At 40.4% G+C, this 144,179-nt stretch overlaps 1 long non-coding RNA gene and 1 pseudogene across 1 annotated transcript; both read right to left on the bottom strand.

Moving 5' to 3' along the window:
• Nucleotides 1-23,054: 23,054 nt before the first annotated feature.
• On the bottom strand, nucleotides 23,055-23,606 carry LOC132712195 (uncharacterized). The gene is made up of 2 exons (XR_009622862.2): nucleotides 23,451-23,606; nucleotides 23,055-23,294 (listed from the first exon to the last, which is right to left on the bottom strand). It is a non-coding gene; the product is annotated as an uncharacterized LOC132712195 (long non-coding RNA).
• Nucleotides 23,607-85,539: 61,933 nt separating this feature from the next.
• On the bottom strand, nucleotides 85,540-141,885 carry LOC148116358 (uncharacterized; annotated as a pseudogene).
• Nucleotides 141,886-144,179: the final 2,294 nt, after the last annotated feature.

Genomic DNA, 144,179 nt, shown 5'->3' with positions numbered 1-144,179 from the left:
TGATTGGACAGAGTACAGAAAGAAGAATAAAATGATGAGAACAGAACAGAACAGAATTCTTTATTGGCCAAATGTGATTGGACACACAAGGAATTTGTCTACAGTGCATAAGCTCTCAGTGTACATGCAAGCAACAAGTAATAAATCATGGTCATAATCATAAAATTCATTACTTTGTGTTAGTTTTTAAGTTTTTGTTTAAAAGTTCTAATAAGATCTATGTATAAAAAAAGTGTTACATTTTTGCTAATCCATAATTCATGGTATGTAGGATGGAAGAATAGTCCAAAACTCTTGGAAGCTCCTGATGTTGCCTAGCAGCCTACTGTATTAACTGGTTGTGGTTTTCTGATTCTTCTCACATCTTCCACCAGAAACCAAAATTGAATCTGGGCAAGTCTGTGTAGGAGATGACCAGGCTGAGCCTGAGGGTGAGGTCAAACATATCATCAGTCATGAGTCCCTTCATGCCCACAAGAGAGCTAAGTCCAGCCCACCTTGAATTCCTTCTATCCTTAAGGTAAAGGTAAAGGTTCCCCTTGCACATATGTGCTAGTCATTCCTGACTCTAGGGGGTGATGCTCATCTCCGTTTCAAAGCCGAAGAGCCAGCGCTGTCTGAAGACATCTCCGTGGTCATGTGGCCAAAGGCGCACGGAATGCTATTACCTTCCCATCAAAGGTGGGCCCTATTTTTCTACTTGCATTTTTTACATGCTTTCAAACTGCTAGGTTGGCAGATCTAATCTATAATATATATATTATTATAATCTACCCTTATCTACTGCCAATTTCCTATGACTGTTAGTAATTCAGATTCTTTATTTTTTTTTGTAAATATTTTTTATTTTTCCAAACATAAATATAAAATATAACTTTCAAGAACAGAGTTTCGATCCTTTCATAGATGGTTAACATTCTTATAACAAGCTCTATTCCACTTTCTCATTACATCTTTTAAAAATTTAAAACAAAAAAGAACAAATGTAAACATAAATTCTAACATTTTCATCTAAACAGTTCTAATATATCAATACAGTTTTAGCTTCAAATTGAATTTAACTCATTCTTATATCTCTGTATCTATATCTCACCAATGTCAAAATAATTATTAACAATATTCTAATCTCCTATTCTAATTATATACCTTACAATTTTATCACCACAATTATTAAGTTCAATTTCAGTACAACTCCATTTTTATTAAAATTTATAAGACACAATTCTATAAACATTTTAGTTATTTGACCCTTTTTATCAAGTCAAAATATCTTAAACTTTTCCAATGTAATAATTATCTATTTGATCTCAATATCTCAACATATTCATCAAGATTAATTCTCATTGTATTTCATAATAATCATCATTTCCAATATTTGTTAAATTAAGTCACAATTTATCTCTATAGTCTGTGTATTCCATAATTTCATTCAATAATATGTTAATCAACCATAGTCACCAATCTAATTTTTGTGTACAAAATATAATTGAAACATATTACAACAAATAATAAATTTTCTTAAGGTTATCTCACATTAGTATACACTCTTCATTATAATTTTTAACCACTTGTATATAAATCCCTATTTTAATTGCCATTTCTTGTTTTCTTTCTTTATTATTCCAAAAACCTTCCTGTTTTAATCCAAAAAAACCCACCAAACTCTTTTATTCCTTTAGGCTTTTAAACATTACATTTCAATTTAATTACATTTAATTTAAATCTATTTTATTTCTTCTTTTTCCTGTCTGTCCAAGTGTTCCATTTCAAAATTCATTTGTTCAAATTAAAAGTTCAGTATGTCACTTTAATGCTTTTATAATGTCTGCTCCCAGTGTAGTATATCCACTTCCTGTCTTGTAGTCCTGCGCCACACCTTCTTTTTTGATAAATCTGTAAATTTCCATTATAAAAAAGTCCAAGATCTTTCTTCTTTCTTCTTAGAGTCACCCAGAACAGAATAGAAATCTCCAAAATCCATTAGTCTAATGTTAATTCCAAAGTAATCAAAATAATCCAAGGTAAAAAGCTATTTAGAATGTTTCTTTTCCAAACAGAAAGTAAAATCTTTTCAATCCACTCTCCTGCTTAGTCACCGCAGACTCCATGGCAATTTTGTAGCCATCCATCTGTCTATCATCATTAACTTTGTTAACTTTCAAAGGTTTAAAAATTCCCCAAAAAGCATGCCTTCAATCCACTCCAAAAAGAACAAAAAAAAAAAAAAAAGTCCAATTTTCCAAATTATTAAAAGCAAATTCTTCTAAGCCAAATTAGTTAGTGCAAAGTTTATTTTGGGTCTTTACTTCCTTTTTTTTTTTCTTTCCCTTTTACTCTTCAAGCCCCACGGATCTGTAGCCGTTTAAGGCTGGGGTTTTATTTTAAAAAATATTCCAAATAATCCCGTTGTTTGCCTGGGTTGGTGTCACTCACCCGGCTTTGAAACATTCGTTCTTCCTTCTTCCTCCTGAACGATCTTGTGTCCCGGTCTGCCGTGGCTTTGTGGCAGCCACCATGGCTACCTACCCCCACTGCCAACTTTGAGGATTCTGTCTGACCTCCGAGGAACTTGCCTGTTCCTCTTGGCCCTCTGAGGTGCTCCTCTTCACCCCCCATCCCTAAAAGATGGGGGTCGGTCTGAAGACCAGTCGGACAGCGGTTTGTCAGTCGGGGTTTTCGTGGGCTTGTTAGAGCCCGTTATTTCCCCGACTGTGGTGCCGCGGCTCCCAGTAATTCAGATTCTTGTAGATCAACAGTCCCCAACCTTTCTGACACTAGGGACCAGTTTCGGAAGAAATTGTTTTCCACGGAATGGGGGGGAGATGGTTTCATACAGAACCTAGATCCTATGCTACAGATGAAGCTTCATTCACTCGCCTGCTGCTTGTGTGGCCCAGTTCCTAACAGGCCACAGACAGATACTGGTTGATAGCCCGGGGGTTGGAGACCAGAAGTGGGTTTCAGCAGGTTCTGACCAGTTCTGGAGAACCGGTAGCGGAAATTTTGAGTAGTTTGGAGAACCGGTAGTAAAAATTCTGACTGGTCCCACCCTCATCTATTCTCTGCCTCCCAAGTCCCAGCTGATGGGGAGGAAATGGGAATTTTGCAGTAACCTTCCCCGGGATTGGGGAGGGAATGGAGATTTTACAGTATCCTTCCCCTGCCATGCCCACCAAGCCACGCCCACCAAGCCATGCCATGCCCACCAAGCCACACCCACAGAACCGGTAGTAAAAAAATTTGAAACCCACCACTGTTGGGGCCCTCTGTTCTAGAGAGCTTAAGCTTGCAATAAATATTTATACCCATTTGAACTGCCTGGATCTCCTGATTTCCCTGGCACTTGACTTTCTGCTTGCAAACCAAGTTCTTAATCACTTAGCTAAAGTCTTTCTTCCCTTATAAGCTGTTTATAGAGGTTGTTGTGAAATTCCGTGGAAATTTGGGCAACTCTTTCAGACACCTGAAAGGGATCTTCAGCAAAGCCCAGCGATATGTTCGAAGACTAGTGGGTATTGAACAAGATTAGGTACATTTCCTTTGTGAGAGAGCATTTAATTAGACCGTGACAATGTTTTCATTCTAATCCACTTGGTCCCTAGTCTCATTCTCAATTGCTGTGATCTTCAATAAGCAAGTCACAATTAATTGTTGGATTTTTAAGACTGGATTGTGGGGGAGAGGTATGCAGAGGAGAGATGTGATTTATACAAGTAAATGAATGGAATTATAAAAGTTTACTTAGATATATGTATTGATCTTCTTTGTCCATGCTGTCTTTGTCCTTTCTCCCATCCATCTGCAGATCTTAACTGGTACATAAAATTAGTCCAGCCATATTCTAAGAAGTTAAATGCAATTCTTGTGGAAGATGATTTGAAGCCATTCTTAAAGCCAAATCAGTAAGGCAATTTTCTTGTGTAAATGCTAAGCATTAAAGGGTGGTGGGGGATGGGGGAGAGATTTTAATATTCAGAAAGAGATTTTCTGCTGGTGATTTAGGATTGCAAAGGATGTGTTTATCCAAACAATGAAGGTACACTCCGAGCTGTCCAAGAGGCCAAGAAGAAAACACTGTATGGTGATAAATATCATTCCCCTAAGATAGCAGATGACAGAGAAGGCAAAAAGCTTGACCTTGTCATGAATTTTGCATGAGAATGAGCCTCTTTTCTTGCTGAGCAAAGGTGGACTTTTTATTCCTCCACCCCTAAAATGAAGTTTTTTTTTTAAAAAAAATCAATTTTTGCTTACTAATTTTGTAGGTTCAAAGGGAAATGCATTTTTTTTTAAATTTGATTTATATGCCACCCTTCTCCGGAGACTCAGGGCGGCTTACAATGCGCATTGAGCTCTATGGTGGAGAAAAATGCAAATTGGCTCAGACCTATTTTCAGTCAAAGCACTTTCCCATCAAATATAATGGCCGCATTGTTTAGATAAATTAGTTTCTCTCTTTTTCCAACATCATCTCCATCCCTTGTGCATCATCGTTTTGGTTTGTCTCGTCTAAGCATATTTCAATATCACGTTTGAATAATTGCATAGCGCTGCTGCCAGTCTCTGCTTCTTGGGCAGAAATTGGTCATTTTATGCATAATTTAAAATCCGCTGAAAAAAAAAAGTCAATACATATCATTAACATGAAGGAAAGATTGAATGAGATTTCTGTATTATGAAAATTGAACGCATTAAGAGCATCTCGGGTGAACAATGTTGCTTGAGAAAAAACACACACATACACCTCTCAATGCCACTTTCAATTTTAGCTTAGGCATGGAAAAGAAACATTTCCTTGGACAAAAGAAAAAGGAAGAAGCCTGTGAAAGACAGAAACGGGTATTGCGTGAGCTCTCATCTGTAATCACAGGTTGCAGGATGAATGCAGCTGTTTAGAAATAATGATAGTCTGCAATTTGATAAACATTTGCTACTCTTTATAGATTCTTAGTTCTGTCTCAAGAGTCTGTGGGTTGCCATAAACAATGTGAAGATTTGAAGTTAAAGAGGCAAAGAACTATGCTCGGGAAACATACATTTGTCAAGGTGCTTCAGGGAAAATCACCTAAAATTACATCAGACAAAATCACGGTCAAATATTCTTGAAGGATCTGAAAATACTGTCTTATACTATTATATATCCTTTCCTTTCTCTTTCCCAGAAGGAAATATCTCAACCTCACCACTCACTTTGCTGTTAAAGGTAGATGACAGTCACAATCCACAAGTTGTCCATCTCTGTTCTACAGTAAAGTGAAACATTGTGTGGCCTCCCATGAGGAACAATAGGAAATGTTCCACGGAACTCAAGCTCAACATCTGTTACATGGTAGATTTGATGGTCTTGCTCACTAAAGGATCCTATGGGAATTCAGAATACATGGAAAAACAGGTGGGAACTGATTTAATTATAACTATAGAAAGTAGGATTAAATGGAGAGAAGTTAGGTTCCCAAAGATCTGGACTGAACCTCTCTTTTTTATACATACTCTGAATCCTAAAAATTGGAGTGGCATATAAGCCATGCAGTAAGTAAGTAAGTAAGTAAGTAAGTAAGTAAGTAAGTAAGTAAGTAAGTGGTAAAGGTTTTCCCTGTCCAGTTTGTCTGCCTTTAGGCAGTGCTCATCTCTGTGTCTTACTTGAGGGAGCCAGCATTGTCTGAAGACCCTTTCCATGGTCATATGGCCAGCCATACCCCAAGATACATGGAATGCAGTTACCTTCCCACAAAAGTGATACCTATTTATCTACTTTCATTGGCATTCTTTTGAACTGCTGGGTGGGCATGTGGTGCTGAGGCAGGGGTGAAATCTAAAATTTGTTACTACCGGTTCTGTGGATGTGGCTTGGGGGGGGGTGTAATGTGACTGGGTGGGAGTGGGAAACTTTTTTTTTAACTTTTAAAAGCATTTTTTCTACAACCTTAAGAAGTTGCAGAAAAAAATGCTTTTAGAAGCTTCTGACAATCAGACAAGTTAGCTGACATTGCCAGAGGCTTTTAAAGGCATTTTTTTTCCTATGACCTCTTCGGCCAAAGGGGCAGGGATTTTTGCTACTGGTTCTCTGAGCCACCCGCCACCATCACTACTGGATCGGGCGATCCAGTCCGAACCGGGAGCATTTCACCCCTGTGCTCAGGTCTTGAATGTAGGCTGCCAGCTGACAAGCACAATGTGTTTAACTGCTGAGCCATCGCCCCCCCCCCCAAATAAGTAACTATTTGAGCAATGAGGTAACCAGGTATGGATGACACCATTGCATTCAGTGTGGTAAATACCAAAATGTATTATAAAAACAATCCAAAGCATGGACAATGAGCAAAAAACTCTTATTCCAGTGTTAAGAATTTAAAATAGGAATAGGAAAAGTATAGCCTCTGGATTTTTCCTTTTTCAACTCTCATCAGACCTCTGGTGAAAGAAAATGAAATTATAATTCAGCAAGGCCCTGGATCATCACTCCTTGGAAATCACAATTGTTTATGTCTGCATATGAATTCTGGAGATAACGGAGGAAAGGAGGCTTGGGATTGTACAGGAAAATGTATGATAATCGTGATTCATTGTGCAGCAATTGTATTCAAAAAATCTGTTTTTATTGATTTGATTTGATTATTTGATTTCTACGGCAGCCCATCTCAACAAGGGACTCTGGGCAGCATACATTATAAAACATAGAAACAATTAAAACAGTATAATATAAATACATATGGCATCAAGTAAAATTATTACTGTAGAAGCCTGTCCCAAAGGTGCATTTTTCCAGAGACAATGGACTTTCTTGTTTTTCTTTTGAAGATGGTTCACTTCTCATCCAAGAAGCTTCTTCAGCTCTGACTGGATGGTGGCGAATGGAAGGATTTATTCTCCTTGCAGACAGATGGTCATTTGCATTCTTTTAGTGAGTCATTAAAGCCTCCTGGAGGTTTACCTGTGTCATCAAGGTCACCTGAGTGGTGCAAATAGGTATGAAACTTTCTTGGAACTGTTGAAAGGACTGTGTTATAGACTGGAGATAGATGATGTCGTATCCCTCCCCCTTTGTTGAGAGAGGGCTGTTCAGTTTTGACATAGATGGCTTCTTTGACCTCTCTTTGAAACCAGCGGTCCTCTCTGTCCAAAATGTGGACTTTGCTGTCTTCAAAAGAGTAGCCTTTGTCTTTTAAATGCAGATGGACTGCTGAATCTAGTCCTGCTGGGATTGTTCTCGTATGTTGTGCCATGCATTTATGAAACAAAACAACCCTTCATAAACGTCTGACCACTGATTTCAGGGAGCCTGGTGACATTACTAAAGCAATGCAGTTTAAAATCTACAAAGAAATTCTTCACTTTCTGAACCAAACGTTTAAAAAAAATCAACCCGAATATAGGTTGTTCCTTTCACTCTTACATCCTCTTGTTTTATGATTTTATTATAATATTGGCAAATCTATTTTTAGCTTTTCTTGCAATGATCCCCAATATAACACTGCTCTCTAACAAAACAGAAACACACTAATCAGTCATTCCTCATGAGATAAATTAGATAAATGATAGACAGATGATAGATAGATAGATAGATAGATAGATAGATAGATAGATAGATAGATAGAGGAGAGAGAGAGAGAGATAGACAGATGATAGATAGATAGATAGATAGATAGATAGATAGATAGATGATAGATAGATAGATAGATAGATGATAGAAGATAGATAGATAGATAGATAGATAGATAGATAGATAGATAGATAGACAGACAGACAGATAGACAGACAGACAGACAGACAGACAGACAGACAGAGGATAGGGATAGAAGATAGATAGATAGATAGATGATAGATAGATAGATAGATAGATAGATAGATAGAAGATAAATAGATAGATAGATAGATAGATAGATAGATAGATAGATAGATAGAGGAGAGAGAGAGAGAGAGAGAGAGACAGATGATAGATAGATAGATGATAGATAGATAGATAGATAGATAGATAGATAGATAGATAGATGATAGAAAATAGATAGATAGATAGATAGATAGATAGACAGACAGACAGACAGACAGACAGACAGACAGACAGAGGATAGGGATAGAAGATAGATAGATAGATAGATAGATAGATAGATAGATAGATAGATAGATAGAAGATAAATAGATAGATAGATAGATAGATAGATAGATAGATAGATAGATAGATATAAAGAGAGATTAATGTCTATTTCCTGATAAGTCTCAGACCTTTTCAATGAATATGCACCTGTAAGAGATGACCAGGTTGAGGCCAATGGTCAAGCCCATCATCAGTATGGAGTCTCTTCACAACCACAAAAGACCTAAGTCCAGTCCTCCTTGAATTCAATTAACCAGTTTGCTTTGCCCTTTAGAGTTCAGATTTATTGTAGAGAGATAGCAAGAAATAAACTTGTTTGAACAACCCTGGTTCCTGATTTCTCGTGCCTGGCAGGACCACACTGATTATTAAAAGATCAATTCTTGCAAACTGCAGAGAGACAATCAGAACATGGATTGTGTCTCTGCTTCTCCAGAACCAAATGCAACCTCCCAACTAAAAGTCCGTAGAGATTCTCAGTCATCCAGGTTATGGTTGTTCCAAAGGTGCTTTTTCAGGAGGCAAGTGGACTTCCTTTTTTTTTCTTTTGAAGACTTTTCGCTTCTCATCCAAGAAGCTTCTTCAGCTCTGACTGGATGGTGGGGAATGGAAGGATTTATATTCCTTGCAGACAGCTGGTCATTTGCGTTCTTAGCGGGTCATTGAAGCACTTGGAGGTTTATCTGTGTCCTCAGGATCACCTGAGTAGTACTCCTTGTTTCTGTGGTCTGGAAATTTTTCTCTGGAAATCCATTCCTACACCCTTCAAAGGGTGTTCATCCCAAACTGTATAGCTAAAAGTCTGTAGAGATTCTCAGTCATCCAGGTCATGATTGTCCAAAGGTGCTTTTTCAGGAGGCAAACTGGACTTTCTTGTGTTTTCTTTGAAGATGTTTGGCTTCTCATCCAAGAAGCTTCTTCACTATCCTGTCAGAGCTGAAGAAGCTTCTTGGATGAGAAGCGAAACATCTTCAAAAAAAAAAACAAAACCAAAAACAAGAAAGTCCAGTTGTCTCCTGAAAAAGCACCTTTGGGACAATCTCCCAACTGGTTTTTTTGGAGAGACCCTGGAGCTTCCCTCAATGAATTCATTGTCAATGAATTTTAGGAGCAAATTGGTTAAAAATTTATAACACAATTTCTTTCCATTGTCAGGTGAGAACTGTGTAAGCCTTAAAATAGAATTGATGCTGTTGTGTGACACAGCACCACCTACTCTGTATCAACATGTCATCACTTCATATCATCAACATAAAGTGTGGTCCCCAGCTATCACAAGGTTACCCACACTCTAAACACAATCTCTGTTTGTAGAATTATGAAATGGATAAGCAGCAAAGGATTTTCTGAATGTTAGAGCTTCAATTTTACCCTGCATTCTTCAAATCAATCAATCAATCAATATGAAAGAGTTGCTGGCAAAAAAAAATCTGCCTTATCCTAGATAAGCAAAGTCTGTCTGAGTTAGCAAGCTAGTTTTTAAAAAAGTCTCCTATGTATGCTAAGTTCATTATTATTTATGCTGATATTCATATTTCGCTATGGAAGTAGACAGAAGGTTTGAGGATACTATGATTTGACTTGAAAAATTGGACCTTGGGGTACACTTTTAATCTCTCAAACCAGTCCAGCTGTTCTCAGCCTTAGGCTGCAAAGCTCTCGGGTCTCTAGTTGGGGGTTGGTGAATGATATGAATGAATTTATTGGTGACATTTATGAATGAATTACAAACTGCATGTATGCAAAGTTGCTTGAGCATTTCAGGGAAGACGTGTTTGGCATTTCAGAGTGGTAGCATGCTTGGTAAAGTGTTCACGTTTTAGGTTTGTTTTTGTTTTCCATAAAAATTGAGGAAGAGAACACAGTGGTCAGATTATATTATTACTGCTGGATAGAGAAAGGTCTCTCCATCATTTTTACCAATTTTCACTCAATTTGCTGAAAGAGAGTTTGCTTAAGAAAAATACTCTTCCCCAAAAAAGAAAAGAATGTTGAATGACATCCTTCTGGGTGGGAGCATGGTATTCTCGAAGTCCTTTTACTTACTTGTCATCACAAATCAGACCAGAATTTTTGTGGCAAGTGGATATGGTCATTAGTCAAGTCTTCATGCAACTGGATGTGATTTCATGATCACTTTTGCAACCGTCATAAATTGAATCATACAGTTGTAAGCATGAATCCAGCTGTTGTGGTCTTCCAGCAGCCTGCAGAGCTGGCAGCGAAGTCGGACAGAGATGAGGCTGAGGAAGGACATGGGCCAGTCTTGGAGGCTGCGGAAGGCCAGGATGAGGGCTCTGAGTCGGAGGCAGAGATGGGGCCAGGGCCATCGGAGAGTAATGTGCGGACTTCGGAGCCTCCAGAGGCTGACAGTAGAGAGGCAGAGGAACAGGAGCAGCCTGTTCCTAGTGCACGTATGAGAAGAGTTGCCAGAAGGCAGGAGCAGATAAAATAAAAAGGACGACTCGGGAGTGGGGCCAAGAGATGATTGGCCCCTCCCATAAGGCTTAAAGACCAGCAAAGGCTCTTGGCCTCTTTGCCGGAAAACAACATTGAAAGAATTGCTTCTTGTTTTGCTGTATTTATTTCTTGTCGGCGTCTTCTGCTTCTGAACTTTTGCCAAGAAAAGCCTTTGGCAGTTTGCCTAATTATACCAAGGTCGGTGATAAACTGAGGAATGGTGTTTTGAAGAATTTGCTTTAATTTAGTTTGGACTACGCTGAGAATGAGTTAATTCTCAGCTGTTCAAATAAAGTTTGTTTGTTTTCGAACTGTTTGCGTTTAATACTAACTACTTGGGCCTGGGTCACAACACCAGCTTAACCAATGGGGGGTTTTTTTGCCCTGTAACTAACAAAAAAATGTTGTAAATCTTGATTAAGGGATTATGGGACATGACAACTGGTCGTAAATGCAATCTGGTTGTCAACTGCCCAAATTGTGATCATGTGACCCAAGGGGAAAGGATGATGGTTGTAAGAGGAGTCCTTGGTGCTCTCTGATCTTGCTTGTTTTTTTGCTTACTTGATTGTTGGTCTGAAGTTAACAACAACAATACCCCAATCAAGAAATTGCCAAAGAGCCATCAGTAAACAGCCCAACTAAAGAATTTCTAAGACCGCCCCCACTCACACAGACAGACAAGACACTAATATATAAATTGAGAGCAAACCTCATTCCATGCTAGCACTGATGATATTACCTAGTTAGGGTAATGAAACGTCTGGAGGAAAACAAGCAAGCTAAGAGAGCACCAAGGACCCCTCATTTCAACCCTGAGCTACAAATATTCTCCTTTATTGGTAATTGTAAGTTTGAATTTTGTCATACCTGACTTTTTCAGAGGTCTCCATTAATTTGAACCATATTTAAGCAAACAGTCATAACTTGAGGACTACCTGTAGTTATAAACTGGCCAAAGAACCACTTGGCTATCCTGTACAATGCTTCTCCACTGCTTGCAGCTTTTCTATCTTCCTTAAACTTAACCTCTAAGGAAAAAGATTAGTAGTGAATTCCATCCATCCATCCATCCATCCATCCATCCATCCATCCATCCATTCATCATTTTAGCCATTGTCTATCTGCAGGATGAAATCTTCCACATGTTTCCAACCAATATGATCTGGGGCAGGGGTGAGTTCTAAATTTTTTTACTACCGGTTCTGTGGGCGTGGCTTATTTTGTGGGTGTGGCTTGGAGGTCATGTGACTAGGTGGGCATAGCTAGCTGGTCAGTCATTTCTGGAAGGTCCTCACACTTACGACCCGATTCATTTGTTTGCTTTTAACACTGATCAGCTGTAGGACGGCCCTTTGAAGCCCCGCGGCAAGAGTTTAAACAGTTTTTTTCCCTCTAGTCATCAGCTGGGACTCAGGAGGCAGCAATAGATTGGGGGTGGGACCAAATAAAAGGTAAGAATAATGTGGGTAGGGGGGTGGGAGGGTGGGGGGGAGAACCGGTTCGGTGACATCATATCGTCACCGCTACCGGCTCAGCCAAACCGGACCGAACCGGGGGGAACCCACCACTGATCTGGGGCTTTCTTTTGCCAATTTGGCCTGTAATACTTGCTGATGTTCTTCTGCTAACCTAGCAGTTCGAAAGCACGTAAAAAAATGCAAGTAGAAAAATAGGGACCACCTCTGGTGGGAAGATAACAGCGTTCCATGCACCTTTGGCGTTTAGTCATGCCGGCCACATGACCACAGAGATGTCTTTGGACAGCGCTGGCTCTTCAGCTTTGAAACAGAGATGAGCACCATCCCCTAGAGTCGGGAACAACTAGCACATATGAGCGAGGGGAACCTTTACCTTTACTTTTACTTGCTGATGTCATCAATTCATCTTGTTTTAGGTCTCTTTCATGGATGCTTTTTATTAAGTGGGATCCATTCTATGACTGCCTTTGTCCACCTGCCATCCATTCTTCTTGCTATGTGACCAGCCCATTTCCATTCTTTTACTTGATGATATCATATACTTTCGTTTCTTTCCTAATCCATGCACAGGTTTTTCTATCTTGTCTTGTGATGCTGAGCATGTATCCTTCCATAGCTCTGTGCCGCTTGTAGCTTTTGTATTTATTTATTTATTATGGTTGGATTTAGTATTCATACTGCTATAATTTCTGAGGGGAAATCCTGCCTTTGAGAGATTATTTAATTTATTTGACATCTATCTCATAGCAAATGACTCTGGAAAAATTGGACTTCCCAAGAATAATCCAGAGTTTTGTTCATTCAAATTCTTTCTCCATGACCCAAATTAGTATATGAAGATTACTGTTTTGGGCCACTCTCTCTCAATTCAACTTACCTCATGGGGTTGTTGTTGTGGGGATAATAGGAGGAGGAAGGAGTAGTAGGTATGTAAAATTAATAAAGATGGGATAAAAAATAAACATAAAATCTCATCGCCTTTCTGGGAAGAGGACTATGGTGGCACAGTGGTTAGAGTGCAGAATTGCAGGCTGAGTCTACCCACAGCCTGTAGTTTGATCCTGATGGGGCTCAAGGTTGACTTAGCTTCCATCCTTCTGAGGTTGGTAAAATGAGGACCCAGATTGCTGAGGGCAATACACTGACGTTTGTAAATCACTCAGAGACTGCTGTAGATAAGTCTAAGTGCTCTTGCTCTTGCTAAATTAATTGACTATTGAATTCTTTTCATGGTTAAGAAAAATGTTCCTAATATTCAGTTAGGATGTGCCTTCCCATTATTCTATGTCTCGCATTCTGGAACAGTTCTTGACCTTATTCTGTGTGACAACCTTTCAGGTATTTGAAGAGTGCTATTATATCTCACCTTGCTTGTCTTTTCTCAAGCTAAACACACAAAGCAATTCCAATCTCTCAACATAGGGCTTATGTTTTAGTCCCCTGCTCCTGCTTATTGCACTTCTCTGTCTGTTCAAATTTCTTAGAATCCTTCTTAAAGTGTAAGGCACAGAAGCTAAATTCATGGCGGAGCCTGAACCAAAACAATGACTTAGATCTTCCTGGCTCTGCGCTTCTAAAATACAACATTAGGGGTGCCCACAACTTGCGACATGGCTTAGGGACAGTGGTGAAATGTAAAATTTGTTACTACCGGTTTGTGGGCATGGCCAACTTTTTTTTTTTTTTTTTTACTTTTAAAACCATTTTTTCTACAACCTCTTCGGCTGAAGAGGTTGTAAAAAATGCTTTTAAAGCCTTTGACGATCCCAGCTGACTTGCCTGATCGACAGAGGCTTTCTTTTTTTTTTTCAAAGCCTCTGATGATCCCAGCTGACTTGCCTGATCGGCAGGGGCTTTCTTTTTTTAAAAAAAAAAAGCCTCTGATGATCCCAGCTGACTTGCCTGATCGGCAGAGGCTTTTTTTTCCTTTTAAAAACATTTTCTCTATAGCCTCTTCGCCTGAAGAGATTGTAGAAAAAATACTTTTAAAAGCCTCTGATGATCCCAGCTGAGCTGCGCAATCATCAGAGGCTTTTTTTTACTTTTAAAAGCATTTGTTCGGCCAAAGAGGTTGCAGAAAAAATGCTTTTGAAAATAAAAAAAAGCCTCTGATGATTGCGTGGCTCAGCTGGGCAATGGAGGGTGGGCAGGGATTTTTGCTACCAGTTCTCCGAATCACCTGCCTCCATCGCTACCGGATTGAGCGATCTGGTCCAAACCGGAAGCATTTCACCCCTGCTTAGGGATTGTAAAGATATTTTGGTTACTTTACTATAATTCAAATGTGCTTGGTAAGTAGCTACCTAAATATCATGCCTTTTTAACATTTTCTTTGTTTCATTTGTACATAAATGAATGTCCTGTAAGCCGCCTTCAGTCGCCATGTGCAAGTAGGCGAATAAATAAATAAATAAAATAAGTAAAATAAATAAATAAATAAATGCAAGCCACAAAAGTCGGGAGAGAGTCTCAGTCATCCAGGTCATGGTTGTCCCAAAGGTGCTTTTTAAGGAGGCAACTGGACTTCCTTGTTATTTCTTTAAAGACATTTCGGGATGAACAGCCTTTGAATGATGTGGGAGTAGGAATGGATTTCCAGAAAGGGGGGAGGAATTACAGACTACAGGAACCAGGTAATCAGGTGACCCTGAGGACACAGATAAACCTCCAAGTGCTTCAACGACCCTCTAAAAGGATGCAAATGACCAGCTGTTTGCAAGGAGTATAAATCCTTCCTTTCCCCACCATCCAGTCAGAGCTGGAGAAGCTTCTTGGATGAGAAGCAAAACATCTTCAAAGAAAAAACAAGAAGTCCACTCGCCTCCTGAAAAAGCATCTTTGGGACATGCAAACCACAAGTTAGATTTGGATGTCCCTGTGATGGAATCTGATACAGAGTTATCAGAGAAGGGGGAGTTTGAGGAGGAGCTAAGAGGCGAATCAGTCTTGAATCTTTGTTTGCAGAAAGAGGCCCAGAATATCCTGGTACGTCTGATAGTGATGCAGATTGTGTTTTAATCTGGCAAGATATCTGTCTATAGAGGAGCAACAATAAAGAAACTACTCTGAGAAAATCATGTTGTTCTTGCTCCATTCCACCTGACAATACATAAGCATTTCAGTGCCTCAAGTATGCAAGAAAGTGGGGAAGAAAACATCTGCACAATTAAAAAGTTGGGGTCCCAAAAACCATATACCAAGGCCCTTGGGGACAAGATTATTAACATCCCTCTGTCTTATTATTTTCTTTCCTCACTTAGTTCTGCTTTTATGGTTCTTGATGTTTTAAAATGATTATTACATAATGGTTTTAAGTAATGTCTGTTTTATATTTATTGTTTTATTGGAGTGTTGTGTTTTGTCCAGAGACACTTTCCATGAGATAAATAATAAATAAATAGCAATAGCACTTAGACTTACATATCGCTTCATCGTGCTTTACAGCCCACTCTAAGCAATTTACAGAGTCAGCATATTCCCCTACCACCACCACAATCTGTGTCCTCATTTTATCAACATCTGTTGTGGCCTGCCAGCGGCCTGCATGGATTGTGGCTGATCCCGACAACGAGGAGGCTGGTGTGGTATTGCGCCAGCAGCCTGCGCAGTCAGCAGCCAGCGCAGCCAGCGCTTGCGTCGGACAGCGAGGAGGCTGAAGAGGATGTGGTGCCAGAGGCAGAGACTCAGCCAGGGCCTTCAGAACCTCCAGAGGCTCCTTCAAGTGGAGATAGCGAAGTGGAGGAGCCTCTCCTCAATGCTCGAGCACACAGGGCTGCCAAAAGGCAGGAGTGGCTGCTCAGGAGGAGGAGGTCTCCTCGAGAGTAAGGCTTGTGGATAATTGGCCACTCCCTTAGCCTATTTAAGTCACATGCCGTTAGTAAGTTTCTTGCTAGAAACAACTTGTAATTATCATCAGAGCATTTTTGGAAAAGTTTTATCTTGCTTTCTGGGCTGGTTGCCAACCTTTGCCGGACTTTGGTTTATTCTTGCTACTTAATAAATTTGATAAGGACCGTTGGTGTGTGTCTATATCCTCGGGAATCTGGAGCTGGGGCAGAACAACATCAGAAAGATGGAAGACTGAATCAACCTTGAACTGGTCAGAATCGAACTGTTGACAGTCAGCAGAATTAGCCTGCAATGCTGCATTCTAACCACTGTGTCACTACCCCTCTAATTAGACCCATGCATGGATCTATCAACATGTAAGAAGATCTGTTTCAGGCTAATTAAGAGATCACTCAATTTCCAAAAGGAAATTGATAGCATAACAGTGCTGTCAGAGTTCCAAGTAACACCCCCAACAAAAGAAGACTCCGAGACCAGAAGTTCCTCAAAGTTCCATTTTTATTAGAGATGTCATATTGGCACATCTGGAAAAACCCAAATCTGAAAGCTTCCAGGTTTTCCCCACCCAGAAGAAAGTCCAAGTCCCTGCCCAGCACCCACATGTCCATCACATGGTCCAATCAAAGCACTGTCTCAACTGGAGATGCCTCCCAGTCACCCCACTCCAGGTGTGGGGCAGGATGTCCTTGACTCTCAAAGAAGTCTTTTCATCAGGTTCGCCTGATTCGCCAGTTGTGTCCCTTTCTGGATCGGGACTCCTTACGCATGGTCACTCATGCCCTCATCACTTCCCGCCTGGACTATTTTAACACTCTGTACATGGGGCTCCCCTTGAGGAGCACCCAGAGGCTCCAACTGGTGCAGAGTGCAGCTGCGCGGGTGGTAATGGGAGCGACATGGCGCTCCCATGTAACACCTCTCCTGCACGAGCTGCACTGGCTCCCGGTGGTCTTCCGGGTGCGCTTCAAGGTTTTGGTTACCACCTTTAGAGTGCTCCATGGCTTAGGACCTGGTTACCTACGGGACCGCCTACTACCACCAATAGCCTCCCACCGGCCGGTACGCTCTCATAGAGAGGGGCTCCTCCGGGTGCCATCAGCCAAACAATGTCGACTGGTGGCCCCTAGGGGGAGAGCCTTCTCTGTGGGGGCATCTACTATCTGGAATGAGCTCTCCCCGGAGATACGGAGGATCCCGGATCTGCGCACCTTCCGCCGCGCTTTGAAGACCTTTTTATTCCACCAGGCGGGCCTGGCCTAATTTTTTCCCTCTTTTCTTTTTAATATGCAAATTTTAATCTGTTTTTTAAATGATTGGGGTATTTTAATTTGTCTGGGCCAAATTGTTTAATTCGATTTTATCTTGTTTTTAAATTTTGTATTTATGTATTTTATTGTTTGGCTGTTCACCACCCTGAGTCCTTCGGGAGTAGGGCGGTATACAAATCAAATAAAGATAAAGATAAAGATAAAGAAAAGAATGTTATTATGGCTAGATATCTCTCCAACTCCATACAATCTCCCCTCCCAGTTTCCCACAGCACTAAATGTGGCAGCCCTGAAGATCCAAAGTAAAAGATGTCTTCCAGGACTAACAAGTGCACCCAAAAAAAACCCAGAGATTTTTCTGTAGTCATTTGCATGTTCTTTGAGAAATGCCAAATCTTAATGTTGCAGGTGTGAACAACAGGAACTGAGAAGGACCTACAAATATTTATCCCTCCTAGTTTATTTGGAGAGCAGCACTGACATTTCAACGTGGAGATTAGCTGTTGTGTGGGTTTCCTATTTTCACTCTCTGTTTTTAGGAGCTACTATGACAGTTTTATCTAGAAGCATAAATACAACACAAAGGCATATGGTGGCCTGGAGGAAGGAAGGGAAGGAGAACTGCAACATTTTGGAAGGAAGCCTGTGTAAAAAGCATTGCCTTTTATGCAGAAAAAACCATTGCTACCAACCTGCCTTCCATTGAGGACCTGTATACTGCACGAGTCAAAAAGTGGGCTGTGAACATATCTACAGACCCCTCATATCCTGGACATAAATTGTTTCAACTTCTACCCTCAAAACGACGCTATAGAGCACTGCACACCAGAACAATTAGACACAAGGACAGTTTTATCCCGAATGCCATCACTCTGTTTAACAACTAATTTCCACAACACTGTCAAATAATTTACTAAGACTGTATTATTATTATTATTCTCTTCTTTACTAGTATCTATCTCTTCCCACTTATTACTATAACCATTTCTCTTGTATCTTTCAATTTGTATTGTTTTTATTTGTTTCCTAGTACGATTTGATAGCTTATTAGTAACCTTGACTATCACTAAGTATTGTATCTTTTTATTCTTGGTGAATGTATTTTATTCTCCTTATGTACACTGAGAGCATATACACCTAAGACAAATTCCTTGTGTGTCCAATTCCAATAAAGAATTCTATTCTATTCTATTCTATTCTATTCTATTCTATTCTATTCTATTCTATTCTATTCTATTCTATTCTATTCTATTCTATTCATGTTGAACGGACAGGAAAGAACAGAATCGGCTCTCATTCATAAAACAAGGGTGATTCAGTCTGAAAACTATCTACCAAAATATTTAGGCTATCTCATTCATCCCTATACAGCACCTGCAAAGGGTGATGGAACAGGTAGTCCTTGATGTACAACCAGAATTGAGCCCAAAATTTATGTTGCTGAGACAGTAGTTAAGTGAGTTTTGCCCCATTTTATGTCTCTTCTGGCTACAATTGTTAAGTGAATCTCTGCAGTTCTTAAGTTAGTAATATGGTTGTTAAATGAATCTGGCTTCCCCATTGACTTTGCTTGACAGAATGTTGCAGAAATGTGATCACATGATCCTGGGACACTACAATTGTCATAAATATGAGTCAGAGTCTGAATTTTGATCACATTGCCATGGGGATGCTGCAATGGTCGTAAATGTGAAAAATGGTCATAAGTTACTTTTTTTCAATGCCATTGTAACTTTGAACGGTCACTAAACAAACTCTTATAAGTTCAGGACTACCTGGACTCCAATCCAGTGCATTTCACTTATGTTTCCCTGAATCTGAAACTCCCAAAAGTAGGGAATAATGGTGCTGGTTTTTTGGCAATTATGTTTAGAGACAACTCTGGGGCTTAGATTGTGCATCCTTGCCTGGAAAGAAACATTCATTCAGCATTAATTGTTCTCCAAGGAGAAGTAATAATATTTCAAAATAGGGAATCTAACTTTCAAAGCCTGGTAGACCTGAAATAGACCTGAGAAAAGACACTTAAGAAAAAAATGGGATGAAGCAAAGAAATAAAACAACCAGGAAAAATCCAAGGGGAGACACATATTGCCAGGTTATATGGACATGAAAGGAAATTCTTAAACAAGGAAACTATGTCTTGAAAAGATCTGTGGTCCAAACATCTTTGGTTTTGTTTTCCCTTGCCAATGTTCCAGCAGTTCACTATCCTGGATGAATGGCATAGGTTGAAATATAAACATCCAACTATTACTTATTTGGGAAAGTTCTACATTAAAAGCAAACATTTCAGAGTGAGTCTGTTGCAGAAACTCTACAAAATGGTTGCCCAATGACATGAAGATGATTGAGCGGATTCAGAGGTATTTCATGAGAAGAGTATTCCACTCCTCTACTCACAACAGAATCCCTTATGCCACCAGGTTTAAAATTTTGGGCTTGAACAATCTGGAATTATAGCCCCTGCAGTCTGATTTAACCATAATACACAAAATTGTCTGCTATAACGTCTTGCCTGTTGGCGACTTCTTCAGTTTTAACCACAATAGTACACGGGCAAACAATCGATACAAACTCAAGGTAAACTGCTTCAAACTCGATTTCAGCAACAGAGTGGTCAACGCCTGGAATGCTCTACCCGACTCCATTGTTACAGCCTCAAACCCTCATAGTTTCAACTTCAAATTGTTTACCGTGGATCTCACTCCCTTCTTAATTGGTCCATAAAGGGGGGATACATAAGCGCACCAGCCTTACCGTCCCTGTCTTACCGTCCCCATTTATTTGTATTTACTTCCTTTGTTTATGTTTATGTTTATATCTATACTTGTTATCTTGTACATGTTTGACAAACAAACAAACAAATAAATACATTTGGAGGTGAATTGGGTGCTGGCTTTTATTACCTCCAAGAGTCTCTTTCCATGCACTATTCTCACTACCTCAACACCTTAGTTTACTGAGACCCCCTAGGAAACCAAGTTCCAGCAACTATAACTGGAACATTACTGGAGTGAGACTTTTATTTTATTTTACAAAATAAAATTTATTTATTATTTTATTTTTATTTATAAAATAAATTTTATTTTTAAATTTTATTTGAGTCATTCTTGTTGGGCCTACCCTGTGGCTATAAAAGAGACAATGCAGACATGCCTCTTCCTTATTTTATTGTCAGATTGTCATCCAGAAAAATTTGCCAGTTGCCGTGGTTAAGGTTTTGGGTTTTGTTTTTCCACATGAAATCATGTCCTTTTCTTGAAGATTGCCTAGACAAATCCCTGAAGTTTTCTTGGCAAGGTTTTTCAGATGCGGTCTCCGATTGCCTCCTTCCTAGGGCTGAAAGAAAGCGACTGGCTCAAGGTCACACAGTCCCATCTTAGGCACAAAGCCAATTAGATGATCCTGGGATAGTCATTCTCTCTCAGTCCTAAGAAGGAGGCAATGGCAAACCCCTTCCAAAATCTTGCCAAAAAAATTTCAAGGACTTTTTGAGTCAGTCACTAAGAGTCAAGTCTGATTTAAGGCATATCTCCCACCCACCCAAAAAAACTTCAAATATTCCAAAGAAATAGCTCACAAGAATCATAGGCCACACTTTTTGTATTCCTGGCTGTCAACCTTGTGTCTCTGTAAGTTAGTGTTCAATTTAAGAAACAAGATCTGAGATACACCTGGTATCATAATAAATGTATACAAGTCCATGTATACAAGGACAAAATGGACCAGGGTCAAAGAGGCAAGCACTGACTCTTTCATTTTGCCCTTGTTCCCAAGTACCCTGAAAAGTTCCTGAAAACAAGGGAAAAGGCATTGCAGCTGAGTCTCAACCAAAATTATGCAATAAGACAAGAATCAGATTTCTCCCATCATCTTCAATTAAATACTCCATGTCTATTTTTAGCATCACTAATCTTAGTGTGTGTGAAGGAGACAGATGTTCTGATGGAGAGAAAAAATAATAACACTGGGACAAATGTCACCTGAATGTCAATTGACTGAAGCTGCTTTTTCACCTTGTCAGATATTTTGGAAGAGCAGAGAATAATTAACATAAGGCATAGAGAGAATGGTGAAAGCATCCCTATCTTATCAGTCGACAGACGTCAATCTACAGGGGCTTGATGTTCTTCTGTCCCCTTGCCTATCAAGGAGGAAAGGGGGCAATTGTGGTTGCAGCTTGGACACCGCCTGGATTCAATGAAAAGGAAGATATTTTAAAAGGGGGGAGGATTCTCAATCCCTCCCCATTGTGGGACCAATCAAGCCAAGTGAAGGGTTGAACATGGAATGGAAGTTAGTTAGTTAGTTTAAATGCCACCAATCTCACTGCCTCTAGTGATCTGGACAGTTTACAATAGTATAAAAGCTATAAGGGTGCCGACGGATGCCCTAATTAAATCATGAGCCTTGAGCCAAACTTCAAAAGAAATCCAGTTATTTATTAGGAGCTTCATGTCGGCTCATTCCCAAGTGTAGCCAACTTATGCCCCAATCATGACCCTGTTTCCCCCTTCCCCCCAGGGTGTGTCATCAATCACATTCATCAACAGAGCAATTTCGCAGGCTGTAGAGATCACTCCCCTCCGGCTGCTGTGGGTAACCCTGGGAGACAGCCTTGAGAGAGATAAGTCTGGAATGCGCATTTGTCTTTGACTGCCATGCTGTTTCATCAGTTTCCCATCCCCCTCGCCTATGGCAACTCGAAAGCAGGCCAGAGATGCTTTGCGAGTTAACAGCATAAATATAAAACCATTAAAATTAAATTTAACAATTAAATAAAAGATTAAAATCAAGAGCACAAACGATACAATGTAGATGTTTCTCTCTCATTTCATCAACCACTTCTAGCTTAGAGTGTCTCCATTGGGGCCCCAAGAGGCAGAGCCAAATTTTAAGGTTCTTCTAGAAGGCTGGAATGGTAGAGGCAGATCTGACCTCAGGAGGCAGTGTACTCTGGAAAGTGGGAGCCACAGCAGAGAAGGCCAACTCCTTGTCTTAAGTTGGTGGAAAATGTCCAAAATTGTTGCTTATTCTCATCTATAAAGACCAATTGAGAGAGATTCTGGGAGGGATGCCTTGATGTTTAAAGACTCTTACAGACTTAAGTAGCTCATGGTTCCCTTGGTTTGCAATGTGACTGTTAAACCTGGATTGGCTGAAAGCTGTCATTTATCATATATGTTTCTGAAGGAGGCAGCATCTGATTGGCTTTGCCTAGGTCAGGTGTGTCCAACCTTGGCAACCTTAAGACCATGGCTGACTGGGGAATTCTGGGAGTTGAAGTCCACAGGTCTTAAAATTGCAAGGTTGGCCACTCTGGGACTAGGCCCTTAAGCAGGTAGGACTTATTTAGATGGGGAATACTTGGTTCATAGATAGTCCTGGCAGCATTTCTCAATCTTGGGAATTTTAAGATCTCTGGACTTCAACTTCCAGAATTCCCCAGAGAATATTTGCACTGTAGACTAAAAAGAGAGGTGAGAAAATAAGGGATAAACTGCTTCCATATTGCTGCTTAGAAGACCACATGGATGTCTCCATGAAGTCACCATGTGTCAAGTTTGATTTGTAGAAGGCTTTTTAAAAAAACTCACATATTCCTCTATTCTGCATCAATAATCTTCAGACATTTCCATCATTCATTCAGCAGAAGCTCAAAAAACAAAAAAACAAAAAAAAACACACCCCACTGGAGCTTCACGTCTAAAAATGCATTTGGATTGTAACTCTAGTGCTCCAGGCTGATGTAGCACATTAAGATGTACAGTTTCATTTACATCCTTTGACTTTGCTCAGATCAATTAAGCTCGTTTGTCAGGATGGGGTTGAGGGTTGTCTCCGAACCATGAACCAGTTCACGAGCAAACACACTAGGACTGAAATAAAACTAGCAGAGGAGTCTTGTATAAAAATATACTTTACTTCAAAATGTTTAAAAAACACTATATCTTTAAAAAAGCACATTAATAACAAAGTCTTATCTTGGTTAAATGAAGCCAGACCATCTCCCTAAATTCCTCTCCACAATACCAAAATAGTCCATAAGAAAAAGCTAACATGACATTAAACAGCTTCGGTGTCGATACATCATCGAGGTGGTAGAAGGGCAGCAGCGTAGGCTTCATAGCTAAAAGTCACCTGTGAAAAACAATTCAATCAGCAAACGTGGCTTGAAGCTCCTGGGAGGGAAACTGTCCAGCAGCAACAGTTCAGATGTTGGCTTGCGTGCTTCAACTCAGCAAAAGGCAAGCCGAAATTGGAGACTTCAAAAGGCTCCCAGCTATCTCAACTCACAGTTGCAGCTAGCTCCGTGGGGGTATCTTTACACAGCTCTTCAGCTCCTTTTCTGCTGCTATCTCTGCTGCAGCCGTCAGGACTTCTTAGCTGAGTTCTCCTGAGCTCTGCTCTGGGCTCTGCATTCAGGTGCTTCAGCACTGGCTCTGCATCTAGGCCTAAACAGCGTCTAGGCCCAAATACCAAGCAGAAAGGTTCGTGCTTATATGGGGAGTTAACCTGCAATTAACTAGGGTGGGGAAGGCTTGCAGTTAATTGCAAACAGGAGATGGCTTGATTGGATCCATTGTTTGTGACTGATTGTTTGTGACTGATCAAGTAGCCACAGCAATCCTGAAAACACTCATGACACTGTTGCTATTGACCCTTTTAACTAATGGAAAACTGAGGCAACCTGGCCACCCTCATTGCTGTTTTTATAAAACTGATGGGAGTTTATTTTATTTTATTTATTTTGTATTTTATTTCATTTTGTATATTTATATCGCTACCCGTTTCACAAACATGTGACTCTGGGTGGCGTACAACACAACAACAAAAACTCCATAACGATCTAAAAACAATTCAAAATAAATAACCATGTAAAAAGACAGATAAAATAGATAAAACCCAAGAAAGCAGGAGAACAATCACTTAATTTCATACATCCGTTTTTCAGACTCCCTCTGGGATCCCCAAAACTAATGGGGAAAAAAGTGTACTAGGGCAATCCCCAGATGATCTCACCCTGCAGTTTCATGTAAGTGTTAAATAGGAGTAGAGGGACTACTGAACTTTGCTGAACTCCACATAATAAGGGTAGAGGGTGGAACCTCTTGCTCCCAGTTCAACAATTGATACTGGCCCACAAAAAGCAAGTGGGATTATTGTGCTTCTTACTCCCAGCCCAAAGAGCCAATCCAGGATACCATGTTGGTGGTATCAAAGGCCACTGAGAAGTCAAGAAGTGCAAGGACAGATGGACTGCCATATGCTGCTCCCTCCATGTGTGGAATTTTTTTATCTAACTTCAATCTCTACAACAGAAGCAGCGTTCAACTGTCAATACCAGACTTGCAAAGGCTGCCATTCTGCCTGCCCAGGTTAAATTCCAAGTGAATATTCATGGACCTCTTTGTATGAAACACATGGCTGGATTATGTGAAGCCTGCCCTGCATCACTGCAGTGATTGAATTGAGCCCTTTTTATTGTTATTATTATGACTTCCCTGCATCATTAATTCCTTCCACCATTGGCCTGAACACTAGCCAATTCCCTGCAGACAGAAGAAGAGCTAGTTACAGAATAGAACATGAGCAACTGCTGAGTTGGATTTTTCCAATGAGCCGGTCAAGAAATAAGCAGTTTTATTTATTTATTATTTTCCCTGCTGCACAGTTCACGTCTGCTGAGCAGAGGACTTGTCTTCTGATTGTCAGAAGCTGCTGAATTATTAAGGGAATGGGAGAATTTAACAGGAGCCACCATCCCCCTGAAGAGCACGGCATCTTCTGCAGACACCAAAAAGAGCAATGTGCACAAACTTGCAAGAAGCAGAAGAACCACAGGTGGCAGGGGCTTTTTTGGATTTCATCCCTCTTGCGCAGCTTGGCTAAGACACTGCTCAGCAGCAGTGCAGAAGGAAAGCAAAGCTGCGTCCTTGCTCAATTGCAGTCACCTCGCTCACTAGCCTTCCAAGCGGTGTCATGATTTTGATATTCTACCCCCTGAGCTGCAAATCATTTCTTTGCTTCCCACAACAGCATTCCTTCCCAGGTCCCGCAAGAACAGCCCAGGACAATGGATCTCCTAAGAGGAGTCATGTTGGGCCATCAGATGGTTTACCCAAGGAGATTGAACTTGCAAGAAGATGGTCATTCTTCCCTGCCTATTTGAGGTCATGCCAGAGAATATTTTGGGTATCATAAAGGAGGAATAAAAATAAGCTGAAGCAGCACTGTTAAAAATAAGATGTACTGCCAGCTCAGCTGATTTTAGGGGGACTAGAAGAAGAAAATATATATATTAAATGCAAGGCCACCGATAGTTTAGCTTCATAAGAGTTTTCAATTGTATAAACAGATAACATAGGTGATAACAAGGTAAAATCATCTTCAAGGTTTGTTCAATTTCTGCAGCATCATATTTAAAATATGGTTGCGATTACATAGCCATTTCCCTACAGCATTACAGTACCAACATTATTTTTTCCCCATTAATCTTTTGCTGGATTTTTTTTTCATCTTCCCATGCAGTTCTGATGTTTCACTGAGGTTTCTCATCCAAGTATTAACCAAGCTTGACTCTGCTTTAATTCCAAATCAACAAGGATGTTCAGGTGCTGGGATTGTATAGTGCACCTCAATTCCTTTTCCCATTTCCACCACCAAAACCTGGTGACAGATTCTGACATCTATGGGGTTACTAATAAATCATATAAATTCATGATGTCTTCCAATTTCTAATCTAACCAGTTATGTAATTTGGGTGGCTGGGACTCCTGGAAAGGGAAACCAAAACACCAAATTTGATGCCCCATACATGAATTGTAATCTCTAGTTGAAGAACAAATGTGTGGAAATATCCTACACTGATAAAATTATTGCAAGCTTTGATTCCTTAACTAAATGTCTTGAATGGGAAATTCGTTGCAATCAAGGGCATCTGCAAGGGAAGTCAACAAAATAAACATGGTAGCCATGGCTACACAATTGGAGCTTTATCCAAGTTTAGAATGTGCATTATGCACACTGCCCCTTTTCCATGTGTTGGACTCATGCTCACCACACATGAAAGAGGGATATCAGTTTCAATTACATAAATGCATCCTCAGTTATGACTTCAATTACATAATTGCAGTCACCATTATGACTTTTACACACACAAACACACAACAGACAGACAAACAGACAGACAGACAGACCTGAATCAGCAGTAGAATCCTTAGTGCTCTCTGTGGCAACTTGAAAGTTTGGTTGGTTGCTTGCAGACATTTCATTACCCGACTAGGTAACAACATCAGATGTTGAATGGAAGAGCCTTGGTGGCGCAGCAGACTAAAAAGCTGTTAACTAGCACTAGCTGCCTGCAATTACTGCAAGTTCAAATCTCACCAGGCTCAAGGTTGACTCAGCCTTCCATCCTTTCTAAGGTAGGTAAAATGAGGACCTGGATTGTGGGGGTAATAAGCTGACTTTGTATAAAAAAGAACACCGCTTTGGGGGGGGCGAAAGCCCTACTAAGCAGGTATATACAAAAGTATGAAGGCTATTGCTTAATGCATTGTAAGCTGCCCTGAGTTTCCGGAGAAAGGCGGCATATAAATCGAACCAATAAATAAATAAACAATAAATAGGTAACAACATCAGTGCTTGTGGCAGATTGGTATAAAACCAGCCCCCTTTATTGCTTCCTTTAATACTTAGGACAATATATATTTTTTCTGAAGACCTCTTTAGAAAGAGTCATATAATATCGGCTGCAATTTTATTCATTATTTTCCCTATCTATGGAGATTTTGTTCACAATGTGTATGGTTTTAAATATACATTCCTTAGAAACAGCTTTTTTGCCCACATTTCCTGGTATTATTTTTGTTACCTGCCCTATTTTCCCTATGTCATGTTCAGAAAATAATATCCTTTTTCAGCGCAACTTACAAACAAACAATTTGTGTGGATTTTTGGCTGTAGCAAGTAGTCAGTGCACTTCATTAGGAGAAATTTTGAACTGCTGTCCTTATAAAGATCCACTGAGATTTCTTTTATTTATCCAATTATTCCTGCCTTAAGGATCAGACCATACAGTATGGTATAAATAGGAAGAATATTTTTTCCAGACCCTTGAATGAGGTACTATTTGGATCCCAGACCTGTTCAAGATCTACCTTGTCACTCGTTAAAAATGACATCTCATCTTAAAATGATGTAGTAGCATCCAAATCAACACCAGCTCTTCAAACAGAGTAGATACGGTGTTTATTACCATCTATGGCTGTACAGTTCGAATCCAAGGCAAACCATTCAACATCACAGTAGTCCACGTCTATGCCCCAGCCACTGGTGCTGAAGAGGATGAAGTTGATCGGTTCTATGAAGCCCTACAAAACCTTCTAGAATTAACACCAAGAAATGATGTCCTTATCATCATGGGAGATTGGAATGCTAAAGTAGAAACCCAAAAGATAACCAGAATAACGGGCAAGTTTGGCCTTGGAGTACAAAATGAAGCAGGGCAAAGGCTGGTAGAATTTTGTCAAGAGAATATGATGGTCATAGCAAACACTCTTTTCCAACAACCCAAGAGACGCTCTACACATGGACATCACCAGATGGACAACACAGTAATCAGATTGACTATGTGCTCTGCAGCCAAAGATGGAGAAGTGCTATACAGTCAGTAAAAAGAAGACCAGGAGCTGACTGTGGCTCAGATCATGAGCTACTCGTCGCAAAATTTAGGCTTAAATTGAAGAAAGTAGGGAAAAGCACTAGGCCACTCAGGGATGAACCAAATCATATTATTGATAAATATACAGTAGAGGTGACAAATAGATTTAAGGAATTAGATCTGATAGACAGAGTGCCTGAAGAACTATGGACGGAGGTTCGCAGCATTATACAAGAGCAGCATTATGCAATTAAAACCATCCCAAAGAAAAAGAAATGCAAGAAAGCAAAATGGCTGTCTGAGGAAGCTTTACAAATAGCTGAGGAAAGAAGGGAAGCGAAAGGCAAGGGAGAAGGAGAATCTGGCCCTCTCAATTCCTGGCAAATTGATGGGGAAGAAATAGAGGTAGTAACAGATTTTATTTTCCTGGGCCTCCAAGATCACTGTAGATGGGGACTACAACCAATAAATTAAAAGATGCTTGCTCCTGGGGAGGAAAGCCATGGCAAATCTATCATTTTAGCAAATCTACTAAAAAACAGAGACATCACTCCGCCAACAAAAGTGCGTATAATCAAAGCTATGGTTTTCCTAGTTGCAATTTATGGCTGTGAAAGTTGGACCATAAGGAAGGCTGAGTGCCAAAGAATTGAGGCCTTTGAACTATGGTGCTGGAGAAGACTCTTGTGAGTCCCTTGGATTGCAAGGCGATCAAACCGGTCAGTCCTAGAGGAGATCAACCCTTACTGCTCTTTAGAAGGCCAGATCCTGAAGATGAAACTCAAATATTTTGGCCACCTAATGAGAAGGAAGGAGTCACTGGAGAAGAGCCTAATGCTGGGAATGATTGAGGGCAAAAGAAGAAAGGGGCGACAGAGAATGAGGTGGCTGGATGAAGTCACTGAAGCAGTTGGTGTGAGCTTAAATAGACTCCGGGGGATGGTGGAGGACAAGAAGGCCTGGAGGAATATTGTCCATGGGGTCGCAATGGGTTGGAAATGACTTCGCAACTAAAAACAACAATGGCTGAACAATTGTTACACATCACACACAAGGATTTCAGCCTTTCTGCTTTATGCCTTATCCTTTGCCACTCCTGACTACTCTGTATTCTTCAGATTTTTCCCCATTACTGTCTCTTAAACAAATGGTCAGTTCCTTCCATATTTGCTATCTTTCCTCTCTTATTGACCAGAGTTTAATTCATTTCTCAGACGTTTATGTCAGACACAAATAAGGCTATGGAGGGGGAGGTTACACGTTTATCAAGTTTCCCAACAGTTTTGAATATTGGAATAATATTTAGAGCCTGTTCTGTGAGCTTCACCACATCAGATTATCATCCCATTTTTATTATGGATTTGTGGTTAATGGAGTATTTGTGTTCCTGGTTTCCCAAGAGGGCAGTGCTCTACTTTGCTGTGAAGCCTTGTGATTGATTTGCTCTGTGTTTCAGATTAAATTCTAGCCCAAATCCTTTTCTTAATTTTCATATTTCGTTCTACTTCTCTTGGCCATGTTACAGCTCCTGCCAGTAATTTCTACCTCGAAGATATCCAAACCCCTCTCCCTCTCTCTGGTAGTACTTTATATTAGAGATTTATATATAGATACATATCTATAAATGTGTTATATTATTCATTAATGATATAATACAGCTCCGCAGGTATAGTCCTTTGACAATCTTCTAGATATCTTCTTCTCAAGAAGCTCACACTTGTCAGCATCCATTTTGAAGAGAATACTAATATATTTTGTCTTAAAGCAATAGAAATCATTTGCATGTGACCTAAATCTAGCTTAGTAGAAAGCTTTGTTTCAGAAATGAATGTTGTTTTCAGAGCAAATGTTGTTTTTGAAAACCAGGTATTTGGTTATTCCAAGTTTTTGATACGACACCAATGGCTGATCTTCTATCTTCAGGCAATTTTTTTTAAAAAATATTCCTTTTGACATACTATGCATCATTCATTTTGGATCTTGTAACTGCCTCAGAAATATCTCTTTATCTATAAGAGCCACAATGGTGCAGCGGTTAGAATGTAGTACTGCAGGCTACTTCTGCTGACTGCTAGCGGCAGTTCAGCAAATTGAATCTCACCCGCTCAAGGTTAACTCAGCCTTCCATCCTTCTGAGGTGGGTAAAATGAGGACCCAAATTGTTGGGGGCAATACCCTGACTCTGTAAACCACTTAGATGGGGTTGTAAAGCACTGTGAAGAGGTATATAAGTCTAAGCACTATTGCTATTATATCGGCAATATGCTGACTCTGTAAATCGCTTAGATGGGGCTGTAAAGCACTGTGAAGAGGTATATAAGTCTAAGCACTATTGCTATTATATCGGCAATATGCTGACTCTGTAAATCGCTTAGATAGGGCTGTAAAGCACTGTGAAGTGGTATAAGTCTAAGTGCTATTGCTATTGCTATTGCTATTGCTAGACCACAACTTGACAATATTGGTGTAAGTCTTCCACTAAAATACATTTGCCATCCATGTGCCATGTTTAAGGAACAGAAAAAAAAAGTCTGCACCATCAGGTTATTGTTCCTAATTACTAGCAAGAGAAGTTCGGTTTACTGATCTCCTTTCAGACAAATACATTCACTGTCTTCCTCAGACATATATGTTATGTTCCAATGATATTAGATGTAGGCATATGTCATAACAGAGACATATATAAGGGTTGATTCCACTGATACCATGCCTAGATTCTCACCTTTTTTGTGATCTATTTCATTTTAACATCATAGGACATGTACTCAGACTCATCTCAATAAATAGATTTTGGTGAGGGCCAAAAATTGAAGTAATTCAATATGAAATACGTAAGCTCTTGCAAACGTTCTTCAAATATATCTTATTAAGGGTGAGCCATAAATTGTTTTTTTTTTTAATTAGATGGCATATTTCACTGTGGCTGATTCTAAATAACAAACTATACATTTGAAGCTAATTATAAATGGCCAAGCTACATATTTATCTGTAGTAGCCCATCTTTTTTATTGTTTAATATGGGACTCAGAAGCTTTAGCTCTGACAATTAAATTTAGTTTAATACAATCAGCATGAAGATTAAAGGAAGAGAATATAAAGTACAATTATATATTGATGATACTTTATTGACTTGGTCTAATGAAACATCTTCAGTTCCTAATATGCTGCATTTAGTCAATGAATTCTTCCTCTAATCAAGATATTTAATAATGCTGAGCTTCTCAAGGGATACAGATTTTGGTTGTACTCATTAAACTGCCAACTGACTATAAATGTTGCTGATCTCTACAGATATATATCTGAACTCAGAATTGCTTTAGAGGAAAGAAGAGCTGAAGCAGAAAAGGGAAATTTAGTATGAGGCCCAATAATCAGATGCACATGACAATCTGGCATTTGTACAATGGGAAAACAAGATCAATCATTGCAGTGATTGATAACTTATTGTCCTACCCAAGGGTGGCTAAAAAACTTGAAGTTAAATTATTGCAAAATGCAAATCACTGCTGATCTTCAGAATACTTCTGATTTAAACATAATAACTCTTGGGGGGTGGGGATGCTGTCATCTCCACCTCCACAAAGTATGGCAAAGGAGTGCTTAACACTGTTCCATCTTGTTTCACTATTTTCTTTTTCTTTTTTTGTTAACTGTTACTTTCCATAAATGCTCCATCGACCTCATTACTTTGACAAAATGATTATTAATTATAAATAACTGTTATAATTGATACATAAATAATTCATCTATTAATTATGGTAACATTCACACTTTCATCTAGGAAGGAAAACAAAGATTGCCTACTTGCTTATTTGCATGTGCTGCAAACAGGAAACCGATCTATATACTACTAAAATTCTTCTGTCTGCTAGCACAGGGGTCTCCAACCTTGGCATCTTTAAGACTTGAGGACTTCAAACTCCCAGAATTCTGGGAGTTGAAGTCCACAAGTCTTAAAGTTGCCAAGGTTGGAGACCCCTGTACTAGATTGTTTGTAACCTTCAATTGTGTGAAATGGTGCATCATAAGACAACAGATGGGTTAATTTATAGAAAGTGTCCATGTCCATTCATGAATCCTGTGGGATTGAAATTTGACAAGATTGTGGCTGGTTTGGTGCTGCCATGCTGCCACACTGCCACTTTCAGCCATGGTCACATGACTGTCATTTCCGATGCTTCCTGTGAACTTCCTAAAAGGAAAGTTAATGGCAAAGCTGGCAGGAGGTTAGAAGTCACTCCTGTTCCCAAAGCTTTTCTGGCCACCCATTGTCATTTTGTTTCTTGTCTCTGAAACAAGAACCCAATGGGCCGTTGATTGTCTAGACTATATACTACTAAAACTCTCACTGTCATGGCCTTTAATGGGATGAAACGGTGCAATTTTTGTATTAAGTTACCTCCAATGGGTCAATTTACAGAATAAGCCCAAAATCCAGGATCCTTGACTCCTGAAAGAATGAAATTTGGGGAAATTGTAGCTGCTTCAATGCTTCCAACTGCTGCTGCTACTCTGCTGGGGTGGGGAAGGGAAGGGAAGGAGGGGAGGGAAGATTCAAAGTGTTCCCTACCAGATTCCAACAAATGAATTCAATGGAAATGTTAATTGTGTTCGAGGATCGTGCCCAATAACTCCATAGACAAGTTCTTATTGAATCAATTATTCTTTATTAATTAAGCATCTTATCGTTACAGGTACAAGTCTGGAACTGCAGCAGGACCGCATGGCTGACCCTTAAGTACCCCCGGGGCGTGGCTAAGGTAAGGAGGGGTTATTGGGTTAGGGTGGACCTTGGGGGTTGGCTTGCCCAGCCCCCCTGCTTCTAGCTCTGGGTCAGAGGCAAGGCATTTATTCATGACAAGACCCCCTCTAAATGCCTGGCCGAGATATTTTTGTGTGTTGTGTACCTGAGGTGTCTTTTTCAAGAGGACGCCTAATTTTGATGTGAGATACGTGTGCTGTTTATTTTGCAATGGCTTTGTTAGGATGTCTGCTGTTTGTTCTTCCATGTCACAGTGTATAACCTTCACAAAGCCTATGTTCATGAACTGCCTAACATGCTTGTACTTTATGTCGATATGCCTCGACCTTTGACCCACCGCTTCAGCCTTAGATATTTCCATGGCGGCTTTATTGTCCTCGTGCATGATGATGGGGTAGCTTGGCTCGGCCCATATGTCAGCGAGCAGGTCATCAAACCAGACCAGGTTGTTGGCGGCTTTGGATAAACAGATATATTCAGCCTCCGTGGTGGATGTGGCTACCAAGTCTTGCTTGCCCGTATACCAATGAACTGGGCTGTTGTTTAGAAAAAATATGTAACCCGAAGTGCTCTTCCTGCACTTCACGTCCCCAGCCCAGTCAGCGTCAGCATAGCACGTGAGTGTGGGTGTTGTGGTGTTCTCGGGTTCTAACGACAGGCAGGCCTCGGACGTTTGCTTTAAATACCTTAATACCCTTTTGATGGCCTCCCAGTGGTACACGGTGGGCTTACCCACGTGTCTTGACAGCAAATTGACTGGCAGTGCGATGTCTGGCCTGGTCCAGTTCGCAATGTACAGTAGGGAGCCTATGGTGGATCTGTATAAAGTGTTGTCCTTGAACGCCTCAGCCTCATTATACATGTCCTTCAAGAAATCTGGTTGCATTGGCGTTTCACACCCCTTGGCGTTTGTCATGCTGCATTTATGTATTAGTTCTAAAATTTTATCCTTCTGTGACAGCTGAAAACCCTTGCCTGTTTTCGTGATCTGCACCCCCAAATATTTGTCTACCTTGCCCAATATCTTTAGTGTAAAATGTTTTCCCAGCTCATTGGCGAAGTTATTACATTTGCTGGCTTGATCACCGATATACAATATATCGTCTATGTATATCAAAACATATTCGAGGGAGTTGTCTGACTTCTTGGTGAAGAAGCAGTTGTCGGCTGAAGTGGCTGAGAATCCCATGGATTTCAATGTCTTGGATAGGCACTCATACCAACGTTTCCCTGATTGTTTGAGTCCATACAAGCTCCGGTTTAAAATCCAGGTTTCTCCCTTTTTGGTGCTTTGGCTGGGTGGCGCTCTCACGTATATCTCTTTGTCGAGCTCAGCATGCAGGTAAGCGGTTTGCACGTCGAATTGGTGCACCTCCAGCCCCAGCAGTGATGCAATTACTAGTGCACATTTTACGCTCTCGGCCCTGACTGTGGGGGAGTACGTTTCCGTGTAGTCATCAGGGTATTTCTGGGCGAATCCCTGAGCCACCAGCCTTGCCTTGTAGAGCACTTTGTTTCCCTCTAGAGTTTTAACCTTGTAGACCCACCTAGTGCCTATGGTTGTCTTTCCTGTTGGGACTTTAGAGGGAGTGTATACGTTTAGTTCCCTCAGGCTGTCCATTTCCCTTTCCATGGCTTGTTCCCATTTCTCTCTCTCCTCATTTGCTAACCCCAGTACGTCCTCATATGTGTTGGGGGTTAGTTGGTTAGTGTGTAGGGATAGTATGTAGTCCCCTAACCTTTCTGGCCTTTTGCCCCTGTTTGTCCTGACTGGTCTGTCAGGAGGTGTCTCTGTGTCATGCATGTACCTAGCTTCTCTCTCGGTGAGTGAGTCCATTTTAATGTGCGGGTGGTTTTCCTTCCATCCCTTCACTGGTATTTCCTGTCCCTTGGGTTTGTTCTTTCCCTGTTCAGTGCCCCTTCCTGCTTGGTGTTTTATTTCCTTTTGATCATCCCATGGTCCGTCCTTGTTAAGGGACACCTCGTTGAGGTGTATTTTGGACCAGTTAGCGTTTTCGTGAAAAACAGCTGTTCGTGATATTACGAAATTGTTGCTGTTGTCTATGAACCTGTATCCCTTCGTCCCCGGTTCATAGCCCATGAACCTCAGCCTCCTGGATACCCTGTCCCCCTTACGCCTGAGTTGCTTGGGGATGTGCACATCTGCTGTGACCCCGAATATGTGTAAGTGTGACACCTGTGGTTTCCTTTGGTACATTAATTCGTATGGGGTTTTATTCAGTACGCTGGACCACAGTCTATTTAGAGTATAATTTGAATAAATGAGTGCTTCGGACCAGAAATGCTGCCCTAGGCCGGCATCATCTAGCGCGCACCTCATCATGGTCTGTAGCATTCCGTTTTTTCGTTCCACCACGCCATTTTGAAAAGCGGAAAACAGAGAAGTCGTGTAGTGGACCATCCCGCATGCTTTTAACCATCGCGAGAAGTCGCTTGATAAGAATTCAGACCCCCGGTCTGTCATTATTTGTCTGATTTTGGTGTTGTGCTGTGTCTCCACCCTCGCATAGAATTCCTTAAATTTTTGAAATACCTCATTTTTGTGTTTTAGGGTGTACACGAAGCCATAGCGGCTGAAGTCATCCACTATGGTCAGGAAGTACCTCTTCCTGTACTTGATGGAGGGCCTTAGTGGCCCCACTAGGTCCATATGTACAAGTTGAAAAATCGAATTAGTTGTGCGTACTGACTTCTTGGGTCTTGGTTTGGTTTTTAATTTGGAGCCCTTACAAATAGAACACTCGAGATAGTTCTCACAATCCTTTATTTTTATACCCTCAGAGCATTCCAACATTTTCTGCACTACGGGGAAACTAATGTGCCCTAGTTTTCTGTGTAATAGGTGGGCACAGTTGTCATGCATTGGTTTTCCTATCGTTGGTTTCTCCTTCCTGGGTGTCCCCTGTTCACTGGGCTCATCGGTGGTGTGTGTGTGCTTAACCCCCTCTACTTCCTTACTTGCGTTGTCTGCGCTATTGGGACTAACCCCTCGGTGGTTGTTTACTTCTGGCTGTTTGCTCTTGGTTGGGTGGAAGAATGGTAGTTCCCCACTGACTACTACTTTCCCTATCCCTTTACCCCCTCTGGTTACCTGTGCCTTTCCTTCTTTGAAAGTCACCTCGAAATTGTTATCCTTGCTTAGTTTTAGGGTGGCAAGGATATTATATGGTATATTTGGCACTAGAAGTACTCTCCGTACCATACCTATTCCTGGCACGTATGCGTTACCTTTGCCTGTTACTTGTACGTTATTCTGGTTGGCCACTTTCACTACAAAACTTTCTCCTGTGAAAGAGGTTAGTAGGTTGCGATCATGTGTGGTGTGGTTTGTGGCTCCTGAGTCCAGCAGCCATGTGCCTTCCTCCCTGTCTTGGCCTACGTGTTGTGCTTGATCCCCTATGCCGTACAGTGACCCAGTGTGGCTCTCCCTGGAACTGTCCCTGTGGTCTCTCCTGTCTCTAGGGCTAGGGGAATCCCTACGTCTGTGTCTGACCTCTGGTGAGCGTCCGCTAGTGTGTCTTGTCCTTTGCTCTGGCCTATCTCTCCTATGTATCCTGTCTCCTGTATTTTTAGGGCAGTCCCTCTTGTAATGGTTTCTTGACCCACATATATAGCACTCTGTGTTGCTGTGGCTCCTGCCCTGTGGCTCAACCTTTCTGCTGGGTCTTTGCTCCCTGCGGCTTAGGGAGCGTTCCTTTCTGATGCAATCCTCTGATATTAGTTTACTAGTTAGTAATTCAAGTGAGAGCCTCCCTGTCCCTAGATTGTCTATCTGCGTAATAAAGGTGTCCCAACTGGGGTCTAGGGAATTTACTATGATACTTATCATGGTCCTCTCGCTTATGACCTCCCCCCTTTGTGTCAGCTGGGCCCTAGTATTATTTAGTGATAGTAAATGCTCGCTCATGGGTGTCCCTGCCTTGAGTTTTGTGGCATAAAACTCCCTGGACAGCCTGGTGGTGCTGGCAACGCTTTGGCAGTAAAACAGTTTGTGCATTCTCTGTATTATTTCTAATGCAGTCAGGTGGTGGCTAATACTGGGGTAGATGCTGGGGGTAATGCTGGCAATGACAATACAGTAAGCTTTGTGATGGATGCAATCCAATTCAAAAGTCCAGGGTTTTTCTGGGGGGTCTGTAACCATAGATAACAGGTCTTCCTTAAGCAGGGTGGCCTGGAGCTGTTGATTCCAGTCCAGGAAATTCTCCCCATCTAGCCTCAGTTTAGGAAAGTCACTGGGCAAAGTCCCTGAATTGTAAGTTAAATTACTCACATTATGTCGCTGTCCATGGTTCCTCACATAAGGATACTCGCAATAAGGCAGAGGAACGACTGTGGCAAGTCTGAACTGACTTGTCTCTATGTGTCTGCGTCGGTGTAGCTCTATGTCCTGTTCCGTTTCTCTTACAGGGGCGTGCTGCGCATGCGTGAGGTTCATTTCTCCCCAGTCGCCGTGGAGTGAGGAGCTCGTCCATGCTGCTCCTGGGTGAAGGCCCCAATCTTCCGGATGGGCCTTCAGTTCCTCTCCGGTTGGCTTTGTCTGCTCGGGATCGTCGTGGATCGTCGCCTGGAGTCTCGGGAAGCGGTGAGGATCGCCGGTGGACGCTGGGAGTCCCGCTGGGGCCGCGAATGGTCCCGGATGGCCCGGTCTCGTGCGGATGCCGCCTGTGGGTGTCGGGCCGAGCCCCCTGCCCGCCGATGGACGTCCCCTGCCTGCGGATGGCCTCGCGGTCCACGGATCTGGTCCCGGTCGTCGGTCTGGTGAGTAGTCCCACCGCCCTTGGTGTCCCGCCTTAGTGGGTAGGCCCCTTAGGGGCTCTGGGTGGTCCTGGGTCCACGCGATGGTGGCATCCTTCCCAGGGTGGGCGTCGGTGCCAGCCCTCGTCGCGTTGGGGTCCCTTTTGTTTTTCAGCCTGGCGCCGGGGTGTATGGTCGGTATTTTCACCTTGTCCCCTAGGGCCGCGGCGATTAGTTCGATGGCTTTGTTGACCTCGGGCTCGGTAGGCGAGCCTGTAGGTTTGGTTTTTGGGCTTTTGTGTTTTTTGTAGTATTTTTGGTCGGTAGTTTTTGAGTAGGCCCCGATTCCCGCCATGGGATTTAAACCCCGGGAGTCTATTGGTGGGTGGTCGGCCATCTTTGATGATGCCGTCTCCCAAGATGGCCGCCGCGAAAAGGGCGCGAAGTCTCCTTCGGCCTTTGCGGTAGGTTTTTGGTGGGGGAAATCTTCCCTTACCGGGTCTCCTTCGCTGTAATCGGATTCGTCTTCATCTTCCTCACTCGCTGCTTCGCAGCCTTTGATCAGGCTTCGGAGTTCCGTGATGAGGCCGCTGTTGCTTTGCAACGAATCTATCAGCTCGAGGAGTTTTCCTTTTAGGTCGTCCATCTCTTCCTTTGAGGTTTTGTGTTTCGTCCACCCCTCGTTGCTCCTGGCCGGGGTGGATGGGTGGTGGAGTAGGCCGCTCGTCTCGGGTGCCTCTCCTTGCGTGGTTTCGGGTTGGGCAGATTGTTCTGCCATCTTCTTGGTGAATGCTCTGGTATTCACCCTGTCTGTCGTGGTCCCTTGCATGTTGTGGAGTATCAGGATTGGGCTATAAAACCATCCTCTGCTACCATATTGTTAATTGTGTTCGAGGATCGTGCCCAATAACTCCATAGACAAGTTCTTATTGAATCAATTATTCTTTATTAATTAAGCATCTTATCGTTACAGGTACAAGTCTGGAACTGCAGCAGGACCGCATGGCTGACCCTTAAGTACCCCCGGGGCGTGGCTAAGGTAAGGAGGGGTTATTGGGTTAGGGTGGACCTTGGGGGTTGGCTTGCCCAGCCCCCCTGCTTCTAGCTCTGGGTCAGAGGCAAGGCATTTATTCATGACAGGAAAAGCAGGAAGTCAGAAGTTGCTCCTGCTTCCATTGGTGTTTTTTTTCCCCTCACCTATGGTCATTCTGTTACTCTATTTAGGTTAGGAAATATCTCTAAAACAAAGACCCAATGGGAATGGGTTGTTTAGTTAAATATAAAATTCTACAGGTCACTTGAACTAATTTAGGTCAGAAAGAAAATATTATCAAACACTATCACGGATCAAATATCTAGATTGTGTGGTTTTATTCATAAACCTAATTCATTAGATTTGTGAGCCGTGGTGGCGCAGTGATTAGAATGCAGTACTGCAGGCTACTTCTGCTGACTGCCAGCTGCCAGCAGTTCAGCAGTTTGATTCCCACTGGCTCAAAGTCGACTCAGCCTTCCATCCTTCCGAGGTCAGTAAAATGAGGACCCAGCTTGTTGCGGGCAATAGGCTGACTCTGAAAACTGCTTAGATAGGGCTGTAAAGCACTGTGAAGTGGTATATATAAGTCTAAGCACTATTGCTATTATATCGGCAATATGCTGACTCTGTAAATCGCTTAGATAGGGCTGTAAAGCAGTGTGAAGTGGTATATAAGTCTAAGCACTATTGCTATTATATCCTATTTTGAGACTTCTACTAGGGAGGGCTTTAACTCAGTAAAAGAGGATTTTGTTTTTGTTCTGGGTTTTTTTATTTTTTATTTTTTTTTTATTTTTTTACTTCCAGACCATCCCAGTTTAATCTCTTACCCAAATTTCTAGAGAGATGCTACGGCTGCCAAAAAAACTTATGCAATCCTAGGCTGCATTAACAGAGGGATAGAATCAGGATCATGTGAAGTGTTCGTACCACTTTTTAATACCTTGGTAAGACCATACTTGGAATACTGTACCCAGTCACTACAAAATATATATAATATATATATATATATATAAATATATATATTTTGTATATATATATATATGTATATACATATACATATACATATACATACACACACACACACACACACATCTTTATATATATATATATATATATATGTTATATATATATATAAAGATGTTGAGCCTGGAAAAGTGCAGACAAAGAGCAACAAAGATGATTAAGGGACTGGAGGCTAAGACATATGAAGAATGGTTGCAGGAATTGGGTATGTCTAGTCCAGTGAAAAGAAGGATAACACTGTTCCAATATCTAAAGAGCTTGCCAACTTATTTTTCAAAGCACCAAAGACAAGAAGGAATGGATGAAAACTAACCAAGGAGAGAAGCAATCTAGAACTAAGGAGAAATTTCCTAACAATGAGACCAATCGGCCTGTAGAATGGCTTGCCCTCAGAAGTTGTGGCTGTTCCATCACTGGAGGCTTTTAAGAAGAGACTGGACAGCCACTTGTCTGGAATGATATAGGGTCTCCTGCTTGAGCAGGGGGTTGGACTAGAAGACCTCCAAGGTCCCTTCCAACTCTGATGATGTTCTACATTCTAGTTAATAATGCTAGGCTAGACAGACCCAGAATGATCTGACCCAGAACTACAGAGCTTCCTTGTCCATCGCCTTCGTCCAAGATGCAAAACAAACAAATAAATGACTACAAACATCCCACATGACCTGCAATTATTTTCCTTCATATTTGGGCAGAAAGAAGTAAAAGCTTCCTTAAATATGATTGATGGAGTTGAATTGATTTTCTGCTTTCACATCTATTTTGTATACTACATTGTGAATGTCATCGCATTCCTATGCATATGTTTGATGGGAGCACATTGCCTGTATCTGGAGTTTGTGAAAGAGAGCAATTTTTTTTTTAAGGCTCATTTTTGAGCTTTTCAGTATTCGGAGGCTGTAAACTGAAATAAACAAATAAGCTCAAAATCAAGCAACTGTCGAAATGGAAAGGCGCTTATCTAATTCTCTGTGCAAAGATAGGGACAATGAATAAGAAACTGATTTTATGCAAGCGTGTGTAGAGAAGAAATGATGAAATTATTGCCTGCCGGTTTTTGTCCCAAATTATCATTAATTCTGTAAGCATTTCCAGACATCTAAATGGATTGTTTGTGTATTTCTTTCCCTTGAAGAAATAAACCAGATATTTCTGCCAGTGCTGATATTGGGGGCTGTTGGAGGAACTGAGGCAAGAAATGAAGTTCCAGACCTTACTGATAAATTGAAAGTAAACAAATTGCATGCTCCTATCAATCTAAAATATCATAAAGAAGTGAAATCTGAAATTGCTGATATAGCAAGGAAATGCTAGGAAGTAGGCAATGTAAGACTTTTAAAAATGCACACAAGCTGTTTCAAAACGCTGTTACAAATATTTATGTTCAAGTGTACTTGAGCATGTCAGAATTCAGGAAGCCCTCAAAACACAACAACACAGCAGAAGTTGGGAAATCCACACCAATCTTTTGGCTACTTCTCAACTAAAGAATTTTAATGACTTATTTATTTCTCAGATATATAGGGCCTCCTGTCTCTATTGGAAAACTATGGACCATGAACCACAAGTTTGCAGACATAAACAATGTTCCATTCATGAGGATTGCTCCAAAATTCTCTTCTACTTTGACAGACATTTCTAAAGCAAATTCTCTTCCATCTAAATCAGGGGTGTCAAACTGGCAGCCTGTGGGCCGGATGTGTCACACACAGGCCATGCCCACCCCAGTTCCACAAAAGGAAAAAAATGTTGCAATACGTCACGTGACAGCAATGTAACACTGCAAATTTGACATCCGTAATCTAAATGAAAGACCACTGGAATTTTTTCCATGGCATTATTTAAAAGCTATTCTTCTCAATCTTAAACCCATTCTATTCATCAAATCTGTTTATCTATTTTTACATTTTTGTTAACATCTTCATATTCTTTATTTATTAATCTTGAAATTCTAATTTATTCATTAATATTTCCATTTCCTTTAAATTATCTTCCAGAACCAACACCAAATCTTCAAATACTTTTATAAGTTCCTTTTTTAAATTTTACTCTCATGATCCTCTCATTTTGTCTTATATCTCTATTCAGTATTTCAAGAACCAAAGTAAATAAGAGAGAAAACAATTGTCCTATTTGTTTTTTGCATCTCACAAGGTTTTGTTTTGTTTTGTTTTTTGTTAGTTGCGAAGTCGTGTCCGACCCATCACGTCCCCATGGACAATGTTTCTCCAGGCCTTCCTGTCCTCTACCATCCTCTGGAGTCCATTTAAGCTCACGCCTACTGCTTCAGTGACTCCATTCAGCCACCTTGTTCTCTGTGGTCACCTTCTTCTTTTGCCCTCAATCTTTCCCAGCATTAGGCTCTTCTCCAGTAAGTCCAGGTTTTGTTAGGTCTCCATTAACAATTATTTGTGCTTCCTGTGAAGTGTAAATTGATCTTACACATTTTATAAAGTTCTCTCCAAATTTCAAATCTGCCAAAATCTTAAATAAGCAAGCCCAGTTCAAATTGTCAAATGCTTTCTTTGCTTCAATATTCCAAAATGCCTGACACATTTCTAACACTGTCCTTTAAATGTCTCATAGGTAAAAACCCACACAAATCTCCTCAATATATTCTTGCAGAATTATTTTCAGTCTATCAGTTAAAATTGTTGTGAATAATTGATTGTTATTTTTCATTATGTTGTCCTTCACCATAAATTAACGTATAAAAATAGACCTCTTATGGTACTTTGGAAAGAATGACTTGGATGAGGGGATAGGTGGGGAACTCATTAAATTTTCAGATGACACCAAGCTGTCAGGAATAGCCAACACTCCAGAAGATAGGCTTAAGGTACAGAAGGATCTTGACAGACTTGAACATTGGGCACTATCTAACAAAATAAAACTCAATGATGAAAAAAGTAAGGTTCTACAGTACATTTAGGCAAGAAAAACCAAATGCACAGGTACAGTATAGGTGGTACCTCACTCAATAATAGTAACTATGAGAGAGATCTTGGAGTTCTAGTAGACAATCATTTAAATATGAGCCACCAGTGAGAAGCAGCTGCCAAAAAAGCCAACACAGTTCTAGGCTGCATTAATAGAGGGATAGAATCAAGATCATATGGAGTGTTAATACCACTTTATAATGCCTTGGTAAGGCCATACTTGGAATATTGCATCCAGTTTTGGTCGCCATGATGTAAAAAAGATGTTGCGATTCTAGAAAGAGTGCAGAGAAGAGCAACAAAGATGATTAGGGGACAGGAGGCTAAAACATATAAAGAACAGTTGCTGGAATTTTGTATGTCTAGTTTAATGAAAAGAAGGACATTTGTCACAAAGAAGAGGGAGTCAAGCTATTCTACAAGTCTTAAAGTTGTCAAAGTTGGGCACCCCTGCTTTAGATTATTCACTTCCTCTGACATAATAGTTCTCTCCGAAAGCAATTGGATTCCTCTACTGTTTTTATTTGTAGGACTGGCCTTTTTCAAGCAGTGTTTTAAGTGTGTGTGTTTTTAGATTCATTTTTTTTTTTTTGCTGGTAAGAGAGGAAGAACAATAGTTTTTAATAGTTTAATAGTTTAATAGTTTTTAATAGTTTTTCAAACCTTAGAGAAAATTTGACTTTAGGAACAAAAAGCAGTTTTCTTCTGTCATGCCACACAGACATAATGTTTATGTAAATGGAGATAACAAGAAAATGTCTATCAGGAAACAACTTTAATATCCCCTTTATTTTATTTTATTTTAGTGACTATTTTTTTCCTCTGCTTTATAATTTCTCTTGTTTCACCAATTGAACCCAACCCATCAGGAATTCCAAAAGAAATGAAATAAGATAATGGAAACACATTAGACAATCATGTTTGCATATGCAACATGGTGCCAGTAATGGCATATTGAGGACACCGTTACTCAAAGGAACTGTCTCCTATCAATGCCTTTGATACAGATCTGTAAAATCACAATGGAGAAATCCAATGCAGAAAACCTATCACAAAACCGTATGTTCTTTTCAGCAAAGTATGGGTAGATTCTTCAGGTACATTTCAGGTAATAAGAGAAAATGAAGATTGTATCTGTCCAATCATAAAAAACATGGCACAGATCATCCTCCGGATGAACTCCTCTGACACAACAGTCTTCAAGTGGTATGATCAGAAGTCAAGCCATGTTGACAATGAACAACACCAGTTTGACTGCGATGAAAGCAAAGTCATTGGCCATAACAAAACTCACTATGCATATGGATTTATCGAAGTCTGGCACTCTAGAACGGTTGCAGGAACTGGGTATGTCTAGTTTGATGAAGAGAAGCACTAGGGGAGACATGATAGCAGTGTTCCAATATCTCAGGGGTTGCCACAAAGAAGAGGGAGTCAATCTATTCTCCAAAGCACCTGAGGGTAGGACAAGAAGCAATGGGTGGAAACTAATCAAGGAGAGAAGCAATCTAGAACTAAGGAGAAATTTCCTGACAGTTAGAACAATTAATCAGTGGAACAACTTGCCTGCAGAAGTTGTGAATGCTCCAACACTGGAAATTTTTAAGAAGATATTGGATAACCATTTGTCTGAAGTGGTGTAGGGTTTCCTGCCTGGGCAGGGGGTTGGACTAGAAGACTTCCAAGGTCCCTTCCAACTCTGCTATTCTATTCTATTCTATTCTATTCTATTCTATTCTATTCTATTCTATTCTATTCTATTCTATTCTATTCTATTCTATTCTATTCTACAAATGGATCCATCAATAAATACATTGACTAAGAACCAGCATATGAACCTATAAGAAACCGGACTACCCAAATGACCAATTAACGACAGATCCAACCATCCCCTCACCAGTTGAATTTTGTGCCACATGAACAACCAGTCACATGACCAACTGACAACACCACCACACAAGACCTATATAAATGGAAGAAAACTGGAATAAGACACTTCAACCAAAACCCCACTGAAGATGTTACCTAGTTTGGTAACAATATTCCAAGAGCAAGCTTGGAGAACAAACCACTGCCAAATCTATAACCCGAACTACAAATATTCTCTACTATTTCAAAGAACAGTCTTCATTTTCACCCAGTTCCATACTTGACGCTTAGGAAAAGCCAGCTAAAACAAATAGTCTCCTAAAATTCAAGGGCAAACGGGTTTTTTATCTTCACAAGACCAAGAGAAATGGATTCATTGGAGTTCTGGAGTTGGAGAAAATGTCTCCGTAAGGACTTGTTTGCTACTTGCACTACTTGAATGGAATTTATGATTCGACAATCAGAAAAAAAGCATGTTGTGGTAAGTATGCTGCTTTTCTGGATAGATTTGATGTTCATTGTAGGAGCCCAGCTTATAATGAATATGGCTGATTTCATTGAGATGTCACATAGAGGGTCCTGTTTCTATCAAGAGGACACTTATAATTCAGTGTTCATTATCTGTCCTTAATTCACCCAAGAAAATGAACACCTAAGCCACTACTTTTACTTTATAATAATTTGTACTCAAAACGTTGATGGAACTGAATAAGCACCGGTGTTGGCAATCTTGTGAAAATTCTCTCTGACTGCTGAGACAAAATGTTAATTTTATGGCTTCTTACAAGCTTAAAGGGAATAATTTGGACCACTCTAGCAGAGCCCTTCTTTTGAGGGCTCCCCAGTAAATGATAATTACAAAAGGCTGCCACCAGTACAGTTGAAATTCTTGAAGCTTCCTATTATGTCCATCTGGGGTGTTCTTAGCTCTTCACCATAGGGACCCCAACAACTCTGTGGATAATTGATTCCATTGGCAAACTGTTCTTAAATACAAAAATGCTTTAGATTTCCTTGCCCAGAGCCCAAACTGCAGAACCTAATAAAATCTTGTGCACATCCAGAAAACAGAAGGAGTAGGTTTCAACCATGACATCTAGCATACAGGGAAAATTTTAATGAGAAATTCCTTTTTCAAAGTAAGGAAACCAAATCTCCAGATAGAAGAAAAATGGTTAGGAAAAGGTGATGCAGAAAAATAAAATAAGGGAAGGCAGCAATGGAGAAATAAGAACTGACCACAATTGTTAAATATATCTATACAGGGGTCACAGAATCTAGAGTTGAAAGGGAACTCAGAACCTATCTAGTCCAATTTTCTGCTCACTGAAAGATCTGAATTTAAAGCATTTCAGACAGATGCTTAGATAATCTCTCTTTGAAGACCTCCAGTGAAGAGAACATGCCACTTTCCCACTATTTGAAGTTCTTAACATGGGAGATACCTTCTAATAGTTAATCTGAATCTACTTGCCTGGAATTTCGATCTATTCATTTTTATGTTTATTTTATTTTATTATTTTATTTTATTTTAATATTTATTTTATTTTATTTTATTATTTTTTTATTTTATTTTATTTTATTTATTTTGTCAAGCATGTATTAGATAACAGATATAAGTATAAACATAATTATGAATAGATGAGATGGATACAAATAAAAGGGAATGTTAGGACATTATTTTGGTCATGTCCTTCAAGGTAACTAATAGCACATACTCTCACTTCTTTATGTGATAATGTTTGAGATATCTGAAGACTGCTACCCTCTTTCCCACAGCCTTATCTTCTAAAGGCTAAAGGTACAGGTCTTTTAGCCATTCTTCAAAGGATTTACTTTTCAGTCACCTCACATTGTTGACAGTTTTCCTCTGAACTTCACTCTAATTTGTTGAAGTCCTTTTTAGGCCACGGTGCCCAGATTTAGACAGAGAAGGAGCAGAATGTATAGGGAGAGTGGTGGGGGAGTTGATCAACCACTTCCAGTGTTGATAATCCCCCATTAGGACCTGGCAGAGCCAGGTCTTCAGACTCTTGTGGAAGGTCAGGAAGGTATGAGCCAATCTCACCTCAGGGGGCAAGATGATCCAGAGGACTGGGGTTCCTTAACTGCCAGCAGGGTTGAAGCAGGCCTGTCCTAGAGGGGAGAGATGGGTCCTCAAGTAACCTGGACCCATGCCATGCAGGAATTTATAGGTCTGTGATGGCAAACCTATGGCACATGTGCCACAGGTGGCTCACAGAGCCCCCTCTGTGGGCACGTGAGCAGTTGCCCAGCTCAGCTCCACCATGCATGTGCAAGTGCCTCCTGCCAGCTAGCTTATTTTTGGGTCTCTGGTGTGGGGGCGGGGCACATGCAGGAGACACGTGCACATGTGTGTGGGGTCTCATGTGCATGCATAGGGGTGGGAGGGGGTCTTGCACACATGTGCAGGGGGTGGGGGGAGCGTGGGGGGAGCAGTCCATTCCCTATGCCAAAACTGGCCACAGGTTGGGGTGTGGCATGCCCCCCTGTGGCCTGTTTTTGGTCCCAGGAGGCTTCAGGGAGGCTTGCCAGGCCCTAAACGGGCACATAGGGGGCCCTATGTGGGGGGGTGGGGGAGCACGGTGATTACACACGAATGTGCAGGAGGGTGGGAAAGCACAAGGGGTCATGCACACATGCATGGGGGGCACGGGGAGCATTGCATTATGGGTGTGGGCACACACACACATGACCCCCCTGTGCTCCCCCTGCTTTTGGCACGTGGCGGCAAAAAGGTTAGCCATCACTGTTATAGGTAATGACCAACACATTGAACTGTGGAAGCAATCTGGCAGCTAATGTAGCTCGTGGAACAACAATGTAACAGGGACTTCTGTAGGGACCCCAAAGACTCTGCACCAGTTGAAGCTTCCAAATGCCCTTCAAGGGTAGCTCCATGTAGAGAATTAATACATCCCAAAATAGCATTTGGCTTTTTTAGAATCTGCATCATTTGGTTCATTTTTTGCTTGATCGGGTAGAACAACCAGATTCTTTTCACATGTACTCTTGCTGAATCAAATCTCCCCCATCTTATATTTGTACCAGTGGTGAAATCTAAAATTTGTTACTACCGGTTCTGTGGACGTGGCTTGGGGGGGGGTGTAATGTGACTGGGTGGGCGTGGCCAATTTTTTTTTTACTTTTACATGTAAAACCATGTTAAAAAATGCTTTCAAAAGGCTCTGACGATCCAAGCTGAGTTGCCTGATCGGCAGGCAACTCACCTGGGATCGTCAGAGCTTGGCTCATCAGAGGCATTTAAAAGAAAAAAAGCCTCTGATGATCGCCCGGCTCATCTGGGCATGGGGGGCGGTGGCAGGGATTTTTGCTACTGGTTCTCCGAACTGCCCGCCACCATCGCTACCTACTCGCCCGAGCCGGTCTGAACCGGGAGCATTTCACCCCTGATTTGTACCTTTCATTCTTGCCTCCCCACCAGGATTTTATCCTTCTCCATGTTAAATTCCATCCTGTTTGCTTCAGCCCACATGATGAATTATGGCATTTTACAAACGCAAGAAACAAATATGGCCGTTACAGTATGGCCAATAAATATCGGTAACAATGACTTTTCTTTGTTTTTGGTTAAAAAGAGAGAGGCGGTGAGAAGATAAATTTCTCCCTGTTCCCCTGGCATTTGGGACTGGTACATACTAGCAATCCATCCAATGGTTTGCAGAGGCTGCAATCTCCGCTCTTCATCTCAAGGGTGTACTTCTATTTGCAATTTATTATAACAGCAAATGGTTCAGTCCTCCACTCCTTTCAGGGCATTAATCTAGTGTGGGCAGTTGGGTGGGTAGGGCTGTGTGTGTATTTGTGTTGGTGTGTGTTTTAAAAAAAAACATCTACAAAGGGGAAGATGGCTGGCAAGGATTAACTATGATGGTTTAACCAAACGCCTCGCTGACAGATTCTCCTCCCTTTTGATTTCTATCAACATTTGAGGTTCAAATGTTGCAATGTGAATAGTTTCTACTGTTCAATTTGATTAAAGGGAAATTGCTTGTGGAATGTAATTTCAGAAAAGAAGATAATGTGAGTGAAATTTTCAAGCATTCTTGCACCGGGGTAACTTTCTTGCACTGCTTTCATTCTAAAGGGATCCGAGAGGAGTTTAGGAACACCCTGGATTTCACTATTCAATCCTCTCTACAAAAGTCAACCATCACTCTAGTTTCTGCCTTTCCATTAAATACCAAGAGGAAATTCATCCTGAGAAATTCTTTCCAGGGTTGTAAGCTGGTTGTAAGCTATTAAGCCCCACATGGCATAAGGCTTGGTTACTGGAAGGGCTACATGTCTCCTAGGACATCTGCTTTACCAATTTGATCCTGCAGGGGTGGTGTAAGTCCAGGTTCTATTGATTGAACAATGCCATCTCTTAAGATACAGGCAACCGTTCTTCTCTGTAGCAGTCTCTATCCTCTGGAATGAGGTTGCCCCAGAGATCCAGATGGTTCCCATTCTGTTTTTCAGAAGAGCTCAGCAACGGAGAGTGGAACCCTCACTTTGTTGTGCTTGCCATCTTTTATTTTTACTGTTTATGTTTTATTGGTTGCCTTGATTTTGTTTTGGTTGTTATGAGCCACCCAGAGTCATTGAGAGTTGAATAGCATACAAGTTTAATAAAGTATGATTGGTTGCATAGTCAGCCAAAGTTTTAGACTGTCTGTCTATCAAGTCCTTCCCAAGGATCTGGGATAAGGCAGATGTTATAATATTAAAAGTATTGTCACTGGATGTAAGCTGTTCCAAGTAAAGCTGCCTTTTGCAATTGACTACTAGGAATTTTGTCAATGCTGATAGTGTTCAAATCATGCTCCAAGTCAGAGATGGGTTTCAGCAGGTTCTGACCAGTTTTGGAGAACCGGTAGCGGAAAATTCTGACTGGCTCCACCCCCATCTATTCTCTGCATCCCAAGTCCCAGCTGATCGGGAAGAAATGGGGATTTTGCAGTAACCTTCCCCTGGAGTGGGGTGGGAATGGAGATTTTACTGTATCCTTCCCCTGCCATGCCCACCAAGCTACGCCCACCAAGCCATGTCATGCCCACCAAGCCACACCCACAGAACCGGTAGTAAAAAAATGTGAAACCCACCACTGCTCCAAATGTCTTGTAATTATCCCCAAGGCACCTATTACTATTGGTACTATTTTTAATGGTTAGAAGCTTAACAAAAAGAGATCCCACCTAGAATTAAGGAGAAATTTCCTGTCAATGAGAACAATTAATCAATGAAATGACTTTCCTGCAGAAGCTGTGGCTTCTCCATCACTGGGTTTTTTTTTAGAAGAGATTAGGCAGCCATTTGTCTGGAATGGTATAGGATCTCCTACTTGAGCAAGGGATTGGACTAGAAGAAATCGAAGATCCATTCCAACTACGTTTTTTTTGTGTGTGTGTGTTCTATATTCTGAGTCAAATACTTTCTTTCGGTCAATCCAAACCCCATTCAAGTTGGTTTTCCTTCTTTTGCAGTTTTCCAAAATAATCTCCTCAATTAGCAGCTAATCTTATATTTATTTATTAAATTTATATGCTGCCTATCTCACAGCTTACAGACACCATAAAAAGAAAGATAGAAGATATTAAAATATTTAATATTAAAATGAACAGAGATCTTCTTCTCACTTCCAATATGGAATGCCCCATTAGCATTTATCCCTCTGCTGTTTTATTCCTCTGCTGTTATTATTATTATTACTATTATTTGCACCCTAGCTGGAAATCCTCCCATTAAGACTCAGGTATCTGTAATAAGACTGAAGAGGAGAAGAAAATGTTTTGTGGTCAGCTGTTCATTCATTTTTTTTCCATTTTTTTTATTATTAACATATTTAAAAAAAGAAATTAACATACATAACATACATGAATCATAATATATAATATATAACAATATACAGAATACAAACAATCGAGTGCTCCCCCACCCCTCGGGATCATTCCTGCTTCCAGAATCTTAAAGCTTCTTCAGCTGTTCATTCATCTGACTTGTTTGCCTCTAACTAAATTTGAAGAACAAGAACTTACAGATTAGTGTTCTGTTTTATCTTTCCTTAAGCCCAAAAGACAGCAATATCTATTGCACTCTTCATTTTTAACAATACTTTTCTACTATCTAAAAATGACGTTTCCAAATCTTATTGTATACAAGTACAATACTTGTACTTGTATAATATGATTGTATTTGTACAATATAAAAAATGGGACGCTGTGGCTCACTGGCTAAGACGCTGAGCTTGTCGATCGAAAGGTCAGCAGTTCAGCGGTTCAAATCCCTAGTGCCGCAAAATGGGAGGAGCTCCCGTCACTTGTCCCAGCTTCTGCCAACCTAGCAGTTCGAAAGCACGTAAAAAATGCAAGTAGAAAAATAAGGACCACCTTTGGTGGGAAGGTAACAGAGTTCCGTGCGCCTTTGGCGTTTAGTCATGCCGGGCACATGGCCATGGAGACGTCTTCAGACAGCGCTGGCTCTTTGGCTGTGTAATGGAGATGAGCACCGCCCCCTAGAGTCAGGAACAACTAGCATATATGTGCGAGGGGAACCTTTACCTTTACCTTACAATAGTTTTCCTCTAACACTCATTCATGTATAATGATAGATTGTAGCAGTGTTTCTCAACCTGGGCGACTTTAAGATGTGTGGACTTTAACTCCCAAGATTCCCCAGCCAGTATGGGCAGCTAGAGGATTCTGGGAGTTGAAGTCCACATATCTTAAAGTTGCCCAGGTTTAGAAACCATGAACTGCAAGCATAGGGCCTGGTGGCTCAGCAAACTAATAGCATTGTGATTAACACTAGCTGTCTGCAATTACTGTAAGTTCGAATCTCATCAGGCTCAAGGTTGACTCAGCCTTCCATCCTTTCTAAGGTAGGTAAAATGAGGACCCAGTTTGTGGGGGCAATAAGCTGACTTTGTATAAATATACAAAAGTATGAAGGCAGTTGCTTAACGCATTGTAAGCCGCCCTGAGTCTCCGGAGAAGGGCGGCATATAAATCAAATTTTAAAAAAAAATATCACAAAAGGAAAAATTCTCGATCCCTCTCTAGAAGTTTCAGAGCATGAAACCAAAGAGAACATGACAATAGGAGAACAGATTGTCTAAGCTGCTCTTAAAATATTGAGCTATAAAACACAAGAGTGTAAGAACCTTCAGATGTAATTGAACAATAGAATGGTTCCTATGTTCTTCAAGTCACAAGGAATGAAGGCGGGAGGAAGGAAATAACTCAGCTCTCATCTCTTATTTAACAGCTTCTTCTACAAAGGGTAAAAATGATTTCATTTTTCTTTTCAAGTATCAAGGAAGCAATACTTTACAGAGGCGTTCTGTGCATGTGAGAGAGAGAGAGAGTGAGAAAGAAAGACTGAGAAAGAGAAAGGTCAATTGACCTCTAGCTGAATGGGCCATACTCATACCCAACTGCCAAACATACCTTGGAGTGTTTCCATAAAGCAGTTCAAGGGACATCAACAACATTTATTGGACTATGAAATGACTCTTCACAAAGTGAGAAAAGGGCTCGGGCCACACAGGCAGCCCAATGTGTTTCCTTTATTGTGTGCACAAGTTTGGAACAATATCTATAAAATCAAGAGTTAAATGGTCCATAAATCCAGGTAGCCCCTGCATAGTGGAGACCAGGAGTGTTTGCTAGTAAGAAGGAGAATCAACAACCTCTGTGTGAAGCCAGGGGTTCACAAAACCTTGGAAAGAAAGGGTCAGCTGCTTTTGCTTTCTTTAAATTAAGCATTGTTACTCTCTATAAGTCATATCAACTAACCTTCGCCCCACCAAGTAGTTTCTCTTTAGAACAGCGGTTCTCAACCTGGGAGTCGCGACCCCTTTGGAGGTCGAACGGCCATTTCACAGGGGTCACCAAAGCCCTCTCTCGCCCCCCCCCCACGCCTTCACTCACCCTCACCCTCTGTCTCTGTTGGATCGCCCGGTCGCCGTTCGCTTACCCCGCCCACTCCCAATCTATTGCTGCCTCCGGAGTCCCAGCTGATGGCTAGAGGGAAAAAAAACTTTAAATTCTTGCCCCGGGGCTTCAAAGAGCTAGCTGCAAAGAGGTAAATTCCTGGAGCAAATTTTTTTCCCCCTAGCTATGCTGAAAAGAGAAAGCGAAAGCAGGGTCTTTGCTGCAATGTGACAAAATGAGGCAGAGAGATTTCTTTTTCTTTTTCCTCACCAAAAAAGGTAGGTACAAAACTGCAAACAATGGGAAATTTAGGGCAAGAGGAGGTTCAAGATTTTAAAACACAAAAGAAAAAAAGCTCTATTTAACTAGGGAATTGTAATAATTGAGATACTATTAATTGTATATTGTGTTGAAAGCAGAAATGGTTAAGTTGTGGTTTGGAGGAATATATGGGGGAAATTATTTGGTTTATTATTATTGGTAAATATAATTAATTGATTTGTAAGAAATTGGATTGCATGGAAATAACTGGAATATTCATGTTCATATTGATTAATATACAAAAAAGATAGTTATATAACTAATTGATTTATATTAAAATATTGAATTTGTATTAAACAACTGTATTACATAATTAACCAATGTGAGGATGGATATAAAAATAGATGACAATGCGAAGGGGTATAATATAGAATAGAAGGGAAAAATTGAATTTGATTAAGATTAGAGATGAGGATGAAGGGTAATATTGGTTTTTTAAAAAAATAGATGAGGAATAAATATGGTAAAAAGGAAATATAGAAATTGTAAATTTAATTGAAATGACTAAATACTGTGTTGGAAGAAATATCCTTCTGGGTTCTGCTCCAAGTGGGGAAAAAGACACGGGAAACATGGAGACTGCTTGGAAAGATGTTTTAATGGTGGACAGGATCACATGGCTTGATGGGGCCCATTGTGTTAGTTTCTGTTGCTATTGTGTTGCAAATGTCCTTTGACAAAGGATTGACTTTCTGCCTCTGGCCCATTAACAAAGGGTGGGAGGCAGGAAGATGGGAGCTGCTTTGTCTGTAAAATATGCTTCTCCATTTCTCATCCAGGGAAATATAATATTCTGCCTTTTTAATATTTCCCAAAATATTTCATTCTTCTAGGAAAGGGGTGGGTGCTAACCTCCTACAACTGTTTAAATTTGTGGACCGGCCAAATACTCTGTTCAAAGAAAATACGTTGTATGTTTGTATGTGTGTTTCTAATTATTGCTATTTATTCCTATTTGTTCTCTTTTATTCTTTAAAGTTTAACAATTCATTCTTTATTTTAATATCTTTATATTTGTTTGGGGTTGGCTTTCTTCTCTTTCATCTTTTTTATTGTACAGCAATCTTTCTCCTCAAACCTACCACCTCTGTCTTTTTTTTCTTACTTACTTTCTCTTCCCCCCCCCTCTTCTTCTCCCTACTTCTTCTTTCTCCTTCTCCTCCTCTTTTCCTCCCTCTCTTACCTTCACTCCTATTCTAATTTCCCTTCCCTTCCTTCATCCCTCTCTATTGCTGTATCCTTTTATGCATATGGACTACTCAGAGGGCTGAAAAAGTTATTTTTGACTGGTCCTTGCACTTTTGATCAGTCCTCGAACTTACGACTGTCCTCACAATTTATGTTTTTGCCCTATCTTGTCACCATGGTGAAGAGAAACAGTTGTGAAATGAGTGACACGGTTGTTAAGAATGGTACAATGGGCATAAATGATGACCAGTCATAACTGCGAAGACCGGTCAAAAGTGCGAGGACCTGTCAGAAATAACATTTTTCAGCCCTCTGGGTAGTCCTTTTGTGCACAGGGACTACTCAGAGGGCTGAAAAAGTTATTTTTGACTGGTCCTCGCACTTTTGACCAGTCCTCGAATTTACGACTGTCCTCACATTTTACGTTTTTTGCCCTATCTTATACCATGGTGAAGAGAAGCAGTTGTGAAATGAGTGACATGGTTGTTAAGAATGCTGCACAGGCATAAATGTGAGGATGGTCATAAGTGTGAGGACCAGTCAAAAGTGCGAGGACCTGTCAGAAATGACTTTTTTCAGCCCTCTGAGTAGTCCCTATACACATAGCCATGGCCACCCGGTCACATGACTAGCTAGCCACGCCCACAAAATAAGCCACGCCCACAGAACCGGTAGTAAAAAAAATTTAGAACCCATCCCTGGTTGGGGGTCACCACAACATGAGGAACTGTATTAAAGGGTCACGGCATTAGGAAGGTTGAGAACCACTGCTTTAGAATAAGAATAAGGTTGCACAGAGATCAATTTGGGAAAGTGATTAATTAATTCAAATATTAGTAGATGTATATATGGGGGCGCAGTGGCCTAGAGGTTAAGATGCTGGGCTTTCCAACCAGATGGTTGCAGTGGTGAAATTCAATTTTTTTTACTACCGGTTCTGTGGGTGTGGCTTGGCGTGGCTTGGCGGGCGTGGCTTGGCAGGGGAAGGATACTGCAAAATCTCCATTTCCACCCCACTCCAGGGGAAGGATACTGCAAAATCCCCATTTCTTCCCCACTCTTGGGGGAAGGATATTGCAAAATCTCCATAACCACCCCACTCTGGGACCAGCCAGAGGTGATATTTGCCAATTATCTGAATAACTCAAAATTTCCATTACTGTTCTCCAGAACCTGTCAGAACCTGCTGGATTTCACCCCTGGATGTTTGGCAGTTCAAGACCCAAGTACTGCATGATGGGGTGACCTCCTATTCTTTCTCTAGCTCTTGCCAACCTAGCAATTTGAAAGCATGCAAATGCAGGTAGATAAATAGGTACCACTTTGGTGGGAAGGTAACAGCATTCCAGGCATCTCGGCCTATACTCATGCTGGCCACATGATCACAGAAGCCTCTTCAGACAACCCTGGTTCCCTCAGCTAGGAAAGGGAGACAAGCACCACCCCATAGAATCAGACACAACTGGGCAGAGGAAACCTTTACCTTTTATGTATTCTAGATTTGCCAAATATACAGGAGAAGCCAAAAGAAATATTCAGTCTTTGCAATTCTCCCCCAAGTATGTATCAAAGGGAGAAAATTAATGGGTAAAAATGCATTTATAAGTGAGGAAAAGTGCTTGCAAAAAAGATAAGATAAGAGCAGGGAAATGTGTTGTCTATCTAACTGTTTACGTGAATTTTTTTCCAATTTGTTTAAACAGCATAAATGAATAGAAACCAGATGCTACTCTGGATATCTTTGGATACAATCTATTTCTATTAGCCACCTGGGTAGGCTCTAAAGAAGGCTAGCTTTCTAAATAAATAGAAAACTCTGGACGCTATTAAATAGTACTTTGACCCATATCTAGAAACCTATCATCATCTTTGCATCATTCATTAACTCTGTCCATTGCTCATCATAAACAATCAATTTAATCATGTTTTTAGATGCAGCCCTTTTCCATGTGTGCACATGAAAAGGCATGCTTAAATCACAAACATTCAAAAAAAGACTTTTTTTCTATACATATACTTACCAATCATTCAAAGTTTACAACAGACATGGTGAAACAGGATGCCTTTTAGCAGGGTTCCCTTAGAATGGCTCAAATAAGACCTATAGATCAAAAGGTAATAAAGAAAATATTAGAATGTGCTGAATTGGACAGGTTAACAATGGAATTTAAAGATGAAGAGGAATCAGAGTATTACTTAACATGGGACTTATTGTACAAATGGTTAGATAACAGGTGCAGAGATTAATAACTTAATAACGAAAGAAGATCAACAAAATAGAAATAGATACAGTTATATAGATATATATAAGAATGTAGGTCTTTGGTTATTCGGGTTTTCTCCCGCATAAAATTGGAAGTGTCTTGGCGACGTTTCGACAAAGTCTCATTCATCATCTTCAGGCTGGTGTTTTCAGCTTCGTGCTTCTAGGAGCAATGTGTGATCGCAGTTGTTTCTTCCTTTTAACTGCCAGTGGGGGTGTGAACTGATTGGGTGGGAGCTTGGCTGTGTTCTGATTGGGTGGAGGTGTGTTCTGATTGGGTGGAGGTTTGGCTGTGCTCTGATTGGATGGGGGGTTGGCTGTGCTCTGATTGACCTACATACAAACATCCGCGAAAACCTCAGAAAACATATACAGTATAAGAATATATACTATAAGCAATAGTACTATTGGACTGTAAGTCACTATAGAGTAAAACATATAGATGATAAATGTATAGAGTGTTATAGTACAACTATGAAAATAATGGTGATAACTATGACGTACAACATTATGTATTTAAAAGAGACTATATTGTATGAGTACGAGAAAAATGGTTATACTCAGGGTGTATAATAATACTATCTATTCTTAAAAGGGACTTGATACAGCCAGTACACTGTCATTGCAAAAGTGGAAATGTGATGTATAATAAAAGAAAATGTATAATAAAAATATTTTTTTAAAAAAAAGAGTGGCTCAAATAAGATTTTGGGCAGCCTTATTTGCAGAAACTTTTCATTCAACCGGTCAGCTCCTTCTTGTAATCCCTCTCCCAATACAAAGCAAAACTCACCCCTCTGATTTACACTTTCTCTTGTTTCTCCTGGCCACAACTCCTGAGAGATTCAGTTAATTTTGATCAGTTAAAATAGCTCAGCTTAATTTTGAGGGCTCTGTACTTTCTCTCATCTCAGGTAGCATCTACAGAAATAAATACCTGTGGTCCTTGAAAAGACTGATAACAATTAAGGATGTGAGTGTGTAGCCTTTAAAAGATTTATGAACCATGCTAGTTATTCCAGAGTAATGTTAGCAAGTATAATCTCTTAATGCCAGGACTGGATTTCATGGTCACGAGTTAAAAGTCCAGAATATTTAAATGATCCTTTAAAATCTTATTTCTTAGAAGGTTCTTTTTGCCATATGTCTGAAGACATTTCGTTCCCTGAATGCTTGATTTGTTTAAGGTATGATAGGTTTTCTAAGAATGAAAATATGGCAAGTTTCAGGGAGAAGAAACAAATCATCTTATTTTAAGTCCATATAACATCTGTTTCCACTTATCAGCCTGTTCCATCATTTGTTCCCATTAACTTACAAATTTCTTTTGTTTGTTTCCCAAATTGTGATTTTGTTATTATTTGCTCTGCACATTTATTTCTTCCCTCCCCTCCTGAAATTTTGAGTTTCTAGAAAATATTTTGTATGGGATGGTCCTCAAATCGTGATAAAAAAATAATAAAATGGTTGAATGTTTTCTGAATTCAAGAGGATAATTTGCTGATCTTATTTTACAATCATGTCTTGGATATCTATTGAAAAGGACTTCTACACTCATTAGGATTATTTTAAAAAAGCAAATATATATGAATATATCTACTAGAAATAGCTCTTAGACTTATATACCGCATCATAATGCTTTACAGCACTCTCTGGGCAGTTTACAAAGTCAGTGTATTGCTCCAAACAATCTGGGTCCTCATTTTACAACCTCAGAAGGATGGAAGGCTGAGTCAACTTTCAGCTGGTCAGGATCGAACTCCTGGCAGTGGGCAGAGTCAACCTGCAATACTGCATTCTAACCACTATGCCACCAGGGCTCGTATCCAAAAAGATTCAAAATTCTTCTGGCTATATGGAACGGAAGGATGAAAATTAGTGCTAAGAAGGAGCAGAAGAAAATTTATTTCTGTAATCCACCCAAAGTCACTGAGAATGATTGGTGGTCGTGCAATTTTTTAAAAGAAATAAATAATGTGGTTCTTTAATTAGATGGCAATTTAAGCAGAGGAATGACTAACTTTGTTGAAGCAGGTTTTAACTTTATTTCTTTTTTATGGACGGTTTTGCATATTTTAATTATAATTTTGTATTCACATGAATTTTATCATTAATGTACTCTGATTGATCTAAGTTAAACTAGGTTGGACTCAGTTAATACTGTCTTGGATGAAAGATTACCTAGGAATCATAACAGAACAGAATAATAGAATTGGAAGGAACCTTAGAGGTCTTCTAGTCCAATTCCCTGCTCAGGCAGGAAAACCCTATACCATTTCAGACAAATAGTTGTCCAATCTCTTCTTAAAAGCTTCCAATGTTGGACCATTCACAACTTCTGGGGGCAAATTGTTCCACTGATTAATTGTTCTAACTGTCAGGAAATTTCTCCTTAGTTCTAGGTTAAATCTCTCCTTGATTAGCTTCCATCCATTGCTCCTTGTCCTGCCCTCAGGTGCTTTGGAGAATATCCTGACTCCGTCTTCTTTGTGGCAACCCCTGAGATATCGGAACTCTGCTATCATGTCTCCCCTAGTCCTTCTTTTCATTAAATTAGACATTCCCAATTCCAGCAATCGTTCTTTATATGTTTTAGCCTCCAGTTCCCTAATCATCTTTGTTGCTCTTCCCTGCACTCTTTCTAGATTCTCAACATCTTTTTACACCATGGCAACCAAAACTGGATGCAGTATTCCAAGTGTGGCCTTACCAAGGCATTATAAAGTGGTACTAACACTTCACATGATCTTGATTCTATCCCTCTATTTATGCAGCCTAGAACTGTGTTGGCTTTTTTGGCAGCTGCAACACACTGCTGGCTCATATTTAAATGATTGTCCACTAGGACTCCAAGATCCCTCTCACAGTTGCTACTATTTACCCAGGTACCACCTATACTGTACCTATTCCAGTAATGGGTTGCTTCCAGTTCTGTCCGGTTCTTGCGAACTGGTAGTAAAAGTGGCGGAAGGCTCCGCCCACCTGCCCGGATGTCATAAGGTATGATTTGCACATGTGCAGAAGCTTCTGCGCATGTGCAGAAGCTTCTGTGCATGTGCAGAAGCATGCACCCACATGCTCCCATTGCAAACCGGTAGTAAAGGTAAGTAAGACCCACCCCTGATCTATTCATTTGGGGGGGGGGTTTGCCTAAACATAGAACCTTACTTTTTTCACCATTGAATTTCATTTTGTTAGATAGTGCCCAATGTTCACATCTGTCAAGATCCTTCTGTATCTTAAGCCTAACTTTTGGAGTGTTGGCTATTCCTACCAGCTTGGAGTCATCTGCAAATCTGATCAGTTCCCAATTGTCCAAATCATTGATGAAGGTGTTGAAGAGTACTGGACCTAAAACAGAACCTTAGGGTACCGCACTGCATACTTTCCTCCATGTAGATGCAGTTTCATTGAGGATTACACCCTGTGTGCGGTTGGTCAGCCAGCTACAAATCCATCTGGTGGTGATCCTGTCTAACCCACACTTTTCTATCTTATCAAGTAATTGGTTGGGTCTACTTTATCAACTGTCTTACTGAAGTCCAAGTAAATTATATTCACAACATTCCTCTGGTCCATTAATTTTGTCACCTTGTCAAAGAATGCAATAAGATTTGTCTGGTATGATCTGTTTTTGCAAACCTATGTTGGCTTTTGGTTATGACTTTGTTTGCCTCTAGGTGTTCGCTGATAAGGTTGTTACGTAGAGTGTATAGTTGGAAAAAAGTATCTCAGAAGAAAGAAATATTAAATAATTTCTACACAATGTCAAGAAAATTGCATGGATGCATTTCCAAGAGGTCAAACTCAATTCAACGGGACATTTATCTTTTTATTAATTATTCCTGAGTTCTATTTTTTCAGGAACACATCATACAATGAAAAGACAAATAGCAGCCTTGTTTGACTTAGTTCTCTATTATTCTTATAAGATTTCAATCCTTCCATATAAACCATAGAGGAAACAGGACTAGATGTATTAAATCTACTTTATTCTAAGGGTACATTAACAGAATCTTACAAGTCTGAAAGTACAAAACTTCCCACTGCCCTTTTTAACTGCTTAATCCATTAGGGTGGGTCCTTCCTCAGTTTCTTTCAATGTGTTCTGTCCCCATTCCCCACACAGGCAAACACACAACCAGGCACGCCTGCCAAGATTTTATTAAGCAATCAGACTAGAAACCCTTGCAGATAAGAGTTTTGGCAGTAAACTGCGAAATGCCTGCCAAGTCAGTTTTCACTTACAGTAAGCAAACGAGAGTTTATCCTCAGTCCGATTCAGTAGCAAAAAGTAATCCATGAAGCAATAGTTCGCCAAGGTCCAATCCAAATATGCACAAGCCAGATTTCAGGTAACATGATGTGACTCTCAGGTTTTTAACTTTGACTATCACAAAGCCTGAAGAGCAATCACACCCACTTTTATTCCTTGTGGGGAGTGGCTCAGTGACTCAGCTCAATCTCTGGCCCTCCCACGCCTCTTTCATTGTTGCGCACGCTTCTCCCTCTGATGCTGCCTGGGATCAAGCCAGGATTCATCATCCTCGCTCCCTATCTGTTGTTGTTCCGATATGCTTTCCTCCTGGCATATCCCAGGCTGTTCCTCTTGGCCTTTGGATGGAACCTGAGGCATTGCCAGAGAGGAGGGTCCTGGAGAGGGAGGCCTTATCAGTTCCTCCCCATCACCTTCTGAGTCCTCTTCCTCTGTTAGGACAGGCTCGGGGGTCGGGGTCACAACACAATGACTGTTAAGAAACTATGGGCTTCTGCCCCTCTTTTTCAATCATTTCCTAGTCAGCATCTCTTCCTCAAGATCATCTATACATTCCACTTCATTAGATCCCTGAATCTAAACTAGTTTGGACATAAATACTAATGATTGGTATTTGTTTTTTTAAAAATCAGATTTCTTTGTTTTATTTCTAAATATACATTTCAAATAGCATCACCAATATATCACCTCCCATCGACCCGTGCGCTCCCACAGAGAGGGCCTCCTCGGGGTACCATCAGCCAAACAGTGCAGGCTGGTGACCCCCAGGGAGAGGGCCTTCTCTGTGGGGGCACCTACACTCTGGAATCAATTGCCCCCAGAGATAAGGAGAATCCAAGACCTCAGTGCCTTCCGCCGTGCCCTTAAAACCTTCCTTTTCCAGCAAACTGGGCTGGCCTAATTTTTTAAGTGTTTTTAATTGTTTTGTTTATCCTTTTTAATTAATGGGGCCAAATTTATATATATATTTAATTGTATTTTAATATTTGTACTTGATGTTTTTACTTGGCTGTTCACCTCCCTGAGTCCTCAGGGAGAAGGGCGGTATACAAATTCAAAATAAAATAAAAATAAAATAAAATAAATTGTGATAAGTGCGTTCTTTTTTCCTTTCTATTTAGAACAATGCTGATAGATAAATACATTTTAATTGCTTCATCTATTCAGACAAAATTAATTATTTCCAATAATAACAGAAGAGAAAAGCATTGCTTTTTTTTAGCAATGCTAGTCCCCTAGCAATCCTAGTGGCATTCATCACTCTTGATGATCTTTATCAGTGGAGGTAATGTTCCATTCCTTTCATTCCATTCCTGTTCCTATTAGGTCTTTTCATAGCCTTTGATATCATTTATCATGGTATCCTTCTGGCACGATTGGGGACAGGAAGTAAGGTTCTGCACTGAATCTACTCCTTCTTCAGTGGGCAGTACCTGCTGAGGAGAGGAGAAAACATGATTGACTCAATGGTATGAGTTACTCATATCACTTAATTAATTCCCAGTTCAGCTTTCTCCCATCACTATTTAACATTTAGATAAAACCAGGGGTAGGTTCTACTTAACTTTACTACTGGTTTGCATGCGCAGATCACCCAGGGTGACATCATGGAGGGTGGGCGGAGCCTCCCATCAGTTTTACTACCGGTTCTATAGAACCGGACTGAACCACGAGCAACCCACCACTGCATAGAACTACTGGAAAAAGTCTTCTATCAAATTGGGGTATGGTATCATCACAACATCACTACCTCAGGCTGTACAAGAGATGCTGTTAATGTCTTCACCCAATCTCTGAAGATTATCATCATCTGGATGGAATTAAACAGGCTGAAATTGAACTTTAGCAAGATAGATCTGGTGTTTGTTCATGATGGTTCTCTTTAAGCCTCAGTGTTGTCAATGAGGTAGTGTGCCCATTGCAAAGCAATTCTGTGACATAGGCATTCTTCTAACTCCAACATCTGAGCAGGTGAAGGCCATGGCTAGGGTGCCTTTAATACCAATAAAGGAGTATATTTGTATCTCAGGGTTGAAATGAGAGGGCCTTGGTTGTTTCTGAGTTTGGTTGTTTTCTCGCAGATGTTTCATTACCCAAACATTACCCAAATTGATGGTGTTACCTAGTTTGGGTAATGAAACATCTTGTCAGCGTTTCAACGCTGGCATAGAGAGCACAGGAGAGCGAGAGATAAACTCTGAAACTTTTGCCTGCCAGATCCCTTTGAAGTAGGGTTGTCATGGAAATGAGGGGAGGGGGCACATTCCTGGGAGATGACAAGAAAAGGAGTCTGAAGAATGACTTGGAAGATAGCCAATGAGAAGCAGAGATTTGGAGATCGGAAAGGGAGGGATTGGGGGGCAAAAGATCAGTCTTGTCTGCGCTGAGTCATGATCCGGTGGCTGTGCTCAATTAAAGAAAGATTTCCTTAAAAGATTGGCAGTTTGGAAATTCATTTAATTTTGAGATAGCATCGCAGTCTGACACATCTGCTAGGAGATAACCAGCTCCAAAGGTAACAAGGACCCCTCAAGGTGGCCTTTGCCAGTTCTCACTAGTGAGAGAGTCTACCCTCACTAGACTTGCAGGTCTACCCAGTGAAGCAGAACCTTACACAATGATTCGTGCCCTCTTTACTATGTAAATGAACTACCAGAAGGCAGTCTATTGGGGGCTCGCTCTGAAGAACACTGAGAAGTTTCAGTCTGTCCATAAACCAGTTATTGTTTAACAAATTGCACCAGTGCTTTGGAACCTTCATTGCCTTCCTATCTGCTTCAGCTCCATTTCAAACAGATGGTTTTAATCTACACAGTACTATTTGGTTTAGCACCAAAATACCTTCAGGAGCATCTCCAGATGGAATTAGCACCCCCTGACTCGTACTTTCTAGAAGAAACTATAAATGGTCCCCTACTTCTGCATTGTGAGGAGGCTGAGATACCTTGCCATTGCTTATCTGTTGGTCATATTGTGGAAAAGATTCCCAGTTGGTAAGACCCACCCACCTCAGTGGAAATTTGGTTATAACAGCCTGCATTGGTCAAAAATGGTTTTTAAATTTATTTACTACAATCATATTTGTAAATGGTTGCTAAATGAAAGTGCCTAATCCACAAAATGTCTTGAAGGGGGAGGCTATTGCAAACTCATTGAAGGCAAAGCAGAGAAAGTGGCTTTATAACCTGATAAATTGAAACTGAATTTAATGGATTTTTAGGTTTCATTGAATTGTTTGTATAAATAAAAGCAAGACTGCTCTAGGTTGATTTTCAGCAGTTCATACAACGATATTTAAGACACCTCCCATAATTTTCTATCTTGTCTATCTTTCTTCTCCCTCTTTGTCTAATTGAGCATGGAATTTATAAATATTGTCTCATAATTCTGTTGGTACTCTGTACATTAACTACAGAGGAGGAGGAGGAGGAGGAGGAGGAGGAGGAGGAGGAGGAGGAGGAGGAGGAGGAGGAGGAGGAGGAGGAGGAGGAGGAGGAAGAAGAAGAATAGTATAATCTAGATGAAAGGGGCATTTAAACCCACTGAGTTTAACCCCCACCTCCTAATTGAAGGGATCTCTTTGGCAGATGGCTGTCTAATTTCTGCTAGAACAATTCTACTCAAAGAAAACCTACAATCTGACTGGGTATTTGATTCATCTACTAAGCTGTCCTCACTACAGGTGGTCCTTGTTTACTGACTGACTCCTACAGGAACAGTTCACAGTTCTGCCAATGATGAAAAACTAACTTTACAACCAATCCTCACTTTACAAACTCTACAGGTCTGTAAAGCAAAGGAAAACTGACTTTCATTCATAAACACAGTCACAATTTCACTTCATGTCTGCTTCAATTAATAACCAGTCCCAATTGTAGTCCCTAAATGAGGACTACCTGTATTAATCTTTTTTTTCCTGACATTTATTGGAATCTGCCTTTCTGTAATTTGAAACCCATTATTTCCGCTCCTGTACTCTGGAACAATAGAGAACAGATTATGATTCTATATGTGACACCCTTTCACGTATTTGAAGTGTTTGTCACATGCTTGCCACAACAATATGCTTTCTAAATAACAGTTTCTAGTTCCTTGATTTTTCTTGTTGCCATTCTCTTATTTGACTCCAATTTTTGAGGTGCGGTAATGGTAGCAGAAGTGTAGCAGAATAAGTGGATTAATTTTTGGTCCTTGAAGAATTCTTCTTTCCCTTTGTCAATACAGATACAGTAGTCACTTACAACCACAATTGGACCTGAAATCTCAATCATTGAGGGAATGTTGTTAAGCAAGAGGCACCTGACTGCTTGTTTCAACAACCACAATCCTGACTCACCCAGTTGTGATTGTTCATGCAGAGCACTGGGGAGACGGCCTGGGCCTCTATCACACCTGGAAGGGTTGGGCATTTTCCCCACTCCTACAAGGAGAACAATTGTAATAATAATGGCATTCACTAGTGTTTTCATCAGATTTTAAATACATTCCTCCAGCATGCCGAAGAAATTCCCCTCCCTGCATGGAGGAGAGGAAAAATCCCTTGGCATGCTGGGGAACAGACCTCAAATCCATTTTCCCGTCTGCTTGCAAATTTCCCTATCAACTTCTGGATTAACTTTCTTGGGAACCCAGGAGAGAAGATTACAAATGGCGACCACATGATCACAAGGCACTTGGCAACCGATCGTAAATACAAACAGGTTCCTATGCACCCAAAATGCAACCGCATGACTGGGGAAGTGGTGCATCATTTTACGATGGCCTGAAGTGTTTTATGAGCTGTAAAACACCCTTTCTGAAGCCAACATGACTGTGAACTGTCATTAAATTGAAGACTACCTGTATCTTGACAAATGTTTCTCCATTGGAAAGTTCCTTCACCAACGTCCTGACAACATCCCTATAAAATATGAAGCATACTATCAACATTTATTTACTGTCATACAGGAAGGAACTGTCTGTGCCACCTTGATTGTCCACCTAAGGACAACATTGTGTTATATGCAATAGCATCTAGGTATTGCCAAATATCAAGCGGACTATTGTATCAACAACACAGACAGTAGACTCAGACTACAAGCAACTCCTCTTAAAACCTGGAGCAGTCCCCAGTTCCCTAGAAACCAGATCAGTCCATTATTAAAACAAGAAAGAATTCTTTTTTCTATTCTGTCCAAAACAAAGATGCTTTTAGCTCTTTAAATCAACAAGTAGAAAAAAGAACATAAGTAGTTGAATATTGATTTCACCATAATTATAGCTCTTGATTCATAGCAATCACTGGAATTTTGTATATAATGGCTTCATAGCTTTTCTGAAAAACAAATATACTGTATATACATATATATATATATCTGAGTTTGGTTTCTTTGGATTACTATTCCAGATGTTTTTGATATCAGCCTGGAAAAGCTTATCTTATATGAAGACATGATGAAAATTAATTTCTCAACAATGGACAGACACAACTATAGATCCTAGATCAAGCCAAGTCCAAAAATATCAGACAACTTCTGGAGGCCTGACACTCAGACAAATCAGCCATCAACAGGCATATTGAAATAATCATCTACATACCACTCAAAAGAGACAATCGAAAAGCCTAAAAGGAAACAAAAGACCAAACACCTCCTCACCAGCAATCAACACTCAAAGGAGCAAAGATTAACACTAAGATTAACAATTAAAAACTAACAAGAAGTAAACAATACCACATTCAACAAACTACCAACGCATACAAATAAACAGTAAACCACCTAGAACACTCCCACTAACACCAAGAGGGCAAGCCATTACTATTATAAAAATAAGAGTAAACCCCACTCCCTTCTAGCACTGATGATGTTACCTAGTCTGATAATGAAATGTATGCAAGAAAGCCACCAAGCTCAGACAGCGCCAAGAACCTACAGTTCAACCTGAACTACAAATTTATTTATTTATTTATTTATTTATTTATTTATTTATTTATTTATTTATTTATTTATTTTTAAAATTTTTATACCGCCCCCTCTCCCGAAGGACTCAGGGCAGTGAACAGCCAAAATTAAAAACACACAATACAAATATTAAAATACATTAAAACGAAATTAAATTTATCTTTGGCTACCCCAATTTAAAACCGCTTACCCATAAAATTCCCCAATTAAAAGATTTTTAACCCAGCCCAGCTTGCTGAAATAAAAAAGTCTTCAGGGCCCGGCAGAAGGTACTGAGGTCTGGGATCAGTCGTATCCCTGGGGGTAGTTCATTCCAGAGGGCAGGTGCCCCCACAGAGAAGGCTCTTCCCCGGGGAGTCGCCAGCTGACATTGCCTGACAGACAGCACCCTGAGGAGGCCCTCTCTGTGGGAGCGTGTTGGCCGGTGGGAGGTTATCGGAGGCAGAAGGTGGTCTCGTAAATAACCGGGCCCTAAGCCATGGAGCGCTTTGAAGATGAGAACCAATACCTTGAAGCGCACCCAGAAGACGACTGGAAGCCAATGCAGCTCGCGCAGGAGAGGTGTCATGTGGGAACGCCATGTCGCCCCCATAAGTACCCGCGCGGCCACATTCTGCACCAATTGGAGCTTCCGAGTGCTCCTCAAGGGGAGCCCCATGTAGACAGCATTGCAGTAGTCCAGGCGGGAAGTAACGAGGGCATGAGTACAAATACAAGTTATTATTCATTATCTACTATATTATCTACTATATCATTCACAAATACAAGTTATTTGTGAATGATATAGTATTTAGAAATAGGAAAGAACTCCATTCCTTCTTCACTGGTTATTTAAATAATGAGCATTGAACTTGAGGCTTTGAGAGTCATCATCCCTATCTGTCCATTTGTGTCAGAAAAGTGATCAGCGCAAGAACAAAATGATTGGTGCAGTAATTCTGATTGGTGCTCGGCAGCCTCTAGTCACTGTTTAATAAGGTAAATTAACATAAGTGAAGGGACTGAAGGGAGAAAAGCATACATTTAACATCAGGAGGAAATAATAGTGTCTTCTGAGAGGATCCTAATTGCATTATTCAAAAGTTTTTAAGCAACTGACTTTCCAAATGCAGTCTTGGGGCAAAGCAGATTGATTGTAATCAAGGCAATTTAAGGCAGGTCTAACTCTACTAGGGGGAAAAAAATCCACAGACCTATTGAATGTGCTGATTTAAATCAAGCTTTCTTCAGAAATGCAGGTTAATTGTCTGGAATAGCCAACTACTGTTGATGTAGTGCTACACAGTTTTTTTTATAGCATAAAAGGGAGTATATTAATTATAATTTCATAGGCAGACATACTGCCCAGCTTTATTTTTGACTGCTCTTCTGGATTGAATTAACAATGCTCAAAGGATTTTCTCCAATTGCTGCAATTTTCTGGCAGTTTTATTAAAACAGGATCAAAAAGATATCATTGCAGAATTTTGTCTGCTCCCTTACAGATTCAAATAGCTTTGAAGCTCAGGTTTCCTGAGCTTGAATGACATAACAGAAAAGAAGGCAAATGACCTCCAAAGTCTACCACTCTTCTATAATCAAGGTTACCAATGACAGGAAAGGGTACACAAATCAAATCAGCCTAGAATCGGTTACAGAACTGCCAAATAATTAATGTTTTCATTAATGGAAAAGCTGTGCTTTCTTTCTAATTACACATACGATTATCAGAGTATTGACACACTGCAGAATGATACATGATGATGGTGGTGGTGATGATTTACTATGCCTTATTATCATTCTTCATTAGCATTTAGTTTATCACCTTTTTCATTCTTAAGTTTAAAAAGATGGGGTATGTTATTCAGTTGTAATACTCAAATAGAATTCAAAATACATTTATTTTGCATATAAACTAAGAAACATGTTAGTGCAGCTTATACAAACAGCTTTAGTAACTTACAGAACAGATCTAGTTGCAACGAGGAGATTACAATTGGAGGGAAATACTCCTTTCATAGTGTGAATGGAGAGGACTTTTCAAGCTAAGTTGGAGATAGCTTCAGATGCACTGAATTAAACTCCTTTGATTCTCTCAAGAGGGCCCAGAATAATAGCTTTTTTCTACCTATTATTGCAGGCTACATTCAAGAACCATTCTAATATAATAGCAATATTGAAAGCAGCTCCAGTATTTCATATGTACATGTAATCTTCAGTTTACAACCCTAATTGGGGTCAGAATTTCCATTGCTAATGGAATGGAAATGGAGTTAAGTGAGCCCCACCCAATTTTATGATTTTTTTTGCCATGGTGTTAAATGAATCATTTTGATTGTTAAGTGAATCATACAGTCATTAAGTGAATTGACTTTGCTTGTCAGAAGCCAGCTAGGAAGATTGCAAATGGCGATCATGTGACCCCCCCACCCAAGATGGGGCAACCATTGTAAATATATGCGGGTTGCTAAATACCTGGATTTTGATCATGTGACCGTGGGGATGCTTCAATGATTTAAGTTACTTTTTTCAATACCATTGTAACTTTGAATGGTCACTAAATGAATGGTTGTAAATCAAGGACTACCTGTAGGGAATACTATCCTAGGTCCTAAATGTTATTCCACCCTTCTCTTGCCTGGGTGCCTTCCCAGTTATAAAGACTTCAACTTCTAGAATTCTCAGCAATTTTCCATGCTGGCCCAAATTCTAGGAGTTGAAATCCACACAGCTGAAAGACACAGTTTGGAATAGGCTGTCCTATCCTATAAATTTTAGCAAAGTTCATCCGTCTTGATTTTTTTTTTAAAGTGAATTATGGATTGCTTTACTCAGCTATGATTTGGAATTAGATCTGTGTCTCTGTGCCCTGAAAACCCTGGTAATGATTAAAAAGGTCTAATATAGAACCTTTAAAGTCTAATATAGGACTTGAGGCACTTCCGTTCAAATTGTAAAACCCCTTTTAGTTGCTGTAGGCCAGAGGCAGAATCCTTGTATATAAAATTGCTGTCCCTGGTGCTGAGTTTAAAGTGTTTTAGATTAGAACTCTTAGCAGGCACCTATGAAATTGCTAATCCCATATTGTGAATCATTTCCTAACTGAGTTATTGCTTGCTGGCAGGATAGTGTTTAAAATTTCTTATATTATTCCCAATAAACGAGTTGGGAAATAAATCCATAGTGATAAGAAATAATAATGCATGGAATACATTACTCCAATCATGTCCAAGTATACTTGCAGCATCTACCAAATGCAGATATAAAGGGGAAAATACTTTGCCATGCATTTATTCATTTATTTTAAGAGAAGGTAGCTACACATATTGTAACAACAATCCTGAGTATGCCTAAAGAGGTACAAGCAACTGAAGCCTATAGTTAGAAGAAACTCTATAGTTAGAAGGGACTTCTAAAATGTGTCTTAATAGAATAGAATTTTTTTTTAAATTGGCCAAGTGTGATTGGACACACAAGGAATTTTTCTTGGTGCATATGCTCTCAGTGTTCATAAAAGAAAAGATACGTTCCTCAAGAATCATAAGGTACAACACTTAATGATAGTCATAGGGTACAAATAAACAGTCAGGAAACAATATCAAAATAAATCGTAAGGATCCAAGCAACAAAGTTACAGTCATACAGTCATAAGTGGAAGGAGACGGGTGGTGGGAACAATGAGAAGATTAATAGTAGTGCAGACTTAGTAAATAGTGACCATGTAAATAGTGATCAATAATGGTGACCATGCAAATGTCAACCGGAAAGTTTAGCCTAAATAATAACAAATTCCCAAATATTTGCTTTGTTCATGCACATCTTTTCCTATCTAAGATTTTGAAGCAGAGAATGAATGCTGCTCTAGGATTTTGTGCATTCCTGTTCCACACGCAATGGATTTAGTATGAGAGGATCACACCATTTTGCATGCATGGAAATCCATGATAAAGTTTTGTTTAGTTCCTTTAGACTTGCTTCTCTCAACCTATATTTGGCCCTCAGCTAACAATTGCATTTTAAAAAGAGCAATTCTGATTGGACAATGCTTTCCTCCCATGTGACTTTGTGCATATTTCATTTTGTGCAGCAGACTCCATGTGTTAACACCCAGCGTGTGTTGCTCCATCAATGTTCGTCAGCAGTGAGTGGGTTGAGTTTATTTTTGGCTGCCAATTTTTATCTCTTGAGAGAGGATCTGGTAAATTAAGGGATGGCTGGGATCCTTTTTTTACAACAGCTTTTTATTTTTGCTTGGGAAAAAAAAACAGGAAACATGATTAATATTGTGAGTGATTGCTTTAATAAAGCAAGTCCTAGTTTTGCCATATTGAAATACGAGGGCAATTCATACCTCAAAATTGTAGAAACACTAATTGGAGGTGCCTGACCTTGGGGCTATGTTAGTGATTTGTAGTTGCATTCATCAGCAACATTAAGTGGCTCCTTTGAGCACTTGTGTTGGCCCCAAGGATTAAAGTAGTGGATCTTTTTAGAAGGCAGTACATGGAAATTGTATGCAGAGCTAATTTTATTTGGAGCAAGACATTCGAGATGATTTTTTTTCCCAACTTCTTCTTTGTTTACCTATATTCTTTCATTGTTTTTTTTTCTTTTCTTTCTTTCAATCTATGGTTTTCATAACACCGCTGGGTAAAACAAGGTGTCATTTTCTTAGGAATAGTCACGTAGATTTTCCTAGCCAAATGTAAGTAACGTTTGGCTAGGAAGCCATAAAGTCAATTGTGAATGAAAATCAGCTTTGGTGATGTCATACAGCCCGTTGTGAGTGAGATCTGGCTTTCCTGAAGCAGCCCACAAACCCGAGCTATCTAATTTTCCCCCTCCCTTTCTCCCCTTCTGCCTTGTGACAACCATGAGGCCTCAAAGATGCCCAGGTTCACTTCAGGGCTGACAGAATGGTTGTAAGTCGAGGACTACCTGTATCTAGACATTAACAAACTGGGATGTAGCTAGCAAAAAAGAGAAAAATGAGACAATTTGAGACAGGAAATACAGGCTATCACCTATTCCAAGATTTAGAGGAGGCAGATCTAAGGAGAGAAAGAAAGCACATAATAAATAATTTATAATAACTTGTTCGAGGAATTATCATCTTTTAATGATCCAACCCACCTGTTAAAGTGAAATGGAAGTTAGCCATGTGTCCTTCATACTGCTCGACACCCTTGAGTTTTCAAAGTTTTCTATCAAATTTCTGGGCAGGGAAGTTGGATGGACAATTTTTCCAGTAGAACTCATTAAACATTTTTTTCCAGGTGAGGACTGCCCTCTAGCAGTAGCAATAGCAACAATGGGGGAAAAAAAAACAACAGATCTGAGGTGCATCTCCTTGGGACTGAATTAAAGTATCAGATGACAATGAAGTTACAGACTACTTGATGATGACTAGTAATTAGTGCAACCCTCAGGTAGAGGTGTTACATGAGTATCCCAAGGTATGCCTGTAACTATTCAAGCCATCATGTTCTGGACCAACTGCAGCTTCCGAATGCTATTCAAGGGTAACCCCATTTAGAGTATGTGACAGTGATTCAATCAACCATTTAGTCCACCGCCATTCTTTTTGGCTGTTTTTGATCATGCTTACATTATTTTACTGTGCACTAAATAATGTAAAGCATTTCTTTCAGGTCTTCATCACCACAGCCAGGGGAGCCTGCAGCTGTTGTAGCTTTCAACTAATATTGGCTGCGATCACTTTCTTTTCCTCCCCTCAACCAGGGTTATAAGGGCAAGGTCAAAAGCAGAACTGCCTTTCCCTTTCTCCTCTTTAATACATTCAAGAACACCTTAAACCAATATTTGGTATTCAGTCTATGTTAGGCTTAAGGAGAAAGACTTCAAAGAGGGAAGAATAGACTAACGTAGGTATTCAGTACAAACTGCAGTGATGAAAGAAAGAAAAAATGACAAAATGTGCAGTATAACAGCAGGATAGAAATCCTGCCCTTTCATACTTGCACACCATCTAAGATTTAACTAGGCTTTAAGGAAAGACTTAGCTCAAGAAAACCAGCCGAGAAGATTGAATACATAGAAAATAACTCTGCTGTGTGAGACTTCTGCAGAATAGATGAATCTCAAGACACCATCTCAAAGTATAGGAATTTGCTACCTTTCCTCAGAAAAGCATACAGGGAAGCAAAGTCTTTCTCCCCCTAAGATAAAGACATAGGATAATGAATTCTACTTTGAGGTGGATGAGGGAGAGATCCGTTCTACCCCATGCAACAAAGCGAACCTGAATTTCACATGACCCGTTTTCTTAGCGTGTCCAAATATTGTCTTTACATGTTTAAAGTGTGTTTAATATTTAATCGATGTTCAATTCTGCCAGCCCAGTTCTTTAAAGTGCAATGATGTGGATTACCACCTGCTGGTCTTCCTCTCTGTCTTTTGGGAAAGAGTAGGAAAATCTTTGATTTCAGCAATTTTCTTATGAATCATTAAATAAGCTCATGGATAGCAGGAAGAGAACTTCAGTTGGATGAAACTAACGAGGGCAGGGGAGTCGGGTAGCCCTTGCTTTTTGTAAATCTGCCTACAGCATGGGTGTCAAACTCACGGCATCACGTTGCCATCATGTGACATTTCGCTATGTTTTTTCCTTCGCAGAGCTGGGGTGGGCATGGCCTGTGCATGACTCATCCAGCCCATGGGCCACCAGTGTGACATGCCTCTTCTGTTGCCCTCCACTGTCAAACCAGGCAGAAGCCAGGTTTTCTAAGTTAACCCATACGCAGTCTGCCAAAGATAGCACAGTCATTTTGGTCTTGACTGACCTTCCTACAGATGTGGTGGGAAGCAAGTTTACCTTAGGTATAGATAACAGAATAACAGAGTTGGAAGGGACTTTGAAGTCTTCTAGTCCAACCCCCTGCTTAAGGAGGAAGCCCTTTATCCGTGATGGCGAACCTATGGCACGCGTGCCACAGGTGGCATGCGGAGCCATATCTGTGGGCACGCGAGCGTTGCCCTAACTCAGCTCCAACGTGCATGTGCATGCCGGCTAACTGATTTCAGGGTCTTCCGGGCCCACCGGAAGTTGGGAAATGGGCTGTTTCTGGCTTCTGGAGGCCCTCGGGGGGGGGAAGCCATTTTTGCCCTCCCCAGGCTCCTAGAAAGCCTCTGGAGCCTGGGGAGGACAAAAAACAAGCCTATCAGGCCCACCAGGCCATCACATGCCAATAGTGGGGGCAGCATGGGGGGTCACGCACACATGCACAGGGGCTTTAAATTATGAGTGTGGGCACACACGTGCATGACCCCCCATGCTCCCCCCCTCCCCGCTTTTGGTATGCAACGGCGAAAAGGTTAGCCATCACTGCCCTATATCATTTCCAATTTGTTCTTAAAAACCTCCAATAATGGAGCACCCACAACATCTGGAGGCACGTTCCACTGATTAATTGTCCTTAGTTCTAGGTTGGTGCTCTCCTTGATTAGTTTCCATCCATTGCTTCTTATTCTGCCTTCAGATAATAAATAACTACTTTGCATTAATAGCCAAAGGTCAAAGAGTAATGTGTCCTCTTAAAGTGTGCCACATTCTCAGGCTAAGAATTGCTTTTTGGTGTTAGGCTCAGGGGTGGGATTCAGCTGGTTTGGACCGGTTTGGGGCAAACCAGTAGCTCCAACAATCAGCTGAGAGCAAACTGGTTCATTCTGACGATCAGGTCAGCCCGCCCACCTGTCCCTGCACTATACCTACCTATATTTCCTTTGTTTGAAGCCCAGCCGATCGGCGCAGTAGAGCGGATTGCCATGCCTCAGCTGTTTTACTCACCGGGGCTGTAGTAGAAGGTAAGTTTTAGAGCTGTTTTCAAACGCACTGTGCACATACAGAGCTCACTCTCAGCAAACTGGTTGAATCCCACCACTGGTCAGGCTGAAATCTTGAAGGCTATTCTCAAAGAGCCTTGGTGGCGCAGCAGACTAAAGTGCTATTAAGTAGCACCAGCTGCCTGCAATTACTGCAAGTTCAAATTTCACCAGGCTCAAGGTTGACTCAGCCTTCCATCCTTCCGAGGTAGGTAAAATGAGGATCCGGATGGTGGGGGCAATAAGCTGACTTTGTATAAAAAAAGAACACCACTTGGGGGGGCCGAAAGCCCTACTAAGCAGGTATATACAAAAAGTATGAAGGCTATTGCTTAACGCATTGTAAACCGCCCTGAGTCTCCGGAGAAGGGCGGCATATAAATCAAACCAATAAATAAATAAATAAATAAATAAATAAATAAATAAATAAATAAATAAATAAATAATCAGCAAGAGCATGATAACACAACACCATCTTGCAGTATCTTCATGAGGAGTCTGTAGAGATTCTCAGTCATCTAGGTCATGGTTGTCCCAAAGGTCCTTTTTCAGGAGGCAACTGGACTTTCTTGTTTTTTTTTCTTTGAAGATGTTTTGCTTCTCCTTTCATTCCCCACTATCCTGTCTGGGCTGAAGAAGCTTCTTGGATGAGAAGTGAAAGTCTTCAAAGAAAAAAAACAAGAAAGTCCAGTTGCCTCCTGAAAAAACACCTTTGGGATTTCATGAGGAGCTACTGTATAGAGTACTTGTGGGTGATCTCTGGTTCTCTTCTTTGTTTGGAGTGGTTGTAACAGTAGATTTACATCACCACAGTCATTCGCACTGCTCTGCAGAGCCACCTGCCATTTCTTTCTCTGGAAGTCCAGTCAAAAGTAGAGGCTTTCCCATATCTCCATCACTGGTTCAACTGCTTTGTTATAATGTACTCTATCCATAAGAATTCAATTCTATTAAATATTTTATAGTGACAAATGTAGGATCTTCCTGTGACTTATCTCCCTAACCTCTGTAATACTGTTGGGTATAACACATTTGGAATATTGCATCCAGTTTTGCTTGCCATGATATAAAAAAGATGTTGAGACTCTAGAAAGAGTGCAGAGAAGAGCAACAAAGATGATTAGGGGACTGAAGGCTCAAATAAATGAAGAACAGTTGCAGGAACTGGGTATGTCTAGTTTAATGAAGAGAAGGACTAGGAATGACAAGATAGGAGTCTTCCCCTATCTAAGGGGCTGCCACAAAGAGGACAGGGGTCAACCTATTCTCCAAAGCACCTGAAGGTAGAACAAGAAGCAATGGATGGAAGCTAATCAAGGAGAGAAGCAACCTAGAACTAAGGAGAAATTTTCCGACAATTAGAACAATTAATCAGTGAAACAACTTGCCTTCAGAAATTATGGATGCTCCAACACCGGGGTTTTTTAAGAAGAGATTGGACAACCATTTGTCTGAAATGGTATAGAGTTTCCTGCTTGAGCAATAGGTTGGACTAGAAGACCTCCAAGATCCTTTCCAAACCTGTTATACTGTATATTTCCTCTTATACTGTTTGTTTGTTTGTTTGTTTGTTTGTTTGTTTGTTTGTTTGTTTGTTTATTTATTTGTTCGATTTATATGCCGCCCTTCTCCGGAGACTCAGGGCGGCTTACAATGTGTTAAGCAATAGCCTTCATATTTTTGTATATTCCTGCTTAGTAGGGCTTTCGGCCTCCCCCTAAGCGGTGTTCTTTTTTATACAAAGTCAGTTTATTGCCCCACAAACCGGGTCCTCATTTTACCTACCTCAAAAGGATGGAAGGCTGAGTCAACCTTGAGCCTGGTGAGATTTGAACTCACAGTAAATGCAGGCAGCTGGTATATGTGTGTGAAACAATATCCACAAGCACGCACTGAAAAATACCCAGCAAAAAATAATACGCTTTCATTGAGATTCTGTGCAGCTTCTTAATGAGCTACAGGCATTTTTCTCTGCACATTGATAAAACAACAGAGAGCTGTGATTCAGCTTTGCATGCAATTATATTGTGCTTGGGTTTTACAGGGATTTATCTGTGGGAAGATGAACTCTAGTGATGTGGGGGACAGAGACTGGAAGGAACTGAAAGCTCAAAGTTGTTTTACATGAACTATTGAATCTGTTCAATTTTGAAAAAAATATTGGGTTCTTCTGAACTCCAGCATGACAATGATTTTAAGTTCAGAAACCTCTTCAATTTAAGCCAATTACACTTTAAGGTAAAGGTAAAAGTTCCCCTCGCACATATGTGCTAATCGTTCCCGACTCTAGGGGTGGTGCTCATCTCCATTTCAAAGCCAAAAAGCCAGCGCTATCCAAAGACATCTCCATGGTCATGTGGCCGGCATGACTGAACACCAGGTGCATGGAATGCTGTTACCACCCAAAGGTGGTCCCCATTTTTCTACTTGCATTTTTTAAACTGTTTTCAAACTGCTAGGTTGGCAGAAGCTGGGACAAGTAACGGGAGCTCACCCCGTTATGCGCCGCTAGGAATTCAAACCACTGAACTGCCGACCTTTTGATCAACAAGCTCAGCATCTTGGCCACTGAGCCACCGCATCCCTCTAATTACACTTTAGATACCTTTTATTTTATTTCTATAATGTATTTATTTATTTTATTTTATTTATTTTGTCGCATTTCTATGCCGCCCAACTCCCAAGGGACTCCCTTTCAAAATCAGGTTTTTCCATTACATCTAGTTAGACCAGGTGTGTAAGCTATGGATTTAAAGAAAGATATTACAGAAACATGGTGCTAGGTTGTAAGCAGTTACTTAGGGCCAAATGCTTCCATTTCAATAAAGGCCACACACAGGTTGTCTTTATGTCTTTGGTATGTTTTACAGCCAACTAATTCTCCTCCACAATTGTACTAATTGACTAAAAAATGAATGTGGGCAATTAGTTTGCTATAAAAGGGCTAAGCCAAGTTGTTATCAAGAGTAAATCCAACAAAGATATCCATCAACTTTCCCTGTTATAGTGCACAAATGAAACATCTGAGATAATCTCTGATGCAATGTAAACATGGCCAACTACAAGCTTTTAATTACTTTTTCATTCATTTCCTTGTCTCAATTAGTTTTCCTACATGTATCTCTTCCATCGGGATGTTCATATGAAAAGTCTGGTTGCAGTAATGTGAACAAGATAAGAACTGTAGTGGAAATAAAAACTAATCCCTCAAAAAGCTGCAAGAAATGCCTTCAATCAAATAGGTTTAAGGTATTCCTAAATAATAGGATTGGGTAGCATTGCTTACTTAATGGCAACTAAACGCAAAAGTAAAACAGTAATGCCTTATTTTTCAAGAAAAGGAGATGCCACATCAGGCGAAAAAAAGGACCAGAGGTGACATTTATTTATTTATTTGATAATATTTATATGCCGCCCTTCTCCCGAAGGACTCGGGGCGGCTCACAGCAATAAAACAAGACAATAAATAATGCTAAAAATCCAATTTAAAATCCCCAAATTAAAACTGTAGCTCCCAAACAGATCAGAAGATTTGCTGAAAAAGCCATGTCTTCAGGTCACTGCGGAAAGAGCAGAGGTCAGGGGCGGTCCGGAGCTCGGTGGGTAACTTGTTCCAGAGGTTTGGTGCGGCCACAGAGAACGCCCTCATCCTGGGCGTCACCAGCCGACATTGTCTGGCTGATGGCACCCGGAGGAGGGCAGTCCTATGTGAGCGCACTGGGCGGTGGGAGGCTGGTAGAAGGTGGTCCTGCAAGTACCCTGGACCCATGCCATGAAGGGCATGGGTCCATGGACATGATAGCAGTGTTCCAATATTTGAGGGGCTGTCACAAAAAAGAGGGGGTCAATGCACCTGAAGGCAAGATAAATAATGGATGGAAACTAATCAGGGAGAGATTCAAACTAGAACTAAGGAGAAATTTCCTGACAGTGACAACAATAAACCAGTGGAATGAGTTGCCTCCAGAAGCCATCATTGGAGGCTTTTAAGAAGAGACTGGACAACCACTTGTCTAAAAAAGTATAAGGTCTCCTACACAAGCAGGGGGTTGGACTAGAACTGTGATGGCGAACCTATGGCACGGGTGCCACAGGTGGCACGCAGAGCCATATCTGTGGACACGCGAGCATTGCCCTACTCAGCTCCAGCGCGCATATGCGCACCAGCCAGTTAATTTTCGGGCCTTCCGGGCCCACCTGAAGTCAGGAAATGGGCTGTTTCTGGCCTCTGGAGGGCCTCCCAGGTGGGGGAGGGAAGGCTGTTTTCACCCTGCCCAGGCTCCAAGAAAGCCTCTGGAGCCTGGGGAGGGTGGAAAACAGGCCTACCGGGCCCACCATGCCATCACGTGCCAAAAGTGGAGGTAGTGCGGGGGGGGTCACACGCGCATGTGCAGGGGGTGGAGCACATTGAATTATGGGTATGGGCACACACATTAACGACCCCCCCCCACATGATCCCCACTTTTGGCACGCAACAGCAAAAAGGTTAGCCATCACTGGACTAGAAGATCTTTAAGATCCTTTTCTTAAGGATTAGAGAATCCTTAAGATTCTCTAATAGGTAAAATAAAACAGGTGATCAAGCCAATTTAGACGACAATAAGAATCCATAAATCCACTCCTGTTCCCATAAAGCACTCTAGTAAGATCATATGTGCATGTGATGTCAGCACCCTATTTTTCCAGACTGTGATAGTGGCTTGGCCTTGAAGAAAATTAATTGAGACAAACTTCTCTGTCGTGAATTCATTTTCAAGTGAACTGGTATGATTTGCCAAAACATAATCCTTTGTGAAATGATTTGGCACCCAATTTACAGAGTATACTGTCTGCCCTCAAATATTTCTCAGCTCAAAAATAGCACGCAAAGGCATACTTTGCACAATAATACAGCATGCCATAAAACTGTTCTTAGTGGTAATAAATAAGTGTACAGTATGATGTAGCACTCAAAATGAATGGATCAATTACTGATTATGTACTAATCACCAAGACCAGATATACATAGGTTCATAAATCTGTAATGTTAAACTACAATATAACTTTTATAAAATAGTATAGAAAGAAGAAGATTTGGACAGTAAATCGAAGTAGCCCTTTCAGTACAAGGTATAAAAGTGATTCAGTTTTGAAGAAGATGACAAGTCTACCTAAAAAAGAAATCATAGTAAGATGCAAGAAAACAAATGGTGGAGGTAAGATTACTTTTCTCCAGATAATCTAAAGACTTCTGAAAATAAGAAATAAATTTGACCTATTCTTCTGGATGATCTTGGGATGCATGTGAATAACTGTAGCTTCCAAACCATATCCACAGCAATCAAGAAGCTATATCAGATATTTTCTCCACTTAGAAAGAAAGCATGATAGTGCATGTAGACTAGAGGTCTCCAAGCTTGGCAACTTTAAAACTTGTCGACTTCAACTCCAAGAATTCCTCAGCCAGCCATGCTGAGTTGAACTCCACAAGTCTTAAAGTTGCCAAGTTTGGAGACCCATGCTGTAGACCAGGGGTGTCAAACTCGATTTCATTGAGGGCCACATCAGGGTTCTGTTTGACATCGGAGTGTGTGGCCAGGATGGGCGTGGCCAGCTCGACATCACTTGTGTAACCAAATTCCACTTTTGCTAGTAGTTTGTTTTGCTAGCACTCTGCCAGCAAAAACAGAGCTCGGGAGGGGCACGCACGGCCCTCCCGGGCTCCATTTTCGGCTGTGATGGCCTCCTTCAGTCCTCTGCCAGTGAAAACAGAGCTTGTGAGGGCCACACACAGCTGCCATGGGCTCCATTTTTGACTGCGACAGCCTCCTGCAGCCCTCTGCTTGGGCGGCTCTGTTTTTGCTGGCAGAGACCCTGCAGGCCGGTCCTTCACTGTTTCCAGGGCAACCCTGTGGGCCAGATCTAAGCACCCCGTGGGCTGTAGCCAGCCTGCAGGCCTTGAGTTTGACACCCCTGCTGTAGACTATAGAAGCATATGCTAAGGAGGTTGGCAATGCAACTATTTCAGAGTATCTCTGGGTATGATTATGTATCTGAGAGTGGGTTTCAGTCCTAAAGAAGAGTTGTGGACCAAAAAAAAAAAAGCCTAATAAAGAGACTGACCCAGAAACTTTGTTTTTTACCATGACCAACTTTGCCAGTTGTGGGTACCCTCTTCCCTTTCCCCTTCCCTCTTCCTGCAAACAAGAACTTCACAAGTGCATCAATCTACAGCAAAAGCTTAATGGGAGCCAACAGTTAGTGGATGAAAACTGAAAACTCCACATGGTAAATAAGACGCAGCTTGTTAACAATAAGAATAATTAACCACTGGAACAGCTTGCCCAAGGGAAGTAGCAGATTTATCTGCCTTAAATGAAACTTGGATGTCTTTCTGAAGCAAAACAGTAGCATGTCACATGATTCTTTTACTGTAGAGCATTCACAGAGAAATCTTAAAATCCAGACTTTGAGTTTCTTTGGATTTTTTTTTCCTCCCCAGGAAGAAAGAATACCCAAAGGGATACAGAAATAGTACTATTTATAGACAATAGCGACCTCACACAAGGGGGGAAATTGCACTTTTGGGATAACCACGTTTGGGAGTTTAAACATCCAAATTGCATAAAGAATATGTGAATAAACAAAAAAAAACCTAGAGATGGTTATTCCCCACTACACTGTCCTAAAGAGACCCTAATCTGTTCTTTCTCGTTTCTGCTCCAGCCACTACACACTATAAAAGGAGGTGAGGATTGGCCACTTTTATTTTATTTTTTTTCCTCTTTTACATTTTTAATTGCACTGGAAAGGATGAACTGACTATGTGCTTGCACCATATTGTATGGTCCCATGATCAGCCTGGGAAGTATTGCAGGAGAAGTGGTATTTCTAATGAGTTTACTACACTATGATGAGCATATTTAATTAATTAATTAATTAATTAATATTGCTGCCTATTCACCCATGGTGACTCAAGGTGGCTTACAGAATATAAAAACCACATTTAAAACACAGTAAAACTAATAAAAAATCAAATAAATTAATGCAATAAAATCACCCCCCACCTCCCGGCCCGACGACAGCAGATCACAAGAGCCATTTTATGGGCTCCATCCCGCTCTGGGTTCCCCAGGCCTGCTGACAGAACCAGATCTTGTTGTGGCCCGCCAGCGGCCTGCGCGGATTGTGGCTGATCCCGATGAAGAAGAGGCTGGTGTGGTATCGCACCAGCAGCCTGCACAGCCAGCACTTGTGTCGGACAGCGAGGAAGCTGAAGAGGATGTGATGCCAGAGGCAGAGACTCAGCCAGGGCCTTCAGAACCTCCAGAGGTTCCTTCCAGTGGAGAGAGCGAAGTGAAGGAGCCTCTCCTCAATGCTCGGGCACGCAGGGCTGCCAAAAGGCAGGGAGTGGCTACTCAGGAGGAGGAGGTCTACTCAAGAGTAGGGCTTGAGGATAATTGGCCACTCCCTTAGCCTATTTAAGTCGCACACAGCTAGTACATTCTTGCTGGAAACAACTCGTATTTATAATCAGAGTATTTTGGTTTATCATATCTTGCTTTCTGGGTTGGTTGCCAACCTTTGCCAGTCTTGTTTATTCTTGCTACTGTTAGTGTGTGTCAATATCCTCGGAAATCCGGAGCTGGGGCAGAACAGGTCTTCAGCACTTTCTGGAAGAGAATTAGAATGGGGGCTGTTCTAATCTCTGGGGGGATGATGTTCCAGAGAGAGGGAGCTACCATGGAGAAGGCCCTTCTTCTGGGTCCCACCAGGTGTATCTCCCTCGAGGATGGGACCCGCAGCATTCCCTGCCTCCCCGCTCTGATGGGCCAAGATGGGTCAGCATAGGGCCAGTTTAAATTCTAAACAGAAAATTCTGTCAGATAATAATCAAATAATGGCAGTTTAGTCTAGTGAATAAGGTAACAGTCTAGAAACCAGGAGACCATGAGTTCTAGTCTCACTCTGGTGGCACAGTGGTTAAAATGCAGTATTTCAAGTTACCTCTATCCACAGCCTGGAATTTGATTCTGATCAGCCTTCTATCCTTCTGAGGTTAGTAAAATGAGGAGCCAGATTGTTGGGGGCAATATGCTAACACCATAAACCACCCAGAGAGTTCTGCAAAGCACTATGGGGCAATATATAAATCTAAGTTGCTATTGCTATTGTTATTGACTTAGGCATAAACACCAGCTGGGTGACTTTGGACCAGTCACTCTCTCCCATTTCCATCCCAGTGGAAGAAACTGGGAAGGAGGAGGAGTATTAGGTATGTTTGCCGTTTTGAGTTATTTATAAAAATAATGAAGGCAGGATATAAATAAATAAATATTAGGTATGATTGCTGCCTTGAGTTCTTTATAAAAGTAATAAAGGTGGAATACAAGTAAATAAAGTAAAAGTAATACCTCCTCGCTTAATCTAATATAATGAGTAAAGTCTAATTGCTCTTCCCATCAGCTAAACAATGCCAGCTGGCGGGCCCGCAGGGGAGGGCCTTCTCTGTGGCTGCCCCAGCTCTCTGGAACCAGTTACCTCCTGAAGTCTGGACCATCCCCACCCTATTGGCCTTCTGAAAAGCGGTGAAGACCTGGCTTTTCCGGCAGGCCTGGGGCTGTTGATCTCGCTCTTGTGATCTGACGAGATCTGGCCATGAATGGTGTGAATGAGTTTTTAATGTTTTTAATTTTTCAATGTTTTTTTATAATGATTTTTTAAAATGTATTGTGAGACATCCTGAGTCTTCGGAGAGGGGCAGCATATAAATTTAATTAATTAAATTAAATTAAATTAAATTAAATTAAATTAAATTAAATTAAATTAAATTAAATTAAATTAAATTAAATTAAATTAAATTAAATTAAATTAAATTAAATTAAATTAAATTAAATTAATTTTCAAAAATCAGACAGTCCCAATAATTATCAAGGGCTTCCTGTAAATTATCAACTAGAAGGAGTTAGAAGCTGGTGAACTCCTTCCAAGATTATCCATTGGAATGTTGACTATTATCCTTTTTATGGATCACATCATTACAATCTGGCTGAAATACATACAGGTTGTCCTCAAATTGCGACCACAATTGAGCCCAACATTTCCATTACTAAACAAGGCAGTTGTTTAGCAAGTTGCACCCCATTTTACAATCTTTTTGTCCCCATTTTTAAGGAATCCCCACAATTGTTAAGTGACTCATTTGTTGGTTAAGTGAATATGGTTTTCCCCATTGACTATGTTTGTTGGAAGCCAGCAATAAGTATGAAAAGCAGTCATAAGTTAGTGCCATTATAATTTTTTAATGGTCACCAAATGAATGCTGGTAAATCAAGGGCTAGCTTTTATCTTATGAGGTCAAGCAGTGGCTGCAAGCAGAGAAAAATCTTAGCAGCAAATGATGGTTAAGGATGGGTTTACTAGATGATGAGGAGTCAAATCAGAGTCAAATCAAGGAGTCAAATCAGATTAAACCAAAAAAGCAAATGTGTCATAAACAACCACACTAGGGTTTCCTTTCTAATACAGAGAATTATAAATGTGCTTGAGGCTTAATGCCTCTCTTGCTTATTTAAACTTATCTCATCGAGGAATGCTTTTTATGTTGCGTTCAAACTCAACTGCATTTTATCTCTTCATTTTAATGCTCCAGTAAATTCATATTTATTCATTAACGTTTTTACCAACAGGATCCTCGATCAACAGTCTAAATAAACAGCTTTTTCTTTTATCAAATTAACAGTCATTCTGGTCCCTGTCTCCAGTATTGCCACATATTTTATAGAATCATATAAAACAGCTAAGAGCCATGGTGGCACAGTGGGTTAGAATGCAATATTGCAAGCTAACTTTGCTCACTGCCAGGAGTTTGATCCTGAGTGGCTCAAGATTGACTCAGCCTTCTATCCTTCTGAGGTTGGTAAAATGAGGACCCAGATTGTTGGGGGCAATATGCTAATTCTGTAAACTGCTTAGAGAGGTCTGTAAAGCACTATGAAGCAGTATATAAGTCTAAGTGCTATTGCTCTTATAAATTTGTAGGTTTGTAAGAAACTGCCGGGACCCTTGTACAGTTTGCAAGAAAATCAACTGCACCATCTATGAAGATTATTAATGATGGGTAATGTTGATAGGAGAAAAGATTGTCATCGATGGAATATGCTGTTTTTCCATACCTTTATTTTGGGACCATTTGGCCAGTGTATGAATGTCTTCCTTATGGCTACAGAGTGATTTGTAACCTTTCTGGCTTCTTATACTTCAATTAAAAGTCTTCACTTCTCCCTTTTCCAAACTGGGAAAATACGGGTAACCAGGGTAGCTTCAAAGGAGTAAGAAGTTCAAGAGAAGAAAAAACACAGTAATATCCTCTGCCCCTTCAATAATAAAGGATAAGGTTGAAAAACAAAAGCTGAATCTCTATGAAAAGGATGCTTCTGAGAAACTGCCAGCAGATTTTCATTCATTCATTCATTCATTCATTCATTCATTCATTCATTCATTATTCATTCAATTTCTATAGCTGCCTATCTCAAATAAGTGAGACTGGGTGGCAAACAATCTTAAAACAATTAAAAACAGTTATAATATAAAATTAAATATATATGACAGCTAAGACAAAATTTCATCATAGATGTCAATACAGCCAGGAAATGGCTCTAGGCCGGGACACAAAGCCAGATCTTCAAAGCCTTTCCAAAGATCAGTGTCAGAGGTGGTATTCAGCAGGTTTTGACCAGTTCCGGTAGTGGAAATTTTGAGTAGTTCAGAGAACTGGTAAATAGCACCTCTGGCTGGCCCCACCCCCATCCATTCTCTGCCTCCCAAGTCCCAACTGATCGGGAGGAAATGGAGATTTTAGAATAGAATACAATAGAATTCTTTATTGGCCGTGTGCTTAGACACACAGGGAATTTATCTTGGTGGATACGCTCTCAGTGTACATAAAAGAAAAGATACATTAGTCAATAATAATAATAATAATAATAATAATAATAATAATAATTTTATTTATATACCGCCCATTCTCCCGAAGGACTCCCCTGGGGTGGGGAGGGAATGGAGATTTTACAGTATCCTTCCCCTGCCATGCCCACCAAGCCATGCCATACCCACCAAGCCACAGAACTGGTAGTAAAAAATTTTGAATCCCACCACTGATCAGTGGGGTAAGGGTCATCCTCAGTTCTGATGGGAGAATGTTCCAGAGGGCAGGGGCTACAAGAGAGAAGACACATCTTCTAGACCAGGGCTGTCAAACTCCCGACCCGCGGGCCGAATGCATCACAAGCTGACTACACCCATGCCTGGTTTAACGAAGGGGAGAAAAGTCCCAATATATAACGTGATGCCGTCGTGATGACGTGAGTTTGACACCCCTGTTCTAGACATTCCTTGGCTGACAGGATCTGTAGTTGCCATACCAAACTGGACTGGAAACCACTGGGGAAAAAATGGTCCTTCAATTAACCCTGTCTCAAACCATGAAGGGCTTTAAAAGTTAGAACCAGCACCTTGAATTGTACTTGGAAACACATAAGCAACCAATGCAGCTCTCAAGAAGAAGTGGTGTTACGTGTGACATATCAGACACCATTTACTACTTGTACAGCCACATATGGCACCAATTGAAGCTTCTCAATGGTTTTCAAGGTCAGTCTCCTGTAGAGCATTTTGCAGTAATCCAAATGAGAAATCACGAGGGCGTGAGTGATTGTGAGCAGAGCCTCGCACTTTCGTCTGAGAACTAGGGTGAATGAAAGGCAAAATGTGTCACACAAATTGATTTGAGTCTGTCCATTGCCTGGAAGCTTCTTTGCAAACAGAAAAGGTTCCTCAATTTTGCTGAGGTGCATCAATGAACTGCCTACAATTTCAGGACCCAAATGCACCCCCAAAGCTGTTGGGAAATCCTCAGATCTCTACCAAACTTGTCACAAAACTGCAGTTTTTCACAAGGCAGAAAGAGGAATCTGTTCAGTACAAGAAAGTCAATTATATTTACTGGATCTAATGAGATTCATTTAACCTTACTTAAATACAAATTAAAACTAAATCAAATTTAGTTTTATGATGGTCTCATCCTCTTCATTGTTCTGACCCTGCCCATTCTTTAGAGTACCACCTTTGAAATGCCTCTGAAAGGGCAAGCACAGACAAAACAGCTCTCTTCCTCCTTCTACAGAGCTTAATGCGGCTATAAAAAGTCATAAGCATTAACATTCCCATTAGATGATTAACTTGGTGCAGTCATCCTTTACATGTTTCTGAAACCAGACTGACCAGCTTGGCCAAGAACATCTCTTCAAAATGCAGGCAATGTTCTCGAGAGATCATACATCTTGAGCTGCTGCTTCAAACTTCACTCCTTTCCTGTGTCAGCACCTCAACCAAAGCAAACACCACATTTGACTTTTTACAGAGCTAGCTCCTGCAAGGACTCTCCATGTTACCAGTAAGGTCTTTATTTGAGATTGCTTTAATTTAGACTTATTCACAAAAGAGTTCAGTATGACTTATCCTAGACTGTACACGGTGACTCAGTGACTGTCCAAACATAGCTGGTGTATGGCTCCCATAATCCAGACCATTGATGATGCTACCTGAAGCTGATGGGTCTGAAGTCCAATGGTACTTGGCCTTCAGCACCGACATCCTGCAGGGTAGCTGATAGGACCAAAGTTATTGAGTCATGCACGGTATTTAGATCAAATTCTGGTCCCCTTCAGCTAGGTGCTTTAAAATGCTTTAATTTTCCATCTATTTTCCCTAGCAAAGATGACTCGGTAGGAAGTGCTATTGGCCAAAATGCCATGTTTGAAAAATATTAATGAACATAAAATGTTAATTTCAGTCATTAAGTTCAGCCATCACATTTACAATGCAATCTTCTGCATGGTATGCAGATACAACAATTAGAGAGGCAATAGATATTAAATGCTTTAAGTACTTGAATGGAGATGACATTGTTGTAAACACACTTCTCTATTAGAAGTATTTAGGTTACAATCCCATGCTAGATCCTATTCCTGGAGCCATAGGATTTGTTTTCCATTCAAGAACAAAGATATCTTCAAGCCTACAGTAGGGACACACAGACATTGAAGTTATTTGCCATTCATATGTCTAATGAACAAAGTTCTCCTATCTCCTTGCTGTAAAAACCTTAAATTTACATGTAATCTATGTAGGGGTGGGCTGCTGGGGATTCGCAGGGGTTTGGGAGAACCTCTAGCTAAGATTTTGTGCAGTTTGGAGAACGCCCAAATCCCACTCCTGCCCCTCCCAGGAGTCCCCACGTGGCCTGTTTTGGATTCAGGTAAGTGCAGGGCATGAGGGGAGGCTCGGGGAGGGCGAGAAACCGGCCTACCGGAAGTTTGGGGAGGCCAGAAATGGGCCTGTTTCTGGCCTCCAGAGGGCCTCCAGAGCCTGTGGAGGCCATTTTTGCCCTCCTGGAGGCTTAAGAAAAGCCTCCGGACCCCAGGGAGGGCAAAAATGCCCCCCACCATGGTGCAGGAGGCTGACTAGGCCACACCCACTATGGCCATGCCCACCCAGCAACCGGGCAGAGAACCCCTTGCTAAAATTTTTGAAGCCCACACCTGGTTGGCCCTGACATTGATTTAGATTTCTCTCCTTGTACTGTATTGAATGCACTGATAGAGAATTCCAATTTTAAAGCAAAAACTGCGGGGGGGGGGAGAAAAGTCCTTTTCCTACTTCACTTCCCCTTATTGGCAAGATCTCAGAAGGACTTAGACATCTTGGAGACTCAAAGCACTCCGGGAAAAAAAAAGTTGGATTACCTTGTTAGTCTCCAGTAAGTCATCTCCTGATATACTTTCCGCCCCACCCCCACAATACTAATGGAAATTGAAGTTCATTTCTTCCTCCCAGACCATATCATGCTTTGCAAAATCTGTGTACCTAACACAGAGTAAATCATATATGAATGCTATGTACATAATTTATGCCCCCATTTTGATGGTTCGGATTCAAAGATCCTTTGTTGTACAAGGGAGGGAAAAAAATGATGTCAAACATAATGGAAAGAAGATGCCATTAATCTTGAAAATCACTGCTCTTCCCGGAACAGTTGAGATAGTCTCCTGAGGGAAAGCGAAGGGGTAGGCATGGGGAAGGACAATTAATAGTTAATCTGGAATGGCCCATAAGATAAACACTGCCAATGTGTGGGAAGAATTTTAATTGTAAAAAGTATTTTAATTCAAAATTACATTTATTCCTGTACTGCCTTGGACCCTCCCTTTAATCATTAACATGATGCACTAGTAACCCAAACTAGAAAACCATGTTGTAAGACCACTAATCCACTTCTTTCTCTAGTAATTAATGACCCGGCTAAACTAATTAAGCTGTACAAATAAGAGCAAAGAAGGAAAATCCTTTACACAAACTTCCTTGAATATTTGATTAAAATATTTTCACCCCCACTGGAGTTGTATATCCACCAAGACAGTGGTGAAATTCAAATTTTTTTATTACCGATTCTGTGGGCGTGGCTTGGTGGGCATGGCAGGGGAAGGATCCTGTAAAATCTCCATTCCCTCCCCACTTCTGGGGGAAGGATATTGCAAAATCTCCATTCCTACCCCACTCTGCGGCCAGCCAGAAGTGGTATTTGCCGGTTCTCTGAACTACTCAAAATTTAGCTACCGGTTCTCCAGAACTGGTCAGAACCTGCTGAATTTCACCCCTGCACCAAGGTAAACATCAGCAGAAACATGTATACATACACCTATGCTCCCTCACAAAGACCACCTTCCCTATAAAAAATACCTGACCTCTATGACTCAATTTGTAGCTATCTTCCAGTTCTATTTCTACGTTCTAAAATCTACCTGCCTCCTCTTTAACAGCACATCCAATATTAAGCAACCCAGCTTGAAACCAGACCAGAACATTCTTCTGACAAATGTATAATGGCAGAAAAAATGACTAAAAAATAAAAAAAATGTATAGTTAAAAAGAACCAAATTTATGAAGCAATTGAACTGAAAATACAAAAAAAAAAAAAAACCCTGCCTGCAGTTAGCTCATGCAAAAAGAATCCTTTCAAAAAAGATCATTTCTAAACATGTTATGAGGTTATTTTGTCTGATATTAGTCATTCAAAGTCAATTTATTTAGCAATCTATGCTTCTTAACAATAATTATCTTTTCCCATTGTGTCTCCTCTTTCATTTGTTAATATTAATTCTGGCATTATTATTATTATTAGTGGTGGTAATAGTATTCCTACTCGGAAAATGAATTTGAATTGTCTGTGGGAACTTAGCCGTTTGTAACTTTAAAATGAATAGTAAAATAATTGCAGAGGCAAGCACTGTTAGAATGATCAGCTACCTTTAACAGCACTGCATACATGGAAGGGAGTACCTGTGTGGTAGTTAGAATGCAGTATTGCAGGCTAATGTTGCCAACTGCCAGCAGTTCAATTCTGATCGGCTCAAGGTTGACTCAGCCTTCGATCCAGGGGTGAAATCTACTTATCTTCCTTACTGGTTCGGAAGCGCGTGTGCGCGTGTCATGTGCTCATGCACACCTTCTGTGCATGCGCAAAACCTTCTGCACATGTGCAGAAGGTAAAAAAACATTACTTCCTGGTTAAAACCAGGAAGTAATGACACCCAGGCAGCGATCACTACTGGATCGCTGAACCACAGGGAAAAATCGCTACCGGATTGGGCGATCTGGTCCAATCCGAGAGCATTTCACCCCTGCTTCGATCCTTCCAAGGTGGGTAAAATGAAGACCCAGATTGTTGGGGACAATATGCTGACTCTGTAAACTGCTTAGAGACGGCTGTAAAGCACTGTAAAGCAGTATATAAGTCTAAGTGCTATTGCTAACTGTTGTTAAGGGATGAACAACAGGGCATTGCTCAAATTATATCACCCAAACAGGGAACCTTCGTTTACAAATCATTTGGCTTCTGAGAACTTGTAGGAAAACGGACATAATATCATTGCTATGGTTACAGTCATAATTTTTAGCCTTTTTTGATGCAGAAAAAGCCCTGCTGGGTCAGATCATAGGCTTATCTAGTCCACCATTCTGAGTCACACATTGGTCAACTGGATACATTTGGGAAGTTTGCAAGCCTGAACAGGAAAGTGAAAGCTCCTTTCTATTGTTAATTCCCAGCAACTTGTATTTAAAGTAAGCTGCTTATCAATCTGGAGATCGTAAGCAGCCATCAATATTAGTAGACATCGATAGCCTGTTGCTCCATGAATCAGTGCAGTCAATTTTACAACTGTCCAAATTGTCTGCCATTACCCCGATTGCTGGCAGCAGATTCAACCACTGAATTATGCACGGTGTAAAACAATACTTCCTTCTGTTGATCCTGAATCTGCTTGCGTTTAATTTCACTAGATGACCTCAAGTGGACGAGTGGAAGGGAAAAACTCTCTGTACAATATATAGTTATCTATGCTGTATGCAGCAGTTTGGTTTAGTGGTTAAGGCACCAGGGTAGAAAGCAGGAGACTGTGAGTTCAAGTCCTGCCTTAGTCATGAAAGCCAGCTGGGGGCAGTCACTCTCCTTCAGCCTAATCCACCTCACAGGGTTGTTGTTTGGGGGGGAATAGGATGAGGAAGGTCTGTGGGATATGTTTGACACCTTGAGTTATTAGTAAAAAGAATAAAGGCGGGAAAAATAATGGAATAGAATGGAATAGAATAGAATAGAATAGAATAGAATAGAATAGAATAGAATAGAATAGAATAGAATAGAATAGAATAGTTGGAAGGGACCTTGGAGGTCTTCTAGTCCAACCCCCTGCTTAGGCAGGAAACCCTACACCACTTCAGACAAATGGTTATCCAACATCTTCTTAAAAACTTCCAGTGTTGGAGCATTTACAACTTCTGGAGGTAAGTTGTTCCACTGATTAATTGTTCTAACTGTCAGGAAAATTCTCCTTGGTTCTAAGTTGCTTCTCTCCTTGATTAGTTTCCACCCATTGCTTCTTGTCCTGCCCTCAGGTGCTTTGGAGAATAGCTTGACTCCCTCTTCTTTGTGGCAGCCCCTGAGATTTTTTTTTTTAATTTTATTTATATGCCGCCCTTCTCCGGAGACTCAGGGCGGCTTACAATGCATTAAGCAATAGCCTTCATACTTTTGTATATTTATACAAAGTCAGCTTATTTCCCCCACAAACTGGGTCCTCAATTTACCTACCTTAGAAAGGATGGAAGGCTGAGTCAACCTTGAGCCTGGCGAGATTCGAACTTACAGCAATTGCAGACAGCTGGTGTTAATCACAATGCTATCAGTCTGCTGAGCCACCAGGAACACTGGTGGCTCATTGGAACACTGCTATCATGTCTCCCCTAGTCCTCTTTTCATTAAACATATAAATAAGTTTTTCCTTAATTTTCTTTGTTCTAGAATAAATATCCCAAGCTGTTTATTCAGAGATGTCTCTAAGCATTTGGGTTAGAAGTTATAGAATCATAGGGTTGAAAGGGACCTTGGAGGTCTAGTCCCTGCCCAAGGGGCTTGGACTAGACCTGTGATGGTGAACCTATGGCACGCGTGCCACAGGTGACACGCGTAGCCATATTAGTGGGCATGCCAGCTTAGCTCTGGGGCGTATGCGCGTGCCATCCAGCTGATTTTCGGGCCTTCTGGGCCCACCAGAAGTAGGGAAACAGGCTGTTTCCTGCCTCTGGAGGGTCTGGGGGCGGGGTAGGGAAGGCCCGTTTTTCTTACTTACCTGGCTCCAGATCCTTTCTGTGTATCTGGGAACAGCGAAAACAGCCTTTCCCACTCCCTTGGAGGCCCTACGGAGGCTGAAAGGGCCCATTTCCCCACTCCCGGTGGGACAGGAAGTGATGTTTTTTCCTGTTCCCCAGCCTCCAGAGACTCCTAGAGAGGCTCCTACAGACTCCTAAAGAGGCTCCTACAGACTCCTAGAGAGGTTCTGGAGGGTGGGGACAGCAAAAAATGTCACTTCCTGTCCCACCGGGAGTTGGGAAATGGGCCCTTTCAGCCTCCGTAGGGCCTCCAAGGGAGTGGGAAAGGCTGTTTTCGCCGTTCCCAGATACACATAGAGGATCTGGAACCAGGTAAGAAAGAAAAACGGGCCTACCAGGCCATCATGTGCCAGGAGCAGGGGGGAGGGGGGAGGGGGTTGCGCACACATGCGCATGGGCACGTGCGCACGCGACCCTCCCCCACCCCCCTCTCCTGGCACGCGATGGCAAAAAGGTTAGCCATCACTGTCCTATACCATCCGGTTGTCCAATCCCTTCCAAAAACCTCCAGCAATGGCGCACCCACAACTCTGAGAGGCAAGCTGATCTTTTGATTAATTGTACTCCCTATCAGGAAATTTCTTCTTCTGTTGTCCTTCTGGAATGCATTCCAATAGCAACAATGTTCTTCTTAAGGTACAATGATCAGAATTATACACAATATACCAAGTTGGTCTCACTATAGATTTGTATAAGATTTTATACAAAACTTATTTGTATAAGTTTCCCTTCTAATGTTCCCAAGCGTGGACTTTGTCCTTTTTACAACAATTGCACATTGGATTGATGCATTCATTGAGCTATCTACCATGATAATAAGATCCTTTCATATTGTACTTTTCTGAGATTTTGTATTTGGGCTGCTTTCTTTTTTTTTTATTATTAAAGAGTTTTACAGAAAGAGAAAAAAACAAAAAAAATTACAAGTATTTCCCCATTCCTCCCTCCCTCCCTTCCTTTCTTCCCCCCCCCCCCAAACTTCCCAGAACAAAATACAGGGTATACAATTGACAATCATATGCTAAACTAAGCTAATAAACTAAGGATTCCTATCCCCCCCCTTCACACTTTAACTCCCCTTTTACAACTAAGCATCAATACTCTTAATTTTTCTATTCATTCACAAAGCTATTTGATACTTTTTAGTCCGATATTTGTTTTGAATATAATCAATCCATCTTCTCCATTCCGATATATATCTTTCTTGTGAGTGATCTTTCAAATATGCCGAAATCTTCGCCATTTCTGCCAAATTTGCTACTTTGAATGTCCATTCTTCAATAGTAGGCAAATCTTCCTTTTTCCAATATTGTGTCACCAAAAGTGTAGCTGCAGTTATTAAATTTAAAATCAATTTAGTCTCTATAACCGTACAATCTGTGATTATACCCAGCAAAAACAATTGTGGAGTAAACTTTATCTTCTTTTTAAGAATATTTTAGATAATCCACCATATTTTAATCCAAAATGCTTTAACCTTTTTACAAGTCCACCATATATAATAGTAAGTGGCATCATCACAATCACATCTCCAACACTTAGATTGTAAATTCAGATACATACAAGCCAACTTTTTAGGATCTAAATGCCATCTATAAAACATTTTATAAAAATTTTCTCTTAAATTTTGTGCTTGCATTAATTTTACGTTTCTAACCCATATTTTTTCCCAAGTTTCCATCATTATTGGTTCCTGAATATTTTGTGCCCATTTTATCATACAATCCTTAACTAATTCCATTTCTGAATCTATTTCTATCAATACATTGTATAATCTTTTTATATGCATTTGACCTTGATCTCTAATTTGTTTTACCAAATTTTCCTCGTTCTGCATGATACCAATTCTCTGATCTTCTTTCCATCTAGCTTGCAACTGACCATACTGAAACCAAGTTTGAATTATTCTTTCTTCTTTTAATGCGTTTAAAGATTTTAACTGCAATACCCCCCCTTCCATTTTAAGAAGCTCTTTATAAGTAATCACCTCTTGCTTTTGTTCTATACTTATATTCTCTATTGCATGTCTGGGTATTGCCCATATAGGTAGCTTATAATTTAACTTATATTGATACTTTTTCCAAACTCGTAACAAGGCATTGCTTAATATATGGCTTTTAAAGGTCTTATCCACCTTTTTATCATATAATAAATAAGCATGCCAGCCATATAACAAATCATATCCTTCAATATTCAATATTCTTTCTTCTGTTGAATTAATCAAATCACTAATTATTGTTAGGACAGCTGCTTCATAGTATAATCTTAAATTAGGCATTTTAAGACTTCCTCTTTCACGTATATCTTGCATTATTTTTAACTTTATTCTCGGTCTTTTCCCTGCCCAAACAAAATTATTAATACCCTTCTGCCATTCCCTCAGATTTTCATCTTTCTTGAGTATTGGTATCATTTGGAACAAAAATAGAAACCTAGGTAGAACATTCATTTTTATTGCTGCTATTCTTCCCAACAGGGATAATTGTAGTTTTCCCCAATTCTCCATCTCTTTCTGTATTTTTTGCCATAACATTTCATAATTATTTTTATATAATTTTACATTTGAGGCTGTGATATATACCCCTAGATATTTAACCTTTTTTACTATTTCAAATCCTGTTAGTCTTTCTAGTTCTTCTTTTTGCTTTGCCATCATGTTTTTAGTTATTATCTTTGTTTTTTGTTTATTTATTTTAAATCCAGACATTTGTCCATATTGGCTAATTATATCCATTAAACCTATAGATGATTGTACTGGTTGAGTTAAGGTAACAACCAAGTCATCTGCAAATGCTCTTAATCTATAATCATGATGTCTGATTTTAATTCCCTTTATTTTATTTGTCCCTCGTATTTTATTCAATAAAGGTTCCAAAGTTAAAATAAACAATAACAGTGACAAAGGGCATCCCTGTCTTGTTCCTTTTTCAATTTTAAAAGTTTCTGTTAAACCACCAATAATTATTATTTGTGCTGTTTGTCTCTGATATATTGCTCTAATAGATTTTATAAAGTATTCTCCAAACTGCATCTTTTCTATTATTTTCAATAAAAATTGCCAATTCAATCGATCAAATGCCTTCTCTGCATCCAGAAAGATAAATGCTGCAGGGACTTGGTTGTTCCTTTCTAGATATTCCAATAAGTTTACAATTTGTCTTACATTACCTTTCATTTGTCTCCCACTTATAAATCCAGATTGGTCATTATGGATCATTTGTTGCATAATTAGCATTAACCTATTTGCTAGTATTTTACAAAAATCTTATAATCAGTATTTAAAAGCGATATTGGCCTATAATTCTTAGGTTGACTATGATTTTGGTCCTCCTTTGGAATCAATGAAATAAAAGCTGTTCTCCAAGAAGGGGGTACATCTCCTCCAACTTGGATCTTCTGAAATAGTTCCTTAAGCAGTTCTACCATTTCTATTTGCTGTTATAATAAACAGCTGTCAATCCATCTGTGCCTGGAGCTTTACCCCCCTTCAACTGTTTAATTGCTAAAATAATTTCCTCCGAAGTTATTGGTTGGTTCAATCCTTCCCTCTGCTCTGATGTAATTACAGGAATATTCTCCTCCTGTAAATATCTGTCTATGTCTTTACCTTGAATTGTATCACTAGCATATAACTTTGTATAGAATTCTAAAAAAGCTTTTTTAATCATATTTTGTTGATATACCTCTTTACCCTTGAATTCTATCTTCTCTATAGTACATAGCTTTTGTTTCTTCCTTAACAAGTAGGCTAACCATCTACCTGGTTTATTTGCATTACAAAAAGTATTATGTTTAGCATATTGTAAATTCATTGCCACTTGGTCTGCCATCAACATATTAAATTGCCCTCATAACAAATTTATTGTTTCTTTTATTTTCTTATCTGTTGGGTTCAATATGAGTGCCTACTCTTTCATTTTTATTTCCTCTTCTAAATCCCTCCATTTTTTTTCTTGTCTATGTCTATATTTATTATTCAAATGTATTAAGGTTCCTCTCATATATGCTTTACTTGCATCCCAGACCATTTCCATAGGTGTACTTTTGTTCGTATTCATAACAAAAAATTCCTTCATTTGTTTTTTACATTCTTTCACATTTTCCTCATATCTAAACAAGTTTTCATTTAACCTCCAAGACCTTCTGGGTCCCTTTTCCTGCTCTAATTCCATCCACACCAGACTATGATCAGATAAAATTCTTGAACATATCTTCATCTTCTTTACCCTAGAAAAGAAATCATTAGTAATCAATATGAAATCAATCCTGGAGAAGGATTGATGTCTGTCAGAAAAAAAAGTAAAATCCTTTTCTTCTGGATTTCATACTTGCCAAATATTTCTCAACTCCATATCATCCATTATATCAAAAAAAGAATTGGGCAGTCTTGCACGTTTTTGGGTATTTTGAAGTAATCCTTTTTTGTCCTTTTGAGTGTCCAGTACTCCATTCCAATCACCCACTAATATACATGATTTATAATCCCATTGTATTATTTTAGTATGCAAAAACTTATAGAACTTTTCTTGCTGTTGATTGGGAGGATATACTCCAATTAAAAGTGTTTTCTTCCCCTCTATTAAAAGTTCAATTGCAATATATCTTCCTTGAGCATCTGCCTCAATTAATTTAGCTGTTAAATCTGTCCTTAGGTATATAACTATACCATTTTTCTTCTCTGGGGCAGATGCAACAAAGTGTGTTCCCAATCTTGAATTTATCAAATATTTGACAAATTATATCATTTTTAAACTGTTTCAGATAATGAAATATTTTCTTTCTCTTTTGTGGTGAATTTAAACCATTGACATTCCAGGTCAAAAATTTAGTTGCCATTCTTGGCACCTTGAAGCTTTAAAAGGGCTAGCTGAAGATCCTCCTGCACCTTTCTCTTTGGCCTTGCCCCCCCCCACCCCCCGCTTCTATTTTTGTAGCTTCTTGAGCTTTCATTTGAATTTGCTGTATCTTTAAATCTAGTTCTTTTCGCTTTGCTGCTGCACGGGTCTGCCTTTGTTCTTGTGGTTCTTCTCTTTTTTCTGCTACTTCCAAAGGTTGATCAGTACCAAAGAATTGCAATAAATCTTCTTCAATAAGCGAGGTCTCTCCTGCAGCTTGTGGCTGTTTACTTTCCTTCTCTCCCTGTATTGCCAGCTCTTCTTTTCTTCTCCTCATTTCCTGAGATGGTGGGCATTCAGCCTTTAATACATTAGTATAAAAATCTCTTGCCTTCCAAATTGTGTTAAGGCGATACCTTTCTCCCATATAATTCACCACCAGTCCAGCTGGAACATCCCATCTAAACTGAATCTGTCAATTTCTAAGTTCATCCACCAAGAAAGCAAACTCCTTTCTGCTTCTCAACATTTTGGGGGGAATTTCTTTCAGCACTAAAACCTCTTGTCCTGCCATTTGAAGTTTATTTTTATAGAAAGCTTGTAAAATTTCATTTCGGGTCCTCCTCGTTGTAAAGTAAATCACAATATCTCTTGGCAGTTGATTCTGTCTGGCAAACCAAGAATTAACACAATATATTTTGTCAATTTGCAATGAGAGATCTGCTTGTTGCTCCCCAGTTATCTTTGCAAAAGCCTCTGCAAAGATCTCTCTCAAATTCTCTCGATTGTGTTCTCTCAAACCTCTTACTCTCAGGGCAAATTCCATCGCTCTATACTGTAACATTACTACTTCATCGTCTGCCCTATCCACCTTGGTCTGAACTTCATCCATTTTATTTTCCAAATTCAAATTGGACTGATTAATTTCTTCTACTCTTTCATCCAACAACTCAATGTGTTTTGCCAGACCCTGAAATGCCATTACTATGTCTTCTCTTATTTCTTTATTCCGAGTTTGTATAACTTCTTTAATTTCAGCCATTTCTTCAGACACTCCCTTAATTTTCCCCTCTAAAAAAGAAGTTTGTTGCTTCAAAGCATCCTGCAGAGATTCCTGTGGAACCTCCAAAGTCAATATTTGTGGGTTTGAAGTAGACAAAGATTGTAATTTTGATTATTGTGCTGGCGATCCAGCACTTTTGAAACCAGATTTTATTTGCTTAGAAGCCATTTTTAGCTTTCAATTTATACTTCCTACAGCAACCAAATCAGTAAGTCCAAATGTTTTTAAATCTTTTGTAAGTATTATAGTTTATTTAAAGTCCAAACTGTAGTCTTTCCACTTTAAATCTTTCTTTCTTTGGTGTAGAATCCAATAATCTTAAATAGCCTTAGAAGTCTTGGAAGCGCTAACAATGTTAACTATCACTTTCACTATAACTTTCACTTTCACGCTCTGTTACAGTTCAGGTGCCATTTTTGCTTTTGTTTTAAAAGTCTTAGAAGGAAGAAGTATAGACACAGTTCAGTACTTGCAGTTGCTAGGACTCCTGTTTTTGTTCTGCCTGCTTTGAGCTTATTTTGAATCTGAATGTTGATTGCAGGGGTGGTCGTGGCATCTTGTTCTGCTTGAAGCAGAAAAGCCTCGGATTCGGAGCTCAGCCAGACTACCAGGGAGCTCTCACCCTCCAAGCCCCTAGCAATTGCTCCTAGGGGTTTTGGGGAGCTCTACCTTAGTCCGGCTGCTCGCCTTCCTCTCTTCTCCCGAGGGGAAGGTTTCCAAGCCGCCAGACAGCTGATTTGCGCTGTCCTGGCAGTTTTAATGAAATCACTGGGCTGACAGTCCGAAAGGAGCATCTGTCAGGGCCTGCAGTGCCACCGGAAGTCTATTTGGGTTGCTTTCTTATACCCCATTTCCCCCTCCTCCTCCTTCCCCAAATCAATACAAATTAGTAGTGATTTTCTAGCCAGATAAATGTCTTTATGCCAGAGAACTGCTGCTAATCCTCATGCTGTTGTTGTCTGATAGGGCAGCACAATTATTTTTCCATCTGATACTCAATGTCAGGATTTTCTATTCTAAATAATCTATTGGCTTCTTAAAGGATTAAGTAAACTGCAAGAGGGATATTGAAAACCATTATAGCCAGGAGAGAAGAGACATTATAGAAAAGTAATTATAAGCCCCAGGGGCTTCAAAGCACTAAACAATAACACAAATGAATGAGTGGTGTGGATGAAACAACTTATACAATGAAGCCAATGCTGAGCTATTTCTTCTCTGTCTTCATGAAGACAGTCTTTTCAAAGCGATAGTAAATGGGCTACTGAAGCTAGAATGAACTGAATGTCAACAGGGGAAAAAGCATCTGGTCACGGAGTCCTGAACCTGAAAACAAGGTGCTGCTGCTTTAAGAGTCACACCAACTGTAACAAATGGATTTAGGAAAGCAGAAGAGCAGCATTTCCTGAAGATGCATAGGGAAAAAACGGTCAGACTACTTTAATGAAGAGTAAAGAGATGCTGTGCTCAGGGGAAGTCCAAAGCAACTCTCCCAAAGCATCTTGGAAACATATACTGCCTTATTAGTTATTCCTATTGAAATGCCCAATGCTAACTCCACACTTTCCTAAAGGAAATTGAACCTGACTGTTCTTTGGAAGGACAGATACTGAAGCCGAAGCTCAAATATTTTGGCCACCAAATGAGAAGAGAGGACTTCTTGGATAAGACCCTGATGTTAGGAAAGATGGAAGGCAAAAGGGAAAGGGGACAGCAGAGGTTGAGATGGTTAGATAATAGAATAGAATAGAATTCTTTATTGGCCAAGTGTGATTGGACACACAAGGAATTTATCTTCAGTGCATAGGTTCTCAGTGTACTTAAAAAATACATTAATCAAGAATCATAAGATACAACACTTAGTGATAGTCATAGGATACTAAATAAGCAATCAAAGTCATACTAGGAAACTAAATAAAACAATATAATCATAAAGATACAAGCAACAAGGTTATAGTCCAGTGGGGAAATGTAAAATTTGTTACTACCGGTTCTGTGGGCGTGGCTTGGTGGTGGTGGGTAATGTGACTGGGTGGGTGTGGCCAATTTTTTTTCTTTTAAAACCATTTTTTCTACAACCTCTTCGGTGAGGTTGTTAAAAAATGCTTTCAAAAGGCTGTGATGATCCCAGTTGAGTTGCCTGATCGGCAGAGGCTTTTTTTCTTTTAAAAGCCTCTGCCAATCAGGCAACTCAGCTTGGATCATCAGAGGCTTTTAAAAGAAAAAAAGCCTCTGCTGATCAAGCAACTCAGCTGGGATCGTCAGAGCCTTTTGAAAGCATTTTTTCTACAACTTCTGAAGAGGTTGTAGAAAAAATGCTTTTAAAAGCCTTTGACGATCCCAGCTGAGCCGCGTGATCATCAGAGACTTTTTTTTTTACTTTTAAAAGCATTTTTTCGGCCGAAAAGGTTGTAGAAAAAATGCTTTTAAAAATTAAAAGAAAAAGCCTCTGATGATTGTGCAGCTCAGCTGGGCAAGGAGGGGAGGCAGGGGTTTTTGCTACCAGTTCTCCGAACCACCCGCCTCTATCACTACCAGATCGGGTGATCCAGTCCGAACCGGGAGCATTTCACCCCTGTTATAGTCATAAGTAAAAGGAGATAGGTAATAGGAAGGATGAGAGAAGAATATTAATACAGTCTTAGTAAATAGGTTGACAGTGTTGTGGGAATTAGTTGTTTAGCAGAGTGATGGCATGCCTGGAAAAACTGTCAACGTTTTTAGATAGTGTCAATGATGCAATGAACATGGATTTGGGCAACTCTGGGAGCTGTGGAGGACAGGGAAGCTTGCCGTACTGTGATCCATGGAGTTGTGAAGAGTTGGACATAACTTAGTGAATGAACAACAACCCCACATATTATGGGAGTAGGGCCAATCTGCAATAAACATACAGTTATTGTGCCAATGGCTATTTTTAAACCCAGAAATAGCCAGTTTTAAAGAGCAGCAAAAGTCCAGCACTTCCTATTTTATTTTATTTTTATTTTATTTTATTATTATTTTATTTTATTATTTTATTTTATTTTATGATTTTATGATTTGATTTGATTTGATTTGATTCTTTCTCTCCCCCCCTCTCCCTCCCTCCCTCCCTCCTTCTCTCTTCAGGAGCCTCACTGAAATGTTACAAGAGAAATTATATGGATCTCTCCTTTTTCCAACCTTCTGCTTTTGTTAACACTAAACTGCCTACAATCTGCCAAAACCTCCAATTGACTTTGGCTCACATCCATCTATTCTCCATGTTCTTGTTGTCAGAGCAACTGTATAGTAAATATTTGCTTATCTGTCCTTCTTATTATGAATATTACCACTCAGGATACATCTAACAGATAAATATAGATTATCTTTTTATATTTCCATGTATGAATTGATAACAGTTAATATTGTGGAAACAACTCCTCATTGTCCCACGTTTCTAAGGGGGAGAGAGGGGAGTCAAAACTAGAAGGCTCAGCTTCTCCATGGCATGCCAATGGTCTGGAATAGTCTCCCAGTGAAGATCAGGCCCTTCCTTGTTGGTTTTCAGAAAGAGTTAGAAATGGAACTATTTCTAAATATAAATACAATAAAGAAAGAAGCAGTAGGCCTTCCATCATGCTGTTGTAGCTGCCATCTTGTTTGACAACTTTCATCCCCCTTTGATACCCATGAATATATAAATCTGCTCCAGAACAAAAACACGGGATCAGTTTCTACTTCATGCATCCTTGATCAGGTCAAATGGATGGCTTCCTTATGAATGGCTTTAAGTTGGCTGAAACTGTACTTTCAAGATGATTTGGTGAGGTCTTCCAAAGAGGAACAACCTGGCCAGAGATATTCTGAATCTTTAAGAGAGCAATGGTGCTAGATAATTTTTTTTAAAAAAAGATTTTTATTAATTTTTCAATAAACACGAAACCAAAAACATACATACAAAAATACAAAAATACACACAAAAACTGAAAAAAACAGAAAAAAAAGAATGCAAGAGATACAAAAAGAGAGAGAGAGAGAGAGAGAGAGAGAGAGAAAGGAAAGGAAAGGAAAGGAAAGGAAAGGAAAGGAAAGGAAAGGAAAGGAAAGGAAAGGAAAGGAAAGGAAAGGAAAGGAAAGGAAGGAAAGGAAAGGAAAGGAAAGGAAAGAGTGGGGGGAAAGAAAGAAAAAAGAAAAACTTTTTTTTTTTGCAGAACTGTGTCCATTTGCAAACCTTATCCTTATAGAATACTTATAATCTATATATTTTACTTCATCAAATTTTGTTATGTCTGAGCCTGTTTCATCTTTCTCTTTTTAATCCATTCGTACCATTTCTCCATGATACATAGTACTCTGAGTCTGTCATTTCTTTCAGTTCCAATGTTAGTTTGTCCATTTCAGCGCAATCGTATTTTTTTTTATTATTATTTGATCTTCGGAGGGCATCTTCACATTTTTTCAACATTGTGCAAAAGCCAATCTTGCCGCTGTCATTATATGTAAAATCATATGTCTTGTCTTCTTATCGTAGGTTTTTCCCATTATTCCCAGTAGGTATAATTCTGGTACAAATTCTAGTTGAATACCTGTTATTTCTTGCAACCAATTTTTTATTTTTTTCCAATATTTTTTTGATTCTGGACACAGCCACCATGAGTGGTAGAAGGTACCCTGTTTCTGTCCACATTGGTGCTAGATAATTTTATGTGGTTGACAAAGTTCCAAATAGTGCAGTCTTGGAATGTGCTGGAATTTCTAGCATGTACTGTATACATTATTGAAATAGTGACGTCTACGCTGGCTTGGACATGTCGTGAGAATGGCTGATGGTCAGATTCTGAAGGATCTCCTGTATGGAGAATTAGTGCAGAGAAAGCACCTTAGAGGGAGACCACAGCTGCGGTATAAGAATATTTGCAAGAGGGATCTAAAGGCCTTGGGAATAGACATTAATGACTGGGAAATCTTGACCTCTGATCGTTTGGCTTGGAGGCTAAAGACGCAGCATGGCCTTCTCCAATTCAAAGAGACACTTGTTCGGCAGGTTGAGGCAAACAGACAGTCCCGGAACGAGTGAAATCTGGGGGCTGGGCAAGGGACAGAATATAACTGCCCTCAGGGATTGCCGCTCTCGAATTGGCCTTTTTAGTCACACCAGATGCTGTTTTAGGACCTCTTTCCAGAGCACGATACCATAGTCTTTTGAGACTGAAGGTTGCCAATGCAATGCAATGTTTCATTAATTTATTATTAGACTCTTTGCCTGTTCTCTGAATGCTTAATACGCCTCCTTCAACTCCCATCTTGATCTCACTATGAGTCAGCTCAAGATGAGAGACAATTGATTTAAATCACATAGTGAGGTTCCCTGACTAAACATGAACCTGGATCTCCCCAGATGAAGCAATTTAATCAGTATATCACATGGACTCACTTTATTCTGGAGTCTGAATTGAGCATTTTTACACTCCCCATTTAACAGCCATGCACATTATTTCTGCAGCTATGAGACTACTAAGATTTATAACCCCACTGATAAATAACTAATAATCTGTATTTTACAACTGCATCAACATTACTGACATGCCAAGTAGAAGCAGGGAAAAAGGAAGGGGAATCTGATCATATGCAATTTAATTCATTTAAATCATATCACGAAATCATGACTAGAGCAAGAAAGTGGAATTTGCTTTCTCTCATCAGATATAAAGTGCATTTACCATTTGTTGAAGAGGACAAATATATATATATATATTTGTATATATATATATATATATATATATATATATATATATATATATATGTGTGTGTGTGTGTGTGTGTGTGTGTGTGTGTGTGTGTGTGTGTGTGTGTGTGTGTTTCTTCTAGCCAGGTTTTCCTTACGTAGCCAAGGTTTTTTTGTAGCTCCAGCTCAGTAGAATCACATCTACTCGGTTCTGGGCTTTTTTCCTTTCTGACACCTAGCAAGCTCTAACTGCTAGGTGGGAGACCTAAATAGATCCATTTCTAGCTCGTTAGCTGTCATCAGTAGGCCACACCCATGTCTTATGTATCCTCCCTGTAAAGGTACAGTATCCCATCTAGCAGTTAGAGCTTGCTAGGTGTCAGAAAGGAAAAAAGCCCAGAACCGAGTAGATGTGATTCTACTGAGCTGGAGCTACAAAAAAACCTTGGCTACGTAGGGAAAACCTGGCTAAAAGAAAAACACACATAAACCCTACGAAGAAGTAAGAAAATTGATACTGTACCTTTACAGGGAGGATACATAAGACATGGGTGTGGCCTACTGATGACAGCTAACGAGCTAGAAATGGATCTATTTAGGTCTCCCACCTAGCAGTTAGAGCTTGCTAGGTGTCAGAAAGGAAAAAAGCCCAGAACCGAGTAGATGTGATTCTACTGAGCTGGAGCTACAAAAAAACCTTGGCTACATAGGGAAAACCTGGCTAGAAGAAAAACACACATAAACCCTACGAAGAAGTAAGAAAATTGATATATATATATATATATATATATATATATATATATATATATATATATATATATATATATATAATCAAGTAAACTAATTAAAGAGATTTGTAAGCATATACATATATTTAAAAAAAAAACAAAATTACACTATGATAATCGATTGTTAAAAGAGACATTTTAAAATATTGTTTGCAGAACATATTTTAGCCTAGAAAATGGGAATACAATTTTTACAACTAATAACAATCGTATTTTTACAGTATAATTTTACAAGGCCATTTTTATTTAAAGTGCAATATACACAATAGAAAAAGGCAAATAATTTTAGTTTTTAGAAAATGGATCCTTTAAATTGCTAGTGATGAGAATATTGGCCTCACGCATTCCTTCTAATTCTCTAGGGGTTTTTTTCTCCAAATCAATCGTTTGACTAAAAATCCTACTTTTAAATTTACATGAAATGCTGTTAGCAATATTATTATTGTAAATGAATTTTCTACACTGTAATATACAGAAAACATGTGAAGTTTTTTTTTCTAGCAAATTAGCATCTGTAAAGATAAAATTTCCTCAGAGACAAACTCAAATTTTGCTGGCTTCATAAACACCTCCATATTTATTTATTTATTTATTTTATTTTATTAAATTTCTATACTGCCCTTCTCCCGAAGGACTCAGGGCGGTGTACAGCCAGAAATAAAACCATAACAATATAAAAATTAAAAGCAATTTAAAACAATTAAATAAATTGGCCGAAAACTCTAATAAAACAACCCATTCAAATAGTAAAATATTATTATTATTTAGGCCAGCCCTGCTTGTTGGAATAATAATGTTTTTAGGGCACGACGAAAGGTACGCAGGTCGGAAATCCTACGAATCTCCGGGGGCAGCTCATTCCAGAGGGTAGGGGCCCCCACAGAGAATGCTCTCCCCCTGGGGGTCATCAGCCGACATTGCCTAGCCGAAGGCATCCAGAGGAGCCCCTCTCTGTGGGAGCGTACCGGTCGATGGGAGGCTATCGGTGGCAGAAGGCGGTCTCGTAGATATCCAGGTCCCAAGTCATGGAGCGCTTTAAAGGTGGCAACCAGCACCTTGAATCGCACCCGGAAGACCACTGGGAGCCAGTGCAGCCTGCACTGCACTGGGCATTCCTGGCTGTAGCAGCTTGCAATGCTGCATTCTAACATGACACCACCATGGCTCTAAAGCAGGTGACCCAAGAGGATACTACACAGGGGTGGGTTCTACTTACCTTTACTACCGGTTCGCAACAGGGCTGTTCTGCGCATACGCAGAAGCGTTCTGATGATGTTGGGGTCGGTGGGTGGAGCCTGTCACCGGTTTTACTACTGGTTCTATAGAACCAGTGCGAACCGGGGGCAACCCACCACTGATACCACATCAGTGATCACAAACACTGGTGAAAGAACCAAAGGGGTAAAAAAAGATGCATTCTTCTTACCCAGGTCCTGACACAGATTGCCAAGCAGTCCAACCAATGCAAGAGCTTCAGGACCTGTCTAACATCAAGCTTTGGAATTCCTTGGGTTTTTCAATTTCCATGGCTTCATGTGGATTCTGAGAGGGCTCAGACAGTTCATAGCTTCCACGACAACGATGTGTTTGTCCCAAGTAATATCTAGTCTGACAAACAAAGGAGGATATACACTTGACCTCATTTCAAGATGTGATTATTCTGAAAGCAAGAAAGCAATATTCACATGGTCTTAAAAATTGGCATATCAACTGCTGGGAACAGGAAAACAATATCCTGGAATTATAAACAGCCAGGTCTTTGAAAAGTGTGGATACTGGCTAGAGAGATAAACAGACAAAGAATTGTATTCTAAAAGACAATTAACCCAACAACCGGCAAGACTATAAAGGACTTGAAGCAAGTTTCCAACTCCTCGACTTAGTTAGAGGATCCCCAAACTTTTTGGCCAACTTTGATTGCAAGAGTCAGGCAAGGTGTTGGAGAAATGGGTGTTTGAGTTAAAGTGAAAACAAATAATACTCAATTTCATTAAAGTTTTGTAACTTACAGAACCTGTGTGCTCATAACTGATTGAAATATTCCAGCTGTTCTTCTAACAAGTGCCTAAGGGAAATTAAGGAAAGGAGTCTCACGGTGGGCTGTATATGCGTTATCCCTTCACAAATTCCAGTTCTCTTTACCAGACCTGCACAAGATCCATTTCTTCAACATGCCCAATCACTCTCACTCGTAAACTGTGGATCACAGCTAGTGGGAGAAGCTTCACTGTTTGCTCAAAAAGGCCAGAGAAAAGCAAAAGCTTTCAATATAAATAGGACTTGTAAAATCATAGGACTGGCCAGAAATTTGTGTAACAAAAAGCAGGAAAGAAGGGTGATAATATGGCAAGTTGCATGGTAGAATCTGCATGGTAGATGATAGCCGAACTTCATTATTAGGGCTTCTCACATGTGTAATAAACACAAATTGGGTATCTGTGCCTTGCCCTTGATTCTTCTTCTGCTTACATCTCCTGAGTGTCAGTTTCTACAGAAAGATTTATGATCATATCCTGGGTGAAGCTGTAACAAACGTTGTGCTTCATGATCCTGAACAACAATCTAACTTAATGTCTATGAAGATTCTCAGTCATCCAGGTCATAGTTATCTCAAAGGTGCTTTTTTTTTTCACCAAAAAAAAGCAACTGGAATTTCTTTATTTTTTCCTTGAAGATGTTTTGCTTGTCATCCAAGAAGCTTCATCGGTTCTGGCAGGATGGTGGGAGGGATGGAAGGATGGTGGGGATGATGAAACAATACTAATCCTTCCATCTGCCCCACTACCCTGCCAGAACTGATGAAGCTTCTTGGATGAGAAAGAAATCCAGTGGCCTTTAAAGGGGAAAAAATTACCTTTGAGACAATAAACTAGCTTCTTACACCAAAGGGACCGGGGTGGGATTCAAAAATTTTAGCAACTGGTTCTCTGCCTGGTTGCTGGGTGGGCATGGCCATGGTGGGCGTGGCCTACTCGGCCTCCTGCACCACAGGGGAGGTGCGTTTTCACCATCCCAAAGCTCCAAAGGCCTCCTTTAAGCCTCCGGGAGGGTGAAAAAAGCCTCCCCCAGGTTCCGGAGGCCCTCCGGAGACCGGAAATGGACCCGTTTCTGGACTTCTGGAACTTCCGGGAGGCCCGTTTTTCACCCTCCCAGAGCCTCTGCCCTGAATTTACCTGGCATCCAAAACGGACCACGTGGAGACTCCTGGGAGGGGCAAGGTGGGCAGGTCCAGCCAATCCTTGAAACTACCGGTTTGGCGAACCAGATGTAAAATTAGCATCTGGTTCGCCCGAACTGATCCGAACCGGCTGAATCCCATCCCTGAAAGGGACCTCAATGCCACCAGGTTGAGGTGCAGGGAGATGAGTGATGCTTCTTGAGAAGAACGATCTGCCTGAGAGCAGTGAGCAGTTTAGAAATAGAAATAAAAAGAAAGAAAGAAACAAGGGGGGCTGTTTAGAATGCTGATAAGCACCAGAAAGGGCTCAGCCTTGAAAACTTAAAAGATAGATAAAAAATAAGAAGAAGAAGAAGCAACACTTGTTCAGTACATCTAAACTAACCTGGAACTCTAAACTTAGAAACTTCAAGCATTGTGTGTAGTTCAACCACACTTTCTGAACATATCCCTTTATGTATGTACATTGATTACAGTTCATATTGTGATATTATTGTTGCTATGAGTGGGAACAGGCTTCAGTCTGTGCTTTCAGTCTTATACTGACTATTCTCTCCTTTTCTGCAATTTAAAGATAAAAGGTAACGGTAAAGGTTCCCCTCGAAAATACATGCTAGTCATTCCCGACTCTAGAGGGCGGTGCTCATCTCCGTTTCTAAGCCGAGGAGCCAGCTCTGTCCAAAGATGTCTCCATGGTCATGTGGCTGGCATGACTAAATGCCGAAAGCACATGGAACACTGTTACCTTCCCACCAAAGGTGATCCCTATTTTTGTACTTCCATTTTTTATGTGCTTTCGAACTGCTAGGTTGGCTGAAGCTGCAGCAAGTAATGGGAACTCACTCCGTTACATGGCACTGGGATTCGAATCACCGAACTGCCGACTTTTCTGATCGACAAGCTCAGCATCTTAACCACTGAGCCACCGCGTCCCCTAATTTAAAGACAGAGATACAGAATTAAGAAACCACATTCTCAAATGTTATCCATCTTGGTGATTTCAAGCTGGCATTTGAAGGCATCATTTAAGATTCAAAGACATGCTCACAATTAACCTAATACAAAGGAACCAATTTATCTCACTGTATTCTCTGTAATCTGTAATCTATATGTGAACATTAATTACATCGGAAAACAAATAAGAAAATCTTTCCAGTCCCTCTCTGAAGTAAATCTCTGACATAAATCTTACTTTTTCTCTCCTGTCATCTCACTTTTGAATTTTTTTTTTTTATTCTTATATTAGATTTTACCAGCAGATTCAAAGTAAATGGCATATTAGCTCCTGTTTCAAAGTCTTTAAATTTAAAAATGTTCTGGAAGGAATAGTTAAAAATATTTTAAAATTATCAGAATTAATTAAAAAAAACCCCACCAACTTCTCTTTAATGTTACAAGGGAATTTTCACAGATTGGGAGTATTTCAGAGTTAGTGGAAGCAAGAATTGATAGAGACCAATCCATTTGTGGGGGGAAAGGGCTGTAAAGCTTAGACTGTAAATCAGCTATGCCATGGTTTTGTTTGGACATGAATATTTGGGTGGAAATTGGGACCAGAAGGCCATGAGTTCTAGTCCCACCTTAGGTATGAAAAACCATTTGGATGACTTTTGACCAGTCATTCTCGCTCAGCCAAACCCATCTCCTAGGGTCCTTGTTGTTGTACCCTGTTTCCCCTAAAATAAGACATCCCCTGATAATAAGCCCAATCGGGATTTTGAGTGCATGCGCTAAAATAAGCCCCCCCCGAAAATAAGCCCTCCCCAAAAATATTTAAATGCATGTGCAGCTGGCCTGTGCCATTTCCTCTGGTTAGGGTTAGGGAGACAGAGCTGGAGATCAGGTAAGATGGCAAGAGGAGCCCATCTTGCTCCATCCACCCCAAAGTAATAAGACATCCCCAAAAATAAGGCCAAGCACTTATTTTGGGGTTCAAAGAAATATAAGACAGGGTCTTATTTTCGGGGAAACACGGGTATGTTTATTGCCTCAAGTTATTTATAAACAGTAATAAAAATCAAATAAATAAATAAATAAAATAAAGCCTGACACAGAAGCTCAAAACTCAACACATCCCATAATCAAGTCTGTATGCCAATTCCCTTAATATGCCAGTTCCCCAACAAAAGGGTCCTTTTTTAGTAGCCCATTCTCAAAATGGTTTTTGGTTATCTTTTAAATGTTGGTGCAAGGTTTTTTTTACTCTACTGTCTTATTGAAAGGAGGCAATGGATGATGGTGAATTAATCATTGTCATTATATAATGATATATATATTATATAAGCAGGGGTGGGTTCTAAAATTTTTACTACCGGTTCTGTGGGCATGGTTTATTTTGTGGGTGTGGTTTGATGGTCATGTGACAATTCTTTAGGATTTAGCAGAGTTACTGGTCTACCAGGCTTTTAACTGCTTGCAGACCTGTACCGGTCTACCCATTTGTTCTTGGAACATTCTGGTCTACCCATTTGTTTTTGGAGGCATCGGTCTACCACCACACTGCCTTTTAACACTGATCAGCTGTAGGGCGGCCCTTTGAAGCCCCGCGGCAAGAGTTTAAACAGTTCTTTTCCTTCTAGCCGATCAGCTGGGACTTGGGAGGCAGCGAATAGATTGGGGGCGGGCCAAATAAAAGGTAAGAATAACATGGGGAGGGCGGGAGGGCCCAGCTCCCAAACAAAGAGAACCGGTTCAGTGATGTCATATTGTCACCGCTACCAGCTTGGCTGAACCGGGAGGAACCCACCACTGTATATAAGGATACAATCAAGATCAAGTGAGGTACTAATATCACTCTATAAAGCCTTAGTAAGACCACACCTAGAGTACCGCATCCAGTTTTGGTCACCACACTATAAAAAAGATGTTGAGACTCTAGAAAAAGTGCAGAGGAGAACAACCAGGATGATTAGGGGACTGAAGACTAAAACATACGAAGAACAGTTACAGGAACTGGGCATGGCTAGTCTAGTGAAGAGAAGGACCAGGGGAGACATGATAGCAGTGCTCCAGTATTTGAGGGGCTGCCACATAGAGGAGGGGGTCAAGCTATTTTCCAAAGCACCTGAGGGTCAGACAAGGAGTAATGGATGGAAACTGATCAAGGAGAGATTCAACCTGGAAATAAGGAGGAACATTCTGACAGTGAGAGCAATCAACCAATGGAACAGCTTGCCTATGGAAGTTGTGGGAGCTTCATCACTTGAGACTTTCAAGAAAAGATTGGACTGCCATTTGTCAGAAATGGTGTAGAGTCTCCTGCTTAGGTGGGGGGTTGGACTAGATGACCTACAAGGTCCCTTCCACCTCTGTTAATCTGTCTGTCTGGCTACATCTATTGGGGCAGTGCAGTACTTCAGATTTGAAAGGGAAAGTTGCTTTAGAGCAAGCAGTTGCTCACACTCCCTAATCAGAAAAAGCCACAGCATCCCTCCGGATATCTCAGTTTGGGAGAGAATAGTTGTATCATAAACCAAGAAGGCTACTACCATTGGAAAGATCACTATACGAAAGAACTTTCGTATATGCCTCATTACTAAAGTAAGTGGCCGACTCCCATGATTTACCCATGTGTCACCAAAATGTTCCTCTCGCAGGAAACCCAATGGCTCAAAGGCAATTTATTTCCCATCAAGCTAAATGAAAATGATCTTTAAAAACATACAGATGAAATTCTCAGCATAGGGCTAACTGTTTGAGTTGGAAGAGCAAATGACAGAAGAAAGACACAAACCCAGATCCAGCCCTTGAACCTGGCTCAAGGACTCTTCATTCCTGCCCCCAATTTGGCATCTAAACTGGTGGGCAGTATCTAAGGCAGTGTTTTTCAACTTTGGAAACCTTAAGAGGTAAGACTTTAACTTCCAGAATTCCTCAGCCAGCATGCTGGCCAGAGGTAGTATTCAGCAGGTTCTGACCAGTTCTGGAGAACCGGTAGTGGAAATTTTGAGTAGTTTGGAGAACCGGTAAATACCATCTCTGACCGGCCCCGGCCCCATCTATTCTTCTGCCTCCCGAGTCCCAGCTGATCGGGAGGAAATGGGGATTTTACAGTAACCTTCCCCTGGAGTGGGGAGGGAATGGGGATTTTACAGTATCCTTCCCCTGCCATGCCCAGCAAGCCATGCCATGCCATGCCCAGCAAGCCACACCCACCAAATCGGTAATAAAAATTTTTGAATACCACCACTGATGTTGGCTGAGGAATTCTGGGAATTGAAGTCCACGTCTCTTAAAGTTGCCAAAGTTGAAAAATAATGATCTAAATACTTCTAAGTGAGTAGCGTGCTGAGCTACTTGTTCTCTTTTTGTTCCAAATCATTGTGCGGTCTGTCTCCTTGGGAAAGCAGGGATTCCCAGCTCCTACATAAATAAAAAGAAGAATTAAGAACAGTTTCCTTTCAACATTCTGGGCCTGCTGCTGACAAATTGTTCAGTATTTTATATGAGGCTGTAATGCGTATGGGAAGCTATTTCTAAATCAGAAGTGTGAGTAATAATAAGCTATCATTTAAATTCAGGCTTAGATGATGAAACACCCCAAGGGAATGCTTTTTAAAGGAGTTTCTTTTTCAATCTTTTTTGGAAAAAAAAATACTATTCATAATGGAACATTTTCAAGCGAGCTGTGGGGTTTTTTCTCTCTCTCCCGTGACTGTTTTTGATTGCTAAATGAATGAGTCTCCTGTTATAAATATACATGACCTGCTTGTCTTCAAGGACAGGCTGCTCTGTGATAAAGGCAGCAGTGGAACATTGAATGAATTTGTCCCCCTCTGGATGGTGTGGAAGAGGGAACTGCTTAGAAAAATCACAGGCTTCTGTGCTACTTCCCACTCTCCCATTTGAGCCTTTCTGCCAGCATTCTGCAAGGGTCAGTTGTCAATAAAGCTGCAACCTTAAGACAGCAAAGATGCAAACATTCTGGGGAAAAAGAGATTTGGAAACTAACTCCAAAGGAGCCCACCCTGATGAAACTACTAACAAAGGAGGGATGGAAGATTTCTATCTCAATTCTGAAGACTCTGTCCCCCCGAGTTCATTAAAGCACATCTCTATCAATCTTAGAACAAAGAACAGTTGGAAGGGACCTTGAAGATCTTCTAGTCCAACACTCGGCTATATCATTTCAAACAAATGGCTGTCCAGTCTCTTTTTGAAAGCCTCCAGTGATGGAGCGCCCACAACTTCTGAAGGCAAGCTATTCAATTGGTTGATTGCTCTCACCATTAGGAATTTTCTCCTTAATTCTATGTTGCTTCTCTCCTTGATTAGTTTCCATCCATTGTTTCTTGCCTTGCCTTTCGGTGCTTTAGTTTGACCCTCTCGTTTTTGTAGGAGCCCCTCAAATAATAATAATAATAATAATAATAATAATAATAATAATAATAATAATAATAATAATAATAATAATAATAATAATTTTATTTCTATACCGCCCTTCTCCTGAAGGACTCAGGGCAGTGTACAGCCTATTTAAAAACACAGAAACAAAACAACAATTAAAATTTAAAATCATTAAATAATTAGGCTCCAATTAAAATCCCAGAAATTTAAAATACCCCAATTTAAAACGTTATGTTAATAGCCCGGCCCGGCGGAACAACAGGGTCTTCAGAGCGCAGCGAAACACCCGGAGGTCGGAGATCTTACGTATTTCCGGGGGCAGTTCATTCCACAGGGCTGGGGCTCCCACAGAGAAGGCCCTCCCCCTGGGTGTCGCCAGCCGACATAACTTGGCCGATGGCACCCTGAGGAGACCCTCTCTGTGGGAACGGACTGGTCGGTGGGAGGCTATTGGTGGCAGAAGTCGGTCTCGAAGGTACCCGGGTCCTATGCCATGGAGCGCTTTAAAGGTGGTAACCAACACCTTGAATCGCACCCGGAAGACCACTGGGAGCCAGTGCAGCTCGCGCAGGAGGGGTGTCACGTGGGCGCAACGAGTTGCACCCATAACCACCCGCGCGGCCGCATTCTGGACCAGTTGGAGCCTCCGAGTGCTCTTCAAGGGGAGCCCCATGTAGAGAGCATTACAATAGTCCAACCGGGAGGTGACAAGGGCCTGAGTGACTGTGCGCAAGGCGTCCCGATCCAGAAAGGGCTGCAACTGGCGAATCAGGCGAACCTGATAAAAGGCCCCCCTGGCCACGGCCGTCATGTGCTCTTCTAAAGACAGCCGTGCGTCCAGGAGGACACCCAGATTGCGAGCCCTCTCTGTGGGGGGCAAGGATTCACCCCCAATAGTCAGCGATGGCACCTGCTGACTATATCGGGGCACCGGAAGCCACAGCCACTCGGTCTTGGAGGGGTTGAGTCTGAGCCTGTTCCTCCCCATCCAGGCCCGCACGGCCTCCAGGCAGCGGGACATCACATCAAGGGCATCGTTGGGGTGGTCTGGGGTGGAGATGTACAGCTGAGTATCGTCAGCGTACAGATGACACTTCACCCCAAAACCACGGATGATCTCACCCAGCGGCTTCACATAAATGTTGAACAGGAGAGGTGAGAGGACCGACCCTTGCGGCACTCCCCATGCGAGATGCCTCGAGGTCGACCTCTGTCCCCCTGCCAACACAAACTGCAAGCGGTCGGAGAGGAAGGAGGAGAACCACCGCAGAACGGTGCCCCCTATTCCTAACCCCCTCAACCGCTGCAGCATGATACCATGGTCGATGGTATCAAAAGCCGCTGAGAGGTCTAATAGGACTAGGACAGAGGAGCAATCCCTGTCCCGAGCCCTCCAGAGATCATCCACCAACGCGACCAATGCCATTTCTGTGCTGTACCCCTGCCTGAAGCCCGACTGGTACGGGTCCAGATAGATAGCTTCATCCAGGTGCCGGGGAAGTTGTCGTGCCACCACGCTCTCAACAACCTTCGCCACAAAACGAAGGTTGGAGACTGGACGATAGTTGGCTAATTCAGCCGGGTCCAGGGAAGGCTTCTTGAGGAGGGGCCTCACTACCGCCTCTTTCAAGGTGGCAGGAAAGGCACCCTCACTCAAAGAAGCACTTATAATCCCCTGGAGCCAGCCTCGTGTAACCTCCCGGGAGGCCAGTACCAACCAGGAGGGACACGGGTCCAATAAACACGTGGCGGCACTAATCTTACCCAGAACCCTGTCCACATCCTCGGGAGTCACAGGATCAAACTCCTCCCAGATAACATTCTCAAGACCTGCCCTCGTCTCCTCCCGTGGACTCATCCAGTCGGAGTCCAAGCCATCCCGAATCCGAGCGACTTTATCATGCAGGAATTGCACAAAATCCTCAGCACGACCCTGCAAGGGATCTTCCCGCACTCCCCCCCAGAGAAGGGAGTGGGTCACCCTAAACAAGGCAGCTGGGCAGTTCTCTGCAGATGCGATAAGAGCGGAAAAGTGGTTAGACTTTGCCGCTTTTATCACCACTAGGTAGGTCTTGATATAAGACCTCACCTGTGTCTGGTCGGAATCAGATTGACTAGTCCTCCAAATGCTCTCTAGGCGTCTTTTCCGACGCTTCATCTCTCTCAGCTCCTCAGAGAACCAAGGAGCCAGTTGAGATCGGCATCGGGTCAGAGGCCACAAAGGCACGACGCAGTCCAAAGCTCCGGCGGCCGCCCTTTCCCAGGCGGCCACCAGCTCTTCAGTCGAGTCGTGTGTTAGGGTCTCAGGGAACGGCCCAAGCTCCATCAGGAACCTTTCGGGGTCCATCAGGCGCCTGGGATGGAACCATCTGGTTGGAACACTGCTATCATGTCACCTTTAGTCCTTTTCATTAGACTATACATAGTCAATTCCTGCAACCATTCTTCATATGTTTTAGACTCCAGTCCCCTAATCATGCTTGTTGCTCTTCTCTGCACTCTTTTCCAGTATCTCAACATCTTTTTTTATATTGTGGTGACCAGAGCTGGATGCAGTATTCCATGTGTGGTCTTACTAAGGCTTTGTGTAGTGGTACTAGAACTTCATGTGATCTTGGTTTTATCCGTCTATTAAAGCCAATCTAGGATTGAATTGGCCTTTCTGGTGACAGCTGAACCCTGTTGGAGCATTGCACATTGTTGCCTGCTTGAGTTAAGGAGTTTGGCCCTTGGCTTCTAAAATACTTCTGGGCAAAGAAGTTGATGGTATTTGCCATCCTGTGAATATCAGCTTTTAATGCCAGTAGATTATCCTGTATCAAGAACTTGCTAGACATTGTAAAGAAAACCTTCTATACAGGTATTAATAGCAAAATAAAATCATGGACAGGAACTCTAACTTTGCATGTACTGGATGCTTTCTTTAGCCCTGGTTGGAGTTTTCTCTGGAGGAGCAGCTATTTTATTTTCTGAAAGAGACATAAGATGAGTGGCCTCCCGTTAGAAATGAAAGAGACATAAGATGAGTGCCTCCCACTAGAAATGTCTTTCAGTTGCCACCTACAATTCAATCCTGTTTCTTACCCTCCGGGTCAAGTATTATAAGCATCAAATTAGTATGTATTTATTAAATTATGCCATTTCGATTTTGCCTCTCTGACCTGGAGGGACCTTGATGGTGGCTAACAGCATAATAACATAAAAAGAGTACATTAGCAGCAATCATATCCATAGCAAAATCAGCACAACAAATCAACACATTTATTCAAGAATGCCACAAATAAGCCATCGGACACCCTATAGCTGAAACATTCAGATAACAATAATTCCCATTGGGAGCCAGGCTTTGGAAAGGCAGATGAAGCAGCTCTGGAAGATTGCTTGGTTGATTTCCTTCTACTTCTTTGGGATCAGAACCACTAGCCCAAATTGTTCGATTTATCCAACCTTACGCTACAATGATGCCACAGAATAGCAATAGCAATAGCACTTAGACTTATATACCACTTCATAGTGCTTTACAGCCCTCTCTAAGTGGTTTACAGAGTCAGCCTATTGACCCCAACAATCTAGGTCCTCATTTTACCCATCTCGGAAGGATGGAAGGCTGAGTCAACCTTGAGCCTGGTGAGATTCAATCTGCCAAACTGCTGGCAGCCGGTGATCAGCAGAAGTAGCCTGCAGTACTGCACACTAACCACTGCACCACTGCGGCTCATTGCTTGGAACGCTTGGAAACATACCAGATAATCAAGGAGAAAAGAAGGAAGCCATATGGTGATGGAACAGCAAAAACCTGGGTAGTTGAGCTTAGGTTTTGTTTTGTTTTTTATAGTCAGTGGCACTGAGGATAAGACCACTGAAAGCAGCAAAACAGAAAGGAAACCATGGTGCTGGCCAAAAAGGAGAGTGGGAGTAAAATCTCAGCTCACTGCCAGGTTAATTCTAGAAAAAGGAAGCATCCAAGACAAAGAAGTAGAAGAGAGACAGACCTGTGCAAATGAAATGGAGAGGTAGAATACCATGGCTAGGAGGAATAGCAGAGAAGCGTGAGGTTGAGAAGTAACTAGGAATACAAAGAATTGTATCCACCTTGGTAAAAAAAGGGGGGGGGGACTGAAAGCCTGATTAACATTCTGTTTTTTCTATACTAGTGCAAATCTCCTCCCAGTTCTTTGAAGGAAATCTTTGGTTTGGATTGTGTGATATTATTTAATAACCGAATAAAAGAGTTGGAAGGGATCTTGGAGGAAAGCAGGAATCTCTATACCGGTTTGCTCGCACAGAGAGGGCCTCCTCAGGGTGCCGTCGGCCAGACAGTGCCGGCTGGCAACCCCCAGGGGTAGAGCCTTCTCTGTGGCAGCACTTGCCCTCTGGAATGACCTGCCCCCTGAGATACGCATGATATCAGACCTCCGGACTTTTTGTCAGGCCCTGAAAACACACTTATTCCATCTAGCCGGGCTGGCTTGATCCCATCCTCTCAGTTTTAATTGAATTCGGTTTTAATTGGGTTGTTTTAAATTTTGGGCCAAAATTATTTAATTGTTTTTTAAACTGTTTTTTAAATTTTATATGCTATGTTTTATCTCGGCTGTACACCGCCCTGAGTCACGCAGGAGAAAGGTGGTATAGAAATAAAATAAAATAAATAAATAAATAAATAAATACCAGTGATGGCAAACCTTTTTGGTACCGAGTGCCCAAACCGGAATGTGCTTACGCTCCGGAGAGCCAGAAACCTAAAGACTAGGTGGTCTTTGGGTTTCTGGCACTCCAGCGTGTACAAACACACGCTGGAAACCAGAAGGGCAGCTGGAGATGGCGCGCGTGCCCACAGAGAGGGCTTTGTATGCCACTTCTGGCACGCATGCCATAGGTTCGCCATCATGGCTCTATACCATTTCAGACAAATGGTGGTCCAATCTCTTCTTAAAAACCTCCAGTGTTGGAGCACCCACAACTTCTAGAGGCAAGTTGTTCCACTGATTAATTGTTCTGTCAGGAAATTTCTCCTTAGTTCTTGGTTGGTTCACTTCTTGATTACTTTCCATCCATTGCTTCTTGTTCTGCCTTCAGGTGCTTTGGAAAATAAAACCCTTAAAGATTTTGAGTAGGACATGGGATCATTTATTCTGAGTATGGAAAGCAATCCCTTCAATCCTAGTAATGCCTAACTACATGAGACACAACACATGTTGCATTACAGAAGCATCTTTAAAGGAGAGGTACTGGTCATGGATTACAGCAGAAAGTGGATAAATCTGGTCTTTTAGAAAAACATCTACCACAGAGGCTGCCATTTAAAAGTAGGTGAATAATTAGCAAGAAATCAGAAAGCAAAGCTTAGCATCTATTACCGCTATCTACCTAAGCAGCTTTTTTTGTCTTCTGATGCTCATATTCATGGGCTCAGTTAAGCACCTTACATGCTTTAAATGGTGATCTCCAACTCTATTGCTATGGAATTTAATTACCTGAATCTCTATACAGGCTGGGTGATCTGTATTCAGGAAGGAGCCTTATCAATATCTTGGCAAACAAAGAGCTTTTCATATGTTCCTGCCTAAGAGACAATAATCGCATCTGTGTTTCAGGACTAGTACTGACGAAAAGCTATATTTTTCAGTTTGATGAAAGAGAATTGCTCAAGAAATTTATTACAAAGAAGATAAATTCTTGTGGATGAAATGTAGTGTTCCATTTGCATGAGAGTGTCTGTCTATTGTTGTAAAATCATATTTCTAACAGTCTGCAGTCTGGCTGGGTTGTTACACTCACATTCATTTCTAAAGGAAGACACCATGCACAAATTTCTCTCCATTGCTATTATTATGACTGATCACACAGTCAACCAGATATTTAGGCTGGATTTTGTCTACTTACCAAATCCTTCCCAAGGATCTAGGATAGGAAGATGTTGTTGGTTAATAATATTAAAGACATTGCCACAGGATGTAAAACTGTCTTTTGCAATTGACTGATGGAGAGGAGGAGGAGGAGGAGGAGGAGGAGGAGGAGGGGAACCAAATAATGTGAAATCAAAGCTGCCAGTTCATTAGTTGATGTTGATTTTGATCTTCATTCACATCAAGTTTTTCCCAAGAACTTAGGAAGTTGCAAAGTATTGACATAATATATGCAGATCCAACCAGTGTGGGCTTTTGTAACTGACAGTTGAACACTTTGTTCATCTTTTAAATGAACATTTAATGTTCGTATTTTCTAAGTAACATCCCACAATTAAATCTGGTGTGGCATGCACCAAGGCTTTATCAGTTTGTATTTGGAAATTGCACAATATTTTAACCTGCTAATTTTTTACTACTTTTTCCACTATATGTTCCCACTAATTTTTCATTACTGGCGAATTACAACTTTTACAGATTGTATTATTACTTTATGGTTCATCGCACAGTCAGTTAATGTTCAGACCGAAACATTTGGCATCTTTGTCCATCTATTGAATCCTTCCCAAGGACCTGGGATAGGTAGATGTTAATAGCCGATGGCATTAGAGATGTTACATCACAGGATGTAAGCTGTTCCAAGTAAAGCTGCCTTTTGCAATTAACTGATTGTGAACTTGTCAATATATCCAAAGATAGTCAAGTGGTGCTCCAGTTGTTTATAGGATTGCACCCAAGGCACCTATTGATACTAAATTTGCTTTCTTTTGCCACAGTCAAAAATAATTGGAGAATGTTTACCTCCCAACTAAAACTTGTCCACCTTTTGAAGGGTTCATATATTTCTTGGTAGTATTCCTCAATGGGGAATGCCCCTTACACTTTTCTTTTTAATCCCTTGCCAACAGCATTCATTGCATCTTTCTTTCCATATTGCAACAGCTCTTAATTTATCGTTATGTGACCTGTTATAGTGGCAATGCAGAATGAAGATCGTTGTTATTTCAAGGAGTTAATTGATATATTTTGATTTCTCCTTCATTACAAGAGAAGTCTAGAAATTTAGAGCTCATTCGGAGCTAACCTACTTGTTTTCTTTTATTATTCTTGGTTACTGAATAAAGAAGGGTGAGGAGTCTTCCTGTAACTTTAAAGATTTCCCCACTGTGAAAGTCTCAGACTTTTGATTCCCATCCCAAAATCATGTACTTTGGTATACCCCAAAGTCATTTACAAAGCTCAAGATCAGATCTTGCAGTCTCCTGACGATAGCAGGGCCTGGTGCCCAGTTTTGATCATAACTGTGGGGTTGTTGCTGTTTGTTCAGAGCTTCTGCACAGAATCCAACACTAGGTACTGTAGAAATTAGCTACCCTTGGGGTATCTCTGCTGTCCTTATGAGCTCCTGGCAGCTTTTAAGAGATTTGGGTGTCATCTTGCTTGGTATGCATGCTTTTTATGTTAGGCTTTTACATCTGTTTGCTTGAGCTAATAATAAAGCCTACAACCCCTTTATTTACTGAAGTGTTCATTGTCCCTGGATCTAAAAGCACCAACTGCCTCAGCACCTGATCACTTGGCAAAACACCTCTGCATAGCAGATGATATTGGCCATCCTGGATCTGACTTGGTTTTGATCGGTGTCTTCCTTGTGACATGCTGCATGGCAGTTCTTTCCTTCGGTAGCTGGTATCCAAACCTGATTTGGTGGTTTCTTTGCTTTTCACATGCTCAGATGCCTACATATTTCCTAGGCATCCAAGGCATCCAAATTCCATTCAGCTATTTTTGCCAGTGTTACATTAACACAGTAGTGCTCCTGGTTCCTGTAGTCTGCAATTTTTTCTCTGGAGTTCCATAACTTGGATGACTGAGAATCTCTACAGACTATAGAATTCCAGAGAAAGAAAAGAAAACAACAACAACTACTGCAGACTACAGGAACCAGGAACACTACTCAGGTGACCCTGAGGACACAGATAAACCTCCAAGTGCTTCAAAGACCCTCTAAAAGGATGCAAATGATCAGCTGTCTGCAAGGAATATAAATCCTTCCATTCCCCAGTGTTCTGTCAGAGTTAAAGAAGCTACTTGGATGAGAAACAAAATGTCTTCAAAGAAAAAACAAGAAAGTCCAGTTGCCTCCTGAAAAAGCACCTTTGGGACAACCATGACCTGGATGACTGAGAATGTCTACAGACTTTTAACATCATCTTTTTTTTATTACTGCATCTGCTTAGACTGTTCTCCCCAAACAGCTGCATAACAATGAACTTCTAACTTCATTCCGATCCTCCACAAGCCCTATCTTTTAAAGAAATTCTTCCTTACTGCATCTGAGCTAATGTAGTTCCCTGAGATAATCTTATGTTTGCCCTGCCTCCACATCCCTCTCCTTTCCCTGTATTTTCTTATTTGTAGGATTTTAGGTGAGATCCTTTACACAGGAAACTGCCCTTTTCTAAGTTGCATGTTGGAATGACAGCCTTTCATTTTAACTGCTTTAAATTATATTAGTTGGGATGACTCAAAGTGCAAATCTAATTAGCTGCTCCATATAAGGGTTGCCTAGCAACCAAAACCAAGATTTTTGGTTTATAACCTTTGCTTCCATGAAGAATAGTGTGGTGGGAATGGTTTTAGACACTCACATACACGTACACAAAGTTGTTCTCAAGTCTATCTTGACCTCCTTTGCAGATTTTAGTTTTTTGAAACATGTTCTACTGCTGTAGAATCCTTCCTTCTGTTTTTCTTCTGAATCACATATAAGAAGCCATAGGGAAATGTTTTAAATTAATAATACTACTATAATTGTTAATTAACGTTCTGAATTTGGTCTCCTTTTCAGAAAACCTTACTAAGACCTGTGCAAAGTAAGCAGAATACCACCAGATGAGGACCTTAGGCACTCATACCTTAAAGCTTCACAATTTATTTTGAGAAGACTCTATGTTGCCCAAAGCGATTTTCATGGAAGATATATTTGCTGGAGGAGACATTAGAAGTGAAGCTCCAGAGCTCCTTCACTTCAGCACTGTTGAAACTGGCCCACATTTTTTCACAAAGTAGCTTTGAGAAGAACCTCCCCCCCAATTAAAACCCTAACCCAAACTGAAAGACAGAGGTGACTCTGAGTTGAGTTTGACTCTTGGGTCAAGTTTGACTCATGTGATTTGTTCATGCAGGGTTTTTTTAGCAGCAATACAGAAATATCTGCTAGAGTCTTCTTCTGGGAATTTTTCATCATTTTTCATTTTGTCTACATCCCTAATACTATCAATAGTCCCATACCACTGTACTTAACCAGAGTTAGATTTAATTTAGGTTAACTAGGTGTTGTCATATGCCAAACTAATAGCTTTATACTGGTGTAGGCTTCCCTAGCCATTATGTTGGGCAGCGTAGAGCTTCAGGAGTCAGTGACAATAGATTTCCTAACATTTCAGCAGGAACTTCAGTGGGCATCTTCAGAGACAAGGTAGAATCATGTACCATCTCTCAGAAAGAAAAATCTACACTTTTCAAACTGCTTCAGAGCTGTTGGAGAAACCATTTTATTGCATTCTGTTAAGATATTTAATTTAATAGCTGGAACCATACAGTGGATAATGGGCCAGAACACATAGTGGTAATTGATCAATTGGAGAGTGTGGGCTGATTGCATGAGGCAATCTATGTTATGATTGGTTGCTGCATCTAAAGGGGGAGTTTCCTTTTTTTCTCGCCTTTTTCTTCTGTGAGTTCTGTATACTATTCTGTGATTTACTGAAGGTTTACCTCATGATGTAGTAATGTGCCTATCTTATCTTCTGCAAATATAGATATTAAACATATTTATTTATATAAAACTACAAGTTCATGTCAGCGTCTCTGACTTCATTTGGATACCTGCTGTGCAATCCCTGACAGATCCTATATAAATCCCAGTGAAATTTCCACAGACCTTAATTCACAGGCAAACTCATGCACAAGCCTTGGAGACTCAAACATACCATCTGGAAAAATGGATCTGAAAACTTTTATTTATTTCAGTTTGTACTCATTCTTTCCACTCAAGGCAACTAATCAATAAGGAAGCAAAAGAGAGGGAGAAAGAGTGGGAGAGAAAAAGGGAACATTTATCATCTTCTCTTCCCCTGCAGAGAAAATCTAAGATTATGGCCCATTTTCTAGCATAGTCTGTAGAGAAAGAGTTAATTATCCATCTGAATTTGATTAATATTAATTCATTCAGTGAACACATACCTCATCCAAAGTGGTACTCAAGAATTGGGTACTCCAGTGAAAGGAATAATTTTCATCACTCACAGGGAAAGAAATGGCATGATTGTTAGATCTCCTCAATATTGGTGTCTTGTAATCACATTTATCTCAGCACATCAAAGAGTCCCAAGGTATAAAACAGGAATATTAGTCTGCAATATAATATTTTAGGTATCTGCAGGACATTGTTTCAACCTATTTATTATAAGAATGATGTTACTGTTATAACATATTCACTAGAGCTCAGCTGTAATAAACAGTGGTTTATTTTTAGGATCTGAGGACTCAGTATCATATTGCTATACTCAAGTCTTGGTTTATGTCAAAGTCCACATAAGACTTTAATTAGGATTTATACTGGGAAATGTGTTCATTTTGAAGAAGGATAGAACAAAATACAAGGTTGATAAAATGAGAAAATGAAACTGGAAGACATTCTTATAATCTGGTTGCTGAGATACAGTCTTCTTATTTTCTTTTTTCACAAATAACTCTACTGAATATTATTACAAATGCAGTAAGATGACATCAAAGAGTGTTAAAAGTGATGAACATTACAGAGCTCCTTCATAGGTGACAATTAAAAACGCTTTATTATTTAAAAAATGTACAAACCATACTTTGGCATAAGCCTTCCCAGAATAAGCTATAAGCAAACGTAAAACCATTTTAAAAATTAAACTTTCACTCCATTCCAACAGAAAAAACAAATCTGCTTTTCTAAATCCAGCTGTGACATGGATTGAAATGACTTTGAATAATCAATACCAGCCAACTCTACTTGGAATTGACAAGCCACAGTTCATCCCAACACCTCATCCTAATCCTTTTGCCATTGCAGCCTGAAGCTTCTCAGCATCTATAGGTAAAATAATTGAAAATGAAAGTGACTAAAAAACAAACATTCTAAGTTTCAACCCTTTCCTCTGTTTGGTCACCATGATAGTTTAATGTTCTGTGTAGAATATGCTAATCACAGTCCCTAATTTTTTCAATTCCCCTCCTTCTTCATCCTTCCTAGATCTGTAATGAGAAATGAAAATGCAATTGTACATTTGTTTTCCCTATCTCTTGGGCCTAAAAGAGAATGTGGCAGATATCTGTTTATCAGAAAACAAAGCAAAACAAAAGCAAGGGAGCCAGTTTGGTGTAGTGGTTAAGGGATCAGGCTAGAAACTGGGAGGGTGTGAGTTCTAGTCCTGCCTTACACATGAAACTCAGCTTTGGGACAGTCATGGTCTATAGACCAACTCACATTACAGAGTTGTTTTGTTGTTGTGGGGAAAAGTGGGAGAAGGAAAGAGTGTTAGGTGTGTTTGACACCTGAATTATTTACCAAAAATAATACAGGCAGAATAAAAACTTCGAAACAAGAATCTCCTTCACTGTTCCATGGAACGGGCTTGTGAAAAAAGAATCAACAAAATAGATATGCCATGGTCCAGAGGAGAAGCATATTTGAACATAAATGCATTGCTCCATTAGGGACAAAGGGATTTTATCCATTTCTCATGATCTCATGGTCAATCCAAGAAATATTGTAAATGACATGCCATTTCTGTAGAAATTTATGTATGGCTGTGAGCACAAGGCATGGAGGAAAAGAAAAGGAATTCTGAAAGGCCCCATGCATTTTCAACAGCACACTGAATTTTTAGGAAAGGACAAACAGTAAGTTTGTCAGATGTAAATGCCTTATTCTCCAATGTGTAAATAATGTATATATGGAACATCAGAGGTTAACTTATTCTTTGGACTTTAATGTATTCATAACTTACCACTCCCATTCCTAGCTCCACCCCTTGTATATATAAGGAGCCACCCTCACCATTCTCGTCGCTTCTACCTTGAATATTCAGTGAATATAGAATGCCTATCATAATTAAAAAGAAATATATTTAAAGCTCTAACTTCTATTATCTTTATTGAGTCTGATCCTGAAAATATTGCAACAAGCTGGTAGCAGAGGATGGTTAATTGACTCAATAAGTAATTAAAAATGTCCAAGAAAGATAGGCCCAACACCAGGGCCTACAGCAAAGAAATAGAAACTGATCAAGAGATGACCAACGAATCCACCAATGCGATTTCGAGAGAATCCGAAGAATACACCACTGAAGAAGAAGAACTAATGAGTGAAAATAATGACCAGAAAGAAATCGAAATAGAAAATAACGAACTCAGGTCAGAGATATTAAAGATACTAAAAAGCCAAAAGAATGATGAAAGTCTCATCGCGGACCTCCAGGAGATGCTGAAGAACAGCGGAGCAGCGAGAGAGAAAAACGTCATTAAAGAAAAACCCAAAGATCAAAAAATCGTAAGTGAGATGACTACTGAGAAAATAGTTGTTAAAAAGAAAAGATGTGATCCCGCGCGAAATTTTGAATGGCAGCCATCTTGGTTTCAACGAACTTCAAAAGAGAATGGAGCAGAGCCAATCAAAACGCTCAGTTCAAAATTTCTGGCGCGAAAAACACTATCAGACGAAGAAAGTGAGAAAGAAGTCTCAAACTCTTCAGATGATCCAAAATCAGAAAGTGAAGACGATTTAACAAAATCTCAAGTAAAATCAGCAATGAAAACGCTTTTTGCTGCTTTTGGGCCAAGACTGAAAATTACCAAGACATCTACGAAGAAGCAAGAAATCAAACCGGCGACTCAAGACCTGCACGCTCCCATCCTGACTTCGAAAGCGACGACGCCCGAGCCCAGAGAGCCATGCCGATTTCGCCCTACACCACAGACAAAATCGAATACCAACGCACACAAAAAGAAGAAAAGAACCGTCACCACCACCAGAACCCCAAAAACCGAGCCAGAGACCGACTCATCTGAGGAGGAGCGGATCGAGAGAGCTGAAAGGGAGAGAACCTTCCACGACGCCACCAAAGAAGAAATGAGCAACGCGCATGTGCGAAACTACGTAGACGACCCAGAAGGACTTGAACTGGCCAGAGAACCGCGCAGACTCATTGCAAGCATCCCAATGCCGTTCTGTAATTTCCTGTACTTGAGAGATCACGGACTGCCCCAGGTTGTAAGTAATGGACAGAATAATGTAGGTAACTTACCCAGTGACTTCCCAAAACTTAGAATTGATGGCATTAATTTACAAGAGTGGTATCAACAGCTTCAGGTTATTTTCATGAAAGAAAATTTACTATTCTTTATAACTAGCCCTCCAAGAAGACCTTGGACTTTAAAAATAGATTGTTTACATCATAGAGCATTTTTCATAATAATATCTAGCGTGTCTCCTGCAATGTATCATAGCATCAAACCAAACCTAACTGTATCAGAAATAATTCAATGCATGTTTAATCTATTTCACAGCGATAGCGTAGCTACAACCACAAGAATGTCTAAGGATTTCTTTTCCTCTAGAGTAAAACCAGGGGTTTCTATAAGTGAGCATTTGATAAATCTAAACAAAATAAGAGCTGAACTACAATTGAGGGGGGAAGTGATTTCAGATCAAACAATGAAAAGTGTCATTATCAATTCACTTGATCCATCATGGGATAGCTTTATGTCACACTTAGATACCATTAATTTGGGATATTTATCCATAGAAAGTCTATCTAACAAATTGATAGCAGAAGACAATTCAAGAAAAAATCGATCCAGTAACCAAACAGACCACAAACCTTTTAGGAAAGTAGTCTTTCAAGATAAACATAATGAGGCCTTTAGATGCTACAATTGTGGATCCAGGGAACATAGTAGAAGAGACTGCCCCAAAGTCTCAAGAGAGAGACATAGACCAGAATATAGGAGCAAATATAATTACAGACAATCTTCCACAGATAGACACAAATATAGAAGCCCACCAAATTACAAAGAAGGTAGAGGGGGTAGAGAAAATTCAAAAGAGAGGAAATCTGGGTCACTGAATGGGCTAAATAAACAAGACAGCACCAGAACACAGCAGGATGAGAATAACAATTGGCTTATTGATTCTGGTGCAACAAATCACACCACCAACAACAAAAGTATATTATCTTCATTTATAGAAGATAAGTTTGTGATAAAGGTAGCTAATCAAGAAAAGGTTCAAGTACTAGGCAAAGGAAATGTGACCTTACCTGGTCTAGGGAAAATAGAGGGGGTATTATTAATCCCAGAAATACCTCACAACATACTAAGTGCCATAAAATTAAGCAGAGAATCTGATATCAATATAGTTTTCTCAAAGGGGAAAGCAACTATAGAAAAGAACAAAACAAATGTAGGTACTGTAATGATAAAAGGAGGTCTACCCTATCTGATAACTAAAGAAAGATGTTTACATAACATTGATTCAAATATGGAAGATTGTATTGAAGCAGATGATGAAAATGTCAGTAACAGTGACAATGATGAGTGTAGAATAACTCATGATCACAAAAATACATACAAGGAAAAGAAACCAAAAATAGGTAAACCAATTCATGATGAGTGTGCTCACATCTTACACAGGAAGTTAGGACATGCAAGCTTTCCTGTAGTACAAAAAATGACTGAACACGCAGAAGGTGTCAAAATAAAAAATTGTGAAAATTATTTGGAATGCTCAGTATGTAAGTCCACCAAACTAAAAACCAGTCCCAGACCAAAAAAATCTAACAGATCAACTAACAATATTTTTGATTTGGTACATATGGACTTAGTTGGTCCATTAAGTCCCTCAATTACCTATAGAAAACGTTACTTCCTAACAATAGTGGATGACTACAGCCGATATGGTTTTGTTTACACATTAAAGCACAAGGATGAAACATTTCAGAAATTTAAGGAATTCTACAAACGTATAGAAACACAACATAATATCAGAATAAAGCAAATTATGACAGATAGGGGATGTGAGTTCATGTCTAAAGAATTCTCCCAATGGTTAAAGGATAGAGGAATGTTACATTTCACGTCCAATCCTTTTTCTGCATTTCAAAATGGAGTTGCAGAGAGGAAAAATTCCACACTACAAACCATGATTAGGTGCACATTAGAGGATGCTGGTTTAGGCAAACAATTTTGGTCAGAGGCATTACATTATTCAAATTACACTCAAAATAGAACCTGGTCCAGTATTGTGAATAAGACACCATATGAGGTGATGTACAATAGAAAACCCAAATTATCACACATGCACATATTTGGAGTCACTGCAGACGTACACATACCTAAACAATTGAGGAGAAAGGGAGAAAACGTATCCAGGAGATTAAGATTCATGGGATACGAAACTGGAACCAAAGGGTACAGATTTATTGATAGTAATAACAAATTTATAGTATCCAGAACAGCTGTGTTCCATGAACAGGCCAATTGGTCAAAATTGCACCTTAATGAAATATTTCCTAATAAATGTAAAGATACGATATCTTGCGAGGAAGGAACAACAGAAAATCAAAATATTAACAAAAGTAAGAACAAAACCAAAACTTGGACTAATAGTCAGCATAAAATAAAGACAGACACATTAACAAAAAAGGAAGCTAGATATTTGCATGATAACCATAGCAAGCCTGAAAGAACTATTAGAAACAATAGAAACCAAATACCAAATAAATACAAAGATTACATAATGCATATGAATGGAGAACAAATAACACCTAATACATATGAAGAAGTATTGAAACTTCCACATGAAGAAAGAGAAAAATGGGAACTAGCTATGGAAAAAGAGATGGAAAGTTTACAAGGATTAAATGTATTCACACCTGCGATCGCACCTAAGGATAAAACAATTATAGGTACCAGGTGGATTTATAAAATTAAGAACTTAGAAGGAGGCAATACCTTATACAAGGCTAGACTAGTTGCACAAGGCTATGCACAAAAATATCCAGAAGACTATACTGATACATATTCACCCACAGTGAGAACAGAGAGTGTCAAAACAGCCCTTGTAGTAGCATCTGCACTCAATCTGGACGTATTCCAATATGACATACAGACCGCATACTTACATGCAAAATTAGATAAGGAAATATATGTAAGAGCACCACACAGTCAATACACTAATAAGAACGAAATTTGGTTATTAAATAAGAGTCTGTACGGATTAAAGCAATCCGGCAAAAGATGGTACGATTGCTTGGTAAAAGTACTTAAGACCATGGATTTCAACGCCACCACTGCTGATAACTGTTTCTTTGTAAAAAAGAGTAATGATCATATTGAATTTGTATTAATTTACGTGGACGATATTTTATACATTGGAAAGCATAAAGAGAGCAGGGAAATCTTTGTAAATAAGTTAAATGAACACTTCTCACTGAAATCTCTGGGTAAAGTGAATAAATACCTTGGTGTGCAAATTAACAAAACTAAAAGGGGATTCAAACTTACACAGAAAGATAAAATCATCGAACTCCTAAACAAATGTAACTTAAATAATGCTAAAACCTGTGACACCCCTATGCAAACTGATTTTCTTAGAAACACTGATGAATCTTCCCCTGAGTTTAAAGACAACACATTTTACAGATCAGTTATAGGTTCACTCCTTTATATATCTAATTGGACTAGGCCAGATATTGCATTACCTCTCAATCTATTGTCAAGATATGTTAGTAAACCAACCTTGTATCATTGGGAAGCTGTCAAAAGAATTCTAAGATATCTGAAGGGTACATTAGATTTTTGTTTAATGTTGGAACCCAATAATGACAGAGAACCAAAAATTACTTGTTATGCTGATGCAGATTGGGCTGGTGATACATCATGCAGAAAGAGTACTTCTGGTTATGTTTTTCTATTGAATGATTGTCCAGTTTACTGGTATACTGGTAAACAAGAACTAGTAGCCACTTCTACTACAGAAGCGGAATATGTTTGTTTGTCCAAGGCTGCAAATAACCTTGTATGGTTCAATGATCTGATCACTGATGTTTGGAAGAAACCCACCTTACCATTTATTATGCATGAAGACAATAAAGCGGCCATTGAAATATCCAGATCCGATGCAATTGGACAAAGGTCCAGGCATATTGATATAAAGTTTAAGCATGTGAGACAACTGTCTCAAGACGGATTCATTAAAGCAATACATTGCGATACTTCTGAACAATTAGCTGACATATTAACAAAACCCTTACCTTCTAAACAACACAAATATTTAACTTCTAAATTATATGTATTATATTGTCCTGAATCAGAATGTAATTGGTGTTGTGTAACGAACCGGCATTTAGAGGGGGATTTGTCAGATGTAAATGCCTTATTCTCCAATGTGTAAATAATGTATATATGGAACATCAGAGGTTAACTTATTCTTTGGACTTTAATGTATTCATAACTTACCACTCCCATTCCTAGCTCCACCCCTTGTATATATAAGGAGCCACCCTCACCATTCTCGTCGCTTCTACCTTGAATATTCAGTGAATATAGAATGCCTATCATAATTAAAAAGAAATATATTTAAAGCTCTAACTTCTATTATCTTTATTGAGTCTGATCCTGAAAATATTGCAACAAAGTTGATTTCATTCAGTTTGCTACAGCCCTACTGGGAAAGGAAAGCCTAAATCCTCTCTCATTACAATTCATGGTGAAATTATTTTATATTGGTAATCTGGAAAGCTATAAGCATCTACTTTTCTATACCTTCTTTCAACTGTTCATTTTTAACTAAGCATTTATCGTATTCTCCCATTAGTATAAGGCTAAACTTTGTGTTATTTTAATTGGTGTTTCTATCTGCTTTTTTTTTTTTTTGCATTGTTTGCCTTACAGCTTTTTACAGATTTAATTTTTTTAAATGTCCATCACTTTAAAACATTCCAGAGCTGAGCTGAATTTTTATGCTGCGCTCTTGAAGCTGCAATCTGCATTCCTGATGAAAAAAACATTTGACAAGCAGCTAGAGATCCTGAAAAAAAAAAAATCAAAAGGAAGGCTGTGCATTTTATTCAAACCCTAGACATTAATCACAGCTTAGGTAAAGCTGGGCTCAAGTCCCTAAAGTTGTCAGATAGCAACTCAAAAGCTCCAGGCAACTTAATCCCCACTGTGTATACTAAAACATTGTTCATGAAATTTGATTAAATCAGAAAGTTAAGCAAAATGCACCTAAAGGCACGGAGAACAGTGAACATCAAACAATCCTGAGTATGCAATGAGAGCCAGCTTGTGGAGGTGGGGAAAGCACATGGTGCGCTAACTGAAGCTTACATAATTTCTGCTCTAGTGAATCATGCCGTTCTTCTATGAATGTATTGCTTCAGCATGAATGGAATTTAATAATATTGGGGAAACTCTAATTCCCAGAATTCCCCTTATAGAAAGTTAGCACTCACCCCTCTCCTAGAAGAATGAAATATTTTGAGAACTATTAAAAAGGCAGAATATTATATTTCCCTAAAGGAGAAACATGCTCTTGGACAGCAGCCCCCCCCCCCCACATCTTTCTTAATAGCTCCAGCAGGACTGGGCCACTCTATCTACAAGACAGAAGACATTCAGCCTTAGGGTGATAGGATCATCCCTCACTGAAGATCCAAACCAGAAAAGCTATTAAGCCACAATAGGAATTGCACAAGAAAGCCCCTTCATTACATCAGCCAAAGCTTCAACCAAGCTTGACTCAGATAACCTACAAAATCAGCTATGACCCCTGCATAGCCCAATGGGAGTCTGACAACAATCAATAGAATACATGCCCTTGCTACAGGAACAGGAAGCTCAAGGGCAAGGCCCAAGAGTGTGTATAAATAACTCTCACTCTCCACTCCATGTGTTCAATTGCACCAGGACCATGTGCTTGATGGTTCTGCTCCATCATTAAACCATCTTTCCAATCAGCCTCCATGTTTCCAGTGTCTTTCTCCCCACTTGGAACTGAACCAGATAGATATTTCTTCCAACACCCTCATCAACAATCCAAGAGGTTTCAAAGTTGTCAGGTTGAGGAAGGCTGATACAGGATATGAAGAATGGATCTTCCACCCTGACTTGTATCGTATTGATATTTTTTGCTCCTAACAATGTTGCAAAAAGAAGTCTCTGGATGTCACTGGAAATAAAGAAAACAAGCATCACAATATGAAAAGGTAACCTTTTTTTTATGTTTTATGTTATTTGCCAAGAAGCAGCTTTTTTTTAAATAAATAATGTTATGCATCAGATTTGCCCAAAGTCTGGATTTCAAAGGAAAGTTGGAATACAGATAGCCCTTGCTTAATGACTAGTCATTTAATGACCATTTCAAGTTACAATAGGCTCAGTAAGAGTATTTGTGTCTTGTGAAGCACTTCCAGTCATCATAAAATGTCAGGTTGGCCATATGATCATATTTGGGGCATTTGGCAATCAGCTCACATTTATAACTGGTTGCAACATTCTGCAGTCACATGGACCATGATTTATGACATTCTTGCTGTTTTCCAGCAGAAAATGGAAAAAATCCACCCATTGGATATAATGGATTTACTAAAGAATACACCTTGTTTAACAATGGTGGTGACTCACTTTACAACTATTATAAAAAATAGTCATAAAATTGAGACAGCTTACATGGTAACCCACTTCATGACTGTCTCAACTTACAACCAAAATTTCAGGGCCAATAATGGTCATAAATCAAGGACTACCTGTATATATTTATACACTAGGGTTAGGGAAGGTCACATATACACATTATGGTTCAACTTGGAACAATTGAAAGAACTTGAAGAATAAGAAATATGTGAGAAGCTGGCTAAACATTATAGGAATATATTTAGAAAGACTACAACATTGTACGGGATTGAACCAATGGAACACATAGGCTTTGGTCATTGTGATATGTAAATGAAGAATCTCCAAAAAGAAGTTGCTTTGCTAAAAGAGCAGGTCTATGTGATTATCAAACACAGAAATGAGGAAAGGTACTGATGCAGAAGTACTACCTGGAAGGTCTGAATTCAGAATTTACGATACCTAATAGCTACTTAGTTTTCTTTCTGTCCTTAAAACATAAACTTTGAAACATCCCTCAGATTTCCTCTGGGAGTGAGACAGATTCTGTCTCAAGAGTTACATCAATGTCCAATGCAGCAACTTCTTTAATTACCATGAAACCAAAGCCAAAGTATTACCTAGCGATTGGTTCCCTTCCTGAGCCCTACTTTCTACTTTTTTTTTTTTCCATGAACCATACAGATTCAATCTGTCACTTTTCTCTATAGGATTTTTTTTTATTTGATTTATATGCTGCCATTCTCCGGAGACTCAGGGCAGCTTACAATGCATTAAGCAATAGCCTTCATACTTTTGTATATTTTATACAAAGTCAGCTTATTGCCCCCACAATCTGGATCCTCATTTTACCTACCTTAGAAAGGATGGAAGGCTGAGTCATCCTTGAGCCTGGTGAGATTTTGAACTTGCAGTAATTGCAGGCAGCTGATGTTAATAACAGTGCTTTAGGATTTGATACTGGGAATCCGAAACAACTAGACATAAAGACATGCGATCATTCTGTTAATTCCCACAACACTGTCATATGCCTAAGGATATCTAACCATGTAACAGGGCTGTATTGTGTTGCCACTATCCTTCTCATCTTCTCATTTTTTGCTTCTTCTCATCTTCCTTATCTTTCCTACTACTTTCTCTTATTAGTACCTTATGACTTATCACTTGTTTGTCTTATGATTTATGATTGTATCTTATGGTTTATGATTGTATCTTATGATTTATAATCTATGACTTATCGTTTTGTTGTTTTTATGTACACTGAACGCTTATACACCAGAGACAAATTCCTCATGTGTCCAATCATAGTTGGCCAAAAAAGGATATTCCACTTCCAACCCATCCTTTCTGTTTGCATCTCTTGCCTTCACAATCCAAAACGGCACATTTTCATTCCATGTTGTTTCAACACTATGTAGTGGCAACACGTAGCTGGGCCACTGAATAATTCATCACTGCCTAATCTCCATTATAAACAGTCCTTAAAACAAGCATTTAGAGCTCAGTTTGTATATAGGCAGTAACATTTGCTTCAACTAAATGGATGGGGAAACAGGAAGATAAATGCCTCATGAATAATAACACTTGGTAATGAGTGGAATCTCCACCTATATCTGTATTGTGGAATACATGGCTACACTGTTAAACACCATAAATGGAATAATTTCCTTCTTTTAATCCACAAATAAGAACTTTTTGAGTCCCAATGATCCAATCTGACAACCAAATCACCTTAATCTTTTTATGGAAAGAGATAAACTTTATATATAAACCAGACCCTGACTAAATCTGTCTCTAACATGGGGGATACACAGTGTGCTGCTTGAAAATTTGGAAGCTGTACATATCCGGGAAAACATAAGGGCTACAGTAAATATAGCAATAAAACAAGAAACCATAGATAACTGTGGATTGAGTACAAAAGTACATGAACAGAGTAGAAGAGGGAAGTTGGTGGCTGATCATATACAGTGAACAAATGAAGATCTAATCACAGTGGTGGAAGGGGAAGGACAAAAAGTCATGATGATATGGAATTATTGAATTCCTCAAAAAATGAGATGAGTTTTCCACTGAAGCAATAGCAGACTGAAGATGACTTCACTTTTTGCAGAACCAACAACCACAGCAGAATAAGGAGCTGGTAAATAAATCAGTGCTTCAAAATCCCTCCCTGGATAAAAAGGAACAGCTGGGATAAGCATAAGTTCTCCAAACAGATGCTCCCTAAAAGGAGACTATAAAACAGCAGTCTTCAGTAGATTATAGAACTCTGGGAACTGCGGGCTTTGACAGCCGCAATTTGGGGTCTTCAAACAGATCTTGGATTCATCCATTTCTTCTCTTAATTGCCTAGGAAATGATCTGTTAGCTGTTTTTTTTAATGTTTAGAACCTTCAGAATGACAAGCTTCCTGACACTGAGTCCTCCCTCAATCCTCAGCAAAAGTAGTTTCATGTAAGTTTAAGAACTCAAAATCATTGTTTAAAAAATAAATAAATAAATAAACAGTAAAATGGTGGTTAGAATGTTGATTTTGGAAGGTTACAAATGGATTAAGGGAAGGTTGCAAATAAGTCTCTGAAATTAATTATAAGAATCATGGGTTGTTTAAAATCCTATTAAAATATTGTACATGTGAAGATTTTGCAATCAAGTCTAAGAAATCTTCCTGTGGGAAAATGTTGTGGATTAGAGAAAAACATGATAAGAGGAGACTTTGAAGGATGGACACAAGAGGCCATCAGAAAGAGCTAAAGATTATAATTAAAGGAGAAGAGACCCACTAACACAGATTGGTGAAATATATATTTTTACTTGCGAAGAAGTCAAGGATATTTGGCAACAATGCTCTCAGAAATTTCCCTTGTTTCTCTGCTCCCATAAAGATGGGTTTAAAAGAGGAGACAGAAGAGGATACTGTTGAGAATGGGGCTGTTTTGGGATATGTGTTTAAAGTGACAAGATACAAAACTGATATGGGAAAAGATGTTACTGTCAGGCTCCAAAAACCAAGAAAGATAGGCTGAGATTCTTTTAAGCAGTTTCTCACCTACATGTAGAAATTGTGCCAAACTAAAGCAGACTACTTGTACCATTAAACATACTGTATACACTGAGAATTTCAAGGAAGTAGTTGTTTTAATTATCTTTCTCTCAAACAAACTATCTAAATTTTACTGCCTTTTGCTCCTCAGGAATCAATCCCACTCTCCTGGGAATCCAAACTATACTCCACCAGTTACACAAGACGTACAAATTAAACTGGCTGTTTTTCAATAATTAAAAGGGATACACAAGCAATAAAACAGAAGAATGACTTGGACAACTTTATCTTAGGCTTATAAAAGAGAAGTTTTACTCATGATAGAATTCCTGAGAAAAGACAAAGAGAAAATGGAAAAATAAAAATCAGTTTTGGGGATATTATTTAAAAGTAATAATCATCAAATCATCAAGATTTTTAAAAGCATAAAGAAGGCATATGAAGTTGGCTTATTTGATCAGAGTTTAAAAATATGTATGGCTTTTAGTAGTTGTTAATAGGCTTTTTTTGACCAGGACTAAATGACAAGAATTTAAAGATTTATATATAGATAAGATATAAGAAAAAATATATTTTTGTTAAAATACAGATTACATAATATAAATACATAATTATTAAAAATATTACAATTAAATGAATTAAAACATTATATTTAAATATAAATTAATTTCTGAAGGGATTAAATATTAAAATTTTTAGTATGTTACTATTTCTGGTAGATCTTAATGGATTTTTTTCTTTACTAAATTCAAATGATGAGGGTTTGAAATTTGTTTATAAAGAGGACACAAGATAAGAGAAGAATTTTTTTGTTGTATATTTAGAGAAAATTATAAATTATTGTGTTAAAGGTAAAGCAAAGAAATATGAAAGTCATGATATGTCACGTGACGATGATGTGACGATGCAAGTTTAACATCCTTGTTATAACTAGAGCTTTAGTTAATTTCTTTCCTCCCTTTTTTCTCTTGCTTGTAATTTCTTTTTATTTCCTATGTTTAATTCTTTTTTTTTTGCACTTTGCATAATATTGTTTCTCCAAAAGGGTATGATATGATGGATGTGTATACAGTTCACATCTGGATGATACTAATTTAAGGAACAGTAATGTAAATCTATGTATTTCTACGTAGTGAAGAAGTCAGTGCAAATAGCCTGACATTTTCAGTGAACAAAGAAAAATGACTATGAATTGCCAAGTGAAGGAGGGCTGCAGCCTATTCTCCATCTAAATGGCACTTCCCAAATCTGAAGTTGAGGAAGGAGGGGGGGAAGCAGAAATAAATCTTCACATAGAGCATTGTTTGTCTTGTCTGATAAGATTGATTGTTTATAGTGTAAAGAAAAAACAGGGCCAGTGTAAAACAAGCTTTCATTGATTGTTGAGAGAAAATTGACTTCCTGAAGAATTTCAAGTAGCTTTTGGATCAGAAGCAGAAACCCACCTCATGTCAGTAAGCACCACATGATTGAGGTCTAGAAAGAGGCCAGAGAACTTCAGCAATGTCATGTTTATTTCATCTTTTCCACAAACTGGCCTAGGGAGATATATAACTGGTGGTGAGGCACTAAATAACTATTATGACTAGCAGCCTATCCCTAGTCCCCTTTCAAAATCATTCTTTTACTAACCATATTTTAGTAACCATATTTCTAATCACCTTTAAAAAACTTCCCAGGTTGTTAGCCTTCAGTGTATCATAGGACATGGATTCATCAATCCATCAATCCATCCATCCATCCATCCATGGAATTTATATGACAACCCACCCATCCAAATAAATTGGGCATTGAATAATGCAGGAAAAAAACAAACCTAAGACATTCCATTAAAATAAGGAAAAACAAAATATGTCCAGGTTCAATAAAATTTCCATAATCACTTGCACCCATGCCAGAACTCCTATAATTAACATCTCAGTGACCAAGAGTTTTCTGGACTGGACTTTCTGGTTTAGTTGTGCGATGAGAAATAGGCCGAGGTTCTTTTTGCTATTCTTAGTCTCTCCCCATTTAGTTTATTTAGATGAACTCCGATGTTAATAAAAGAGAGAGAAAATCATTTGTGAAGCTTTGCTCACAGTCACCTATGGTTTAGTCATCTCCTGTTTGGATTACTACAATGCACTCTAAATGGGGCTGTCCTTGAAGATCATCCAGAAGCTGCAACTGGCCCAGAATGTAGTAGAAGCAGAACGCACATTTTTAAGTGGCCTGTGTGGGAGTTGCACTGTCTTCCAGTTGCTTTCTGGGTATAAGTAAAGGTCACATGGGGGCACATGGCCAGGTTACTTGTGAGACTGCTTCTCCTTGGGGTATCTGTCTGTCTTACAAAGATAGATAAGGTCGGCATGTCCAGTTCCCATCTGATTCTCAAAGGTGCACCTTCTCAGTGTCTGCCCTAGTCTTTTAGAATAGCCTCTCACCTGAGATCCAACATATCGGTACCCATTTTAGCCTTCCAGAGGGCTGTGAAGATCTTGCTCTTCTGCTGAGCTAGGATGAGGGGTGAAAGATGAGTCAGAGACATTATTATGCGGTTTTTCTGTCAAATCCACAATTAATTTTCTTCTACAGTCCATTTCAGAGGTGGGTTTCAGCAGGTTTTGACCAGTTCTGGAGAACCGGTAGCGGAAATTTTGAGTAGTTCAGAGAACTGGTAGTGGAAATTATGAGTAGTTTGGAGAACCAGTAAATACCACCTCTGACTGGCCCCACCCCCATCTATTCTCTGCCTCCCAAGTCCCAGCTCTTCAGGAAGAAATGGGGATTTTGCAGTAACCTTCCCTTGGAGTGGGGAGGGAATGGAGATTTTACAGTATCCTTCCCCTGCCATGCCCACCAAGCCACACCCACAGAACCGGTAGTAAAAAAACCCACCACTGGTCCATTTGTATCCCCACACCAGTCTCTCATTTATACTTTCTATCATTTTTTCCAGATATACAAAATAAGGGGGAGCGTGCAATATAGTGACCAGGACCAATCACAATATTCTGAACCTAATGCTACCCCAGAAATTTACATAAAAGTTTATAATACTGGCAATTTCCACTTTGATTCCTTTCCCACAAGTCTCAATTTTTCTCTTGGATTCCATTTTCATCAAAATATTTATGGATTCACAAGTATAAATTGAATTGATGAATTGCAGATCTCACTTAACTTTATGAGCTGCATGACTATAATGCAACATAAGGCTGCACAATTAATCAGCACAAAAGTGCAAATAACAATCTTTAGTTGGGAAAAGGCTTTCTCCCTTACTATGGCCAAAAAATATTGTTATTTTAAGCCCACCCAAAGCTAGTATGGCTCCTTAAGTGTATCAATCCATTTTCCTTCCCCTTTTAAAATCCAGGAGTTCATTGTTTGTTATGGGAGCCGAGAATAAAATTTTTGCTAACCTCTGTGGATGCAAAAGTTTTTTAAGAACATAGAATAATAGAGTTGAAAGGGACCTCGGAAGTCTTCTAGTCCAACCCCCTGCTCAAGCAGGAAATCCTATACAATTTCAGACAAATAGTTGTCCATTTTTTTTTGAGAGCCTCCAGTGATGGAGCATCCAAAACCTCAAAAGGTAAGCTATTCCATTGGCTGATTGCTCTCACCATGAAGAAATTTCTCCTTTTTAATTTTCTTTAATTTTCAGAAGCTTTTTTTAAAAGTTAAACTTTTTAAATCTTTTCTAAATGTTTTTTTTAATTTTCAGAAACTTTACCCTTTAAGAATCTACATTATTCAAGAGTCTATACAATTCAGGAGTTTGATATTTTAACACAATCTCACAGAGGTTATGAACATCTGGCAAAATCCTCTGGTGTTTCAGTGATTGATTGATTATTGCCATCAAGTTCACGTCTACTCTTAATGACTACATAGATTTTCTCCAGGATAACCTTTCCCTGGCTTAATCCTTCCAATGATGCATCAATCACCCCCATAACTGAGTCCACTCACTTTGCTGCTGGCCATTCTCTTCATCTCTTTCCTTCTAACTTTCTTAGCCTCAGAGCCTTTTCCAGAGCTACAGTAAGTCTTTGCATAATGTTTCCAAGTAGGATAATTTAAGCTTGGTTTTTTTCTGCCTTACGTGACAACTCTGGTTTGATTTGTTCAATGATCCATTTGATTATTTTCTTGCCTCTCCATTATCTTCTCCAATAAATTTCAAAAGTATCAATACTATTTCTAATTACTCTGAGGCATGTCAGAAAGAAGTAGGGGAATCCATACTACTTAACCTTGTTCTCCAATTTGTGAAGACAGAGAATGGATTCTGAGGCATAGTTGACAAACAGTAATTAGTTGGAGCCGATGCATGTCATTCTGCCTGTCTTGGTGAAAGAAAACAGAGAATAAAATCTGGTCATCTCAGTGATTGATCTTAAAGCTTAGGTAGAATTTCCCTTAAGGGAACCGTTTCACATGTTGTCTGATCACAGTACTATGATCAATATGCCTGCATTTCTACTGTTGCAATTTCTGTAAAGGTCTGCTTCAACTCCCTGGTAGCGAAGGGAGCCCTCATCCCTGAACACCACGGTGGCATGGCAGCCTCCCCAGCAGCGGCAGCAGTGGGAGAGACCCCCATAGAGAGATGCCGGGGTAAGAAATGCCCTGAGACAGGGAGATGGCGTGGCTGCACACAGACCAAAGGCTCTCCCATTCGATGTCAGATTTGATGGAGATTCCCAGCAACTGGGATTTTTCCTAGTCCAGGTTTTCACCTACAGGCAGCAATATGGAAATGACATCCCTACCAAAGAGGCTAAGGTCCAATTCGTCACTCTGGCCCCGGAGGGAGCTGCAGCAATGCCAATGCCCCCGAGCTGAGGAATTTTAACCGAATTTTTCATGACAGCCCTGAGACAGAAATTTGAAGATCCCCTGGCTGACTGGAAAGCCATAGACTCAACCGAACTGTGAGGCAATAGCGCCAACCAGTGGCTGAGTACACAGAGGAGTTTTGGGACCTGGCTTGCCATCTAGACTGGTCGGAGGAAATCCTTGTGAGCTGTTTTTTTTTTTTTTAAATTTGATTTATATGCCGCCCTTCTCCGGAGACTCAGGGCGGCTTACAGTGCGTTAAGCAATAGCCTTCATACTTTTGTATATTTTATACAAAGTCAGCTTATTGCCCCTACAAACTGGGTCCTCAATTTACCTACCTTAGAAAGGATGGAAGGCTGAGTCAACCTGCGAGATTCGATCTTACTTTAATTGCAGACAGCTGGTGTTAAATTACAGTGCTTAGTCTGTTGAGCTATCCAGGCTCCTGTTTCAAGGATGGCCTGCATGATGACCTGTATAATGCCTGTGTTGCCAGGGGGAGATCCCATTCATCTCCATGACTGGTGTGTGCTGGCTGAAGAGGTGGAGATTGACCAGAACTGTAACAAGTATCGTGGCAGCAAAGGGTGGAAGAGGTCACTCCCCCCCCCAGAAAGAAGGAGAGAGGCTGCCAAGGTCCAAGTTCAACTACAATGATCCTCTGCCAGCTTGAAGTGTGGGAGAGAGGGGCACCAAGCAGCAGAAAGCCGAGCAAATCACACCATCAAGAAAATGGAGACAACCCTGGCAGGGAAACCAGTAAGAGCACAACCCTGGGGAAAGGAGAGGGCACTAAGAAGCTCGGAGGTTGTGGAGTTCACTCCCTCCCCTCATAGAGAGGATAGAACTCCGACCCCACCTGTGGCAGATCAGGGCCAATGGACAGCGAGTCAGATGACGACCCCTGGTAAGTGGCCCAGTGGTGGGTTGCTCCCGGTTCTGCCTGGTTCTACCGAATAGGTAGTAATTTTAGGAAGTAGTTCTCTGAACCGGTAGTAACGGCAGCCAGGCTATGCCCCTGAACTGGTTCCCCGGTCGCTGCTTGCTCGCCCACCCAAAGCTGACCGGAGCAAAGAAGCCTATCAGCCGCCTGGCCACAGGGCGCCGAAAAGTCCTTCAGCCAGTGAGAAGAAAGCTGTGCATGTGCGAAGATGGCGGCAGCGACCGGAGGTCTTTCTGGCTCAGTCCCTTCACACAGGGTCACTTTTCTCCACACCTGAGAAAGATCAAAAGGCGCAGAGCAGCCTTTAATGACAAAGTCACCTAGACGAGGTAAAAGAAAACAAACCACTGAGGGAAGGAGCCCACCGAAGTTGCTGGCATTGCAGCCGCCCCCCTCCTCCCCACAGCTTGGACCTCCAAGCGGAAGAAGTCCTCGGCTGTTGCGAAGAAGCGGTAGCTCTGGGTGTGCCACGCTTGCTTCTTTCTCTTTGAGAGCCGCTTTGCAAACAAGGTGCAAAGCAGCTCTCAAAGAGAACAAAGCGGGCATGGCACACCCAACAGCCAAGGATGGAAGAGTTCGCTCAGGAGCGACGCCAGCAAGGAAGGTGGCTGGGTCGGAGGGAGGCATAGCCCGAGCTCTCTGGGATAGGTAAACAAATGTGGGGAGGCAACGAGGAGTGGACTTGGCCCTCTGCATGTTGCACCCCCCTCCCAGCCTTCGCCCACGCCTCTGTGTCACCAGCATCTCCTGAAGCCGCTGCTGTTGGAGCCGCGATAGGGACTGGGGCAGCCCAGTAGCAGCCATGAGCCGTGCTTTCCTCTAAGCACTGTGGGCAGCAGAGGGAAACAGGTGTTTCTCTCTGTGAGACTTGGAGGAAAGCACAACTCATGGCTGCTAAAGCACCTCAATCAGCTACAGCCCAGGCGAGCTGAGGAACTGTGGGGAGCCTCCCATGTGTTGCATCCCCCTCCCAGCCTTCACCTGCACCTCCGTGCCGCCAGTGTCTCCCGAAGCCACCGCTGTTGGAACCATGACAGGATGGGGGCAGCCCAGTAAGCTGGATGCCCGAAAATGGTGCGGAGGCACGGTGGGAAGGCTGGGAGAGGGTGCAACACACGGGAGGCTCCCTGCAGTTCCTTGGCTCATCTAGGCTGCAGCTGAGTCCACTGCCCTGAGCTGGTGGAGTGGGTTGCTCTGGCTACAACCATGAGGAAGGCCCGTCAGAGGCGAGAAGGGCACTTTTCGGCCAGGAAGGGCAACGGAGGGAAAGCCGAGATGACCACCGCCACCCCATGTGTCCCGACCTGGATATGGGGCTGGAGTGTCAAAAAAAAAGTTTCAAAAAGTCCCAAAAATTTTAGCCACCTTTTCGGTGGGCGTGGCTTGGGGGGGTCATGTGACTGAGTGTGTGAGTGATATCATGTTGGCCATGCCCAATCAGGCACGCCCTCCCCACCTAGCCACACCCACCGAACCAGTAGTAAAAAATGTTAGAACCCACCACTGAAGTGGCCCTATCGACCCCATGACCATGCTCATAGAATTAAAGCTCCCTGGGACTGGGCAGGGACCAAATGATCCAAATGCACCCTTCAAAATTTTGAGATAAATTGGACTCCCCTATCTGAAATTATTTGCGGTGGGGCACCATGTAATTGGTAGATGATATGTAGGAATAGTTGCTTCCTAGTTCACGATGTGGCCCACTCTAAAACAGTCTCCCCCTTCTTTGTCCTCATCTTCTAACATCGTCAGCTCCTCTTTCCATCCTTTCTGATGACTGCCTCTCATGAAGGTGACTCCTTTTGTCCTCCCTCACCAGTCGTCCTTCTTCCCAATGCCTATGGACCATCTAGGCTTATCAGGGTCTTTGAGGCTGGCTGCTTCCTCACTCCATCCCTTGAAGCTTGTTGTCATTTGGACTTTGGTCGAGGCATCGCCCCAGCACTCACCCTTCTCATGTTTGTCTGCCTTGGGTTGACATTGTTTGCAAGGTCCCCACAGTAGGACAGATGCCTCTCCGGTTTGACCAGTTCACAGACTTCGCCTAATGTAAGGGTCTGCCTCAACTCCTCTCCCAAGAAGGTAAAACTCTTGAACCCAGTCACATAAACTGACTTGGTTTCAAGCAGGTTTCTGATGGTACTTTTATGACAGTGACTCTCACATTACTCCAGTTACTCACACAAATTTGTGATTAGGTCAGGTAATTGGGACCAGATAGCAACAACTTGGAGGTTTTAATAGTAACTTATATCCATTGAAATGAGGCCAATGTAGGAAAGCTACCTGCTGAAACTCTAAGAATGAAAGGAATGCATTCCTAGACATTGTTCAAATATCTCTCTGCAAATTATGCTGCTACGTTTGTTGATTAAGATTCAACTCATGGCTGAGAAGCTGGCATAATCAATGGCCTGACAACAGCATTTGCATGTGGTATGTCAATGGCCCATGCATTTCAATGTCAGCTTTTGGAATAAGCCTTCAGCAGCACCTTGGTAATTTTGCAGGATTACCCAGGGATGAAGCCAGCTGCTTAAAAGAAATCCATTCTCTGCCATAGGATTACAGTCCCTGGAATAACCTATGCAAAATACTGGAAAATCCAATCAAGAATGGGGAGATGGCATATTAAGCCATGGCATTTTGCCACTTTAAATAAATGAACATGGATTATAAATACTAAATTACACAGGGAGGCCTTGTGTCTGTTTAAAGCAACAATGAAAGTTGTAATAATTGGTAAGTCAATTTTGTTGACATAACGGCTTACTATTTACAAGGTCTAGGTAAAACTAGGTAAAACTAGAGTTGCCAAACTCTAGAAGTTCATAACACCGGATATTTACCCCATATTTTAAAAAAATATTAAATAGTAAATATTATATAAATAAATATTGTAGCTAAAACAACACCATCCTGCAGACCTAGATGATCATCCAACTCCAAAATGTCCTTTTAATGCTACTCTGTTTGAGATGCATCAAAGTTGTAGGAATGGGGACATGGTTTCTTTAATTTTTTTTTCCTTTTTTATTATTATTGCTAATTAAATATATGTGCTTCACTTGTACTTCTTCCCACCTTCCTTTTTT

Source organism: Pantherophis guttatus, chromosome 1 (genome assembly GCF_059756535.1).
Source record: "Pantherophis guttatus breed Tessera chromosome 1, ASM5975653v1, whole genome shotgun sequence".
NCBI classification, from domain to species: domain Eukaryota; kingdom Metazoa; phylum Chordata; class Lepidosauria; order Squamata; family Colubridae; genus Pantherophis; species Pantherophis guttatus.
Note: the sequence above shows the minus strand (reverse complement) of the source record. Positions and strands in the feature narration are given on the sequence as shown.